Raw genomic sequence first — 144,179 nt, forward strand, 5'->3', positions numbered from 1 at the left:
CACAAAACCTGATGTGATAAGCTATTATTGCCCTGTTTTAGGGATGAGAAAAGTGGGTTAAAGAGAGGCTGGCTTGTCATGATCAATATCTAGTAATTGCACCCAGCTCTGTCTGACTCCAGGGCTTTTAACTTCTAGATCATATAAAGTAAGATTATTGGCATTTTGATTAAATTGTACACTTCATGGTTTCCATATTTTATCTGGAGGAAATGTTTGCTTGAATAGAGTTTGAGAGATGGAGACTAAGGTACTTCTTTCTGTTAAGTGGGAGCTGAGAGAGGGGAACATTTGAAGCTGCAGCCGAAATTCCAAACTTCTAACTGAAGCAAGTATCCCCATCAGGCATTCTGGACTCAGTAATGTCAGGTGTGAAGAAAGCCAACCTCCTCATATTCCCTTGAAGGGCCTTGATGTTTCAACATATCGCTTGTTTCAAATTGAGAGTCACATTCATTCTGACTGGTTCAGTTAGTGCCCTAACCCAGCTCTCCCATCACCAAGTCTCCCTTTCATGGATATCTACTAAATAGGTTCCAATATTGCATTCAGAAGAATCCTCCAAAGAAAGAAAACTTAAATGTGCACAGTGATCATTCGGCTGTAAAACATGTTGAAATATTGGAATGTGCAACTAAAAAGGCGAGTTGAATCTGGTGGGCCTAAGGAACAGAAGGATCTGAGAAGCTTGAGCTGGTCAAGGGGTGATTCTGCTAAGAGGCCAAGGAATGGACAAGCTTTCCTTATAAATTTCCTTCCAGCACATTTACTCAGACAAAGCTGGCTCAGAAGAGAGGCCTCAGAGGATTAGATTTCCTAGACTGGTAGCCCTAAAAGGAATTTGTGAATTCATCTAGCCCAAATGTGTCCTCTTAAAAATAAAGAGACGTGTGTATGGTATTCTTTTTAGTGCCATAATCTTTCTTTATGCCCCTGAGTCATATCTTTCGTCACTCAAGAGTGCCATCTACCAGCTGCTTCCAACTGCAGCCTCCTAAAATCCAGAACACATGGAGGAAGAAGCATATCCACTAGGTATGGCTCAGTGGAAAGATCTCTGGAGCAAAGGATGGGATACCTAGGTTGTACTTCTAGTTTTGTCTCTCTCTAGAAGTATGACCATGAGCAAGTCACTTGCTTGTGAGCAAATGGAGTTAATTATACTTGCATAGTGTACCTCAGAGCTGTAGCCTGAAACACACACACACACACACACACACACACACACACACACACACAGAGAGAGAGAGAAAAAAACAGAAAAAGAGAGAGAGAGTTATTAATATAAAGTTCTGTAGTCACTTACACAGGCCAAACCTTGACTATGCCTTGTAATATTGAAGAATGGAAAAGAAAAAAAATCCTGAGAAATTGAAAGTAACATTTTAACAAAATGACACTATCATTTTTAATTGGCATTTCACTTTGTTTTTCAATGGAGGAACTAGATTCCAGCTTTGTCCATACCGAGTACAAGTGGGCCCCCTTCTCTTCCTAAATTCTTTTTAAATAAAATACAGATGGGTCACACTATGTTGCCTAGGCTAGTCTTGAACTCCTGGGCTCAAGTGATCCTCCTGCCTTGACCTCCCTAAGTGCTGAGATTATAGGCATGAGCCACTGCGCCTGGCCTCTTTCTAAACCTTAAATATATATGTGAGTGGCTGCTGAGAGAATGTAATAATCAGAGGCAGTCACTAAAGGAGAATGTGACCAGCCAGGAAATTACCCTGAAAAGTAAAAATACAACTCTCTTTTCTGGCTATGGCTTAGCACGTAAATATGAAGAGGGAGTGAGAGAAGTGGGAGACAAAAACAGATGAAGTAACAGAAGGCAGGAGACAGAGCTGAGGCAAAGGGGAGGAATGCAGGGTGACGGACAGGGTTGAAGACATCCAGTTTTGAGTCTTGTGCTTTGACATATCCAGCAGGTGCTTGATCCTGGAGCAGACATGAAAGTGGTATATAGATTTTTAATTACCTTTGTGAAAGGGAGAAAATACGCATTTGGCTCACATGAAGATAGCTTGTGATTCTTTAGTCATCAATGCTTGCCTTGGTATGGACACCAAAGGGTGTTTTTCTGCTGTGAACTGGCTGTACTCCTACTCCAAGTCTTTCCCATTCCCTAAGCTTTGAGACTCTCAAAAACAAACAAACAAACAAAACAACAACAACAAAAACCAGACGTGAGTTGGATGAGAAAGGACTTCCTGGCCTCTACAATGGTTCACTGACTGGCCAATGATGCCAGCAGAACAGAACATAGTAGTTAAGAGCATGGGCACTGAACTTACCCAGACCTGGCCTTGCATCCTGATTCTGTCACTTACCAGATATGTGACCTTGAACTAGTTGCTTCCTATCTCCATGCCTCATTTTTCTCGCCCATAATGGAAATATAATAATAACCTCCGTTGATTAATGTCATTGTGAGGATTAAATGAGTTAGGGCAAATAAAAAGCCTGGCACAGGGCTCAACACACAGTAGTGGGCACCCAAAAAAATGCTTAACATTACTATAATAATTTGGTACAAGAAAGAGCTGCCCCCAAGACATATTTTGCAGAAATTCTCTGTTTCCTTCAGAGTAATTGCTGGAACCAGACTAGCCTGTACCCTCTACACTTTTTCAAATGCATTCTCCAAACACTGAAAAGACTTCCCTTTTATCAATCTCTCTCCCGCCTTAGCGCCCTCTCCAGCTCTCTCACACTCTCTCACGCTCTCTGTTTCTCGTCTCACATCTCTCCTCCCCCACCATCACCAAAGAAGCCCCCAATGTTCCAAACAGATAAAAAGATGTGGCGGGACGCAGGCCCCACTCCATTTGAATCTGGGTAGACTTGTCCGAAGGGGATGACAATATTACTTTTGTTTCTCAGATACTAGAATCTCCCACAAATCCTTAAGTGGACATTCCAGCGCCTCTTCAGCCCACTCTTAGCTATTTCAGCCCAGGCTCTCAGGAATCCAACAGTGCCACCTTTAAGGCCTCTCTCACAATTCTGACACCTGCATCCTGGCTCCTATAGAAACTCCTTCCCTCTTCTCAATGTATGTGATGTTGAGAAAACTGGAGGATGAATAGGGAAGGCATAATCATAATGTTAATGGGACTTTAGACATGCAAATGTGTGTCCTGAGCATGGATGAGCTGAACAAAGTCGATGTGAGCAACAGAAATGGACAAGTGCCATCAAAGCCCCAGATGTGTGACACTGGGAAGAGGGGACGTAGAAATGATGAAAGGAAACACAAGGGTTATTTAGAAAAATGGTACGTTTGAAGGACTTGGTGAGAGGTGTGTAAATGAACAGACAGCATGAGAAAGCAGGAGAAAGAAATCTAAGTGCCTGCTAGGAGCATAGATCACAGAATTCTTCAAAGCCAGAGGGTAGAAGAGGAGGAGGCTGGGTGGGAAACTGCCAGTGACTGGGGGCTTTGTGCTCAAAGAGCTTTAGAAGAGGAGACTATGGGAGCCTTGTTTGGTTGGGCTACCAGGTAGAATCAGAGCAGTTTCAATCTGGGACCAAAGGGCCCACCTCGCAATGAAGCTGAAAAGATCTCACCTCCCATTGATGAATTAGGCTACTCTGTGAACTTGGCCTTCTTCCATCTGCATAGCCATTGGACCTTGAATTTTTTTCCCACTGTAATAACACATTTCAAACAGCTAGTTCAAAATCCTGACAGGGAGGTCCAAAAGAGACTGAAAGGATACGGGAGGGACCTTTGTCTTGTGTCTAACCTACATTAGTGCCTATGCCCTAAGACATTGCTCTCCTCTTAACAATGTTTTTTAAACTCAGAAACTTCTGTGTTTTGTGAACTAAATAAGAGTATTCTGCCACTAAAAATGAAATGAAATGGAATGATGGTCTTTCACCAAGTTTTTCAAGGAAAAGCAGTAAGTTTGTAGTTAGAATGTGCTCCTGTAAATTTTGCTGAAACCCTTGGCCCCTGCTCCCGCGTGCCTATACTAGAATGAAAAAGTTAGCATCTGATTTAACATAGAATTATATTTGTAAACATTTTATGATTTAAATATGAATATTTTATAATTTTCCACGAAGAACTCTATGATTCTCAGTGCTGTGTTACTGGAACAAAGTGAGAAGCTCTAGAATTAAAGATTGGAATCATTACCTTTATTCTTCATGATTACTTTCTCGCTTTCATTTTTGCTCCCTTCCATCGCATTGTCCACACTGTAGCAAGAATGAACTTTCAAATATGTCAACCAGGTCATGTCATTTCCCAGATTTAGACTCATTAATGGCTCCCCATTGCCTTTAGACTGAAACCCAGACTCCTGTGCATGGCCCATAAGCTCTGCATGAGCTGACCCCTGCTCACCTCTCCAACCTCATTTTGTCCCACTGTCCTGCTTGCTCACAACATTCCAGCTACACTGACTTCTCATTTCCTCAAATATGCCAAGCTGGAGTCCATCGCAGTGCACTTGGTCATTATGCTGTTCCCTCTGCCTGCAGTATCCTTTTTATCTGTGGGAGGCAGAATTGTGGCCCCCATAACCTTCACTGCCTGATGTCAAACCTATTGTCATGTGCAGATGTAATTACGGTTACTAATAAACTGACTTCAAGATTGAAAGATTGTCTTGAATTAGCCAGGTAGGTCCAGTGTAATTACATGAGCCCTTAAAAAGCAGGAAAAAATGCAGCAGAAAAGGAAGTCAGAGATATTTGAAGCATGAGAAAGTCTCCAGACACCCTTGCTGGCTTGAAGATGGAAAGGGCCATGTGGAAAACACAAAAAGGAAATGAGCTTGGAAGTGGATTCTTCCCCAGAGACTCCAGCAAGAAATGCAGCTGGCTTACACCTTGATTTTGATCTTGGAGCTCTTAAGCAGGGAACCTACCTCAGCCATGCAGTGCCTGGACTGCTGCTCCATGGAAACTGTGAGATAATAGATCAGTATTGTTTTAATTCACTAAGCTTGTGGTGATTGGTTATGGCAGCAATAGAAAACTAATACACAATCCTTCCCTTTTCATAATTATCTCCTTTCAATCTTAGCTTAAATGTCACCATATGTCAGGGTCATACCTTGACCATCCTGCTCAAAATGATTCTCCTCTCTCCCATCCCCCTTATTCTCCTTCTTTGTGTCCATTCTTTGCTTCCTTCATGGTCTTTATCATAATTTTGGCTATTTTATGTATAGAATTTCTAACTATTTTTTGGAGGTCTCTCCCACCAAATTGCTATGAGACAAAGGGCCACATTTGTCTTGTTTTCCATCTTAGCCTCATTGTCAGCGCAGTAGATCACATATAATAGGTAATTAATAGAAATGTGCTGAAGGAATAAATGAGTGAGTAAACAGTGCTTGACAGAGTAATATTCACAGTATGAGCCACTGGAATGTAGACTCCACAAGAGCAGGAATCTTTGTTCACTGCTGTATCTATGGAACATAGAAAAATGAAAGGCATAGAGTGGGCAGTCAATAAATATTTGTTGAATGAATTAATATTTATTGAGCCTCTACTTTGTGCCAGGAACTATGTTCTGCACTTTACCTACCTTATTTAATTGGATCCTCACAATACCAACTCAAGTTGGGCACTATTACTTTCTCCATTTTATAAATTGCTTTCAGAATGGTTATGCATTTTGTTCAAGGCCACACAGCTAGTAAGTGGAAGAGCCAGAATTCAAAGCCAGGCCTTTCTACAAGCCTATGCTTTCCACTGTGTCATACTGCCTCCCGAGTATTAACACAACCCAGTACCCTCTGGCTTGATCAGAGCTTTACAATGTGTAAAAAGTGCACATCTGGACATTCACATGAAACTTGGCATACAGTGTTAGGGAATTCATAGAACCTGCTTATAAACCTCAGGTTAACTTAATGAATGCTAATAATGCATCAAATAATGCTCATGCTTTAATAGAGATTAACTGGATTGGACCAGATGAACTTCGTGTGTTTTTCTAGCTCTTAAATGGACATTCTTGAAGATAGAAAAATAAAATCTTCAAGACTCAGACATCCAGTACCAATAATAAGATGACAGGTGTTGGTTAGGCCAGCATTTCAGGGATGAGGCTCTGTCTAGTATTCCTGATGACTAAACACCATGTAAGTCTCCAGCCCTGGCTTCAGCAGTTCTTCTGGTGGTACCTAATCTCCCAAGAAATTGTGAAGTCATCAGAGAGTTGACAATAGCATGAAACCAAAAGCAAAAACTCCCCACAGAACTGTGTACTTTAAGGTAGGGCATGCTGCCTACCCTTTGACTAAAAGCCCCCACCCAGCCTTCACTCAGAGGAGCTTACCAATCCCTCTCTGAGCACTATTTCGTCAAAACCAAGTGTCGATGTTCTGTCTCAGCTTTGTGTAACACTTGGAATTCCTTCCAGATAAATGACAGGATTGTGGCCAAGAAGGAGCCAAGAAATAAGTTAGAGATAAGACCTAAAGGTTTGATTTATGAAGGCAAATTTCTGAAAATGCTCATATCCCTCAGTGGCTGGGCAGCAGTCCACTGGCTTCTTTCTTCAAGACTTCCTGCCACCACCCCAGGGATTGCGGGGACTCTTCTAGTGCCCACAGCCTGAGATTGCTACTCTTCCTTTCCCTTATCTCCAGTCGCCCTCCTCACAGTGAGTCATTATGACAGCCACAGACTCTCAGGACAGGCTCCCTGAGTGCAGCTGAAACTACCCTGGGACAGACAGCAAGGATAGCATGAGCACAACCAGTTCACATGCAAGACTGGCTTGTTCTCCACAGATATGGGCCACCCACCCCAAAGCTTATGTGCTTTAAAGCATCTGGACACTTTCCAGCTAAATCCTCTTCCCTTTTCTAAATAGGCTCCTTGCTCCCCAAGGCCTTGACTGGGGTTTCATCTTCTAATTTGCAAGGGGGCTAGCGTAATGGTTGAGTCCAGGCTCTGGAGCCACACTATCTAGATTTAGATCCCGCTCTACCATACTTGCTAGCTGAGTGTGTGACCCGTGGCCAGTTATCCAACCTCTCTGGATCTCTTTACTCATCTGTAGAATGGGAATAATGATGACAGCCCTGAACCCTTAGCGGTGTAACGATTCAACATGTTCATAAAAGTAAAGCACTTAGGCCGGGTGCGGTGGCTCACGCCTGTAATCCCAGCACTTTGGGAGGCCAAGACGGGCGGATCACGAGGTCAGGAGATCGAGACCATCCTGGCTAACACGGTGAAACCTCGTCTGAACTAAAAATACAAAAAATTAGCCGGACATGGTGGCGGGCGCCTGTAGTCCCAGCTACTCGGGAGGCTGAGGCGGGAGAATGGCGTGAACCCGGGAGGCGGAGTTTGCAGTGAGCCGAGATCCCGCCACCACACTCCAGCCTGGGCGATGGAGGGAGACTCCGTCTCAAAATAAATAAATAAATAAATAAAGCACTTAGAATATCACCCTGACTCATAATTAGGACTCAGAATGTTACCTATTATTCTTTATCTATTCTGGAAGGCAAGGTATCCTTTTGCATATTAAAAGGACAAAAGGCCTTGCCTGCTGCTTTTGATGTTATTACTACGTACTATACCACAGCAATGTGTGATGGCCCTAACTTGGGGCTATATAATGCCTTGCCGTGAAAATAAAAACAGATATGACTTATTGAGCACTGACTGTGTTTTAGGCACTCCCCTAAATGCTTTACATGAATTATTTTATTTAATCCTCACTAAAAATCTAGGAGGTGGGTGCTGTTATTTTCCTCATCAAAGCACAGAGAGATTAAATAACTATGTAATATAAAACTTAAATAAGCTTTGTGCAAGGGCTAATTATGAGTTGGGGGCAATAATGGAATGGCCCATGGAGGTTACAGAACTCTAATTTGATTTTGAAACATAGATTAGAAGTTGGGTAAGCAGAGAGGATGAGGAGGGGAGTCCAAGTAGAAGAAACCACAGAAACAGAAGGTGGAAATTAGCCTGGTGTGTGTGTGGAATAAAGAGAATAGACTAACTTGAATGCTCCAGAGGCTACAGAACGGAGAAAGGTAGGAAGTCGGGCTGATAGCATCATCCTTCCCACCTCACAGACTGAACAATTGAGCCTTGGTACTGGAGCAGCCCCATTCAGAGACTGAGACCCAGAAACAGCAATCTTTTGCCATCCCAGCCTACTCTGTCCACTTTAGATGATTATGTTTTTAAATCATACCTCAGGGCTCCCCACATGATAACTTCATGGTATACCATCAGTTTCCAAGGTCGTGATCTCCCCATCTCAACTTGGCTATCCCTTTGTGTCTCCCTTTGTGCACCCCACTGAGATGCAGTAAGATGTATAGGTTGGGTCAGGAGAGTGGGCCTTGTGAGGTCTAAGCTAAACTTGGTCCCTTTCCTGCCTTAGGACTCCAAAGCAAATTCGATCTACTCCAGAATCTTACCATAGCTCCATACCTGTCCTGATCTAGATCTCTTGCTTCACTACTGACTCTTGGGTTTTGTCCCAGATAAAAAAGAGTCCTTTAAGAATAATAACATTTAATTTTGCTATAAAAGCTTGTGAATCACTCAGCCATGTCAGACTGTTAGTGAAATCCTGTGGCATTATATGGAATCAGAAGAGAGAAGTAAGGCAAGTTGGGTTTCTTTTTCTTTTTTTTAATACTTAAAAGTTCTAGGGTACATGTGCACAATGTGCAGGTTTGTTACATATGTATACATGTGCCATGTTGCTGTGCTGCACCCATTAACTCGTCATTTACATTAGGTATTTCTCCTAATGCTATCCCTCCCCCCTCCCTCCACCCCACGACAGGCCCTGGTATGTGATGTTCCCCTTCCTGTGTCCAAGTGTTCTCATTGTTCAATTCCCACCTATGAGTGAGAACATGCGGTGTTTGGTTTTTTGTCCTTGCGATAGTTTGCTCAGAATCATGGTTTCCAGCTTCATCCATGTCCCTACAAAGGACATGAACTCATCCTTTTTATGGCTGCATAGTATTCCATGGTGTATATGTGCCACATTTTCTTAATCCAGTCTATCGTTGTTGGACATTTGGGTTGGTTCCAAGTTTTTGTTATTGTGAATAGTGCCAAAATAAACACACGTGTGCATGTGTCTTTATAGCAGTATGATTTATAATCCTTTGGGTATATACCCAGTAATGGGATGGCTGGGTCAAATGGTATTTCTAGTTCTAGATCCTTGAGGAATTGCCACACTGTCTTCCACAATGGTTGAACTAGTTTACAGTCCCACGAACAGTGTAAAAGTGTTCCTATTTCTCCACATCCTCTCCAGCACCTGTTGTTTCCTGACTTTTTAATGATTGCCATTCTAACTGGTGTGAGATGGTATCTCATTGTGGTTTTGATTTGCATTTCTCTGATGGCCAGTGATGATGAGCATTTTTTCATGTGTCTATTGGCTGCATAAAAGTCTTCTTTTGAGAAGTGTCTGTTCATATCCTTTGCCCACTTTTTGATGGGGTTGTTTGTTTTTTTCTTGTAAATTTGTTTGAGTTCTTTGTAGATTCTGGATATTAGTCCTTTGTCAGATGAGTAGATTGCAAAATTTTTCTCCCATTCTGTAGGTTGCCTGTTCACTCTGATGGTAGTTTCTTTTGCTGTGCAGGAGCCTAAGCCAAAAGAACAAAGCTGGAGGCATCACGCTACCTGACTTCAAACTACACTATAAGGCTACAGTAACCAAAACAGCATGGTACTGGTACCAAAACAGAGATATAGATCAATGGAACAGAACAGAGCCCTCAGACATAATACCACACATCTACAACCATCTGACCTTTGACCAGCTTGATAAAAACAAGCAATGGGGAAAGGATTCCCTATTTAATAAATGGTGCTGGGAACACTGGCTAGCCATATGTAGAAAGCTGAAACTGGATCTCTTCCTTACACCTTATACAAAAATTAATTCAAGATGGATTAAAGACTTAAATGTTAGACCTAAAACCATAAAAACCCTAGAAGAAAACCTAGGCAGTACCATTCAGGATATAGGCATGGGCAAGGACTTCATGTCTAAAACACCAAAAGCAATGGCAACAAAAGCCAAAATTGACAAATGGGATCTAATTAAACTAAAGGGCAAATTGGGTTTCAAAGGAAGGAGATATAGCTAGAACAATTTTTTTCCATGCCAGGAAAGGTTAATGGCAGCATAGTGTCTTATATTGCAAGCAAAATATCAATGAAAAGAAAAGCATCTCTCCTTCCTTCCTTCCTTCCCTCCCTCCCTTCCTTCCCTCTCTCCCTTCCTTCCCTCCCTCCCTTCCTTCCCTCCCTCCCTTCCTTCCTTCTTTCCTTCTTTCCTTCCCTCCACTTCAAAAATGACAACACTGCAAACAGGAAGAAGAGAGTGTCTACTTCCCCATCACCACTGTCCTCTCCCCAACTTGACAGTTGGAGGCCCATTCTCTTGGAGTGATGAATCATACCTTGACAGGAATGAGTGGCCAGGCAGGATATTAGTATTATATATTATCCCTCGAGCCTAAAATGCATGCCCAGATGTTGCCATGGTAACTCATTAGAACACGGCTCCAATCTACACAAGCTAGCACAGCTTTTCTAGTGACCACCTGGTTCCACATGCTTTTATGTTTTGTTTCACCTTTCCCAGACATCAATAACATGCTGCAGGCTAGTCTGGAAAATGAATATATCATCAGTAAACACAGAAAGAAGAGTAGTCTAAAACTGGCCTGTAAGGTGGAAGACTGGGTTTTATTTGGACCTCTGCACCAGTGGACTATGTGACATGGCAAGATGTTTCACCTCTCAAGACCTTGTATTCCTTTTCTAGTGTATGAGTGAGGTGGACTGGTTGATTTCCTCAAGCTTCTGTCTCCCCAAAATGATTCTGTGCATGTCTTTAACATGCACAGAAATGTCAGTGGTAACTATTTCTAGAGATAGAGTCCTGAGAATTTTTCAAAGTGGCTGTTTAATGAAAGGCCTGTGAAGGGAATAGAAGAAAGAAAATAAATGGGTTGGGGGTGGGTGGAAGACAAATGGTAATTTCATACATTCCAGTTTGGTGGTACCTGTATTCCATGAGAGCACATTCAGGGTCAAATGTAAGTGGGAATGCAGCCACCTTTCACTCTTCTGTCCCTTGCACCTTCAAGATAGCTGGTATCCTTCTGCCTACTTAGTCTCCCAAATTTTCAGATGACAGTAGTTCATTCTTACTTTATTGTCTTTTTATGGACAGCCTTCCCCATTTGAACTCCCTATCATGTCTACCAATAGCATCCTAAATATGTGTTATGTCTAACTCAAGTCCCATCAGCCCCATGAAGGCTGTCTGGATCTCTCTCAGGTTACAGGGACCCCTCAGACTTCTGTGGCTCTTGGGATATGCACCTCCTAATTCTTACCATAGACTGCTCTCTCATCATAGGTACTTTTTGTTTTTATTGTTTTAAATGCACTTCTAAAAAATTTTAATTACTTTCATATTGATATTAAATATGGAGAGCGATAAAAGAAAAACTTCAGCCGAATTAAATTTAAAGGAGTTTAATTGAGCAATGAACGATTTGCGAATGGGGCAGCCCCAAGAATCACAGCAGATTCAGAGACTCCAAGGGTGCCTCATGGTCAGAACAAATTTATAGACAAAAAAAGGTAAAGTGATGTACAGGAATTGGAAGTGAGATACAGAAACGGTGAGATTGGCTACAGCTCGGTGTTTGCCTTATTTGAATACAGTTCGAACATTCAGCAGTCTTTGAGTGGTTGAAGTATGGCCCCTGGGATTGGCCAACACTCAGCTATTGTTACAGGTGTATACTATTAAGTTAGTTTTTCAATTTTGTCTATTAAGCTAGGTTACAGTTCATCCACAAGGACTCAGAAAGTACGGAGTCCTTTTCAGGCCATAGTTTGCTTTAATAAGAGATACAAAGAAGAAAACAAAATGGGCCATAATCTTCATCCTTAAGACTCTGCTGAGTTTTTAAAATATATATCAAGGTAACACGTGGCAGGGCCTAGGGACTGGGGAGATGTTAATCAATGGATATAAACTTCAGTTAGACAGAAGGAATTAGTTCAAGATATCTATTGTATAAAATGATGACTATAGTTATCACAATGTATTTTATACTTGAAAATTTTTAGGAGAGTAGATTTAAGTGTTCTCACCATGAAAAAAAAAAATTATGTGAGGTAACACGTTAATTAGCTTGATGTAACCATTCCACAATATACATATATTTTGAAGCATCATGTTCTACACTGTAAATATAGATGCTTTTTTGCAATTTAAAATTTTAAAATAAGTAAATACATAATACGCATGTAAGGTCAGAAAATTCAAACTACAGAAAGGTACAAAATGAAAAGTAAAAGCCACTCCCCAAAATTCCTAGTTCCTTTCCCAGAGATCGCTATACAATATTTCATGCAGTATCATCCAGAAAAAATGAAAACAACATAAACTCACATACAGACATACACACACACACATACACACACACACACACACAGATGTATCTGTACTAGACATAATTCCTTATTCCAAACTCTTGAGGTCAGAAAAATGTTGGAATGCAACATTTTTAGGATTTTAACATGATGATATAGTGCCTATGACATTTAGTATGTCACCCCCTCAGCAGGGTTTGGGACAGCAAAGACATAAATTAGACATGTTTAATATTAATTGAACATAAAAAGTTATGGGACAAGGTGTTTGAATAATCACACTAGGTGGGATAAATGAAGACTACAAATAACCACATGTCAGTTCATATGAGGTTTCCCCCAAATGAGTTTGTGCCAGATTTTGAAGAAAAAAATTCCATGTTCAGATTTTTTAGAATTAAGGAACTGCAGATAAGGGATTGTCTTTATATTCATGTTCTCTCTGTCTCTGTTTATCGCTTTCTCAAATACACACATTCACACAGACGCACACGTGCAAAGAGGGCACTATACACACTGTTCTGCCCTTTTGGTGGACATGTTGGTAATTACCAGGCTTTTTTTTTGCCGGGGGGGATGGAGTCTCGCTCTGTCGCCCAGGCTGGAGTGCAGTGGCATGATCTCAGCTCACTGCAAGCTCTGCCTCCCAGGTTCACGCCATTCTCCTGCCTCAGCCTCCCGAGTAGCTGGGACTACAGGCACCCACCACCACGCCTGGCTAATTTTTTGTATTTTTAGTAGAGACTTTCACCGTGTTAGTCAGGATGGTCTCGATCTCCTGACCTCGCGATCCACCCGTCTCGGCCTTCCAAAGTGCCAGGCTTTTTTTATTTTTTGCTATTTTTGTTTCTTAGTTTTTGTTGTTGTTGTTGTTGTTATTGTTGTTGCAGTGAATATCCTTCTTCATATGTCTTAGTGAAATTGTGCAAGTATATGTATAATTGAAATTCCAGTAGAATTTGGTATTTGGGTCTTGTCTTTTTGGATAGGCTGCATGCTCCAAAGAACACAGTTTATACCTTTAAATTCTTTGTGTCCACGTCTGAGCTTTGACATATAGTGGGTGATGGTAAATGTTTACTAAATGAGTAAAAATAATGAAGATGCTGAAACAAAATAATGAAGACAAAAAATGAAGATCATTAAAACCTTCATGAAAACTCCCATACAGATCTTCAAAATCAGACAAAAATATTTAGCAACAGTTAAAAAATATTGTACCATTTAACCCTGTAGTTCCACTTCTAACTATATTTTTCCTAATGAAATCATTTAAAATAAAAGCACCACTTGGAACATTATTTATAATAGCAAACATTTCAAGCATGCTTAAATATTTAACACTGCTGGTGCTGAAGTGCAGAGTGGGAGAATGGGGGAATATATATGTATGCACACACACATAATTTGCAAAAAGCATGTTTGCAAAACAATTCCAATGATATGGAAAAATTTTAAGATCAAGTAAAAAGAGCAAGCTAAAAATCAAATACATAATTCTCAACCATGTGAAGGTATTTTAAAGGCACTGGAATAAAACTGGACCAGAATATGAACAGGAGCTTCATCTAGGTGAAAAAATAATTAGGGATGTTTTTAACTTGTTTTGTAACACTTTTCTATACTATCCATATTACACTTCTACAGTCAATGTGTGTTGTTTTGATCATCGGGACCAAATTTTTTTTTTTTTAAGTTAGGTAGAAAGAAAGGATCTCCGGCTGGGCACGGTGGCTCACACCTGTAATCCCAGCACTTTGAGAGGTGGAGGCAGGTGGATCACGAGGTCAGGAGATTGAGACCTTCCTGGCTAACACAGTGAAACCCCATCTCTACTAAAAATACAAAAAATTAGCTGGGCGTGGTGGCGGGTGCCTGTAGTCCCAGCTACTCGGGAGGCTGAGGCAGGAGAATGGGGTGAACCCAGGAGGCGGAACTTGCAGTGAGCTGAGATTGCACCACTGCACTCCAGCCTGGGCGACAGAGCGAGACTCCTTCTCAAAAAAAAAAAAAAAAAAAAAAAAAAAAGAATCTCCATTTCCATCTCACACAGAGATGAAGAGACATCTTTTGGTACCTGCTCATACCTTACCCAAACTGGTACCCTTATGGATTCTCTGACAAGGTCCCAGGATGTGTTGTTAGCCATAAGGTGAGTTCTGTCGTGTACCCATTTTACAAACTCTAGCCCAAGTCAAATAGTAACTTTCCAACCTTTCTCAGAAAGCCTCTTTCTCCCCTGCCACACACGCCCACCCTCCAGACTCATTTTAATTCTTATCAGTCAGGTTGACCTTGATCATTTTAACAGCTTTTTCATTATTGTTACTGTCCCCACAAGGATTGGCTAGTCTCTCTCTCAGGTGCTTGCCCACCCAAAGTCCCCTAAGACTTGGAGAATAGTCATGCTATTTATCAAAATGAGGAAACCTGAATAGGTTAACTAGAGGGGTTGCCTGATTTGGGTTGCTGTTTGGCACCAGCCTCCTTTTGCCTGATTGGTTTCAGATGGTTGTCTTTTTCTGGGTTCTTTATTCTTGCATTGCCGTTGGCGCTTCCATAGTGAGCGGAGGCTCTTTATAAAGCCAGGTCCCACACCTAGCCATTCAAAATGATATACTCAAGCCAGTCTTGCCTTCCTCATAGTAATAACCATATCTCCTCAGTTCTTATGCATGATCACATGTCCTAACTGGGGAAATGAGGCCTTTGGTTACCTAGGCTCGGGTCAGCAAACTATGGCCCATGGGGCCAAATATGTTCGGCAGCCTGTTTTTATGTGACCTATGAGCTAAGAATGTTTTTTACATTTTTAATGTTTAAAAAAATCAAAAGAAGAAAAATATCTGATGACATGAAAATTATATAAAATTCAAATTTTACAGTCTTTAAATAAAGTTATATTGGAACAAGCCATACCTATTGGATTACAACTTTGTCTATGGATGCTTTCACACTACAATGGTAGAGTTGAGAAGCTGTGACAAAACTGTATGGTCTGCAAAGCCTAAAATATTTATAATCTGTCCCTTTACAGAATAAGTTTGCCATCCTCTGCTCTAGTGCATGCCCATCTATTCATTGCTAGTATGCTGTGAAGTTCTGTACTTGGCAAATGCCAGGCTATTGACATCAGTGATTGACACAGCCTGGACATAAAGTGATACAGGAGGGTGCAGAAAATTAAAGAACACATGTGTATCTAAAGGTGGCAACAAGGATTTATAATCATTCACAGTGCAGGCCCAGCTTTGCCAAATCTAAATTTGTAAAAGAATACAGAAATCCAGATTGTTATGTGAATTCTCCTGATTTTTATATGTTGGCAAACACTGACAAGGTCAAATAAATCACATCTGCCAGCTACCAATTTACTACTGTTCTAGGGCTCTGAACACACAAGGAGCCAGTTCGGATTTTAAGTCAGGGCCATGCATTCTACCATCCTTGTGACCCAAGGGCAAGCAAAGAACAATTTGAGCTCATTAAAATAACTTGTTCCACTGCAGATGTCACAGTGCTTGGGGGTGAAGATCAGAAATGAAAATAAGGAGAAAACTCCAGCACTTGCCTCTGCTGCCTTATCTTATATGACTTATCTTGCGGCTTTTAACACTGATGACCAATCTCTTCTTGAACACACTCTGGGTTGTCCTATTAGCCTGTCTTACTATTTATTTCTTTGGCTCACCTTCTGTTCTCTTGTGTTTTCTCTCTTCCATTAAACTGAGGTTTCTTTTTCTCCTATTGCCAATTTCAGGTACTGGTGGATAAATGAGTCACAGAATTTGCTTTTGGCTTGGTTGTTCTTGCAGCTTCCTCCAAATTCTACCTACAGAGTGATAGGTTTTAGCAAGAGGTAGAAGCCCTACTTAACGCCTCTAACCTAAACACTGTACTCCAACTTTCCTAGAGAGCCACGCATTGAGTTTTCAGCCGCTTTTTTTTTCTTTTTATTTTCCTTTTCTTTTTTGTTTTTTTGTTGTTGTTGTTGTTTTTTATTTTGAAGCAAAGTCTCATTCTCTCATTCAGGCTGGAATGTAGTGGCACGACCTTGGCTCACTGCACCTCTGCCTCTCAGGTTCAAGTGATTCTCATGCCTCAGCCTCCCGAGTAGCTGGGATTACAGGCATGTGCCACCACACCCAGCTTTTTTTTTTTTTTTGTATTTTTAATAAGATGGGGTTTCACTATGTTGACCAGGCTGGTCTCAAACTCCTGGCCTCAAGTAATCTGCCTGCCACTGCCTCCCAAAGTGCTGGGATTACAGGCATTAGCCACCACTCCCAGAGTTTTCAGCTTTTCTATTAAAGTGATATTTTGTTCCCCCTTTGGCTACTGATCCTTGCAAATCTTTCCATACAGGATCTCATAAGGGGAAGGGCTGGTTGGCAAGGCAGGATTTTAGCAGTCTATATATTGCTATATATACTAGCAAAATTTTACCCCAATTCCTAACAGAAAGCTTCTCTCCTGGGTCTCTTTTTTATCTCAGGCTGTTCCATCCCAGGCTCCATTACTAACCTCTTTTTCTTTTGCTCGCTTCTTAAGTGCTGCTGTTCTTTCTTTGTCCTTTTTCTCTTTGCACTCTGTATACACTCTATGCAATTTCAACTGGGCCTGTGGCTTTAAATACAACATACAGATGGATGAATCAAAAATCTTTATCTCTAGTCTAGAGCTCCCTCCTGAGCTTCAGACCCATATATCCATCTACCTACATGGCATCTCAGCTTGAATGTGCCAAAGAGAGATCAAACGTAATGTTTCCCGCACAGATTATCTCTACTCCCCACTCTACCAGCCTTCTCCTCCTGTGTACTCGTAGTCCATTGTACCACTGACCCTACAAAGTGACTCAAGCCAGAAACACCGGGATTCATATTAGATTTCTCTCTCTACTTTCCCCCACTACAGTCAATCATTCACCATGTCCTGTGAATGCCACCTCCTAATTGTCTCTGAAATTCATTCCCATTGCTAATACTTGCCCTAGTTCAGGCACTCATTACTACTCATTGAAAGAGAGAGAGGGAGAGAGAGAGAAAAAAAAACTATTGTCAAAACTTGCTTTAAGTCTGACCCCTTTCAATCAATTCTCCAGGCTGCTGAGAGAATGATTTTCTAAAATGCAAAGCTGGCCATGTCCCTCTCCTGCTTAAAACCTTCTATAACTCTCCAGAGGGTCAAGTCCAAATCCCTGTGTGTGCAGGTGAGACTCCTTATGATGCGGTTTCTGCCTACCTGCCCTGCTTCAGCTTTAAACATTTTTCAAATACATTCTGTCCCAGTCATTCTGAGAATCTTGCAGTCCCAACTCCAAACATACCATGCTACTTCTGAATTTCATGCCTTTGCCTGGAATGCCCTTCGTCATAATCCCCCTCCCACACAAATCCTATACTACGTCTTCTCGGAGCTTTGCTAGGTGACAAGCTAGCCAACACCTGATAGACACTCATATTGAGATGTGTGATAATGGCTTCTTTTGGACATATGAAGGAATAATAATAGTAATAGCCAATATTTATATAGTGATTACCGTGTGGCAGGCATTCTTTATTTACTTTCTTATATTAATCCATTTAATCCTCATGACAGCTCTGTGAGATAGATACTGTTATCATCCTCATTTTCTCGATGAGGACACTGTATCATGGTCACACAGCTTGTAAGTGGTAGAGCAGGTACAATTCTAGGCATTCTGGCTCTGGAGTGTGCGTGTTTTTAATCACTGCCCTCTTGCCATCACATTGCCTTAATTGTGTCACTAGTTTCTGGAAGGCAATATGATATAGCAGTTGAGTGTGGGCTCTTCAGACAGAACTTGTTTCAAATCAAATCTTTGCCACTTACCAGCTGTGTGACCTTGAGCAACTGAATTAACCTCTCTGATTCTCAGCTTCCTCCTTCTAAAATGGGGATATTTGTTGTAAAAATTAAATGAGATAAGCAATATATTTAAGTGCTTAAAACAGTACCTGGCACATATTAAGTATTTCACAAATGCTACCATTGTTGGTTGTTACAGTGATTAAGAGCAATGATTCTCTAATGGTGGGGATTTCAGACATCAAGGAGAAGGGACTGTAGCAAAGCGATTAAGAACAGGATTTTGAATCTTAGCTCTGCCTCTTAATAAATGAGTTAATCTCTCTGCATCAAAATTTCTTCATCTGTAAAATGAGGAAAGCAGTATTTCTTTCTTAGCATTATTTTGAGGATGAAATGAGTTAATAGATGTAAGACACATAGAGCAAACCAGGTATTTAGTAAATACAGTAATCTCCCCTTATTAAGCACTTTTGTTTTCCGTGATTTCAGTTATCCATGGTCAACTGCTGCCCAAAAATATTGAATGGAAAATTCCAGAAATAAACAATTCACAAGTTTTAAATTGCCTGCCATTCTGAGTGGCATGATTAAATACCTCACCATCCTGCTTTATCCTGCCCAGGACATGAATCATCCCTTTGTCCATGTAGATGTCAGCCACCTGTTAATCATTTAGTGGCTGTCTCGGTGATCATATCAACTGCCATGGTATTGCAATGTTTAAGTCACCCTTGTTTTTCTTCATAATAATCCCAAACGGCAAGAGTGATGATGCTGGCATATCATTTTAATTGTTCTATGTTATTATTAGTTATTGTTGTTAATCTCTTACTTTGCCTAATTTATAACTTTACCATAGGGATGTATGTATGGGAAGAAAACATAGTATATGTAGGCTACAATACTATCTGTGGTTTCAGGCGTTCACTGGGGTCCTTGGAATGTGTCCCCCTCATATAAGGGGGGACTACTGTACTACATAACTGTTGGTTTATAATAACAAATAGATTTCTTTGAAGCCTTTGCCTCTTTTGCCCATATATGGTTCACCCTAAATGCAACTTTGTTTTGGTAACATCTGTGCCAGACTGCTGCTGCTGCTTTTTTTTTGTTTGTTTAATCATTAGCACCCTTAAAGGCAGAGACTTGACTTTCTCATTATAATCCCATAGCCAGCACAGTCTCTGGTACATGGTTTGATGAATGAATGAATGGGTCTGTATGGAAATATGAATACATAAACAAAAGAATGAAAAATTGGGCTGAAGTTCTGTGGCTGGTATAACATCTACGGATGGGACCAATTTTTTTAAAACAAACAGTAGAATGGAAAGCTCCCTTCTGCCCACTGTGGGGACTTATTAAATATTTAATAAATGTCCCTTAAATAGCAACATTCAGATGGCATATTCCATTTCATTTAACTCGAAATGCTACTTCGTTTTTCTTCATCTGAAAGCAAGCATGACAGATCATTTATTTTGCCTTACATATCAAGCATCTGCCTGAAACAGCTGCTTCTCTTCAAAACCTGGCAGCCTGAGGGTCTGAAACTGATCTAACTAAAGAAAGGTGATGTGGATTTTTGCACTACTCTGTCCACCTCTTCTTTATGGAGACTCTTGAAAACAGAGAAGGCTTTTCAATCCTGACTGTGTATCAGAGTAATGTGGGAAGTTTATTAAATATGCAGATACTCAGATCCCATGCCAGACCAACTTAATCATATCCTCTGGGAATGGAGGCCCAGGAATTTGTATTTTTAGATACTGCCCAAATGAATTTTAAGCAGTGCTTTAAAGAAAGTCAAGGTTGGCCAGCAGATGTCACTGAATCTTTCCTAGCCTATACCACCCACCTGTCCTGTTGTCCTAAACTTTACTCATTTACTTGAAAACGATGACTATAGAAAGTAGTTCTGACTGTATTCTTAGAGGCATCCGTAGCTCAGGTCACATGGACCATAAGAAAGAACAAGTGCTCTGTCATACATAGCATCTGGAAACTAAATGTTTTCCTAGGCAGGTTGGTGAAGCAAGGACAGCAGGCAGTTTTGCCTGTGCAGGAAGCAGCCCCCAAGCCTGTGGTTTTTCGTTCTGTCCCCATGCATTGACCTGTAAGGTGATGTAGTCTGAAGAAGCCCCTGTTCCTCTGCATCCCTGGAAATAAATCTGCTCAATGGAGCACAGAATCAAAAACAGCAATAGCAATAATTTACAAATAAAGAAAAGTATATTTTAATTTTTAAATTGACTTCAATTTCTATTTATACTTCCAGTTCTAGAGAAGCAGGGGGAGAAACGTACCAGAGGAAGGTGCAGAAATAATCCCATCTGCTACAGAAGGCCTCCACAGAACTTGACCACTAAAAAAAGAAACAGACTGTTCCTTGCTTCAGCGACTCAGCTTCTCATGGTTCAACCTAGCCAGCTTTACCACAGAAGGATTCGGCAATTTGCTCAGAAATATGGCTTTAGTTTAAAACACAAATGACCCCCTGCTAAAAAAACAGTTGTGGATTCCACCAGCCCAACACTGAATTTCATCTATCCTTGTCTGGGGATACAGGCGCCAATTGTTCACATACCACACACTACTCCTCCCTGTGTTTAGGGGCTGCAGATCAGGCTGGGGTTTCTGTTCCTCTTGATTTGTAGCCACTTCCTCCATGGCTCCTGTGTGCAAGTCTGCATGTACCTTAAGTGTGATGGGATGTTTCTTAGCTCAGGACTCCGTAACAAATACCATAGACCAGCATACTTGTATCGACTGGATGGCTTAAATAACAAAGATTTATTTTCTCACACTTCTGGAGGCTGGAAAGTCCAAGATCAAAGTCTGTCAGGCAAGGTCAGTCTTCTCACTGTGTCCTCACATGGTCTTTCCTCAGTGCATGCTCATGGGAGGAGAAAGAAACAGAAAAGCAGTGGGAAGAGAAAGAGATAGAGAGTGCTCTCTTCCTCTTCTTAAAAGGCTGCCAACCTTATTGGATTAGGGCCCTACCTTTATGACCTCACTTAACGTTATTACCTCTTAAAAGCCCTATCTACAAATGCAGTCACATTGGGAGTTAGGGCTTCAATATATGGATTTGGGTGGGAGTGGACACAATTCAGTTCATAGCAGGAAGTATCAAGTAGGTTCACTGTGTACCAGTTACCAACTTGTCTGAGTCTGCTGAAATAGAATACCCACACATGCAACGAGTTACATGAAGCAGATTTATTACTTACAGGTAGGCAGCAAGAGACAACAGATGCCTAGAATTCATTATGAACTGGTCCCCCAAGGCTCAGAAAGCTGCCTGGGGTGGATGGAGTCTTGACTGAGTATGCCCCCACTTTCACTGTAGATGAGAGACCCCAGAAAGCAACCCACCCTGGGTTTTACACCTAGAGTCACAGGACTCACTGGGCTAAAGCATCCCTGTTTTTTGGGGTAGGGAGGTGCTGAAACAGTCTGGGCTGCTTCAGCCAGCTCCCCACTTATCTCAGGATGTTGCATTCCCAGCACATTCTAGTCTTTCTGGAGAACTATGAGCAAGAAAAGGGGAAGAAATGATTAGATCTAAAACTATTCAGAAAATAGTCCTGCAGGAAGTCAGTGTAAAAACAATGAAAACGGACACTTAGGCCAGCCTGCAAGCAATTTCTGGAGAGGTCCAACCAAGAAAGAGAAGCACATATCAGACAAGGGAAAGAGTTACCAGCCAACACGCCAGTCAGTCTGCACTCTGCAACCCTCACCTCCCACTTCTACACTCAACCAGTTGCCATCCCCAGTGGATGGATGTGTACCTCTGCCAAGGGGTGTCGCTTTAGCCCACATTTCAACAGGTACCCCAGGAAGTAGATTGATGCTCTCTAGGGCTCAATTATCTTCCTTCCAAAAAGAAGGAGAAGGAGAAGTTGGATGATTTGGGTACCAATTATCAGCATGATAAGTAAGAAAAAATGAGTATTAGCTAGGTATCACAAGAGCAGATAAATGATCATAATTTCATTTGTAGAGTATGGTTTACTTTGACTAAGTATATTCTGGCACATTACATCACTTGGTCCTCAAAGTAAACCAGGAGTTATTATTCTCATTTATCAGATGAGGAAACAGATGCCAAGGAGCTATGACAGTGTCCAAAGTCACAAATCCTGTTACTGTTGAAGTCAATGCTGAAGTCTTAAAGAATGTCAGCAATCATCAACAAAGTAACAGGGCCACACTGGCCCCTTGAGCATCAGAAGTGCTGTATGTACACAGCACCACACAATTTAGCACTGGTTTCCTCCAATTACTTTGTTTGCATTTATTTGGTTTCTATGAACTGGAAGTTTCTCAAAATCAGGGGCCCAGGCTTATGTATTATCGTATTGCCCGTAAGGCTTACTATAGGACTGCACTAAGGTGATGAACTTTTGGCTGGGCACAGTGGCTCACGCCTGTAATCCCAGCACTTTGGGAGGCCGAAGCGGGCGGATCACGAGGTCAGGAGATCGAGACCATCCTGGCTAACACGGTGAAACCCCGTCTCTACTAAAAATACAAAATATTAGCTGGGTGTGGTGGCGGGCGCCTGTAGTCCCAGCTACTCGGGAGGCTGAGGCAGGAGAATGGCGTGAACCTGGAAGGCAGAGCTTGCAGTGAGCCGAGATCGTGCCACTGCACTCCAGCCTGGGCAACAGAGCGAGACTCCGTCTCAAAAAAAAAAAAAAAAAAAGATGATGAACTTTCTGAAAATACTTCTTTCTTTCTTTATTCCTTTTTAGAGACAGGGTCTGGCTATGTTGCCTAGGCTGATCTCGAACTCCCAGACTCAAGTGATCCTTCTGCCTTGGTATCTCAAAGTGTTGGGTTTACAGGGGTGAGCCACCATCGTTGGCCCAATACCTAATGTTGATAATAACACTCTACAATTTGCAAAGGGCCTTCACATATTCGATCTTTGTGGAAACGACAAGAATAGCATGTTTAAAAATGTCACTTCGTTTACCAATCCTCATGATGCTTATTTTAATCCTATTTTAGTGTAGTCATTTTATAAAACATTTACTGAGAACTTACCATTATTTTTATTATTAATAACTAACACTCATTGAGCACCTACTATGTAGCAGGCATTAAATCAGGCACTGTGACAAATGCTGAGGACACCTAAAGAAATCACGTGTACTTTTCTAAAGGAGTGTGACTAAATAAGTACTGCAGCATGATAAATGTCTGGTAAGTGATTATTTGGCCTCTGGACTGTACTTCTCTAATGATGAGGATCTAATCCTTCTCTAAACAGCTCATTCCATTTTTGGAGAGTTTAGATAGAAAGCTCTCACTGCAGAAATTTCACTCCCCTTTGGTTCTACCTGTTGCTCATAGGCCTAGCCTTGGGGCTATATAGTGTAAATCTTCCTTTTCACTTGACAGCCCTTCAAATATTTGAAGACGACTGTCATTATCAGCCACCCCCTCTTCAGCTTCTCTGTCTCTGCCTCTGTCTGCCTGGACTACCCCACAGCTGGACCTACTGATCTACCCCAAGGACTCTATCCCACCTCAGGAAGCACTCAAGCAGCCTGCCTCAGGTTCCTTCATACTAAATTCCAACTGCTGGGGCTTTGCACTGGGGCACTTTCCTTGTTCTGTTAATTTCTGAATTGCAGCTTCTTCCCCACCTGTGCCCTAGTTTGGAAAAGAAGGCTTCTCGCTGGATCCCTCATCTGAGTTTCTGGCCTGAGAAACATGGCTGTGAAGAGAAGGAGATGAGGCTGCAGCTTGAGCACCTTGATTAGATTGGGGGAGGACCCAGGGAGGAGGGAAGAGGTTGCAGACAAGGGAAACTGGGAGCTTGTGGGTGGATCAAGGTGCCTGAGGATGAGAAGGGGTGAGGTCCAGAGCGAAGATTGAGGTGTGAAAGTTAATCTTGGTCTGGAAGGATGCTTTATCCTCAGAGACCAGAGAAAAATGTGAGTTGAGTGAAGCTGTTGGTAAGTCTGCCATTGGAGAAGTCTGGACATTGAGGTTATTCCTGAGGCAGATTTTGAGCTGGTTAACACCATCACAGCAATAGTAGCTGTTGACAGCTGAACTGCTTTCCGATTGGCTCAACGACTGCGCTCTACCTATTGCTATATGTTTTTAATATGAACCTCGTGTTCCCAACTGCAGACTCTGCTTCCACATTGAAATGGGCATTGACTGCTATCTGTGAGTAAGGGAGGTGAATATTTGCAGGTTGTGTGAAAAGAATACTATGTGTGGAATACTTGCTTAGGGGAACAGGACCAAGGACAAGTACAGAAGGTCCCAGCTGAAATTGGAGCCTATGAATGTGTGATGGCACCAATCTGCACATCTTTCTCCAGCAACCACAATAGCTCAATACAGGAGGGGGGAATGCAGTTTGCTAGATTAATCATTCATTCATTCATTCATTCATTCATTTATTAAAAGTATTTACTGAGCACTTACTTTGCATCAGGCACTCTTCTGGGCTCTGGAGGTACAGTAATGAGCAGATATAGACAAGGTCATTTGCAATATCAAAATGGCTGTAGAAGTCAGCATATTCCCTTTCATTTCCTGGAAATCATGCAAGAGCAACAAGGGGAATGCAATAAAAAATCCCTACAAGCTCCACGCATCTACTAAGACAGATATGTACAGATTCAAAAATGTATGTAGTAGCTGCCAAAAGTAACAAAAATACGAGAAAAAAGGGAGAAACTGGAAGACAGGGAGGAAGGGATGGGAGGCAGTGAAGAGACGTGCTGAGAATATAGAAAGGACGGCGTAGATCTCAGAAAGCTTTAACAAAAATATACTTCCTGAAGATGAGGGATCCACCTGAGTTGTAAAAACTATACCCTAGTTTTCAACAAGTTCAGAAACCTTGGTTTCAACAAGTTCAGAAACCAAGCTTTAACAAAAGTATACTTCCTGAAGATGAGGGATCCATCTGAGTTGTAAAAACTATACCCTTGTTTTCAACAAGTTAGAGCAGGGGCAAATGCCCTCCCAGACGAAGTTTGGCTTAGAGTGGCTGAAGAGGTGGGACTAGACAAAGAACCACACAAAGGAGCCATATTTGCAGTAAGCAGTCTGTTTCTCTGCCTGTAGCGGAAGAGGTTTTTGACTGTGTTAAATAAAATTTATAGGAGGCTATTGATTTGGACTGAGCTCCTGCACTAGGCCCCAACAGACCAAACCAAAATGGAATCATCCATGCTAAAGATACACCAACAAGCTGAAACTAAGTTGTTTATCTGATCTTCCGAGAAATCAGGAGAGAAAGAAAGAAAATGGCCAAATCCCCAAATAGGCCAGTTTTAGTCAGCATGATAAGGAAGTCCCCTCTGCTTTAACCTTTACAAGGAAGGTACGTTGCAAATGACAGATCTGCTTTTTGTTTCTTGTTCCTGCTTTCTTCGGCCTTTTTCTGTCTATAAATACTCACTGCCCAAGTTGCAGACTGGAGTCCTCTGAACCTCTTTGGGTTCTGAGTACTGCTCGATTTATGAATCATACTTTGCTCAAATAAACACTATTAATTTTGTCTAAATTTTTTCTTTTTTTCAGATTGTGAAACATGGAGGACTACCTTGGTCCATTTTTCCATCAGTGGAGCCACCTGTAAGTAGCTGAGCTAGGATAATCCAAATCATGCAAAGGTGGATAATTAAAAACGGACTGGCACAATATTGATAAAACCACACTATTTTTTTAAAAGGTGGAAAAGTACAACAAAAACAAAACACCACAAAAATTTTGCTGATGAGTAGATTAAAACATTCCTCCATAAAATTTAAAAAATAATTAAGTAATTAACCATCTAAATGAAGAATAGAAAGCGGAGATTAATGAACTGTGGAAGAGATGGTGATACAACAGAAGAAAGTGAAACTTGAGCTGGCAGAACTCAGTGGAAGTGGTCAGATTCTGGGTAAATTGTGAAGGTAGAACTGATGAGATTTGCTGATGGATTGGATGTGTAGTATGAATTACATAGGACAATTTTAATATATATATACATATATACGCATGCATATATATGTATATATGATGTACAGATTCAAAAATATATGTAGTAGCTGCCAAAAGTAACAAAAATATGAGAAAAAAAGGGAGAAACCAGAGGAAAGGGAGGAAGGGATGGGAGGCAGTGAAGAGAAACACTGAGAATATAGAAAGGACGGCATAGATCTCAGAAAGCTTTAACAAAAATATACTTCCTGAAGATGAGGGATCCACCTGAGTTGTAAAAACTATACCCTAGTTTTCAACAAGTTCAGAAACCAGGATGAGTAGAGCAGGGGCAAATGCTCTACTTATGTACTTTGTACATAACCAAAGAAATTAACATATATATGTTATATTCCTGTGTGTGTGTATGCTATATTTCTTTGGTTATGTTTCTTTGTTATGTTTCTTTGAAGATTCTTGACTAATACAAGTATCATCTCTTTCTACTCTGATTTCCCTGTATTATACTTTCTCTCATGTTGGAGATCCCACAAAGGCAAAGTTGAGTTGGAAATACATTCAGTTTGTGTTTAGCGAGATACGTTTATATGGTTTTCAGTCAGTCCTGTGTGTAGACAAATCATTGCTTACTTATCCTGGTAAAGGAATGGCTTCCAGAAATACCCCTACAGTTTATTCTGCTAACTTATCCAGCATAGTAATTACAAAGGTGCAAAGCCAGAGGTCTTATCACTATACGAAAGTGTCTTATGGTACTTGGCACTGAAAGTGTGTGATATTGGAAGAGAAACAAGATTTGAAATGTATGGATTCAGATGCTAGTCCATGACTAATTCCTTCAATCACCTGATGTGCAAAATGGTATGCAGAATATTCAGATCTCATTAATGCCTAAACACAGAGGAAATTCTCTTCTGTTAGGAATATACTCAATAATACAATGTACACAACTATGAATTGTGCTTTTATTTAATCTGTGATGGGAATTGCATAAAGCATAATTTATCAGAATTATTATGTTCGTAGAGCACAAACATGAATTAGTTCTACAGCACTGAGAACATCTGTGTGTAAAGTTGTGTGCTTTAGCTTCCCAAATATCAGTAATAATAATAAATTTTTATCAACCATGCTAGTGGAAAGACTGAATTATCTCAATATTGCAAAACCATTACCATATAAAGAAGGAAACGAAGAATATGAAGCCAAACATGCAAGAAAAAAAGTACTATGGAGGTGTGTTTGCTGTTAATTAATTAAAAAATACTGTTCAGGGTTTTATATTGTGATGTTTGTGGTATTTCTCAGCTTTTAAAAATTTGTACTTAGCTGTGATTTCTAGTTTTACATAATTAGTATGTGGTTGTGTATTCATAATTTTTAAAATTCTTTTTCTTAAAGAGGACTTTCCAAATTGTGTAAGCTTCAGGACTCACAAAGTGTGGATCTGCTGTTGGGTGTGAGAGAAAGAAAAGAGTATTGAAAGATATGCACCACCCCAAACCCCACCCCAGCCTTTTTCTGTTAGATCTTACAACTTTGGCTGTTGCAAAGAATACCTAAGTTATGTATCTGTCACACAACTAGTTTTCAACACCTGGCAGTTCACAAAAAAGTAATTTTATTTTCCCCTTTTCCTATCCCTAGTTATTCCCATGGGTATTATGGTGGCTCAGCAACCGCCACACTTTTCTTGACCATCTACTGAGACATGACAAATGCCTTGAATATTTCCCTCTTACCCTCCCTTGTTTGTGCCACTTAGCCCTTACAAAACTGGATAAATGCAAATTACCACAGACTCATGGCTAAAAATATATACAAACTCTCCTGCCTTTCCTCTGTTTTGGTCTCCTCAGATTTTGGGGGCAAATTCATTCTTGTGGACCTGTCTTCTTTGGAAAACGATATACAAAGTAGGAGAATGGAGTAGGTATAGCCAAAATGGGAGACTAAATTATCAAATACAGATACAACTATTGAGGAAAAAAATTGAGGCTTCATGGGTAAATTTGCAGGCCTGTAGAATATTTTCAGTATATTCAGATTTAATTTTTTTTTATCTGTGCTGCATAGCCAATTTGGGATCCGTGTGAAAGAATTTATGACCTCAGAGGCAGTATTTAGTCTCATGGAATCACGGAATGTAAGAGCCAGATGGGACATTAGAGATCATAATCCAGTGACCTCATATTACAGAACGGTCATTGGAGGTAAATGAGCTGGCCAAGATTACAAATGTGGTTGTGGTTGCCTCAAGAACTATAAACCATGTAAACCAACAACAAAAGTAGCCAACAACATGACCTGTTTGATCAGAGCAGTAAATCCAACTACTTAGAGTCATATCTGGGGAGCTGAATAGGCAGCCATTTCACCATAGGTACTATGGGTGAATTAAGAAAATAAAGTGACTGTCCACTGAAGTACCAGGGTGTGTGATAGCTAATATCCACACCAGACTTGCCCATTTGACAACATGCAGTTGGGAGTCTGTTATGTAGCAAGGGGACTGAAGAGATGAAGAGAAGTATATAAATGCCAGGAAATCCTTGGCCAGTGCTTCTCAAAGTATGTGCTTTCAGAAGGAGCTACAAAGATCTAGCAATTCCGCTACTGGGTACATATCCAAAGGAAATGAAATCAGCATGCTGAAGAGATAGCAACATTCTCATGTTCACTGTAGCACTGTTCACAGTAGCAAAGATATGGAATCAATCTAAGTGTTCATCAATGGATGAATGGATAAAGAAAATGTGGGGTGTGTGTGTGTGTGTGTGTGTGTATATATATATATATATATATATATATATGCAGAATGGAATACTATTCAGCTGTAAAAAAGAAGGAAATTCTGTCATTTGCAGCAACATGGATGAGCCTTGAGGATGTCATATCAAAGTGAAACAAGCCAGGCACAGAAAGAGAAATACCGCATGATCTCGCGCATATGTGAAATCTAAAAAGTTGTCCTCATAGAAGTAGAGAATAGAATGGTGGTTACCAGAGGATGGGGAAGGTAAGAGGAAGGAGAGATATAAAGCTATATAGTTAAATAGAGGGAATAGGTTCTGGTGGTCTATTGCATAGTAGGATGACTAGAGTTAACAATATATTGTATATTTCAAAATAGCTAGGAAGAGAGGTTTCTGGATCTTCTCATTACAAGGAAATTATAAATCGTTAAGATGATGGATATGCTAATATTCCTGATTTGATTATTATACAATTTGTACATGCATTGAAATATCACACTGTACCCCATAAATATGTACAATTATTGTGTGTCTATCATAATTTTTTTTTAATCCCCTGGGAAGCTTGTTAAAATGCAAATTCCTTGGTCTTACTCTAGAAGTACAGGATAAGCGTCTCTGGGAGCAAGGCCAGGGAAAAGGTGATTTCAAGACAGATGGTTTGGAGCACACTTCAAAAATAGTTGCTCTAGGTTAATATCAGAGAAAATAATGATGTCATCTCAGTAGCATCCTTTGAGCATAAAGAAAAAAAGATATTCATTACATTTTGTGACAATGATTCTGATGGAATAATAGTTCAAGATATCTGCATCCTGGTTCCAAATTCACTAATTGTAAAACTTTGGGTTAGTTGTTTTACCTCTTGTGACACCATTTTACTCACACTACAATTGGAAGCTTTTGAAAGATTGTAAGCAGGGAAATGACATGATATTAATTATATTTGTTGCTGACTAGTGACTGGAATAAAAACAGTGGGACAAGATTGAGCATGGCAGGCTGGGCACAGTGGCTCACACCTGTAATCCCAACACTTCGGGAGGCTGAGGTGAGTGGATCACTTGAGGTCAGGAGTTCAAGACCAGCCTGGCCATCATAGCGAAACCCCCATCTCCACTAAAAACACAAAAATTAGCTGGGCGTGGTGGTGGGTGCCTGTAACCCGCTACTTGGGAGGCTGAGGCAGGAGAATCACTTGAACCGGGGAGGCCAAGGTTGCAGTGAGCCAAGGTTGCGCCATTGCACTCCAGCCTGGGCAACAAGAGTGAGACTCCGTCTCAAAAACAACAACAACAACAACAAAAGATTTGGCATGACATATCAGTGAATAGGCTACTAAAATAGTCTAGGTGAAGGATAATGGTGGCTTAGAATAGGCTGTTGGCAGTAGAGTTGGAATGAAGTGAATGAGTTTTGAGATTTATTTTGATAGGATCAGTAATAGATTGGATGTTAGCTATCAGAGAGAGAGAGGTATCAAGGATGACTCATGAGTTTCTGATTTTGTAATGAATGGTTGAGGTTCTTGGAGGGTATGAATTGATTGCAGGTTCAAGTGATTGAGTTTGAGGCCAAGAATAGATGGGTAAGAGCTAAAAGTTTGGGAGGAAATGGAGGCATTGAGGGATTTGAGGTCTCTTTGATGTGAAAAGGTAGATAGAGTCAGAGCAGGCAAACTGAGAGGGTGGGAGACTGTGGTCAGAGAGTGGGGTACTGGTGGACATGTCCACAGTGGAGCAGTGCTGATTGATGACCAGTTCTGGGTTGGCCATGGGCACAGTGAGCTGAGGTGGAATGGACGTGGAGGTCAGTGAAGGCAGAGAGGCCAAGGAGCTGATGGGCCAAGATGCTGTCTGGGTTGTTTGGGGTAGAGAGACAACTGTGACCAGGGCCCAAAACCATCAGTGCACTTGGGATAGTGACCAACTTAGTAAACGAGGGTAAACAAGGAAAAGCTGGATGACAGGGACATTAAGGGAGACAGAGCTTTTTATATGAGTGAAGGATAAATAATAAGTTGGAACCTACACTGGAGAGCCTTAAAAAAAAAAAAATCCTGCCCTTTGATATGTGGGTTGTGAGAGAAGGAACCCCTCTTATGTTTCAATTTAAAGCATGAGTTGTGGTATGAAACCAAGAAGCTTTGTAAGTGGCAAAGCACAAACATGCTGTCGTTTTGTTTGTTTGATGTGTTACATATTTTGGTTCCAGATATAACACTTGACTTTTTCATTATTAAAAATTTTATCATTATGCATATTGAAATATTTATGGATGAAATGCTATGATGTCTGGGATATGCTCCAAAATAATATAGGGTGGGTGGGGGTGATAAAGGAAGCACGATCAGCCATGTACTGATAATTGTTGAAGCCTAGAAATGGGTAAATGGAGGTGCCCTAGGTATTCAGTTTTTGCATATGCTTGAATTTTTCCTTAATAAAAAGTTAAAGAAACCATCTCATCTTTATAGATTCAGCCCTTTGCTTTGACTGGCATCTTTTTTGTTTTGTTTCGTTTTCGTTTTTGTTTTTGAGACGGGGTTTTCGCTCTTATTGCCCAGGCTGGAGTGCAATGGCGCGACCTTGGCTCACGGCAACCTCCGGCTCCCGGGTTCAGGTGATTCTTCTGCCTCAGCCTCCCAAGTAGCTGGGACTACAGGCATGCGCCACCACGCCCAGCTAATTTTGTGTTTTTAGTAGAGATGGGATTTCTCCATGTTGGTCAGGCTGGTCTCAAACTTCCTACCTCAGGTGATCTGCCCGCCTGGGCCTCCCAAAGTGCTGGGATTATAGGCATGAGCCACTGTGCCCAGCCTTGAGTGGCATTTTTATATTCTTACTTTGTTAGCCTCTCCTATCCCTTTCCACAAGGTTCACAGGGACAGGTATTTATCCCCATTTTACTGATAAACTTCTCTGATCCTGTTAAGGAACTTGCCCACAAGTAAGTATCTGTTTAGTGGCAGCTGTAGGACTGAAACTTTATGTTCTCTTGACTTCTAGACTAGTATATTCTACCACCTGACTGAGTGAGTTTGTGTTTCCATTTAGTAGGTTGTTAAAATTCAGAGCAGTTCTCTAGGGACTTTGATCTTGGAAACGGAGTCTTCATTTGATTGCGGGTCTGACAAAGTGAGATTGTCCTTGCACATGCTATGCCTTCTGCATGGAATGTTGATCCCCATCCTCTGGTTCACTTAGTTAACATCTACATATCCTTCAAAGCTCAGTTTAGTTCCTCTCCACTCCCCTCTCCCTATGCCATCCCAACAATCATTCCTTCCTTTGCATTAGTTCTGTATTCTTGTTCAAACCTTTGCTATTTCATATATCACAATGAATTATAAATGTGTGTGTCTGTGTGTGGTTTTCTGTAATAAACTAGAATCATGGACTATTTTTAAATTTTGTATTCTAGGGCCATCTACATAATGGCACCATCTAGTAAGTAGTTATTCAACAACTCACATGTGCCTGAATCCATTGGTAGAGGCTACTAGCAAATAAAAAAACACGGATACCAAAATACATACCATGGGCTTGGTTAGTTTGTGCATCTAAAGGGTGGGTATTTGTAATGTGTTATAAAATTTTGGTGCTGTGGGGAACATTTTTCTTCTTGAAAACTAAGTCTTGTAACACAGGGCTCTTCACTGAAATACAAGGGCAATTGCCAGTCAATGTAGAAAGTGATCTAAGACCAAACCATGTACATTTTTTTTCTCCAATAAAAACCTTACTGCAGAATAAGATGGAGGTGGGAAGCAGAACATTTTTTTTCTGCCACTGTGTAACTCATATAGGGTGTGCAGATCACTTATCTCAATAAGAAGTGCACACAGAAAGGGAGAGATGAAGTACCATGCAGATGCCAGATCAGTTATATAACTGGATAATAATATCTAGAAATGCTCCTACAATGCAATCTAACACTTTTTTTTTTGTTTGAGACGGAGTCTCACTCTGTCGTCCAGGCTGGAATGCGGTGGCAAGATCTTGGCCCACTGCAACCTCTGCCGTCTGGGTTCAAGTGATTCTCCTGCCTCAGACTCCCAAGTAGCTGGGATTACAGGCACCTGCTACCGCGCCTGGCTAATTTTTGTAGTTTAGTAGAGATGGGGTTTCACCATCTTGGCCAGGCTGGTCTTGAACTCCTGAACTCGTGATCCACCCTCCTCAGCCTCCCAAAGTGCTGGGATTACAGGCGTGAGCCACCATGCCCGGCCAATCTAACACATTTTTGAAGGAACATTTGCTTTTTCTTTCAACAAGTGACTGCTCCTTAAGAAATGGGCGCAATACATTTCTGAAAAGAATGCTTTGCAAAGCTTTGTAAGAAGGTCTGGTTAACTTAATACCTTATCTTCTTTGTCCTGAAAAAGAGGGAGGCCTTTCATCCATACGGTTTTCAAAGCACTTATCATAAATATGGAGGGAATCAAGTCCAACTTTAAGAAAAATCAAATTTACAGTTGAATGAATTCTAGACCCCTGCCCTATCCCTTTCGCAACACCCATCAAGTCTATTTCACTGTGAAAACGTGTCATTTCAAAGTCCTTGGGGATCCTTGCCTCACCAGTCAGGTTTGGAACTCATTGGTAAACAGGAGGCACAGAAAGGGCAGTGTAAAGGCAGCCTTAACATTTTCAGTGAAGAGCCAACTCGTTTGTGGTTTTGATTTGTTTTTAATAACAAGCTCCCTCAACCAAAACTGATGAATTGGCATCAGAACAAGGGTACAAAAGGAATATCAAGGGGCCTTCCAAAATGCTAACCAAAGGATAAATTCTCTGCTTTGGGTGGCCATCATTTTATCCCTAGAAACCAGAAGATAAAAAGATGCAAAGCTTTTAATATATGCTGCCTGAGTATATAAAGAGACCGATTAGAGCATGCGGCCTGTGGTGTTGTCTTAATACTTTATAATCTATAATCACATTCCATACTTCAAGCAAATGCAAATTCTGCTGCACGCTGCCCTTGAAAGGCAATTTCACTGCATACTGAATTGAAAGTAATCACTGATACAGCACAAATAAAGCCTCTGTCGGGTAAACACCAAAGCATTTTCCACACGGTACTGCATTTTAAAATAGCTAACTTTATTGTCAGTGAAAAGATAGGCACAAAGTGGATTTAAACCTGCTTAACTTTATTGGAACTAGCTCAGTTGATTACAGAATGGGGTCACAATCATTAGGGGACCACATACATTTTAAACCAAAGGCGATTCTTCTCTAGCCATCTGCCAACCCCAGCTATCCATTTTACAAACACATGCCATTAATCACAAGGGAGGCCAGAAGGAGGTTTCATGGCTCCATGTAACCCATCGTTGCTACTGGAAAAAAATAAACAAACTCCCGACACTTGTCCTACTGATGATGGATGGCACTTGGAAGACATATTTCCAAGAATCGTGGCAGGCTGAAATTGGTGGCAATTAGCCCACAGCTGATACCTTCCTTTGAAAACATTTTCAGTAAGAATGCACACGTTTTAAGTAACATATTCCATATGCACATAAGCAATTGAGATAATAGGAGACTGTGTAGCTAACAGATATGAGAATATAATTGATCAAAGTTAGTGCATATGTATACACTTTAAGCTGCCGCATTATGAGGGTTTAGGCTTGTCATAAAAAGTAGTTTGCACAATCAATCAGTTTGTTCATTTTCCAATTGTTATACCCACCCAACAGTGTAACAACAAAAAGAGAACATGATGGGTCTCTGGGTATCTTTCCTATGGCAGATGATGGCAGATATTTTAGGTTCCTGCTGTCCTATTACCTTGAAGCTCAAAAGCAGCATTAAAAGGAAATCCTTCATTAAATCAACAATCAAGATACATGATTTTAAAAGAAAGCTCAAGCTACTTTTTATTTCAAAAAAAGACTGTTAATAGGAGTTTCATATCAAGTAAAGTTTGTTCTAATGAAGTTTTTCTATACATGGAACACTGGGGTACAACTGAATTAGAAGGTCCTCAGAGATCACCAAGCAGTACAAGCTAAGACAACCTGGTCACCCTCCTTTCCTGAGGTGCCGGTAAAATGCACAGATAGGTAGGAGTCCAGAAAGATCCCCCAAATGTTATATCCACACAACTGTGAAAAGGTGGCTAATTGAGATTTCTCCCATAAACTTGAATTTTTGGAACAAAAACTAGTGGAGATCTTCTGAAAAGGCTGTATCTATCTTCTGCATAATATACTGACATACTCTTCTTCCCTCTCTTGGATGTACAATGTTATTTTAGCAAATTATCGGGGATTGGAAACTGAACAGAGAAGAACTGTCTCTGGTGTGAGAGGGTTCTGGAAAGTTCAAAATAGTACTCAGCCAAGAACTTCTTCCTTTCCCCAAAACACATGAGTCTAAAGAGATGGCTACCACACAATGTGGAATGTATGACATTTGTCACCTTGCAGAATGTGATTAAAATCATGGCTCCCAGAGCCAGCAAAAAGTCTGCCAATGTGTTATAACCATGAAAGGAGTAGGTGAAAAGTGTTTTTTAAATTATTTGGATAGAAAGTAGCTCTCCTGAAGTTTGCTACTTGCTGCTTCTACTATTTGAGTGTTTTTTTCTCCTTATGACTAAAGGGTAGTATGAAAGAGTCTTAACACAACTGCACTTTTAATTTCTATCTGAGATTCACTTTATAACTGAGGACTAATGTGTATGTAACATGATTACCTCATTATTGAAAATGTGAAAGGACTAGCTGAAAATCACATCACCCTCCTTTATGTCTCTACACACACACAGGCACACACACAAAATAATTCCTTTGGAAGATAATTAGGAAGGATACCATTCCTATACTCACAGAGGAACCCCAAAAGATTATCTAAGATACCCAATCTCCTAGAAAGAAGTGGGATTGGTTTCTCAGGGGGACATTTATGTGACTCTATGTTGAAATGCAGATCAGAAAAGGGAAAACCTTTTAAAAGGCACTGAAGGAGAGGCAAGACAGAAATTCAGTAGTTTGTCAAGACTGGACAAGCTACTCCAACCAGGTACATTTTACAAGATACATATTCCCTGGACCATGAAGATGCCTTTTCATAAAATGGAATTTAAAAAAGATAAAGAGTTTCCCAAAATAAGCATGGTGATTGGCATAATGGTTAGCTGTGTTGTATGACTTTCAAAAAGTCACTGAACCTCTCCAGTTCTCAGATTCCTCATCACTAAAATGAGGAGGTAGGGCTATATTGCTAAAGTTCTTTCCCACCACTATGGCTCATGATGTAATATATCAGGCCTACTCTTCTATTAATCTGGTTTCTAACTAAGACATCCCAAAACCTCTACCCCCAACCCTTACCTAACACCCCCCACTTCCCTCACCCTCCCTATACCCCTTAAAACTGATCTTAATGATGCTATCTGCAGATTTCTCACCTTAATGAAGGGCAGACAGGTGACACAGGGCAGGGACCTGTGGCAACTGGCATCCTTCTGTGTCCTTGGAGGCAGCCCTATGGCAAGGCTTGGAGCCATTGCCTCCTTTGATCTCTACCCACATGCACATTTCCTGCTGCTTCCCAAAGGTATTCCAAGATGGTGTCACTGACAGTGAGAAGAGGTAGTTGAGGATACTGCTGCAATCCACCTCTCCCCCGACTGCAGCATAGTACTTTGGGTTTCTCAAGCTATTCCCTTGGAGGTGATAGTCAAAAATGCCTTTTAAGACATATGCTTAGAATTTGACAAACAAAACAAGTTATTTCAAAGTAGTCACCAGAAATTCAAAGCATTCAACCTGTCAACAAAGATCCTTCCTCACTTTGCAAATGATTGGCAATTTGAGACTGGAGACCCAGCCAGTGAATCTGTGCTGTAGAAGAAATAAACACTAAGCTGATTGGTCTTACTAAATGCAAGCAAGCTGTGTTCATGGCTACACACAAACCATGGAAGTCTGCATATAGCACCCCATGCAACTCTCCATCAAGGCCTCTGATGGTCTAATTCCCTAAGAGAGAGGAAGTTGCGCATCACTCAGTTAATGTACTCTCCCAGCATCTGAAAGCAATATATTAATTATCCAAATGCATAAATTACTCCAGAGCATATATATGAATGTATGAACCTCCAGGAGGGAACCAAAAGAATCCATTTCCAAAGCACCACTGAAATGAAGACAAACACAATTCCCTGGGGCAGGGTAGCTGGGAAACTGGAAGAAAAAATTAGCTCCAGTACCCTTCTGCACCCCAAAACTCCCTACCTTTTTTCCAGCTTACATAGCTCCTGAAACTATTCCCTTTTGTAAGCCTGAGGTGAGTGCTTTCTCCAGCTGCTGCACAGGATAGTAACTATACAAAACAGCACACACTCAATTCTCTCTAGCTTCCCACTTCCAAACTACGTGTTATACACTGTCTTCCACACATACTGTGCTCTTCAATAAAAAATGATCTAGAATATGGAAAATTTAAACAAATTTAAGCACATTGAAAACGTCGATGTATAGCCACCTGTTAACAGTCCCAGTATTCGTATAAATTCAAACAATAAGCTTTAGAGCACATTCTGATTAATCTGTCTTTAGAGGTACTCCCTAAGCATACCAAAATAGACTGGTGTTCACATGGTATTACTCAAGTAGTACATTGTTCCAATAAAAAGTCCTGTTAAAAAACATCCCCTCCCCACAACCCTTGTCCTCACCCTCAAAACAAGAACCAATAAAAGGGGGAAAATGATTAAAAGCATTTTTGCTGATAATCTGCAGCTCTTGATTTGGCCGTTTAGATGAGATATTCCACCATCTCTGCATCAGGCTCTTGTCCCAGGATCTGAATGGGAGTTTTTCTTTCCAGAGTATTGGAGTGGAACACAGGCCCATCTAAATGGAAATAAGGGTTAGAAAACACTTAGGGATGAAGAAAAAACCCATATTTCTAGAACCAGACACCATCAGAGCCCTCATGAAGCCAATGGCAAAGTGAGACTTGCCTGCCACCTCCCTCATTTACTTCTGCTAAGATAATGGCCTCTACTCATGCCTGTTCCCATCTTGGTGGATGAGAAGTCATTTACAGACTCTCTTCTCTCTCCTTTAGAACGTGAAAAACTCAGTCCAAATGATAACTCTGCCCAGACATCAGACAACAAGAAATAAATCTGTATTTGAGAGCAGAACTAAACCAAAACCTACCTGCTAAAGGGAATAATTACCTGTTTTGTCTGGATTGCAGGTCAAACTTGGTATAGACAAACGATGTGGTCCAGGACCGGTAGCTGGACTTGCAGGAACCTCAGCCTGAGCCACAGCTGGAGTTGGAGTTGGAGCTGGAGTTGGAGCCACAGCCGGAGCTGAAGTTGGTGCCTGAGTCTGAGCAGGAGCAGAAGCCTGAGCCGCTGCTGGAGCTGGAACCGGAACCAGAGCCGGAGCTGGAACTGGAGCCGGAGCAGCTGGAGCAACCTGAACAGCAGCAGCAGCAGCAGCAGAAGGAGCAACGGCAGCAGCTGAGGCAACAGAGGCAGCAGCTGGAATCTGACCAGCAGCAGCTGGAGAAACAGCAGCAGCAGTAGCAGCGGCAGTGGCTGGAGACGGGGCAGCAGCAGCAGCTGGAGCAGCAGCAGCAGCAACAGCAACTGGAGCAGCAGCTACCATGGTGGTGGTGATGGTGGCAGCAGTGGCAGTGATGGCGGCAGCAGTGGCGGCAGCAGCAACTGGAGCAGGAACAGAGATGGGAGCAACAGCTGCAGTTTTGTTCGATTCCGTCCCACGTTCAGTTTGGGTACTGCAGTCTCGGCTGCCTGTCTTGGAGTGAGCCGAGAGCAGGGGAGTCGAGGGTGGCACAGGCGAGGGTGTGGAAGGGACATATTCAGCACGGTAGTCTCCACCCAGGAGAATGCCTACAAATGAAAGAGGAACAGATGTTAGAAAACAATAGGTGATTCAAATCCAGACATCTAATTACCTGTTCTCCCATTCAAATTTCAGAAGAAATTTATTTATTTTTAAATAAGTAAATATTATTTAAATATTTAAAATATTATTATTTTTAAATATTAAATAATTTAGAATAGTCTAAGTTATTTATTTTTGCCTCCAGGGAACCCAGAAATCAGTGTGTGAGGCTCCTCCAACCATGGCTAAAAGTTTCCTACAGACTTCGAGGATCCCTTCTGGTCCTCATCCATCACCTGGCACAACATATTAAGCCTGTAAGTGACCTGGGTATCTGTTTTGATTTATTTTTCCAATGGTGATTGGGTTCCACCAAGTTGTCAGAATGCTCCTACTCGGCTCCACTTATAAACCATTACCACACGTTACCAGGGAGCAAGAAAGGATCTGGGGAAGAAGTCTGTTGACACAGATTGAGTGTGGTAATAATTGTGTGATCTGAGGTTCTCACCATGACCATAGTCCCCAAAATGCTTATTCTAACCAAAAGATATTACAAGTATCAGAGGACCAAGAAAGGAATTAACAGCAACAAAAAGGGTTAAAATAAAAATATATATAAGCTTCCTTCCTCGGGCTCTAAAAATGTGCCTCGTGGTATCCACAATATGTCTGGGGTTTTGATTAGAGGGGAGGGAATGGACAGGAACGGAATGAAAAAGTACATTCTGTTCTCATCTCACAACACTGTGGGAACAAAACCTGCTACCCAAACGATTTAGTGTAACTAAAACTCTGGGTTCTCCTATTATAGAGGAGGAAGGAACACAGAAATGCCGGAATTTTGACATTTGGAACGACACAAAGGCCACATGGGCTTTGGAGAAAGATAAAGGTGCCACATGGCAAAGGCCAAATCTGAGAATAGTTTAGAGGAAATTAGAGTTATCTTCCTTGACACCCAAATGAAACTCAAGATTCTTGTCCTCTAAGCCTTGGCCTCAATCGGTATTCTCACCGGGAGACTTCAAAGTGTGGAGGAGCTCCAGAATGTGGAACTAGGGTCTCAGGAGGAAAAAAAAACTCCAAAACCCTGGTACACCTTCCTCTCTAGAACCTGGACCATCATCCCTTTTCCTTAAGCATGGGTGCTTATCTCAGGGCTCTCTTTGAACACGTGACTATAATCTTCCTTATTTACTGTCATTACCTAGGCTCCCCTTCCAGCTCTTGTCGTCTCGCTTTTCTTCCATGATGGGGGAGCCAGTCAGGGTGGATGAGTGGGAGAGCAAGCCTGATCCAGCATTGGAAATGGACATCAGAGACTTCGCTGGCCGCATGCACGACAGCTGCTCTGTCTTGCTCGGCTCCTTCCGGGAACGCTGCTGGAGTACTTTGATCATGGCATCCTTCTCAATAATCTGGGCATGGAGGGTCTTAATCCTAGGAGCCAAAGGCAAAGAACATATAAAGACCTTGTTGTGGGCTGGGCGCGGTGGCTTACGCCTGTAATCCCAGCATTTTGGGAGGCCGAGGTGGGCGGATTGCAAAGTCAGGAGTTCGAGACCAGCCTGGCCAACATGGTGAAACCCTGTCTCTACTAAAAACACAAAAATTAGCTGGGTGTGGTGGCAGGCGCCTATAGTCCCAGCTACTCGGGAGGCCGAGGCAGGAGAATCACTTTAACTTGGGAGGCGGAGGTTGCAGTGAGCCAAGATAGTGCCACTGCACTCCAGCCTGGGTGACAGAGCAAGACTGACTCCATCTCAAAAAAAAAAAAAAAAAAAAAAAAACCTTCTTGCTACCTCCACATTTTGGTCTAATTGACTACATGACTACGTGGAGCTCCCATTATCTTTTCGACTAAAGGCTGATCTAGTTAGTTCTGAGTTGGAAAACAAGGGATGGTGTGCTACAGTTTTTAAAACATGTTTTTTCTTTTTTCTGCACACCCAAATGGATACAGCAGAGCATCCAGGAGCTGTTGCTTAAATCTTAGTAAGTCACAATAAAGTACCAGTGAAAAAAAAGGCTGAATATGAGAGAATGAACTGATGTACTAGGTGCTGTAGTGAAGAATCTCAGTCAATGGAAACAATTTACTCAGTGAGAAGATGAGATCTATGAATGAGCGACAACCTGCAGGTAGTAAGTAAATGATCATGTGTTTATAAAAGGAATCAGGTATCCTACCTCCACTTTGAGTAGATGTTCTTTTTGTTGTTGTTGTTGAGACGGACTCTAGCTCTGTCGCTCAGGCTGGAGTGCAATGGCATGATCTTGACTCATTGCAACCTCTGCCTCCCAAGCTCAAGCAATTCTCCTGCCTCGGCCTCCTGAGTAGCTGGGACTACAGGTGCCCGCCACCACACCTGGCTAATTTTTGTATTTTTAGTAGAGACAGGGTTTCACCATATTGGCCAGGCTGGTCTTGAACTCCTGACCTCAGGTGATCCGCCCGCCTTGGCCTTCCAAAGTGCTGGGATTACAGGTGTGAGCCATTGTGCCCGGCCGAGCAGATGTTCTTTTACTCTTTTATTAAGCAATCTGCTGTATCACAGGGTTGTGGTGCAGTGCTAGAAAGAATACTCCAGAGTGCAAATGCCAACAATTCAGCTCAGGCAGAGGGAAGAGGAAAAGCAATTAGGAAGGCCAAAGGGACAGAAACCCTACCTGGAATTCCATGTTTAGTGGAGATTATCAAGGTAAAGGTCATTGCATCTCACACCTTTAAGTGACAGGCTGGCAGGGGTGATGGTGGAGCGGGGAGGCTGCATGATCAGATTTCCTAGCTGTGAATAAAGATCCTATGTGGTCTCTATATCAATGTCTCAGATTCCTCAGGGTCCAGAACAACATTTTACCTGCCCTCCATGTCAAGGCAACGCTTATTGGCCATCAAGATTTCTTCCTCCTCTTTCTGGATGCGAGCTTCTAGAGCTGTGTCATAGCTGGTGTTAGGAGAGTGACTGATGACTGTTGTGTCCCTGGGGAGGAAAATGGAAGTGATGAGATGGGAGCATAGCAAGATCAATGAATGTTATCTTTCTTCTAAGTCAAGGAAGGCTTTTCTGGAAAGTCCTAAGCTGAAATCAAGCACATTTGGAACAGATGGTTTCTGGGGAACTAACCCGTAAGAGCCTCCAAAATAGGACAGTTCAGCGTTCAGGGTAGAAGGCAACGTTATTAGTATAGAAGTGGCTGCAAAAGTCAGTGAGGGATGAGATATGCACAGACTTGCCTTCAGAACTGAACAGATATCATCCCAAAACCTTCTGGCAGATAGCCCCTTCAAGTTTTTAGATCATGGCCAAGCAACAGGAATATGTATATATTGGGCCAGGCATGGTGGCTCATGCCTGTAATCCTAACGCTTTGGAAGGCTGAGGCAGGTGGATCATCTGAGGTCAGGAGTTTGAGACCAGCCTGGCCAACATGGAGAAACCCTGTCTCTACTAAAAATACAAAAATTAGCCAGGCATGGTGGTGCACGCCTGTAATCCCCGCTATCTGGGAGGTTGAGGCAGGAGAATCACTTGAACCCGGGAGGTGAAGGTTGTTGTGAGGTGAGATCGAGCCACTACACTCCAGCCTAGGCAACAGAGGGAGACTCTGTCTCAAAAAAAAAAAAAAAAGGAATATGTATATATTTCCATTTTATTCTCCTAGAAGTCATAGAGGGGGAAAGGTCAGACTTTCAAGAAAGTCAGAGGGTATACTAAGTAACTTATGGCTACAGATGAACATTGGTAAATACACCTGAGTACTAGAAGCAAACAACAGACACATCAGCTAAGATTAGGTAGGGCATGTGAGCTAATAAATAGTGCCTTTGAGTCAGTCCCACTCGATTCCTATCTAATCTACATCTGAAACATTCTAGCACCAAATCAATGGGTCTACCCCAACAAAGTGACTGTTCTCTTGCCAGAGTTCTAACTGCATAAAGGACCATCATGTTCCATTTGAAAGTGTCTCAGGCCATTAACTCAAAGACCAATTAATAAGGAAAAACATGTGTGTGTGTGTGTGTGTGTGTGTGTGTGGTGGGCGGGTGAGGGAGGTTATTAGGATTAGGGAGAATACTGATGCAATTATATTGGTCTTCAAGGAAATCAGACAATAGACCGAGAAAACAATGAACTGGCACTGCTTCATTATACTTCCTAAGAGAATGGGGATCTGCAAGAGAACTCCAGGCATGTTTTCTGTTGGGAGCTAACTATGTTCTCTTAGCTTCAAGATTATGTCTAGTGCAGATGGGGATGAAGCGGCAAGAAAAAGAGGCAGAAAGTTGCTATTAAGATTGGGGATTTTGGTGAGCCTCTATAAAATTACTGTTCCCCAAAATATACGTGTACCTTATATGCAAGGTTGAAACCATTTATGGAATGATGAAATAATTGGAGAACAAGAAGGGGAAAGAATACAATGGCTTTCATCATTTGCCAAACTCAAAATATTTTACCATCTCAGCATTCTATACTTTCTCTAGTGCAATTCACTGGCTTGTAGTCCTACTGGGTACCCAAGAAGAAGCAGCATTTGCATAGTGCTTGAGAGCACAGGCTCTGAATACAGACAACTCAGCAGGTCCCAGCTTCTCCAAGTACACTCTGCCCCTAACAAGCTTTATGACCTCTGAAAGTCAAATTACCTGCTCTAAGCATGCCGCTTCATATGCCAAGTGGGAACAATATTTGTAACTTCATCTCATAGAGGATAAAATTATGCATGTAAAAACAGTGTCAGGCATGGTCAAAACACTCAACAAAGCTATTATTAAGAGAGAACCACATAACTCAGGAGGCTGAGGCAAAGGGATTGCTTAAGGCCAAGAGTTCAAGGCTGCAGTCAGTTACGACTGTGTCACTGCATTCCATCTTGGGTGACACAGCAAGACCCCTGTCTCTCAAAGAAAAAGAGAAGGAGGGAAAGAGAGAGGTGGAGGAGAGCGAGAGCGAGAGAGAATGAATCACATAGGTGGAAAGATGGAAGGAGACTAACATACAGAGATTACAAGAGATTCTGACTTGAAAGAATTCCAGCTCTTGGTAAAATCCTGGAAGCAATTCCTGTACTGCAGAATTCCAATGTGAAGGTTGGGGCCTTAGAGCCAGGACTGTTGAAAAGTGCATGGTGTCTACGGACACTGGGGAACTGAGCATACGGTTTGTCACTGGGGGAACTAGTGCTGGCCTGCTGCCACTTTCATTGCATAAAAGACCATTTTGGGGACTCAGAGCCCTGCCAGCTAATTGATATGGACACTGTTAACTCCTCAGGAATGGAGCCTGAAAATGTGGGGCACTTAGTGAATTCCGACAGGGCTGCCAGGGCAGCCCTCAGCATCAATCTTCCTTCTAGAAGACTAGGGCTACCAGGCCAATGGCTTAGGCAAAAGCAAGCAAGCACAGTATTTGAACGAGCAACTTGACCTGCTACCTTCCAATACTCCAAGACGTTCTTTAAGAACATCAGGAGAGAGAGATGCTGGGCTACGATCTGAAAATAAAACCTGCAAACCCCAAACTGCATATTCCTGATGTTGACAACCTCCATCTCAAATTCTTAAGTAAACAGTTTGTCATCTTCTTTCTCCTTCTTTTTTTTGACGAAGTTATCCCATCACATTGCTCAAACTGCTTTCTAGCATGTCACCAATAAACTCCTAAAACACCTAGTGGCCTTTCAAACTTCAAGCCTATCTTTTCCTATCAGCATCATCGTTTTGTTTATTTAATATGTGAACTCTACGTAAGTGGAGCACTGTGTTTGAAGTTCCTGGGAGGCTGGAGAGGGGAAAGGCATGGATAAGACTAGTCCTTAACTGTAGGAAACTTACAAGGGAAGAGAAAAAAGTCAATAATTAACTAGTACAGCAGTGAGTTTGGACTTTATTCCAATAGGCGCTGAAAATTATTAGAGCTTTCCAAGGGAATAAAATGATCTAAGCCATGCCTTAGGAAGACGGCCTTATCTCTCGTAGAAATGTGACAGAAAGATAAGAGAAGTGAAACACTGGAATCAGGCAGACCAGTCAGCAAGGTGATTGTAATAATCCCAGCAACAGATCATGAAACTATGCACCAGCGAAGTGGCAACGGAAATGGAAATAGGCTATAGGAAGTAGAACTGATAGAATTTGGAGACAATATCAATGTGGGAGTTAGGGAGATGGAAGAATGAATAACAACTTTGTTCTTTCGAACTCAAATGCCTAGGAAAGATGAAATACTGTTTGCTGTAAAAGGAAACTGAGGAAAGGCTCTTTTGGAAAGCACTGCAATGGGTTTTGATTTTAGGTACACTGGAGTGAAAGTGACTTAAGAATTGCCATATGCCAGTATCTAACAAGTTGTTCAAAGTTCTAACTTTAATTTTAGAGATATCAGAGTTACTATTACGGTTATTATCATTGCTATTATTACTGAGAAGCTAGAGCAGAGAACAATATAACTAAGACAGAAGGTAGGATGAGAAGAAAGCAGAGGAAGGAAATTGAGAAATGCCTACAAAGAGGGAATAGGTAGACATGCATTATGTGTGTGAACAGCTTCTACCTTCTGCTTCCCTTTTCTTTACTTCCTCCTTTCCAGAATTTACTTTTGCTCAAAATAAACATGAAACATTACACATTCTGAGAAAGGTAGCAACCTAATTCAGTAAATGCAAGCTGATAAAAATTACATAGTTGACTGGGTGGGTTATCTTGTCATCCTTTTGCTGCTCTTCAGAAATAAATTCATTGTTTATGAGCTGAAACTAAAAATCTGCATTGCCAAATTGGTTCTTCTGCGAATGAACAAGGAATCCTACTCAGTAGTAATTTCCCCTCATCTATATTAAGCATCTAGAGAGGACTCCCTAGGGACAAAATAATATGGAGCCTTAATTCAGGCCATATTATTGTGATTATTTATAATATTTCCAGGTAACTAAATAATTAGCCTCAATTAGTATCTTACTGAACAGCTAATAATTCCTATTTTACCATCTTTGAGCTACACCATTTCTAAGAAGCAGCAGAATTATAGCAGCTAAGGAGACAAAAATACAGATTTAAATCCTAGTTCTTCTGCCATTTAGTAGCTGTGTGTGATCTTGGGCAAATTATCTAAATAAAATGAAAGAAATAAATTTCCTGTTATCACTTTGAACAAAACAAATATTTTAAGTATCAAATACTCATTTTAGATATGCCAAAATATCTTCAATTTTCTCTCTCTTTCTCTTTATCTCTTGGCCCTCTTAACCTTTCATCAAGGAAAATTCACCTAAACATACAGCTGACCAATCTCACAGAGTTGCTGTATCTGATGTTTAAGATGCATCTCAGGATAAAGGGCAATGCCAGCACTTTCCATATGCATCAAAATGCCTCCTCCTGGACTCTTTAAGGCTAAAAACCTAGGTTTTCACGCTCTGATCTTGTCTGAAATCGTTAACATCAACAGCTTTCCCTTTGACAAGAGGTGTATCATAATATCAAAGTGTTGGAAGGGGTATAAATAGACCACCTAATACGACTTATCACCTGAGAAAAGACACTTGCCTGTTCTTATATTATAATCTATATTTTATTATTCACAATGGCCAAAAACTGGAAACGACCCCAATATGCATATATCCAAATATGCATACATAAACTGTGATACATCCACACCATGGAACACTACTCAGCATCAACTTGAATGGGTTTCAAAATCATTGTGTTGAGTGCAATATGTCAAACAAGAAGAGTAAATGCAATATGATTCCTTTTATATGACATTCTGGAAAAGAAAATTATAATTTTATGACAAAATAACAGATTAGTCATTGCCTGGGGTCAGGCATGGGAGGAAGCGATCAAATTCAAGGGCACAAGAACACTTTAGAACAGGTCCTCTGTGTTAATTGTGGTGGTGGTTACACTATTGTATACAATTACCAACATTCATCAAACCGTACGCTTACAACAGGTGATTTTTTAATATGTAACCAATATCATAATTGAAAAAAATTGTCTTACCCAACTACCATTGATACCATCCAAGCAAGATATCCTAATTGTGAAATCTGTCATTTACCAAATGAGCTATTAGGTTTGGAATATATTAAGTTTGAGATCCTGGTAGAATACACAGAAACCAAGCAGATCATTGAAATGTGGCACCAGATTTAGGGATATAATTTATACATTTAGAAATTGTTTCCTTCTTGCTTTCACATCTTCCTTTCTCCTTCCTTCCATTTTTCTTCTTTCTTTTCTACTTTCCTTCCTTCCTCAAATACACTTGAGCACTTTCCAATTGTAGCCAATATCCTAGACACTTGAAAATTATTTTGAGGGCGGGCGTGGTGGCTCACACCTGTAATCCCAGCATTTTGGGAGGCCGAGACAGGTGGATCACAAGGTCAGGAGATCAAGACCATCCTGGCTAACACAATGAAACCCTGTCTCTACTAAAAATACAAAAAATTAGCCAGGCGTGGTGGCACACGCCTATAGTCCCAGCTGCTTGGGAGGCTGAAGTAGGAGAATGGCATGAACCCGGGAGGCGGAGGCTGCAGTGAGCCGAGATAGCACCACTGCACTCCAGCCTGGGCAACAGAGCGAGACTCCTTCTCAAAAAAAAAAAAAAATTATTTTGAAAGAAAAGAAAATATAAAACTTTTACCATGGAAAGGGGCAAAGAGCAGAACCTTGGTCAATAGCTACATTTAAGATTGAGAGAAAGAAGAGGAAAACAAGTAGACAAAAGGAATAAAAAGAAATGTTGGAAAGAAAGGCAGAAGAGCCCACAGGTTTTAAAATAAAGTTTTCTAAATGTTACCTCTCAAATATAGAATCTCATTTGAAAGGAAAGAGGAAAAGAAAACCAACCTCCATGGTAGAACGTAAGAGGCACTATCACTGGAAAAGTAATATAATCCTAGAAATAGGAAGGTCTGAAGGAATCACCTAGTCCAATTCCCATATTTTACAGAAATTTCAATACAATCTCTCTGTCAGCATCTCCTGTGGATTGGATTAGTAGCATGCCAGAAAGACACACAGTCGTGATCTGGAATGTTCACCTGTGGAACTATTGGAAAGTGTTCTTTCTAGGTGGGAACCAGGCTGTGTTTTAGCCTGTTAAATGATAGGCATGCACATTTTGCCAAAAACAGTGATTAGATGAAAAGTTTCTACGTGATGATTAAAATGAATTCAATTTAAATTAAATCTACCTTGTGGGAGCCAACAGATTCTGAAAATCCATCTGAAAGGGGTTTCCCCGAATACACAAAGCTTTCAAAGGACGAAGGAAGGAGGGTAGTTTCTTTATACAAGGCCCCCAAGTGACAACCCCTGAAGCTCTCCTGCATTTTGACCTGGAGTCTATTCTGAAGTAGGCACCATGAACCGTAGCTTTCTAGTATTTTCTCACACTGCACACTCTCGTGACCTGTATGTTTCTAAGCTTCTGCCTAAACGTGACAAAATTACCCTGTATCTTTCCACCTGTCAATAATAACAATGTTTTTTCAGCATCAGGGTTTCTTATATAACCTCTGAACAAGTGCTGGACACAGGTGTTTCCTTGGGAGCTAGCAGGTAAAATTACATTTAATTCTGCTTCTAACCTGCCTACAACCTTCGAGACCATCTTCTGGCAGAGCTGGGGCTTCTGTGCACTCTATTGCCACACTGGCATGTATTGAGTATGCCTTGCTTAGGAAACAAGGCCAGGAAGCTTAAGTCCATGAGCTTAAGCTCAAAATCAAGCCACAGGCAGCTTCCATCCATTTGAGGCATAGATGATATCTAATGAAGACAAGCAGATGACATTAGAGAGACATGTCTTCCTAAAGAACCGAAGTGGGCTTATAAAGCACCGGTTCAGCTCTTAGCACTGAACCTCCCCACCTCTGATTTGGCATGGAAGGACTCAAAAATAAATGTATCCACTGCCCACTCCACATACATATCCCAACCCAAAGTCTGGCAAGCACTTCCAGACTCTGCTGGCTTACCACGTTTAGGAGAATGTTAAAAACAACACTGTGGTTTTTAATAACTTTCTGGGTAGAGACCTATCTGGGTGCAATATACTGTAGCCTGCCTTTCATACCCAATTCCAGACCAAGGCTCTGTTATCGCCACAACCCAAGTCATCACCTGACTTTAATTCAGTTTTTGTTGTTGTTTCTTTTTCTCTTTCTCTTTCTTCCTTTCTTTTTACCCCAACTGATGATTTTGAGCAGCAGCAAGGTAAGACACATGAGGTAAGAGCAACTATTTCCTCCAAAGGCCAATAATTGACTTTTATAATTTGAAAAGGGGAACAAATAAGGAGCAAAAAGTAAAAATCCTCCAGCCACTTTCTCTCCCTTACCAGATGAAATGTGACCGCTCACGCACGATGAGGTTATGCACATAGAGAATGTGGCCTTCAAATATTGACCTTCCCAAAGGGCAGGGATGGGTTCAAGTTCAGCACAGCCTTTGACATACCTTGGACAAGCCAGAGCTATCAAATGACAGCAGCAACTCCTCAGTGACATTTAGTTTCTGAGTGGTAGTTTCTCTGGAGGGGCTTTCACTCCGGTCCTGGGGCTAAACAACCTGCATATGTGGCTGAAAGAATCTGTGGCTCTGGGGAAGGAGGGGTGCAAATTTTCAGCTGATCCCATCTGCAATCATTCTGGCTTCTGGGGAAAGCTGAACTATGATTCTAAGAAGTTTATAAAACAACTTTGATGTTCAAATCCCTGACCCTCTGTCTCTACAGCCGTTCATTCCCTGCATAATCAGATGAAAGAAAACACACTTAGGCAGAAATTGGGGGGGAAACCCAGAATATTAAAGAAAATAAAACACTGGAAAAATCTATGAATCAGTGACCTTTCTGTTCTTCCCACTCATGCCCTACCAGCTACCTACTTACCTCTGAGCAGCCACAGTTGCAGCAGCATCCAGAGCAAAATGTCTCATCACATTCTCCTCCAAATATTTCTGCTCCCACTTTGTCATATCAGCTTCCAGAGCCAGAATCCTCTCCTCTTTCTCCCGAAGGAGCTCCATCAGTGCAGCAGCATTGTATTCTGAAACGTTGGTGGGCTGACAGTTGCCCTGACGCTGTTGGGGCAGATGCAGAGAACCCTCAAGTTAGTGAGAGAAGAACCATGGTGTCTGAGCCCCTATTCTTGGAGAGGATTACTGCCCAGCCTACTTCTGTTTCGACTCTGATTCAGAAAGAAGCAGGGGGAATTCAGATCTCCTCCCAGGGCCACAGGACTTCCTATCATGGGCTTGAATGTGAGGTTCCCTTGGCCAGGAAAGGGGCCTGTCATATCAAACTGTCATGCTACTCAGAAAGTGAATTAATGGCCTAAAAATTGCCATCCCTGCCTGCCAGCATAACACACAACAGAAATGGGAATTTAAAAATCTGGCCGGGCATGGTGGCTCACACCTGTAATCCCAGCACTTTGGGAGTCTGAGGCAGGTGGATCACCTGAGGTCAGGAGTTCAACACCAGCCTAGTCAACATGGTGAATCCCCATCTCTACTAAAAATACAAAAAAAAAAAAAATTAGCTGGGCGTGGTGGTGCACACCTGTAATCCCAACTACTCGGGAGGCTGACGCAGGAGAATTGCTTGAACATGGAAGGTGGAGGTTGCAGTGAGCTTGGATCACGCCACTGCACTCAGTCTCAAGAAAAAAAAAATCTAGGATTTAGATCCTATCTTGCCCATAACTTGTTGTAGTTATCATTAGTGACTCATGCCAACTTTTCCTAGTCTTGATTTTCATTCATCTAAAACTGAAAAGTGGTACAGCCAGATGATTTCTGAAGACCATTTCTAGTTCTACAATATCAAGATGTGTATTTGTGTAGCAGCGCTAATTCTTACAGCGTCTACTGTTCCTGGAGTTCATGTGAAAATAAAAGGTGCAAGATAAAAGGCTTAAAGGATATTTCTGGGATAGGAAGCTAAGGAAACAGACTTTGTATTCACAATTGGGAGGCACTCTGGAGTAAGATTAGGTGGGAGAAAAATGTAAAAATGAGCAAGTGTGTGCTTTCAGTGTTCATGTCAAATGCTAACTGAAAAATAAGCAACCAGGAATAATGTCATTTTCTTACTTTTTTTTCCCTTTCTTCCTTTAAGTTCTCCATACCTGCTGGATTCTCAGGGATTCCAGTTCCCTCTCCAGTCGTGTCCGGAGACGGTGCTCTAGCTGCTCACGTTTTTCACATGCTGCCTGGAGCTGTACAAGGGCCTGCTGCATCTTCTCCACCTTGTCAACGTACACTTGCTTCTTTTTCAGCTGGAAATCCATGTTGGGTAATTTGCAAGGTGAAAGGAAAAACAGCAAGCAACAGGGTCAATTATGTATCCCCTAAATCCAGCCTTGTGTTTAGATCTCTTCTTGTTTTAGAGTCCAGCTGCAAAAAGGAATGGATGGCGAGAAGGTCCTTCACAATGAGTAGCAGGCTGCCTTGTATTGCTCATAAAGAGAATGTGAAGGAATCGAGAATACCTTTTAAACCTCTTCCTTCTTCCCTATCTCTATACCTTCCCAAAGTCTACTCTTATCAGTACCATCTATGTTAGATGGCCAAGTTTTTCAGATTCCCAATTATGCACATCCTTATCTCTGGCCTTTTTCATTCTCATATGGATTATTCTTGGGAAGGCATATCTTATTTTGGTTATTGCATTAGGCAAATGCTTTAAAAGGGTGGATCTCCAGGAAGAAAGGTTTGCTTTGGTATGGAAAGAAAGCCCACCCCTTTTATGTAGCTGTCTCTTCTCCAAGTGGGAGAAAAAGGGTGATCAACTGCTGAAGGTACAAGAAAGTCAGAATTGTCTTTTTGAAGTCTTTGGTCCTGGTAATCACCCCATATAATCCATCACTGCTCTCCTGGAAAGTTTCTGCTTCTCAAAAGTAAAGGCGTCACGTGATGGGTCAAAAGCCTTTAGTCTCCACATCGCCTAGCACTGCCTTGCTAGTTCTTTAGGTTATTTGTGATTGCTACTTCATGAGCCTGAATTGGAGACCCTGGGCTATAGTCTCTCAACTTTTATTCTGGAACCATAAAAGATCCCGAAAGCCTCAAATTAATGACTCAAAAGTGAAACTAAATGAGTCAAACATTATTATTCCTCTTTGCAAGCCTATAAGCCATATCCAAAAGCAAATGTAGAAGCAAGTAGGGAATAAGAGTGTGAGTTCTTTGCAACCTTGTAGCTTATAAGCAAAAGCTTGACTATGCAGATAAAATAATGAGAAAGATCTCAGAGCTCTTTAAAGAAGATATATATCTTCTTCTTTAAAGAAGATATATATCTTCTTCTTTAAAGAAGATATGGGGAAACTGCAGGCTTCCCAACTTGTTAATAAATAAGCAGATTATGCTTCTCGTAATACTTGTGGGGCCTCCTCAATGCTAATAAATCAACTCATAGCTGTTTCCAAAGCAGAAATTCTTCCAAGTGGGTCACATCTGTCATTATTCTTCTGATGGAAGTTGATGTTAGGGATCAACATCAACTTGATGTTAGAGACACCTTCACTCTTCAGATTAAAATATGAAAATATTCTTGATAATCTAGTCAAAAAGAAATTCAGGCATCCGATTCTGACTTTTCAACAAATTCCCAAGCTCTTGAGTTACCTAGGTAGATAACTGCAACATAAGAAGTTACCCACCCTACCAGCATTGCCTAACAGCCACTTAGCTGGGGCCCAGCTGGCAGAACCAACCTGACTCCCTCATTGCAGAAACCTTCATGGTAATGAGTCCAAATCACTACTTGGTAGAATTTCCAGTCAGACAGCACTAGCATGTAGTGATAGAAAAACCCTCTTTGTCTTATAATGGCCCCCTCCTCAAATTAGAATTGCTGAACTTTCTCTAAGTCGAAGGAACCCTATCTTGTATTTTCCTACCAGACCTGTAGTATGCCTTGCCTAGGTAACTGGCAAACAAAACCTTTTTCGACTTTTGTTGTACTTCTTTGACATTTCCTTTCATTCCAAGTCTAGTTCAATCTAGCCTTGAAAACCAGTTGAGGTGAGTTCGAAGCCTATATGTTTTTATCCATTAGAACTTTTCCTAGGAAATAAAACAAACAAAACACCATCAAACTCTTTACCTCAGTAAGTTTAAACCTTTCTTCCCCGGGATTTGTGGCTGTTTATAACAACACTGACTAGGGCAACCAAAACTTTTGCCTCTGCCTTCCTATTTGCTAAGCTTTGAATAATTGGAGAGAAGGAAACAACCTCTATCCTTCACCTTTTGGGTCTTATAATCCTTATGAGCAATTTAAAGCTGAATGCATTTATTTGTGAATCGCTCTGAAAGTCCTAAGGGAGCAAGGCAATGTTAACGCAGAGAATGTGAACTATAATTACTAAGGCTTGCAGCAGTTATACTTAAAGGCAATTAAACTTAGATAGCATGCAGTTCTTGCCTTGGTGGTAAACTACTGCAATGCAAGCTCACAAAACTGAAAAATAAGCAATCCAGGGCCACGTGGATTTCTTCAGAAAGGAAACCTAAATATCCTAGCAAAAGCATCCCGCAATAGAAGTCACTGAGCCAACTCTCTGGAAGGGAAATGCAATAAAGGCCTGGGGAGTTCTCCGAGTTGGCTAAAGATAGGCATGCAGGTCAGATAAATTCCACAAAGCAAGCCAAAAAATATCTCATTTTGATTTGCCACTGGGATGATTTTCCACAAGGTAGCAAGACCACTGTGGCTGGCATAGTTTTCCCACCTCATTTAAAAGGAGAAAAAGTGCAACTCACCCATAAACATCATAATCACCTAGTAAATGCCTACTCTCTAGATAGGGTAGAAAAAGACAACTCTTGCATGTGACCAGTCCAAGATCCTAGAGATGCAATCAACAAAGCCAACCATCTTCTAAGTTACACTCTCTACATTTTCTAGATCTTATCTACGTGTAAAAAGGAACAAAGACCTATACGCTTTATTAACTCCACTACTATCTTGAACATTATGTGCTTCACTTTTACCTTAGTCATGACAAATCATGATGTATCTTTATATGGATCAAATGAGATGATGCATTAAGTGCTTAGTAGAGTGTATAGTACAGAAAGTACTCCAGGTGGTTTGTTCTTTTTTAGAGAAAAATTAATACCAAGCCATACACATTCCAGTCCTCTCAACTTTGAACACTCACTCCAGATATCCTTGACATGGCTATCATTCTCTCAGTAACTCTAATGATCACATCATTGTCTAATTAGACAATGCAAATATAGCCATTTTCCCACAGGAGGACATATAACATTAGGCCTCAAACACTTTATGCTGTAGATATCTTTGGATAGCAAGTTGTTCATTGGAAATACAGTTAGAAGCAACCACTGAGTAGCTGCAAGGATACTGCATTTCTTTCCAAATGACATGATTTGCAAGGTACCTCTGCTTTAGGAGAAAGAAATATTTTACCTAATATAAAAAGTACTATTTAACTAAAGACCCCTAGGCAAAACAAATTCTCTTTCTCTCTCTTTCATTCTCTCTCTCTTCCCTCTTTCTCTGTCTCTCTCTCTGTGTGTGTGTGTGTGTGTGTGTGTGTATGTGTATGTCACATACACACAGATATACATATCAGAAATTTCTATCTGACAGCACAATGAAAGGTAAAGGAACAAGGTGACAATTAGGAGACTTGGGTTCTAGTCCTAGCTCTGCTATTAATAGCAACTTGCTTCTCTATTCTCAGCTACAGAGACCTCATTTGTTTAAAAAAATGAGGGGGGTTTCAGGAGTCAGCAAACCAAAATGGTCAGCAGCAGCCCAAATCCAGCCATGTCCATTGATTTTGTCTATAGCTGCCTTACAGCTACAATGGCAGAGTCGAACAGCTGAAGTTGCAACTGAAACTGCATGGCCCACAAACTCCAAAATATTTACAATATGGTCCTTTAGAGAAAAGTTGGCAAACCCCTGGAGAGGTCTTCAAATGGTGATGCAGAGTCCCAGTGTTTGGTGGAGGTGCTTGAGGGGCCACTATGGTGGGTGGGTTGTATCAGATGGCTCCTCTTTTATGTGTTTTACGTATTAGGGTTCTATTTAAAATTTCACCTGAAAAAACAATTGCCAGAGCTTTGTGTGTGTTGTATTCATGTTCATTTTTGTTGTCTGTTACCTGTCTTCCCTAGAGAATGGGCCTCCCACCTTATTTTGTTCCATCATCTTTTCATACTTGATGCTTCAGTATGGTTACATAGCTTAAGGTTCCTGAATAGCCCATAATATTTCACCCCTCACTGCCTTTGCACATGATCTTCTCTCTCTTAGGAATGCCCTGCCCCACCAGGATTTCAGAAGTTTAAAAAAAAAAAAAACAGGGCTAGATACATGATCTCAGAAGATCTCTAAGAGTCTTTAACTCCCAAATTGGTTGTGAATCAGAATCCCCTTTTCACCTTCAACACTGACCAATATCCAAGAGGGCTCAGCCAAACGGGGTCCTAAGATTCTGTACTGTCACATTCTTAGGCGTAAAAACAAAAGTTTTGCTTTAGTTTGTGTGTATGTACATGCAAGAGACATACTATATAATGTGTGTTCTTGTCATAAGACCCTAGATGATTTATTTTTCTGTTTTCAGTGTTCAAAGAACTGAAGGTTCACTTAAAGAATTTCCAAAGCCAAGATAGTGGTTCGAGTGTTTGTGCATAAAATGAGTTGTGAGGACCACAGATTAGTCACTCTAGTTTCTAATCTAGAGACCAGTACCCATGAGCCCTCAAGATTCCAAGTAAATCTATCATTTAAGCCAAATCCCTCTTGAACATTCAGTGAATGGAGTAAATCCTTCATCTATTAAAGTTTTCTTACCAAATGCCAACTTTCAAGAAGTTGTCAAATCCTTTCCTTGCTTTCTCCAATTCTGTGTTTTCTTAATGTAGATCCCTAAACTGCTTTTACTCCCTGGCTTGATCTTTAGATCCACTTTCTCCCTAACCCTACCCTGACTCCCGCCTCCTACAGTACTCCAAGGTCCAATCTATGGTAGTTTCCTTTTTTGCCTTTATATCAATGGTTCTCAACTGGGGGCAATCCCCCCACCCCCTACCATGCCCAACTATCCAGGGGACATTTTAGCAATGTGTGGAGACATCTTTGGTTGTCACAACTGGAGGTGGGGTGCTACTGGCATTTGGTGACTAAAAGCCAGGGGTGCTGCTAAATAGCCCACAATACACAGGACAGCATCCTACCACCGCCACTAAAGAGTTATCCAGCTCCAAATGTCAGGAACGCTGAGGTTCAGAAACTTTGCTCAACATTGCAGCACTACTGGAGATCTCCTTTGTGCCACACTAATATTTTAATGTTATCATGTTATCCTCAGTCACAGACCTCTAGGTGACTATAAGATTTCTCACTCTGAAACTTAGCATGCCCCAGATGGCTTTCATCTTTCCTCAAAATGTCATCCTTTTGATAGTTCAGTCATCATCATCATCACTTACCTAATTTTTCCAGTCTCAGAATCTTGGAATTATCATTCTTCCCTCTTTCCTTTGTCTATCATATCCAATCTACTACTATGTCTTAATTCTAACATCTCTCATATTCTTTCATTTCTTTGTATGTTCATAGCCAACACAGTTTAAGCTATAATAACACCTAACAGATCTTACTTTCAGTTGCTCTCCCGATCTATACACACATGCATGCACATACACACACAGACACACAGACACACACACACCCACCCATGAGTCCATCCTATAGACAGCTGCTATAACAGACTTCCTGAAATAGTCATTTAAGAAAAAAAGCAACTGGCTGGATGTAGTGGCTCACACCTGTAATCCCAGCACTTTGGGAGGCTGAGGCGGGTGGATTACTTGAGGTCAGGCATTCGGGACCAGCCTGCCCAACATGGTGAAACGCCGTCTCTACTAAAAATACAAAAATTAGCTGGGTGTGGTGGTGCACGCCTATAATCCCAGCTACCTGGGTGGCGGAGGCAGGAGAATCACTTGAACCCAGGAGGCGGAGGTTAAAGTGAGCCGCGATCGCGCCACTGCACTCCAGCCTGGGCGACAGAGAGAGACTCTGTCAAAAAAAGAAAGGAAGATAAGAAAGAAAGACAAGAAAGAGAGAGGAAGAAGAAGGAGAAGGAGAAGAGGAAGAAGAGAAAAAAAGAAAAGAAATAGAAAGAAAGAGAGAGAGAGAAAGAGAGAAAGAAAGAAAGAAAGAAAGAAAAAGCAAACTCTTAAACTACTGCTAGCACACCCATTCAATTAGTGTTTATTAGGTACCTATTATATCCAAGGCACTTTTAAACCTACCTCCTCTCTTCTTTAGACCAGAGCTGCTCTCTTTCATCCATACCTCAAACTACTTGATGCTTTTACGTTCACCAGTCTACTGTCATTCTCCCCTGTTCAGCCTAGATATGGCTCTTAAAAATGCCTTATCAATCTAGGCTCCAACTGTCTTAAAATTCTTCCAGGTCTACTATGCAAATACTCAAACTTCATATTGGTCTGATCATTTCTTATCCCTCCTTACTAAATCACTAAACTCTCCAAGAGTTCTTCCTTGAATAATCTTATCTGATCCTGATTGCTGCTTTTCTTTATAGCTTCTCATCATGTGTACTCTATTAAGCAGTCATTTTTTAAAGATTTTATTCATGTGTGGATTCACTCATTCATTCAACAGATATTTACTGAATGCTTATTATGCATCAGGCCCTATTCTACAAATGAGAGCAGGAGGGATGTAGCGGGAAACAAGACAAAGTTTCTGCCTCAATTGGAAGGCAATATCCATAGGCCACTTAAGGGTAGAGCCCTTCTATTTTCCTTGGTGTCTCTCTTAAGTTCTAGTTCTAGTTTACTGGTCACTATATTCTTGGTGAACAGTTAATATTAAATAACGATTACATTCAAGAACAAAAATGAGCATAGTATAGCTTATCTACAACACTGCAAATATACAAACAACAAACACACACCTCATAAATGTATTCACTTTGGCCCAGTCAAGATAAGAATTTCATATCATTCCTATTCAGAGATAAGTTTTTAAAGGAAAATCATAAAATTGAGAGGAAGAACAGTGGGAAGGCAATCTATTGAAGCATAAGGCAAATACTCTTGAGCTCAATCAATCATATGATTTTCCATTACACTTCTGTAATATTTTGAACCAGTTCCCAAGTATTTGGCAGATCTCTTAACCCCCTTCTGACTCAGGAAAATCTGATCCCTGCAAATGAATACCACGTGATGGCATCTCTTCCCTCCTTCCAACAACTGTGGGTGTCTTTCAAACTTATTTTTTAAAGGATGGCTATATACAAAATTACTTCTAGAGCCCCATTTGTCTTAGCCATTTGCAAGGAAGCGACTTAATCATTTAGCTTCCCATTTATTCACTAGTGGACAAAGAACAGGGTTAAAATGTTTTAGATTTAAGAGATCTGGGTTTTCTCCTAAATTTATCACTGACTGTATCACCTAATCTGTCTGTACTTTAATTTCTTAATCTGTCAAATGAGGATAACACTTGCAAGGTTCTTTGGGGATATACTAATATATCTGTAAATATTTTTAATGTTTAAAAAATACAAACAAGAAAATACAGATCAGTAGGCAGAAAGGACAGACTATTAATACCAGCTGGATGACCACCAACATATACAAACACTCCATTGGCTAAAGGACATTAAGGTTAAAAATATAAAACTAAGTCCAGTGCCTTCATTGTCTAATTTTCCTCTTCCCCTGTATTGTCCACAACTCCAAACACTCTTATACAAATGTCACAACTGAAGTGTATTTTTATTGTTATTCTCCTTCATACCACTGGTTATATGTTGCTCCAAGAGCCTGATTTTAGTTTGATCTGATTTAGTCTTACCCAGGAGCCACTGGATCCAAGTAAGGGTTCATGCTGAAGCAATTTGGTAACACTACCCTGGTATTAGCAAGCTGCCTCTGTCCATTGCCAGTAGGCTGTGGTCCACTGGTAGATATTAAAAGAATTGAAGAGTAAAAAAAACCACCTCTAAAAACTTGCTACCTCAGGAATAGGGCTCATGTTGTAAAGGCGACTAAAGAGAAACCCACAAGGTTTCCAATTTAGGAATTCCAAAAGCCAAAATCATAGGAAAGACTGAAAGAATTGAGCTCAGAGAGATCACTCCATCTCTATTTGGGGGTAGACATAATTTCTTTCTTGTAACACATTGGGTGGAAAAACACCTACCTAAAAGTAAATACGGCCAGGCACGGTGGCTCACTCCTGTAATCCCAGCACTTTGGGAGGCCGAGGCGGGTGGATCACTTGAAGTCAGGAGTTCGAGAACAGCCTGGCCAACATGGTGAAACTCCGTCTTACTAAATACAAAAAATTAGCTGGACGTGGTGGCACATGCCTGTAGTCCCAGCTACTTGGGAGGCTGAGGCAGGAGAATAGCTTGAACCCGGGAGGCAGAGGTTGCAGTGAGCCAAGATCAGGCCACTGCTGTCCAGCCTGGGTGACAAAGCGAGACTGCATCTCAATGAATAAATAAATAAATAAATAAAAAATAAAAAGAGAACAAAAGAAAGAAAGAAAAGAAAAGAAAGAAAGAGATAAAATAGACTGAGATAAATATGGAGAATGTCATCCTTAGATGAAATGCCCTTCAAATAAATCAATAATGCACCAGCAGAACACTTTGGAAGATTCCTGGGTGGATATGTATTTTATCTGTATCCTATCAATACTCTAAATGCACACATAATTCACATCCTTGGATCTTCCATCCAAATCTATAATCCATCAAAACACTGGGTAAGATTTACCTTCACCAATGAAATCCTATTGCTGTTTGAAAATTATTTTGGAGTATTAGACATATAAATATCTATGCCTATGACATCTTCCTCTAATATCAGGGAAGCAGGAAATTGGTTATGATGCTTTGTGGATAGGTGTCATAGCAGAAAATTATGTATCTTTAAAACCAAAAAGACAAATCAAATTAGTAAGAGATCCAGAAAGAAGGGAAAATATTAGCCCTTAAGAACAATGGTGGAAATGGAGTAAAACGGTATGAATTTAGCCTTAGAGAATTGAGTAGAATTGCAATGGGACTCCAGAAAATGCACTGGCTACTCCAATACGAGCTATCAATGTGACATCTACATCATCACTAGCCACTGCAGTTCAGAAAAGGTTAACATTTGGGCCCCTTCTTGTTGAATCTCCATGGCTTTCATTCTAGCCTAAAGCCAAAGAACAAGGCTCACTGGCTCTCTCTGCCAGCCCTCTCACATTCCACACTCTCCCTTCCTGTGCACTCAGTTCAGTAAGCAGCCCACCCGCAGCATCTTCCCTCTTTGATCTTGCCAAGGCCTTTTTCCCACCATCCCTGAAACAATTACCCAAGCCGCTTCCACTCCGGATCATCATAAGACAGCAGCCAGCCAGAAGCCTGGGCTGCCCTGAGCCTTGTGAGAGGATATGCCAGACATCCATCGAAAATCTCCAGCGAGGTCAAATTGGTAGGGGGTGGGGAGGCTGTCTTTGAATGGGAGAATACCGTGGTTGCTGTAGGACACAGAGCTCTTTTGACTTGGAGTTTAATGAGCCTCCACTTCAATAGGACCTACGTGTCCCGAAAGAAAGATAAGGGCAAGGACGGAAAGGCACCATTTACCTCGTTCGGCTGCTACTGCAATAGGGGCACAGGGTACACGCTGGTTCAAGGCCTGGATCAGAGTGACTCACCAAGAAAACAGGTCTGATTTATAATTACAGTGCTATCCCCTCCCCAGCAAGATACCTCCTTCCTGGATGTCAGCAGAGCCAGGTCCATGAAAGAATGCATTGAACTTGGGAGCAAATGGAAGCTGTGATTGCAGGAGAAAGTTCTTTGTAAGCCTGAGGCAACATTTCTATGTAGAGTTTAGAGCACAGTGATTGTAGAGAACCTCAGGCAAGAGAGTTAATGAGATTAGCAAGAAGGAATGAATTTCAGGAAAAGCATCTAAATGAGGTCTTTGTAAAGAGAAAGACATAAATAAATGCAAGGGTCCTCTGACCATTAAAGTAGTCATAACCTTTCCCTGACCACCTTAATGCAATGAGAAGTAGTTACCTAAGTGACCTTGTAGTTAGAAGGCTGAGAAAAATAGTCTCCTGACAAAAGGTCTAATTTGAGAAAGTTTCCCTAATTTTGATTTGCTAAGTAGGCTAGAAAGGTTTTCCTTGGAAGAACTTCTAAGGTTCGAGAAAAGAGGAAAGTTCATGATGCCATTTGTAAGCCATCACTAAATTATCTGTTTATATGGGACACAGGCAGGTTATCTAACATATCCATGTGCCTTCAAAAACAGCCTTACTTGAGCCATTTCCAACAGACAGAAGGATAACTCTTCTATTCATGAATACCTTTCTCGGTTTAGCAATGTTCAATGATTTTGTGAAGCAATCACAATGAAGGTTCCTTCCTAGATCTGTTCCAGAACTACCTGTTTACCTCAAATACCTCCCTGATGATGTTCCAAACTTTGAAATTTCAGCCCTGAAAGAGCAAAGCCTAATGAAGACTGAGTCACAGCAGCAAAGCAAAACTTTAATTAGCAATTTCCTATATCTGAGGATAAGCAAAAGGGATGTTTTCCTTTGAACAATATAGAGGAGACACGACAAACAGCGCCCAGGAGCAAATCCAGCTCTGAGAGACTGCTAAAACAAAAAGGGAAATAAGAACCAGTTGATTTTCTCTGAGATGTGGTCTTCCAAGCGTTTATATGTGCTAGAAGTGAGCGGGCTTGAAAGTCTGGAAGACATCACATGGCCTCTGAGATTCCGCTGGGTAGAGGGTGGTAAGCCTGCTCTCCCAGTCAAAGGTTTCACCTCCTTTAGCAAGAGCAACTCAGAATTTCCTAACAATTAGACTCCATGTGAAAGCACAAATTGGATGAGGACTAAGAACTTAACAATAATTGATGACCTCATTTGAAATAAATGCCATCATTCAATCCCAGCTCAATACTTAGAACTTCTTTATATTGTAAAGCTACATACATATTTTGGGGAGGGCCCCTGGAAAACTACTAAAAATCTCCAGGACTAATGCCCAGAAAAGCCTCAGAAGTCTGAAGCCAGAAATATATTTCAGGCAACCTTTTCAGCGAGGGCTGCCCAGTGGGAACTAGAAATGAACATTTTCTCCCAACACATATATTATTTTCAATATTTTCAAACAACCAGTTACCACTGTGCCCTCGGATGTTGCAAAGAAAAATGGTTGCAGACAGTCTGTCCCCATTTATCTCCAACTGGCTGAGCACCCTTCCTGGAGGGGCAGCAGGACTCTCTGTACACCCCAATCTCAAAGCAGTCTGGACAAGTTTCTCATAGTCTTTTGAAAAGAAAGGCCCGACGAGTGAAGAAATTTTTAAAAAACTTAAAAGATGCAGAGGTTACTAAATCTGAACAAGCACCCACATTTTCTTTTTGGGAGGTGAACCAAAGGATGATTCAGACAGGGAGAAAGGCAGCAGGGTTTAGGGAATGAAGAGTCATGAGATACCAGTTTTATTTCTGGCTCTACCCAAGACTGGCCATGTGACCACCAGCAAGCTACTTCTTCGCAGCAGGTCTCTTAGCTTGTCCTTCTCTAAAAGAATTCAGTCTTACCCCATCCTGTAATTTTCTCTGGAATGTCCTCACAAAAATGTGAGGGAAGGGAATATATGGGGTGTAGCAAAAGGATGCAATAAGCTCCTTAAACCTAGACATCAGGTAAGTACAAGTCTTCCTCATTTTCTGTTGAGCAACTTAGCATAGTTCTAATATAGACAACTGATGAAGCTAGATATTAACCTGATTTTATACTACCTGGAGTTGATATTCTAGCAAGTCAGGCTAAGGGATATCATGAATTAGATGGCACTACCCACTGGTAAAGTGTGAATTTACAGCCCAACTCCAACAAGCATTTTAATATCCAAAAAAGAAAGCAGAGGAAATTGATAAGTTGGGAAATCTCCAGGAACTAGACCTATTCTTATTGAGGGAAAGGAAGCAAGCAATGAATGAAGGCAGTAAAGATACCTCATATACAATAGCCAGAATGCTTTTTAAATGCTAATAAATTTCTTTTGTTTCAAATCTACAAATTTCTCAACTTTTTATGATGAAGGCTATTTTTCCCCTTAAAACAATTCAAATTTCAGAGCAGAAGTCTGTGAGATATGAAATTTTCTTTACCAAGATACACTCTAGCATCAATTTTTGCTGGAACACACCCATCCCCTGAAGGGCAAAACATCTAAGAGTTAGTAGTCCAGTGCAATAACAACTGACATCCAAGATAAATTAATGACAAGCCAGCAGCAAATTTCCCTCTATTTCACATGAGTACAGTTTAGTGTTGCAATCAAATAGCATCTATGTCAAGCCTAATCAGATACATATTAATCATATGCTTAATAGTTTGGGGGCCCTTGCATTTGTCAAGGGAAGGCTTCATCTCTGCACACACATAAATGACAAGTCCATTCCTCCACGTAACTATTTTCTAGAAGTAGCCACTGAGAACCACAGCACAGCTTTTGGCCAGAGCATTTTTTCTGAAATAAGCTGTAAACTGTCCCTGGGTCCCATCCTGTCTCAGACCTCCCAAGATTGCTTCTATTCAAAAACCAATCTGCCAAGTAAGTCCAACAGTAAAAGATATGGCCAGCAAGAATCATTTCTGACCTGAGAGGGGACTGACTTCCCACTAAGCCTGGGTAGACAAGGGCTGTTCAGATTTCAAAATCCTTAGAGTACTTTAAGCTACCTAGAAGTATTTTCTAGTTTTATAAAGTTTTAAAATACCTGTAAGGGCAGAAATTAAAATATACATCTATACATATACATATCTATACATCTATGTCCATATATATATTTATATATCTGTCATAGGCTTATGGTACGGCTAGGTATATAGTAAGAGCTTGGAATATGGGGGCAGTGAGCTTATTATATGAATGAACAAATGGAAACTGTTTCTTGACCCTGGTGATTTCCTATTTTGGAGCAAAAGAAAAGAATTTACCAAGAAGAGAAAAGAAAGCAAAGTCCACTCACATCAGCACAGTGGAAACTAGGAGCAGCAGATGGCACCTCCCTTCTGGGGATTATGCAGCTGCCAATTCACCACAATGTGGAGCCCAGTGTCCCCGATTTCCCAGCCCTCCCACCCCCAGGCTCATATGCTACCTGAGGAAACCATACCTCTTCTTCCAGCTTTACCACCTTGGCCTGGGCATTACTCAGGGCCTGATCTCGGATTTCGATGTGTCGTCTTTGGTCCTCATTGGTAGAACGGGCAGTGGCCAGCTCCGCTTCCAGCTTCTCCTTCTCACGCTGGCTTTCTTTATCTGTCAGGACATTAAACATCAACACTGCCAGCCTGGAGCTAGCTCAAAGCCTTACCTGAGCAAAATTGACACATCATACCCTTTACTAGATAGCCTACTGCTCTAGTGCACAGCTGAAGAACCAGTATACCCAAGATCTGGACTCTATCACTGGCTCTCTCACTAACTTGTTGTAGAAATTCAGAAAAGTCACTTAACAACTTAATGGTTGTTGAGCAGAAGCAATGAGAAAATAGTTGTAACGTGTTCCAAAAATTATTAGGCATTATACAAAGAATACACACACACACACACACACACACACACACACACACACACACACACAGAGCCCTCAGAAGAAAAGGTAGGCTCATCTCCTCAATTTTATTTCTTCCAAATTGTCTTACATTGGCAAAAAGCAATTGAGCTCAAAACATTTTTCCAATTGTTTCCTCATGACAGTACATTAAATAGTGCTAAAAATGACATTTCATAAACTGGATAAAAGCTCATGCCCACCCTTCACACACTAACATCACTTTGTAACTGAGATCAAGTCTACTCGACAACATGTCCTCTCCACGGAAAACCTAACCCAACACCACCCCCTAACCCAACCCACTTTATCTCAGCATCTGCTTCTCTTGGGAATCCAATGTCTTTTAAAAGATAATACACTAAAACTGGAAGCCATGTTATGCTTTTATCCTACTCCTTCTCCAGTAGGATAGGCTAGGCGTGGAGGGAACACTGTAAAGAACAGGGCAAAGTTAGATGGAAAACATCAGGATCAGAGGAAGAAAGGCAGCCATTTCACCTGAAGAAAACATCCTCTATTTGTGAATCTCCTTTTCTCCCTTTAAGCCTATTAGAGTTTGAAAGTTCAGTTTTTTTTAAATAAAGTAATCCAATATGGCTGGGCACGGTGGCTCATGCCTGTAATCCCAGTACTTTGGGAGGCTGCGGTGGGCGGATCACGAGGTCAAGAGATAGAGACCATCCTGGCCAACATGGTGAAACGCTGTCTCTACTAAAAACACAAAAATTAGCTGGGCGTGGTGGCACACGACTGTAATCCCAGCTATTCGGGAGACTGAGGCAGGAGGCTGAGGCTGAACCCGGGAGGCAGAGGTTGCAGTAAGCCGAGATAGCACCACTGCACTCCAGCCTGGTGACAGAGCAAGACTCCATCTCAAAAAAATTAAAATTAAAAAAAAGTAATCCAATATGCTTGTGTGCTTACACACACACGTTTTATACATATGTATATATACATATGTATAAAACGTGTGTGTATATATATATATATATACTTGCATATATACAAAAACGTATGTGTGTATATAAATACTTGCATGTGTGTGCATATGTGTATACAAATATACTCTATGACCTTAGAATGGAAGAGCTTAGTGGGCAGATAATGGTCTTTCTGGCTTGGGTTTTAAAGAGAGCTCAGTTTAGCAGCACCTATATAATGAGCGTTTAATAAACATCTGTGGATGGATATAAGAAAAATAGAGGAAGAAAGCACCAGTATGAGACAGTAGCCAAAACTATAATTTTTAGGAGAATGAAGGAACATGATCACAAGCTAGCATTTGCATAAGTTAATACAGATTTATAAGTAATCCCTAAACAGATTTTACACTTTGGTCCATACACTATTCTTATCTCAATCTGCCCTCTTCTAGTGGCTGGCTGTACCTTGTTCCAGTACCCACAGCTAATGAGAATATCAGAATATTACACCTGAAGTGATATCACTGAATTCCAACGAAGTAATTCTCACTCTTCCCAAATAATCACTTAAAGATTTCATTGCTTGGTCCTAGTTGTAGATGTCTATTTGTGAAATGGACCCCTTGTGACTCCAGCAGGGAGAGGGAAAAAGGAACCATTATGAAATATGCCAGAGCATTCTGTTCTTAACAAGGCCTGCCCTCAAGAGAAACTATTTAACCAGAACCTAATCTATGAGTTTTTGGGATTTTGTTTGCTTGCTTGTTTGTTTCCAGAGCCTAACCGACCCACGGGAAAGGAAACATCCAACTCCAGTCTGCTCTGGCCTTCCACACGAGAGAAGGAAATAACCAGCTGAAGCCCTTTCTAGTGATCCTGCACCACCTAAAGGGGTGAAAAAAAACTGAGATGCACTTGTGAAGTTCAGTCCAGAGGCACAGGCTCACTAAAAGACTGAGACCTAATCATAGGTCTAGAGCACTTCCCTTTCCCCCAGATTTTACTATCACATCCTGAAAGGCCTATTTACCACAGTTGCCTTTTACCCCATACATCAGGTCTGCCATTTCACACACACACACGAAAAAACCTACAAGTCACACTAAAAGGTAAAATATACAGTTTGAAAAGACAGGGCAAGAATCAGAACCAGACCCCGAGATAAGGCAGGGATGCTGGAATTAACAGACTGGGAATTTAAAACAAATATGATTCATATGCTAACGGCTCTAATAAAAAAAGTAGACAGCATGCAAGATCAGATCAATAATATAAGCAGAAAGAAAGACATGTTAAGAAAGAATCAACAATGCTAGATGGTAAAACAGAGGTAACAATACCATCTTATTTAACCTCACAATATTTGTAAGGATCAAATGAGATAGAAGATTTATTTAAGTGAAAGAAATGTTAGAAAGCATAACCAAACACCAAAGGAACTTACTACATAAAGCAGATGATGATCATCATCACCACGATTAGTAATGAGAATCTGTAGCTTCAAAACCTTTCATTGTGATACAACAGATTCTGTACACTAATTTTTAGTATGAGAAAGTTGAGAGTCACCTGACCTATAAAATCAGCAATTCCATGTTTCTGAATCAAATCATTATAACTACAGGGGACCATGACACATGTAGTTATGTCCCTTGTCTTTCCTCTCCTCTTAACTAAGACAGACCTCACACCAGAAACTCAAACAAGTAGTTTCGATTTTTTGGAGGTTAAGTGCTCTTCATCTGGAGACTTAAACCTTAAGTTATAGGAGAAACTTCAATAGGGCAGTCTCACCTTCTTTCCCACTCTGACTTTGCATTTGGAAAGAAAGGAACATTCGTTGAATACGTATTGCATACCAGGTATTGTACTAGCTTAATCCTCAGAACAACCATACAAGGAAGGTACTATTCTCCTCTCCAATTTGCATATGAGAAAACAGAGACCCAGACAGCTTGACTAACTTGTACAAGGTCCCACAGTTGGTAAATAAGTAGTGGAGCCCTTATTTACACCCAGATTGGTTCTACTATACCGGGCTGCCTTCTTCTAGGGTTGAGTTGGTTTGGTTTCTCTAGGATTCCTGCAGTACATTCCCCAGAGACGCTTTTTGAGAGGGCTTTCCTTTCTCCTGCCACAGTTCCAACCATACAGGACCCTGTCAGTGTCCCAAGACGAAAGAAATTAGGAGGGACAAGAGTCATGCCCTCTTCCCTGGCTAGTTGATGAACTTCACTTTTCCTTCCTAGAGCCATTTGACAGTCTTTTGCCCTGCCGGTAATACCGTCTGATTTACTAAGTTACCACATTTTATAAACCTGTAAAGAGCTCCTAGGACACCTGAAATACCATCTCCACACAGAAAGGAGTATGATCTAGCTGATCCAGAACAAAGAATCTATACATTTTGTTTTGTTTTGATCTGAGAGTCTGCCACCCTCTTTCTGCCAGTGAACTAGCTCTGAGAGCAACTGTGATACCACAAAAGCAATTTCACAAAAATTTATACTAGGCACTGATGACACCAGAAAAACTACATTCCTTACTCTAAGATATGCTGACAAAGGAACAGGAGGTACAGGGAAAAGAAAAAGAAAAAACCTGTTCTGAAACCAGAGCACAACAGAACAACCCAGGAAGGGAGGGCAGTATTGTAAGTGAAGATCAAACGAACTTGTAAAAGCTGGCTAGAAGCTGCATGGAATGAGCTGAAAGGGTCATTTGGAGACCTAGCAAAGATGGAAGAGAATGGCAAATCCCTACTGAGCACAACTACAGCCAGAGCTACACTGAGGGAGACTGGGGGTAGAGGAAACTAGCTACCGGCATCTGCAGAAATGAGAGCAGTTCATGTTTCCCCCCGACTAATTCTCCCTGTGGACTCAATCCACTATGAAGTTTTTATTGCTGGTTTTATTAAGGCAATTGGAAATAATTAGACATTGTCTAGCTGGGTGGGGTCCATTAGACACTGATAAAGAAAAGGATTAATTCATTGTCATGGTCCTAGGAGTATTTCCAGACAAAGGAAACACTATTATGAGGAAGACACAGCTCTGCCCTCCCCCACATCCTCCAACTCTGCAGCCAGAGTCACTAGTTCAGGCCATAGGATTAGCTCCCCTTGCAATCTGCTGCTGTGTAACAATAAATACTAGGGAGCCCCAGGTACAGGTGAAGTATTCCAAACACTATCATCGATCCTGCATATTAATCCCATCTCTACCAGAGCCAACACACAGTTTCTTCTAAGAAAATCCCTTCAACATGAAGGGACCTCATGTTCAGTAAGCCTCTTTATTTAGATAGCAATGACACTAGCAGGGATTTCAAGGGGCTTCTCTAGTTTAATGCTGAAGGACCAATGTGATGTGACGAGATGTTGTGGCAAGCAGCCTTCTTGGCTTAGGAGGAAAAGAACAGAATCTTCCAACTTCATGCCTGAATAGGAAAAACAATCCTTAGGTGATATTGACTCTGCCCTGGCTGTTCTAAAAGGCTAAAGAGAACAGTGTAATCTTTTCACGCACCTTGCTCCCATCCACACGTTAATACCTGTTTCTGCAGCTTGCAGACTTACTTTTTGCAAAGAGCTGCGAGATGGTTTTTCTGGTGTCCTCTGACCCCTCATATTCCTTCTCTGCAAGCTGCTTGTTGGCAGTCTCTAGACGCTCTGTGAAATTTGGAGACAATCAACAGGGTCTCAAATGTAAACTTTCATGCACATACTATTGGCCCTCTAAATACTGACCTTTGGTAAAACAAGCCTGTTTCTTCTTGTTAAACAGGAATGGGTGACTAACATGAGTTTGCAAATGTGAATCCCAAAATAATACTAGACCATGGCCGGGGAGGAGGAGGTAAGTATTTAATGCTTTCACTCCTCACTGCCAAAACCTAAGTTAAGTGCAGAATTCTAAATTTCAATGAAATTATCCATCCCCAAATATATAAAGATATCTTTCATTAACCAGAAAAAAAAGAGTATCACAGTTATTATAAAGTATTTAAACTCATGTAATGTCAAAGTTGAAAGGGACAACTAGCAGCATGTATTTGGGCCCCCTGACTTTAAAGATAAAATAACCAAAATTCAAAGATAGTAACATCCCTGGCCGGGCACAGTGACTCATGCCTGTAATCCCAGCACTTTGGGAGGCCACGGTGGGTGGATCACCTGAGGTCAGGAGTTTAAGACCAGCATGGCCAACGTGGCAAAACCCCATCTCTACAAATACAAAAATTAGCCAGGCATGGTGGCGCACGCTGGTAATCCCAGCCAGCTACTCAGGAGGCTGAGGCAGGAGAATCACTTGAACCTGGGAGGTGGAGGTTGCAGTGAGCCGAGATTATGCCAGTGCTCTCCAGCCTGGGCGACAGTGCAAGACTCCAACTCAAAGAAAAAAAAAAGAAAAGAAAAAGGAAAAAAAAAAGAAAGTACCATCCCCAAGGTTAGCAGTTTTGAAGGTGCTGAAGGCACTTTAAAGTAGAAATATTTCCCAAAGTCTTCAATATTATCAGGTGAAAGTCAAAAATAAAAGGAGTCAGTCAGTCCTGGAAATAAGAGAGGACATTATACTTCAAGCTTGCAGTCAAAGGGCACGCCTCTGTAAAACCTGTTAAAAAGAAGAGGCAGCACCTATTGTGGGGGTGGGCCAGGTGGGTCCAGGAGTCCCAGCAGGGATCCTGCCTGATTAACACATCAGCTCATTGCTCAGAAGACCAGTGAGGTACATCCACACTTTGATCAATCAAGCTTGGGACTGAGGACTATTGCAGTCACAAAAAATTAGCCTGGCACATGCCCAGCCATTTACTGCCCATACCGGTGGGTTGGACAACCCCAAAGAGCCTAGTTGGATCCTGCTCAGCCCTTCCCTTCACCACCCTGCAGCTGCTTCAGAAGTACAAAGACAAGTCTGTTGGTTCCCTCACCTCTCAGATCCCTGTTGAAATCATGCATCCTCCGAATCTCGCCCTCTAGCTTGTTTCTCATGGCTTTCTCTAGGGCCTCTCTTTTGGAGGATGACTTCACGAGGTTCTCATATGCCTCCGAGACGCGCTGGATTTCTGTCTCCACCTTAACAACAAAAAAAGACAATGGTGGTGATGGTAGGAGGGTGATGGGGAAAATGGTCTGAAAACAAACAGGCAAATCCTCGCTGACAGCTTCTCCCAGGGCTCACAGATGGCCAGGAGGCAAGCATAACACAGTCAGATGACACAAGTTTCAAGAAAGGATCTCCACCTTCAACCATAAGCTTAGTAATTAACTCATGGTGTCATGGTCTTTCCTCGGGTTAAAAAAATAGACAATTTCTGCCTTCAGAGGAGATGGTAAGATAGAATAAATTTTATAAATAGTTATAAAGGATTTTAATTTCTGAAGAAAACTCTTAATTTTGAAAATATTAGTAATAATATATATAGTATGTAGATATTCCAAAGCATTCAAAGGGCTTTCACATGTTGGTTCCAGTCTGCACTGATTATCTGCCTAGACAGGATACCTCTTCTCATTTTAGTAGAGAGAAAAGTCAAATTGCCTCTGAAGATCAACTGTCAGCAGCAGAGACCAACCCTAAAAACCCCAAGCTTCATGAAGTAGTTCAGTTCAATTTAACAAACATTTACCAAGGGCCAAATATTTACACGAACTCTTTAAAGTACTATTGGGGGTGTGTAAATATGAATGAGAACATTCTCACTGCCCTCAGGGAGGTTTCAATCCAATCGAATGAAAGACTATAGGGCAAGATACATCTTTAAGAAAAGTAGAAGTAGTGCCATAAAGTACAGACAAGGAAGAAGTTATTCCTGGTTGGGGAAGTGGGGAGGAGAACAATTTCTGAGAAGAGGTGGCATTTACAGTCAGATCCTGAAAGCTGGGTCAGATTTCAATGAGCAGAGGTGAGGGGAAGGGTATTCTATTCTGAGTAAGCAAATGCATTCCCAGAATGACCAGTCGTTTAATTTGGCTGGACACTGTGGGGTACGCAGAGGGAACCTGGCGAGATATGGCTGCTAAGATAGATTGGAGTCAGATCATAAAATGCTTTTAATGCCAGGCATTTGGACTTTATCCCATAGTCAATGGGAAACCAGTATAGGTTTTTGAACACAAAATCATAATCAGAGTTGTGTTTTATGACACCCCTGCAAATCTCATAAAATGGGGAAAATAAACTCAGAGAGAAAGGGTCTTCCCCTGAATCAGCCACAATCAGGCCGAAAATGAGAAATTAGACTCCAGAGTTTTTCTGTAACTAGTATAGCTCCATTGCACATATAATAGCCACACAGATATTTGCATATAATTTGTATAAGACAAATAAACCCACGGTCTATTAAGCAATTTTCAGATTAAATTGGACTCTGCAACCATTCTGCATTGCTTCTGTGTTTTCCACTATCCTGTTTAACAAAGCTCAGGGTACTTTCAGGGAAGAAATATCAGGCCCCTAATGGGACACTAGGGGAAAGGTAAGGTTGCCAAACCAGTCAGATTCAACCCGCCTCCATCTCCAAAATTCTGCCAGAGACAGGACTGCCTGCAAACAAATAAGGCTTATGCCACAGAAAAGAGCAGACTCAAAAGTGTTTTTCTCTTCACAGATGGCACCAAGATAGCAGCACAGAAGGTGAAAACTGGTGAATGGCATTTAGAGACAAGATCTGCAAGGCCTGCGCCTGATGAAGCTTTTGCATGAAACTCAAGCGCTGGGGAGAGAAAATAAACATTTCCATCTGAAAGAGCAGGCTTGGTGTTGGTCTGCTCTGGGCAGCATTTATAGTTCAAGGCTGTCCGGTTGTGCACAGAATGCAACACCTAGAAGGTAGTCCCTTTCCTCAAGGTGTGCAGACTGCTATTTCAAGATCTTGTACTAATCCTTCCCCTACCCCCTGTGTAGATACTCCATCCTTCAAAAGGGCAAGTCCCACAGCTCTCAATAGGGCCTTCCAGGAAAAGCCATCACAGAAGGATATATCCACTGGTTTGGGCTGGGTGATGGTGGGGGCAGAGAGGAGGGTGGCAGTGGGTTTTCCAGACTTACTCTGTCTACTTATTCCCCTCATGAGCCTCAGGCCTTTTCATTTCCTCCAGCACTACCTGGGATCTACCTTAATTTTCCCCACTTTCCTTTTCCTCTCCTGGTCCACCTTCCCCTCTACTCTACCTCGACACTGGGTCAGCCTCTACTTTCCCAACATTCAAGCTGTTCCAGTTACACTTATTTGAGGCATCTTTTCCCATCTTGGGGAACAAACAACAGCAATCCTATTCTCTGTCCCTCTTCCCTGTCACTGGCTGAACCCACTCCCACACACACAAAAAATCACCATGGATCCTCTGGCAAAAAGGGCCCGTATTAGAGCTGGGTTCATCCTTCAGTGATTGTATCAAAGATGGGCTGGGATCACCATGAAGAGAGAGTTTGGAGAGGGGGTGTCAACTGTTAGCCTAATCAGCCAGACTGGGTTTCTAGTGTATGGATATAATTAATTTATTTCACCAAAGCGATGGGGATAGGGATATAGTTAAAATTTGCGGGTGAAAATACAAAATCAGGGAAAAGCCGGGAAGAAACAATTCTCAGAGCACTCCAACAACCCTCATCCAGATTTAGGAAAACTAAGGGACAGGGAAGCCATTTTCCTATATAAAAATCCTCTGTTTGCCAGGCGCAGTGGCTCACGCCTATAATCCCAGCACTTTGGGAGACCAAGGCGGGCGGATCACCTGAGGTCGGGAGTTCGAGACCAGCCTGGCCAACATGGAGAAACCCCGTCTCTACTAAAAATACAAAATTAGCCAGGCGTGGTGACACATGCCTGTAATCCCAGCTACTCAGGAGGCTGAGGCAGGAGAACTGCTTGAACCCAGGAGGCGGAAGTTGCAGTGAGTGGAGATCGTGCCATTGCACTGCAGGCTAGGTAACAAGAGCGAGACTCCGTCTCAAAAAAAAAAAAAAAGAAAGAAAGAAAAAAAATCATCTGCTGATAATAAGCCCCTGTCTCCTTGAGGCCCCCAGATTTGGTGTCTGTTTACAAATACTCAGCTTCATTCAGGCCTCTGAAATTTTCACTCCTGGTGTTTCCTAAGGACAGAGTTGCTGGACAATACAAGGCATCCTCCTGTCCCTCCCCCACCTTCACCCTCACCTCTCTGAACAGTTCACATTGTAGGGAGACCAAACCACAATAGCTCCACAATGACAAAAGCTGCAAAGAAGCGGCCAAAGGCATAACCCTATTCACCAGCAGCCCCTGGAAGCCAAGAGCTAAGGTTCCTCGCTTGGGGTACTCCAGAGGTAAAGTCCCAATGGGGGTGGGCAGAGAAGAATGTGAACTGGAGATACACTCCTTTTTCTATTTCCTCAGCCTAGGGCTGTCACCTGTCACCCAGCTGTGGTGTTAAGCCCCTCCTGCCCCCCACATACAACAGAGAAAGAGAGCAGATGTTGAATTTGAGCTGCAGGGAGGGACCAAATCAAAGGGTGGGGTGGAGGGATTGTTGAAAGAGAGTTACTATGAGAACTCCCACTAGGAAAAAGTATTCTGAGCCTTTTCCAGAACAAGGCAGGACTGCTCAAACTTTAGCTGGTGAGATTTTTCTAGGAACTACATTTATTTTTATATTTAAGATTCAAATTCATATTTGGGAAAATGTGACCAAGACAATGAGCCTTAAGGTGCCGTCAGATCCTTTACCTATAAAGGCATCACCAGTATTCTTATCAAGAAGTATCACTGCCTTTTGGAATTCTAAAAGAATTAATCACGTTTTCTTTAGGGCTATAGCGTCTGGAAAAACTGCATAAATTTTTTTCTCCTTGTGTAAATGTAAGACGTTACTTCTCCTAGGTAGACAGGTAGAAGGCTTTTTCCAAAGTTTGACTCATATCTAACCTTCAGATATAAAAATCCTGAAGACCTGCCACAAGTAATGCTGGGATTCACAACTGGAGACTTTAATGTGGATATTAAACAAGTCTCACAAATAAAGACTTAGAGACCCTAATATCCCAAAACGGAAGCCTCACCTTCTGCAGTCTTGCCACCTTCTCATAGCATCCTTCCAACTCTTGCCTCAAGTTCCGGTTCTCGTCTGAGAGGATCTCAACCATCTGCTGGGCTCTGGAAACAATGGCAAAAGGGTCTGCTGGCACTGGCTGATAAGAAGCAGAGGATGGCTGAGCCCGAGGCATAGCTGAATAGGCTTCTCCTGGCTGCTGCTGTGGCTGCTGCTGCTGCTGTTGTTGGTGGTGATGGTGATGATGGTGCTGCTGCTGCTGTTGCTGCTGCTGCTGACTCAGGCCAGGTTGGGAGAGACGGTAATGATCCCCCTGGTGAGCCTGATTAGGAAGGAAATGCTGCTGCGGCCTAGGCAGGTGAGCTGAATGGTCTCCCTGGTTTGGGACCAAGGGGTGTCGGGCAGGAGACAATCTAGTGGATGGTGGAGATTGTAGCAAGGGCAAGGACCCCCCAGAGGTCAGAGAAGAAGTAGGGCTGTGAGGCTGCGAGTTCCTGGCTGACAATGGCAATGAGATGTCCTGCGCTGGCCTGTAAAACATGAAGGGCAGGTGCGGGTTAATTTCTCTCCTAAGGCACTGGGGGAGAAGGGCACACAAAAGTGAGATGAGGAGGCTTCTGATGCCCCCAGGACACCTGCAAAATGAAGAGCAGGCAGGGTCTGACTATGGGGAAGTCTAACCCTGCCTGCTCTATCTCTGCAAAGACCACAGCCCTTTTCCAGCCTGACCTTCTGTGCCTCTGCCTGACAAACAGAGGTGTGATCCCATGAGGGTCAGAACCAGACAACTTCCATGGTCACTTTGTGAAAATCGTAGTGATACACACCTGTACACCCGTTTGCTCAAGTCTAAACATTTCAAACGATTCTTCTACAAGGTAATTTTCATCTCATTATTTTAAATTAAACCTTTTCTGACATTATACACGTGGTCCAGCACACATAAAGATCCTAGTTTAGAAACTATGTTCCATTTGCCAGGATGGAAACAACAAACAGCCATAAAAACCACCCCCATCTTGCTATCTGCAACTCCCTTTAGTAATTCATACATTCACAAAAAAAAAGAAAAAAAACTATTCAAGGATTGGTAGATACTTATATTAGAGACACTAAATGATTATTGTTGCTTCCAGTTGTTAACGATTTAATGATTCCCATTAGCAGTAACCATAAAAAGACTTGAAGAGGGTTACAAGCAATGCTAACATACTATTTTTGATGTAATGAATCGCAAAATGTAAGAACTGGAAAGGCCTTAAAAGAAAATTATTTAGTTCAACTCTATCACTGGACAGATGGGGAATGAGGTCCAGAAAGGGGAAGTCATCTGCCAAATATTAGAGTGGTGGTGCCAAGATAGAATCCTTCTTTCCCAATTCCCATTTTCTGGCTTTTTCTACTGCCATAATGCATTGATTTCTGTGCACTGATACTTAGATTTCCAACCTATTGCTCATAGAAAGTTCCAGAAAGAGACCTTTGGTACATTGTTTAATGTGGCTCTCCCATTTTTGTACCTAATTACCAGGTACAAAATGCTAACACCTAAGTATAAATAATTCATACCTAATGACTATTAGCCATTAAGGGAAACAATTAGTATGTGGATGGATCACTTCCACCATCACCACTACCAGGAATAGTATCTGTCAGTGTGCACTGAAGACAAAAAGCTTGTTCATGCCCTAGCTCATGCCCAATTAACCTCATATGCTCCCATGTCCTGTGGACACTTGTTCTACAGTTGATATTTCTCAATCCAGGGAAGACAGATGGCTAAGTGCATGGGATCTGGATCCCAACAGAGGGAGTCTGGAGACCTCTTCTACTGCTCACGAGCTGTGTAACTTGGTGCAAGTTACTTAATCTGCATGAGCCCATTTTATTCTTGAGGTCACAAATAAATTGCAAAAATACTGGGGTCTTCTCATTTTTGGCGGAATAGGAATTACAGTCACTTCTCTACCTCCCAGTGAGATAAGCTGACCTTGTTAGCTTGTTACTTAAAGGATATCCATTTAATCTTTGCAATAAATTGCATAAAATTCATGGTGGAACTGGGACAAATCACCAGGAGCAATTAACTTTTAACTGGCATTCCAGATGCTAAAGCACATTCCTCAGACACACACTCCAGTTACCATTACTGTTCATGTATCCATCTTTACAAGAGATCTTAACTATAAGGGCTTTTTACAGCTACAAAATCATTCCAAACACTTTCTCATGGATACCCAATAACCTACATCTTCCCCAAGAGTCCTCAAACCTGTACAAACCCTGGATTCTGTCGCTCAGGCCCATCTATGCCTCTGGTGTACCCACATTCTTCCAATCACATACATCTGTCATTATAAATAATTGCTGAATATTGAAGAGGGCATGCGAACTATTTGGGCAAAGAAGAATTGACATGGTACTCATAAGTACAACTGGAAAGTTGCTGCCATACATAATATTTTTCCCCAGAGCTCAAAGCACTCATTCAATCAAAAGCCTGGGAGTTATTTATACATTTATTTGGTGAAGAGCTCCTATTTTCCATTCTATGGATCTTCAGTTTCCTCACAGGTAAAAGACTAAGTGCTCTTTTTTCTCTTTGAATGAGAGCTATTACAATTTCTACATGCCTACAGAGTTAAAATATAATGTCCTGAGATTTGTTGGGGCTTGTGTGTCTCTTTTCTGCTTTGTGGGCAGAAAAGAGGGGCTTAAGTTTCATGTTCTCCAATGCAGCTCTCAAATTTTAAGGGAAAAAAATCACTATATTAACCTTCATTTTTGTTCCCAGGATTTGCAGTCCAAGGCCTGGGAGGTATTCTCTTTTAAAGACTGAACGCCCAGTTCTGAAATGGGCTTTCTCTCCACAGCTCCCCTGGGCCTCATCAAGCAACCCAGGCCTCTCTCTCAAACAAACTCAGCCACTGGCCTCCCTCCTGCCTGGAGACTGAAAGGCCCCTGCATTCCCTGGACAACAGCACATGGCCTTCCAGGGACCTTGGGAAGGAGGAGACCATGAGGTCTCCAGAAGGAGGTCTCTGGGGTCAGATAAGCTGAGGATGAAGATAAGCAGAGACAAGGCAGCTGCCCCTCAATTCCCCAGGCTGGAAAAGGAAGCAGATCTCAGTGCACCGTGATGTTGGGAAAACCAAGGCAGCCCGTCACTGGCTGGTTTGCAAACCAGCAATGGCTTGGGCAGTCACAAAGGGAGAGAAAGCCCTTCAGTGAAGAACTCAATCTGGGCTCCAGCATCCACCCACCAGGGGAAAGCAGGACGGAATGAACACTGGGGTGAAGCTCCCCGTGAGAAAAAGAGATTAAGGAATGACGGGGTAAGGGAGAGTTGGAGGGGGCGGATGTCAGAGGAAGCCAAAATACACCCCAAGTTAAATAATAACAGTAAAAGTAATGACAGTAATAATAAAGGTGGCAGCCATGTGAGCAGCACACTCTCCAGGTCCTTCCAGCACACAGCAGCCTGAATCGCTCCCCACTGACACGTTAACCAGGAACAACAAGCCGCCTGCAGACAACAGAATCACATGATTCCATGCAAGCCCTGACCTGCCTCCTGCCACTTCCGTCCCCTCATCCTGCTCCTTCCTAAGGCTACCTGGGCCACTGGGGCTCTGCAGAAAAGGGGACATAGCATACATGCAGGACAAAGGCCAGTGACTAAAATCAGGATCCTCCCCAAAGCTGGGAAGTGGGGTAGGGTGGGGGGTACACTCCTCCCAGAGACAGTAGTAAGGACTCAAAGGGAAAGTAAAAGCCACTCTACCCAGCTGACACAGCACCTTCCACCCTGCCACCTCGATGACTGGGAGCCCTCACCCTCCCCAGCCACACACACATGCACACATGTGCATGCACACACACACTCCACACTCCTGGCACACACATGTGCAATCCTGCACACACACTCTCACCAGAGCAGGTGCCACCCAATAGCCTGGAACTTGATTGATCCTCACCACAGAAACTGCCTTTCCCAGGCTCTGCAATGGTGAATCGGTGAATCTGTGAATCCTGGAGCAGGCTGCAAATTCCTGATGGTTTCTCTTGCACAACCAGCTCTGCTCTGAACTACAGAGTTAGGTCACCCTTAGATTCCACTAAACAAGGATTTCAAGAAACCTCAGATCTGGGCATGATTTCAACAATTGAAAGGAGGTGGCTGCTTTATAAACAGAAATGATTTAATTTTTAAAAGCAGTTGATAAATGTATAAACCCAGGATGCAGAAAAGGTTCAGCACTTAGAAAGACAAAGATTCTGAAATTTTAAAATTATTCAGATAGCCTTTGCCTTGTTTCTCATCTGGGGTTCTGGGCATTCAAGGTATTTATTTTTTAAGGGGAGGAGGGCATAAGAAAGATGAAGTAATAAAAGGATTGTTTATAATTTTGTTCATTTTAACAGCAAATCTCCAGCAGTTCACTGCACCTCGAAAAGCAAGCAAATGTTTTCTTAACAGCAATTTGTTCAAAGAGTTTGCTTTGCATCCTGACTTGTAATTTGTGGATTAAGGGCTCAGAATGTAGTCTTCTAATTGGTTGCTGCTAGCAGCAGTTACTTGGAAAGGTACTCACAAACTGTATAGCTAGTTGGTTAAAGGAAATAAAGGAGGGAAAATGTGTCACCACCTTAAAGCAGTACACTTCTGGAAAGCAGTTCAACTACCTCCTTTTGCCAGTAATTTGTCAATAGGTGCCACTCCCTCATGTAGGGCCCTGCAACAATTTTACGGCCAGTATTTGCCTGATGCAGACCCAAATTTCATATGGAGCATCCTCCCACTAGGGCCATTTTAGGTTTGCTTATTCATCAAGCATTATCAAGCACTCTGCTCCTTTCCCATAGAGAAAAACCTGTTACAGCAAAACTGTGTATTAAAATGCTGCTCAACAAGGGTAGATCATCATGGGCTCTGTTGCTTTTGAGGACAGAAAGAAAGAGAAATCCACAGATAACTTAGGTGGGAGGATAAAAAATATGTATCTTCCTGTAAAATACATGCAGCTAAATTTCTCCGGTGGTTTAATCAGGATGGGAAGAAAAGGAAAAAAAAAGAAAACCTCTTTGGGCTCCTCATTATTTATTTAGGCAGATCAAAGGGCAGATAATTTTCCATCTAGCTTCAAACACTGTGGGAGTCATTTCAGATCACAAACAATACTGGTGAATGAGTTCTGAAAATAGCTTTCCTGGGAAGGCGGGCTGTGTGCTGAGTGGGGCTGTGGCTTCTGCTCCACACCCCAGCCAACACACTCCCCTCCCACAAGGCAACAGACATCAGCCCATCAACAGACTCTTCCATACTGATGGGAAAAGCAAAATAAAAACCCCCAGCTTCATTGATATTTTGCTGGCTTGAATGGGTTTCCACTAAGTGAGGCAGTCTTGAACAGACCAACCCCTCCCTGGGTCTTCTGTTTCATTGGTCAGATGGGAATCTGGTTCTTGATCTCTTTTAAACCTGAGTAGCCTTGTTGGTTACCCCATTTCCTGTTCCAAGACACTGATCAGAACATAGGCTCCTGCCCTTTGAAAGCTGCACAGAGGAGGTTGAAAAGGGTTAGGAAATCAACCTGGGTTAAGAGGGAAAAAAAAAAAAAAATCCTAAACTGGCAAAGTTAGAGGTGGAGTCCAAAGTGAATTGCCTCTGGCTACAAAAACAGGACCTGCAGGGGAAAAAAAAGAAATACCAGGAAATGCTAGGTGCCTTCTCTCACTTTCACCCTACTCCACCCCATGACTGCCTTCTCTCCTGAGTCACTCAATGAACTTCAAGCCAGAAGGTTTTTTCCAAAATGAGCAAGTAGGGTACAGGAGACAAAGAGGTAGACATCAAAGGACATCACAGACCTAGTCTGTGAGCCGCATATAAATGAAGGCCAGCCTAGGACCAAGCACTTCAAACCTGATGGTCACCCATCATTACTCATGGCCATGAGGCAGGATACCACACTTAAATGCCACCATCGGTCCCCATGGTTTAAACCTTTTCTCCTGCCCTATATGTGGAAATACTACTGATCAGAGACATGGCCCAAATACTAACAACAGGAACAATGAACAGAATCATAGAATCATAAGGTCTAGTGAATATAGCAGTGGGACAATGGACCTCTGAATAATTAAGAAGTATATATAGGAACAACTAAATATATAAGACAGAAATGGTAATATTTTTCCTTCTGTATTTTAGCATCTGACCAAAATTTCTATATGATGTGATGGGAATTTAACTCAGAGGTTTAAAAATGTGACAGGCAACTAATAAATTCTCTACAAAAAAAAGATACAACAGTCCAGATTTCATAAACTGCAAGCATAAGGCAAGTAACATTCTGAACCTACATACATACATAGCTCCCCCACCATAACATCTGGGTGTTTGTTTAGTCCAAAAGAATAATGGTAATTCTATGGAAAAATGGTAACTGACAAGAAATACACAGATTTGTTTGCAAAAATAAATGATGAAAGCTTCATGGAGGGGAATATGTGCAAGTGATAGGATGTTCCAGACTAATTAAAGTGCAAGGTAATTTGCTTCTACCTCTCAAGGAGGGCTTATGAGAAACACAGACCCCTTCAACATCCTAGGAGAGAGGACAGCAAATAGCTGCTGAAAACAAGACTTTTGCTCCTGTTCGTCCACTAGGCAGTTGAGGCCATGCTCAACCTACAAAGCTAAGGGATTGTTAATACAGTGCTAATTATGGCTAAAGAGGATACAAATTCGGGTTGGCAGGCAATTCACGAAGCCAGAGGCCTGTCATGCATTGCAGAGTTTGTTATATCAAACACCTGCCCGTTCCTTCCCTAAGATTCCCAACACACAGCAGAAGCTGGTTGGGGATGAGGTCAGGAAATGACAGAAACAGAACTCTCTTACCTGGCTGCTCCATACTCAGGGGGATGCTGATACCTCATCAGTTGCCCCTCTGTTCTCCCTGGCTGGTTCAGGCGATGCTCACTATAGAAGTGCCCTGGCTCTTGGGGCTTGCACACTACAGATTGGGGTGGCATGCCCTTGAAGGGATATTCTGGTGGGGGGCCTCGGTGTTCCATGCCCTTCAGGCTATGCTGGTTAGGAAGTGGCCCTTGGGCCTTGTAGAATTCACTGGAACTTGTGGGATTCTTGTAGAGGTCATTGGGTTGTGGTGGGGAGAGGGGAGCACTGGTAACAGGTGGATGGGCCTTAACTCCACTGGTGGCCAGTGACATCTGCATTAGTCGTTCACTCAAGGAACGGACATGCCCTTGCTTAAGGTCTCTGAGTCCCTCATCTTGGTGCATCTTTCCAGGATTGAGCCGCTGAACTGATGGGCGTCCCTCAGTCCTCATCTTCTGGTTGGTGACTCCAGTGACATAGAAGGCAGCTCCAACACTGGCATGCTGTTGGCCCCGAAAGTACTGGGACTGGACCTTGGCTTCTTCATAGGTCGGGAGTTCTTCATTATTTTGCATTCGAGGAGACAGCTGCTTCTCCATGATGAGGTTTTCTGACTGGATTTCCTGCCCCTGGGGTTCTTGTCGAGCAGCATGAGCCACAAGCTGTTGGTGGTGGTCTTGGGGACTCAACACATCACTCTGAGGGCCCGGGTTCCCACTGCCACTGGGGAAAGGAGGGCCATTCCCTGTGGCTTGCTGGTGTATGGCAAGCAGGCTGCGATTCTCACTAGGATTGCCATAGCGAAGCTGCTCTTGTAGCAAACGCTGCAATACCGTGGTCCCTCCACTTGGCTGTTCTTCAGAATTTCTCATCTCTATTGCTGGTGGTGCCTTGTGAAGAGAGAGAGAAATTGGGCACCTGGGCTGCCCTTGACCTGGGAAGGGGAAACAGGAAGCTTAACACCCAGTTGATGGATAAATCAGTCCTCTAAAGGGAAAGAAAATGGATATTGGAGGGTGAGGATTCGATTGCAGAAACAAAGTAGAGAATTGACTCTAAAATTAATAGATTGTTGGGGATTCCAGGCCCTAGCACTGATATGATGAAGAACATGGAGGCATAAGAGCTCTAGGTTTTCTCTTTCACTTTTAGCATGAGTTAAATATTCAATCTGGACTTAACTCCTAAGAATGCTTGAGAAACCTGGAACAGTCAACTAGGGTAATCAAAGGGGGTAACTTTTCAAGGTCCATATTCACAGGCTTCATCTCTCTGTATTCTATTTAAAGCAAAAACCCAAATCTTATGGCTGTGGAGGTGGGGGCAGGACAGTGGGGAAAGTTACCCCATAACAGGATTTGTAAAGCAGCTCAGCATATGAAGGCAGCTACAAAATGCAAAATAAAGACTCAAATAAATAAAAGGTGAAGAGAGCTTGGCTTGCACCAGACAGTAATGATCCCTGCCTCGATGCAAATCTTTTTCTCTGATCTCATAAGGCTCTGAAACATCTTTTTAAAAAATCATTTTCATAGTCTCCATTTTGGATGCTCCTTGGCTTAATAAGAGAAGGACTTGGAATACTTATTACTGACAAAGTTGCCTTTCAGCTCTCCAGAAACAGTCATTTAGATTTGCTGTTATTGTTATTGGGTAGAAGCTTAAAGGGGAAGCCTCTTTTATTTGAAGTGTGCCTCTGACAAAATTTAGAAATTGAAAAATATAAAGATCATCCTTCTGGAAAGGGTATACGATTAGCATATCCCCTCCCTCACCATCAATTCTTCTGAACAGGTACTATGGGTTGACTGAAACTGATTTTAGTAACACAATTTAATATTCAAATTCTAATCATACTATTGGTTTACAGGGTATACAACTGATTCCTCTTTTCTTGATGTCTATTTTCTCAACAAAAAATGGCTGGTAGGTGATTTCTCTCTCTCAGCACTGTATAGTACACACTAATTCATTAGAGATTCAAAAATTCTTTGGGCAGAATCTGTCAATGTTAAGTATTGGAATTAAGTAATAATGTTCAATAATGAAACTTTCACTCTAAGGATCTTCAGTAATTGGTGGAGAATGAACATAATGTCACACGAAAAGTCACAATAAAGGTCAGTTTAACCAGCATCAGGTTTCTAGATGGCAACTCTGGATCCCTGGCTCCCAGGCTCTTATTTCTATGATATTAAGTGGCCTGCAATCTCTCTGGAAACACGAACCCCTTTCTTTTGGTCATGCAGAGAGAGAGTGACCCAGAATGTACATATAGTATATGAAGAAAGTTCATCTTCTCTCTTTCTTCACGTCTTGTTGGTTACTGCTACCTGGCTTCCAACTGTTGCGCTGGGCAGTCTGACAACACGAAGGGACCCTCCAAAGTCCCTCTCATCATATTCTCTTGGGAAGTGCACACCAGTGGGTTAAGCAACCCAGTCCCTTTTCCATTCCTCCCAATGTGCCTCCAGGACTCCTGTACTTGAACTGTCAAATTGGGATATTCTGATAGGCTGACAAGCATAATATATAAATCCTTTTTGGTGCCCAAAACTAGAGAGATGACTACCAAATTACTTTTCCCTGCTCACAAACTGGAAACAGGAACAAGTATGGTGTTAAAGCAAAAGTGATTTACAAACCCTCCCTGTAAGGCAGGGAAATGCAGACACTGAGCTGCCCTGGACCCTGAAAAGTATACCACCCCCTCCCACGTCACACCCACCCCACCCAGCATGCACACAGGCACACATGCATACACACATGCACGAGCGTGTGCACACACACACACACACACACAGAAATATTCCATACCTATTTCTGCTTTCTTTTAGGCTTAAAGCCTTGATCAGGATAGGGAATTCTTGCTTATGAGCAGCTCCAGAAACCGCAACGGCAGATTCCCTCTCCCCTAACACTCAGGTTCAGGGTAAGCGCCGCCAAGAGTCCAACCACTGGTCACTCTGAAATGTTCAGGAGAGGGAGGGAGGGAGAAATAAAAACGTCGTTTCTATTTTGCCACCAATGGCCAGCAGTTAATCAAACCAGTTCTTCCAAGAGAATGACTTGTCCTCCTATGGTGCTTGGCTTTTAAATGAGTAGCAGAGTCCATCTCCACTAGGGCAGAAAAGAAACCTCAGTGTCCAGTAGCTGTGTCCGGAAGGCCAGGCCAGTCTCCAGTGATGGAAATGTTCAGGTCTGAGACTTGCTCTGTTCTGACCTCACAGCCCTAGAAAGCTACCACTTCCATTCCAAGTTGGAATGGTGGATGATGACAAAAGCCAAAACCACTGTCACCTTTAGGGTGCAAACTTTAAACTGCTATTAGTAGCAGGGGAGGTTAGTGAGGCTCACTGTCCCACATCCCAGAAGGGAGGGCAGTCATCATAAGGTAGGTTTTTGGTCAAAAAAAGAACACTCAGTGAGGCTCCCAATTTGAGTGCCTCAAGCTCAGATAGGTGGAGGGGAGGGGAAGAACCTTCTTTTCAACCAAGTCATTAAGTATTTATTGTGTATCAACTATTCCACACATTTGTCAGCCTCATACTAGACACAATAAGGGCTACAAAGACACATAAAATATAATTCCTGCCCTCATGGAGCTTACACTCTGATCATCTGATCAATGGTCCATCCATTCTTGGAGTAGGAAAGTAGACTGCCCTTCCCAACACAGAGCGCAACCCTTCTCCAAGCAGAAGATGCCTCCACTTGCTTTCTTGGCACTTCCACTGCCCCAGTGTCTCAGTAAAAAAAACTCATAGACTTACATTATATAGACTGGATGCAAATGAATAATAGACCTGGATTTGAGATAGTCCTTATGTCTAATTTCTGCCTGGACTCTCTGCAAAGCCTTGTCAGCCTAATCAAAATGATTCTAAGACTCAGGAGTTTAAGTGACATGCACATGAACCACATTCCTATCTTCTATCCTGGCCTATGTATGATTCATTCATATCACTTAAAGGAAAGGCTTAATCCACACCAGTGACTCCATGAGAGGAGGAAAGCAATGCAAAAGAAGTACACAAACATCTCTGTATTTTGAGAGCATGTTCAAAACATTCAAGTTTTTAAAAACTCCACAAAACCACAAAGTGATTAATTTAACATTATTTCCTTGCAATGTTGCCAAAAATAAAGTGAACAGATATAGAGTGAACAAACACGGAAATGTGTCTTTCCATCTTGTTTTGGCACAACATATAATCATGATCAAAAGCAAAATCATCTCAAATCTGCAAGGTAATTATTTTAGGGTATCTCCCCTAATTTTGAAGCAGAGGAACAACTTCTAATTGGAATCAAAGCTGGACTGTTAACAGAGCTATGGTACATAACCACCGTGCTTCTATTGTCCAATTCTGAACAAAACACTCATCCTTTTTTTTCCAACTGAAACACCAGAAAACAGCCCAAGGCTTTTAAACGCGAGTCCCTGGAGAGAAACTACCATATGATTTTTTTCCAGTACTACTTAGATTCTTCATGCTGATATTACTGACTTTCTCCTGATACTCAGCTCTTCATTGAGAAAACTTTTCTCGTGCAAGGTCTTACTCTCTTCTCTCAATTCTGTCCTCTGTATCCTTTTCTTATTTATTTATCTATTTTTGAGATGGAGTCTTGCTCTGTCACCCAGGCTGGAGTGCAGTGGTGGGATCTCGGCTCACTGCAACCTCTGCCTCCCAGGTTCAAGTGATTCTCCTGCCTCAGCCTCCCATGTAGCCAGGATTACAGGCACGTGTCACCATGCCTGGCTGATTTTCATATTTTTAGTAGAGACAGGGTTTTGCCATGTTGGCCAGGCTGGTCTTGAACTCCTGACCTCAGGGATCTGCCTGCCTCGGTCTCCCAAGGTGTTGGGATTACAGGCGTGAGCCACCACGCTAGGCCCCTCCATATCCTTTTCAAAACCCAAATCACTTTATGTTAACTGGACACAGATCGTTCCCCTACCCTCTCACCCTCCTCCTGCCATCTTTGTCTCTTGTTTAAAAAAGAAATCAGCCTAAGAAAAAAGCTTTGCAGAGTCCTCTCCAGTTTACTATTTTTTTCTTAAAGAACTTATGTTCATCTACATGTCAAGAGTCACATAATGAGGAAAACACTACTCCATTTATTTGAGAAAGGAAAGGAAAAGACTCCTTGTTTCATGCACAAGAACTAAAACAGTATGAACACTATAACCTTTAATCTCCCTGTAGCTTTAATCATGCCACTGCCAGGGGTCTGACATCATCTTCAATCAATAAAATAACCTTGTTTGTCCTGGGCACACAGACTGTCTCTGAGAATATTTGATAGGAAAAAAAGAATAATTGCGGTTCTGTCTTTAAAAATGCAATTTGAATCTATATAATCAACTCTTCTGTAACAACAACAGGGAAGCAAGGCCAAGCTAAATTCTTACTCCATTTGCAGTCATTGGCCTCTCCCAATACACCTGTGAGGTTGAGCCAAAACACATTAATGTTTCCCAAGACAAGTCCCAGAAAATCAACATTACAAGGTGGTCAGGACAGACCAAACTCCCACCCTTCAAATAAATTTTGCAATATGCCTATAAGATCTTCTTTCTATCCCCTCTTCTAAACCCTCCCACATTCTGCCCCTACCTCTCATTCTACCAACCAGGATAAAGAATCTAAGTCTAAGAAAGCTGTTTCTCTGCTAAATCTTGGTCAACTTGTTTCATCCAATTTGACTCCCAGATAAATGGAAGGGGGCCAGTTCAAAGTTTTCCCTGTACCTATGTGTATGTATTTGTGCAAACACACACACACACATAACCTCTCACAAAAAGTGAGGCCCCAGTAAATTCTTATGTTCTCTCAGGTTGGTCCATATTGTAGCCAAAGTACCCTAGAGAATAACTTTCCCAACAGTCTTGCAACCCAAGATACCAATTCACTTCATTTAGGATGTGAAAAACAATGGTCCTTTTGCAGGTTATCTCAATGGATAGGCATCATAAACACCGTGGCACAGAGTCTGGGCCTAGAGTCACACTGCCCAAGTTTAAATCCTGGATGTATGGCTTACTAACAGACCTTGTACATGTCTCTTGATCTCCCAAGTCTCAATTTCATCATCTGCAAAATAGGGATAATGGTGTTCATACTAGATAGGGTTGTTATAAAGATTAAGGGAATTAATCCATGTAAAGTGCTAAGCATGGAGCCTGGCACATAGTAAGGCCTCAATAAAAGTAAGCTATTACTATAATTGTTATTTCAAAGTAGCCTTTTTTTTTTTTAGAAGTGTACAGCAATTTTATGAAGAAAGGTTGTTTTTTTGAAAAACAAAAACAAAAAAACTTTATTTGCAACTCAGTCTACTACACAGGGGTCCTTAGATCATTGAAAGCCAGAACTGGAAAGGGAGACCACCTAGTGGTCCCACCCTCTTCTTGTATAGATGAAGATGCCAGGGCCTCAAAGGGTAAGAGAGAGCCAGGACCAAAATGAAAGTTTTTATAACGCCTAGGGCAAGAGCCCTTCCACTACAACATATTATCTAGCATTATTTGCTTGTACAAAGGAGATGCTTAATAACTATTTATTACATAGAATTGACCCTGATTTTAAAAGACTATAAACCTGCTTTAACGCTACCACTGATTTTCCAGTTCCATTGGAAGTAAAATGTTAATGGAAGGAAGGAAAATTCAAGGCAGTAAGGGGGAAGTGTTTAGCTAGAAGTACTACTATAGAAAGGCTTTGCAAATTCGCTTTTTAGGCTAAGATGTGAGGTGGATTGAACAGCAACATGAACCTCCACAGATGGATGTTTCCAGGCCCCCTGTTCCAGGTCTGTTCAATATCATACCAGCTTGGCATTTGCTCTTACCTAACTCTAGCACTAGTTCAAGAAAAGGCTTAAGAGAAGAGTCAGCCCCAACTCTTCTTTGTTCCTATCTCTACCTCTATGATATAGTTTGGATGTGTGTCCCTGCCCAAATCTCATGTTGAATTGTGAGGTTTGGTGGGAGGTGATTGGATCATGGGGGCAGATCTTCTTGGTGCTGTTCTGATAGTGAGTTCTCATGAGATCTGGTTGTTTAAAAATGTGTGGCATCTTCCCCCGTTGTCTCTTGCTCTCGCTTTTGCCATGTGATGTGCCTGCTCCCCCATCGCCTTCTGCCATGATTGCAAGCTTCCTGAGGCCCCCGCCCCAAAGCCAAGTAGATGTTCGCACCATGCTTCCCATAAAGCCTGCAGAACTGTGAGCCCATTAAAACTCTTTTCTTTATAAATTACCCTGTCTCCGGTACTTCTTTATAGCAATGCAAGGACAGCTTAATACACTCTATTGCAAACATCACAATTATTTTTGAACACCCTATTAGATTAGGTTGAAAAATTATTTTAAGAACCACAGCAAGGCCTTGGCATTTCCAAATCTTACTGAGGATCAGTGTGAGAGATCCGTTTCTGGGATGGTAACTCAAGGTCTTGGTCGTTTTTGGTCCCAGTTTGACTTTGCTTTGCTCTGAAGCAATTACCTTAAACATGTTTATAGGCAACAAAGGTGATCAACCCTGAAGTGGATGTGAGCAGTGACATACTGGGTAGCAAGGAGAATCCTGTTGCCACCTCCCTCTATCTCCCAGCACACACATCCATTCCAAAAGAGGAGTAGACCACACCATCACATCCCCTTCTTTATTATCTCGAGAAAAGTATAAAGAGTCCCTGTAATTAGATGGAGCCTAAAATGAGAAAAGTTTAAGAATATACCTAGAAGCTGCCTGCTTGACCAATCTTTAACCGCCAATGCCAGACCACCCATTTTCATATCTACTTATATTTTATTTTACAAGTAATATAAGCACAGCATGCATTTATTTTTAATAAAGAAAAAAATCACTTATAATCCAAGCACCTCAACTTAAGCACTGTTAACATTATATTTCCTTTAGTTTTCCTATGTGTATTTGGGTTTTTACAAGCAATGAATTATTAATAAGATGTAATTTTGGATCCTGCATTTCACCTCACCATAAATACTTTTTCCATGTTGTGGCATAACTTCATAACATCGTAATGGCTGCATAATAGTGCATTAAACAAGTGTATCAGCATTCACTTACCCATTCTTCAATTATTAAGACATGTAAATTGCTTCCAATTTTATGCTAATCTAAATAATGTTACAAAAACATCTTTGTGATTTAACCTTTTTCAATATTGTAGATTGTTTCTTCATGATAGAATCCCAGAAGTGAAACTGATGGGTCAAGAAGCATAAATGTTTTTAGACAACCCACTAAAAAATAAAATTAGCAAAACACCAGAGTCCCATGAAATCCCTCCCTCATTTAATGAAAAATTCTCCCGCTCTCATTTTTCCACCAGGGCAGAGCAGGGCTCCTGGGAGGGAAAGAAGCCAAGAGAAGCAGTGTAGTATCCCAGTGGCTTGCGAAATGGCAGAGTGGAATGCGGGCTCCCCTGTGAATCCAGCTTGCATGCACTTGCCCCAAATTGCCACCCAGCCAAGAAGCTAATTAGTAAAAGCATCAGGTGGGTGAAAACAGGTTCATGGCCTGTAATAGCTTATATCATCTTTCATTTTTGCCCTTGGAAAGATCTGACAGTCAGCTTGAAGACATTCAGTTCTTGTGACCCAACCTGCTTACATTCTGAGAATTGAATTTGTCAGTTTTTAGATCCCAATCTTCAATATATCTTAAGGGACATTTTGCTGTATAGAACTAAGCAGGCATGATCAATGAGCCTGTGTGTGTAGCTCTATTTTCAGCCTCAGTTAAGGTGGCACATTTAAGGTCAGCCCTGTTTAATACTAGATGACTAAGTGACACCTGTCTTAAATGGTCAATGTATTATAGACAGAGGTTGATTTGCAGACCTGACCATAAAAATCATCCGGTCCTAAAGCAGGGGAGGCAATAGGTCAGAGATGCCCCTGGTTTAACAACAGTGGACACAACAGGCATTCCTTCCGTGACTTCTTAGCCAGAACTCTCAAAATAAGGCAGTTCTGCTGTCCATCTTCTCTTTGAAGATTTTTCCCTAATCCCTCTCCATCTATTCCTGACCTCAACTCTGCTCAACATGGAAAATGAATTCTCTATGATGACACTTATCACAGCAAATTTTCCATAAACTTTTACTGAGCACTTACTGTAGCCAGACATTGTGCTAGGTAAGGCCTAGGGTGGCAATAAATAAATAAATAAATAAATAAATAAATAAATAAATAAATAAAAAGAGAGCCCAGTACTTGAGGAGCTCCCAGTCAGGCAGAGGAGGCCCAATTCAACGGGAAAACAGAGGTATGAGCTAATAGCTCCGGCAACACATAGGGCTCTGCAAAAAACCCTGGGCTACCTGAAAAAGCTCCCAAGAGGAGGAAAATATCAAAAACCTATAAGCTGAGTAGAAGACATGGAGTGTGATGACCAATTTGACATCAAAGATAGGTTGAGATATATCTTTGGGAGTCATTAGCATATGGATGACAGCTAAGGTCATAAGAGAGGGCTGGACCATATTGACTAGGAACAGAACAGAACCCAGGATGAAACTAAACATGGACTTCTGGGGAAAAAAAAAAAAAGATCATTCAAGGGTTAGGTACTTTGCAAATGTGGGAGGGAAAGAAATTCCTTTATTTATCCCGATGGCCTTTCCTCCCATATATCTCCAAGCTAGACCTTGCAATACACAGCTCCAGGGACAGAAATCCCCAGCTGTAGTGTGGAGAGAAAAAAAGAAGTTAACTCTCACCTTTTAAGCTTCTGAGTGCCCTGGTAGCAATCACTATTACGGGTTGAGCCAGAAATGGAAAGGGAAGTTGCTAGACTGTAAGATCTTAGAGGGCATGGGCGGGGTGCGTGATTTTTCATTGTATGCATCCCAATACCTAAAACATTAACTGGTACATAAAATGTGCTTAATAGTTGCATACTGAGTGAATGATAACTTCCCCAAAACTTTGCTAGAGGCCACAGCAGGAGAAGAAAACAAAGAAAGACATGGAATAACAATAATAATAATGTTATTATTACCTTTAGTTTCTCAGCCTTCCTTCTAAGGAGACAAAAGCTCTTTCACTCTGCTATCTTATTTGTCCTTCTTAGCAGCTCTGTGGGGAAATAAAGGCAGATGTGATTAATTCCATTTTAGAACTGGAGAGGGAAGCTCAAGTCCAGAACAGATAGCTAATCATAACTAATTGGACCAGAATTTCACTGTTGCCCATTGGTAGGGCCAGCATTGGAACCCAGGTCTTGCGACTTCCTGCCCTGTGCTTGGTTCTAAGACATAACCCTCCACAGAATTGCCCCTCCAGTTTTTAAGAGGACAGTTCACAAGAGAAATTCATTAGGAAAGCAAACTCCTGAAACACTCTAACAGTATCTTGAGCAAGTGAGTGAGCTGCATCTAAAAGAAAGTAATCTGTTTCCCCACGCCAACACTGGGATGACTAAACCCAGTTCCCAGTGGGGCTCTACTAACATAATTGAGAGCTCCCTGTTTCGCTGTGCCCCTTTTCAAGGGAGCCCCATCTGCCTTCAGTCTGGTTTTTGTGTCTGAGTGGGGCTCAGGTGCTGACTGCAGGTGTGGCATCCAGCAGGTGTATGGACAGGAGCCAGCATTTCATATCTTCATACCAAAGGGCCTGAGTCACTCTCTGAAGGCAGAAGGCAGCCCCTCCTCCTCCTGCTGTTGCCTTGCAAGCACAGGGAACCTGCCTTGCCTGAGGTGCCACTGCAGAACTGAATCTAAACCCTGCCTTCCCAAGAAGGACTAAGGTGAGATTAAACCACAAATCATATAACCCAGCTAACTTTCTTATTTGCACAAACTACTGCAGGCATACACCTACACCGTGGGCACAGCATATGGGAACCTAGGTACAGAATGACCGTCACCTAAAGTGATGCGGGGAAAGGAGGGCCACAACTGGCCCATATTTTACATTTGGCTATAAAGCATTGACTCTACTGCAAATGGCCCTAAAATCTCAGAAGCAAGTACTCACCCCCCTAAAAAAAGGTGGAGTACAGTAAAAAGAACCTGCTAGAAATCTTGCACTCCTGTTCTCACCATAACCTCTTTCCTTCAGGCTTCCAAGGGAGAACCACTTAGCCTGGTCACAGAAAGCACCAGGTCAGAAAATTCATCATGTTCCCCTAACCAAAGCCCAACTGGTCCCAGCCTGAGGCAGACAGAATGTTCCTGGGAGTAAAGGGGGGGGGGGGGTCATCAAAATTTTCTTAGCTTCAAAAACTGTTTGCTTTTTAAAAAAACAATCTGCCTCCCCTACTCTCTCTCTCAGGCACACACACATAGACCAAAGAGAAACTAATTGTAGAAGAAAAAAATGAAATCTTACCTTAATAAAATGGTTTGTTGTCATTTGTTCTATTTCCCTAATTCATACGGGAAATTCAAATAAGCTTTGGTTTATAGCCCATGATCCAGAAAGCAAAACTGGCTACCACACTAAAATGTGATCATTGTATATAAACATAGTAAAACAAAACTCTGAACTGAAAATCTAAATGTAATAAAGAGGAATTAGGTTTCTTCAAAACAGGCAATCTAAATAATTTTCCCCATCTGTGATTTTTATCTTAGTTTGCTATCACATGGAACAAATGTCACTAATTCAATGCAAATACATGCCCCTTGAAAACAACCAAAATGAGTAAGGGATGTACTAATTAGCTTCCTAATGGGGAAGGTTTTAATTGAGCTATTCTTTAACAATCTTCATCAAAGTTTCCAGGGCAACTTCATAAAAGGATGTCAAACCTGGCCCATATTTTTATTCCCTTAAAAATAATTTTCAATACACAGAAACACAGAAAGCTGATTTCTCTTCAATGCTGTTAACACTCAGGCCACTACATTTTCTGATGTCAGCAATCCCCTTCCCACAAATATTCCAAGTATGCACCACCGTCATTCTCCTTTCAATTATGTGGTTTCTCTGCTCCTTTACTGATTGAGTCCAGGCCTCTCGGATAATGAGAAGCATGTGCAGGGAAAATATGCTCTTAAAAAACACATACATCAGTTTTATCTGCATTATAAAGAGGAGAGCAGATCGTTTGTCCATATCAAAAAGATTGAAATGTGAAGTTTGCTATGGGGTATATATAAGGGGAAAAAAAGATCAGTATCAATGCCTAAGGTTGATAGGGGGGCGGCACAGTTATTGTGATCTGATGTGACACCAATAAGAAGAAGGGAGACTCTCCACCAAATCCACCCTTTCTAGCTTGGCCACATTTATATTTCATGTTATCTTAATGTTTCTTTTGGGGGTATTTAAGTTCTGACATACACATGGAAATGAGCCACGAATTGTACAGCAAGCATAAATATTCCATCATTAATAAAATCCAGCTGTGTATAAAACACTACAATGGCTGGGTTTCAGTTACTGGCTATCATCAGTATGTGTCACAAGCAAATATTACTGAAAACTTTCTCCCTTAAAACGTGCATGCGCACACACACAGAAGTTTGCTTTATTCTTTTTCATCTTTTGGAGGAGCTTTGAATAACTCACTGATCTCTATAGCCCTTTTCAACTAACGTTTCTTTTTGAAGCTATTTTTCACCACCCTGTAAGATGCTAGAGTCCTCTTATTTGTACCTCAACTTACCACACAGTACAAAACTGTTTAATTTTTTTTCCAAAAAGCCGAGAGGGCCAATAATACAAATGTTGGGTTAATGGTAATTACAGTCAGTAAGGCAATGGGGCACCAAAGGGCACTGTATGTTATAAGAGAGCAAAGCTCATTAAAAAGGAACACCTGCTCAAGACCCTATAATAAGCCTGCTCTGCCATCATGCAAACACCTTTCATCCAATGACCTCAAAGCATGTGCCCAATATGAAGCATGCCGAAACACCTCTGTGATTATTAATATCCTTGCTTCCCAGAAGGGTAACTGAAGCTTAGAGCAGCTAATTCATTTACCCTTGGTCACATGGTAAGACAGAGAGGGGCTGGGCAGAGAAAACCAGATCCTGGCTTCAAGTCACACAGGCTAATGATATTTCATGGAGTTAGGGCAAGAGTGAAAGTGCCTTTACAAATGTCAAGGCAAGCCCACAGACTTAAAAGAGTAGATTTTCAAGAATTGCCTTAGGAAACATTGGCAAATACACCCATTTGCATTTTCTCCAGGATCATATATTACAAAAAAAAAAAAGTTCCTGTTCCTCATTTGCTACTTTCTAAATACTAAAAACCCATACCACACTTTCTATTCCAGTTAGAGAAATTTAATCTAATTTATGATGAGCCACTGGTTTCCAGGAATGAATCCATCAAATCTTTTTTTTTTTTTTTTGAGACGGAGTTTTGCTCTTGTTGCCCAGGCTGGAGTGCAATGGCGTGATCTTGGCTTACTGCAACCTCCGCCTCCCAGGTTCAAGCAATTTATTCCTCAGTTTCCTGAGTAGCTGGGATTACAGGCATGCGCCACCATACCCAGGTAATTCTGTATTTTTAGTAGAGACAGGGGTTTCACCATGTTGGTCAGGCTGGTCTTGAACTCCTGACCTTAGGTGATCCGCCCGCCTCTGCCTCCCAAATCGCTGGGATTACAGGTGTGAGCTACCATGCCTGGCTAATCCATCAAATCTTAGAGATCACATGTATACCACACCTTTGTTATCAAAGGAAAATTAAAGAACTATGAAATTTGACTACATGGTGAAGACCTCAGATGAAGAACCCATTATGTGTGGGCCATTCTGCTGCTGCACTTCTTGTCTTTTATTTAACTGTCTAAAATCCTTAGTTTCTTTGCTATCTTTTAGTCTAATTTAAACATATTATTTTCCATGCTACAAAACAAGTATATTTGTGCTTTCCTGCTTCTCCTTTCTCATTCTGGAGATTTCATATTCCACTCAAATTTATACTCACTTGATGGGATTTCACCATACAGTGACTTAAAAATCATTGCCAATGATTTACACAAAGTAAACAGTGGACCCTAGTTTTGTTGTTGTTGTTGTTAACAAGAATGGGGGAGGGATAACAGGAGGTCAAAGGAATTAAATTAACAGCCTTGCTAGATACATGAACAACTCCTGAATCACAGAGAGTGTTTAGGGATTACTTATTATATCCATTAGCCTCTCCTGGCATTTGAGAAACAAAATATATGGGAGTCTTCATGTGTCCTCGGTCAGATTCTGACTTAGTTCCTCCACATGGGTTCACAAAGTTAAGTCTTGGGTGGGCTCTTATTGAAAAGCAACATTGTATATATCTGTGGCTCCAATTATCTAAAACTCATGTTAGTACAGGAACCAGGACTTGAAAGGAACTAGAAAAAATGAAAGCAGGTGATCTCTTAGGATGATGGAATTCTTGAAGTTTTGGACAGAGTCTTAGCTTCTTAATTTTGGGTTGTTAAAATGTAAAACATAATGCATCTATATTCATATATCCTTACAGGATCTTTTTTTCTTTAACATGATGACTAGATGATTGAATTTCTAACAACTGTTGCACTTCATTCTAGTAGCAATCATTCACATTCATACTAGATATTGAGGCCTAGAAAGAAAACCATAAACGTATAAGAACTGGCTCTCAAAATTACCCTGTCCAAACCCATAATTTACAGTGGAAAAAAAAAAACTTAACAGAGGTAGTAAACCGAGTTACAGTTGGGCCTAGAGCCCAGGTCCTTCTCACCAATAGGCTCACTAGGAAATCTTATTGCAGATTCTTAGGTTAAAGTGGCATCAGTCGCCATTATTTACTAGAAATAACTTTCTGGATCCCTGGGTTAGTCAAATACAGTAGCTGGAAATAAAACATTTTACCTATATGGGGTGGATAGTCTCATCCTTAGAATTGTTCAAAATCTATAAAGTCTGATTTATTTTCAAAAAGTAATACTAGCTTTCTTCTGCAAGCAGTTGTAGGCCAGAGCTAACGTGGCCAGCATTATTACAAGCCAGAATGATTTAGACAATTAACTAACTCCATTCCATATAACAAAAAGATTTCAAAGGCCAAATAATGGCCTCACTTAATTTAAGCGATAATCATTACAAATTCTTATGTATTCCTTTATGCAATAAATATGCTTCCGAGAAGGCCCAGTTAGAGTGAATTTTTATATATCAAGTCATAGTTTAAAGGCACTAACTAGGAAAGCTAGTACTTACAAAGAAAACCTGTTGTGGATTCTTTTATAAAGCAAATGACCTCCTATTTTCTTTCTTTCTTTTTCTTTTTCTTTTTTTTTGTTCAGATTGTGTGTGTTGTGTGTGGAAGGGGCGACTTCCCTCCTTTCTCTGGGTTAAAAGGGGTCAGAAGCCCACCATGGAGGAGAGTAATGCAGTATGGCCAGCCTGTTTAATACCCCCTTAGTTCCTGGGACAAAATTCTAACCTTTGACTTGGGGGTGGAACCCTAGAATTTGGACCAAAGTCCACAAAAGGCAGCAAGGAGGGAAAAGTAAGTAAGACTAAAGACAACACATCATAGTAAAACACCAACAAAAATTCCTGGGGACAGGAAATCAATGGATCACAATTCTAAACAAATTGGTTTAGTCCCCAGCTAATTAACTTGTCAAGCAGATCACTAAACCTACTGAATCCATGGGAGAAAGAGATGATGTAATAGGAGATTTGGAAACATTTACCCATTTACCATCCTAAAAGGCTCCAGTACGACCACACACACCTCTCCCCACCCCTTTCAGTGTTTAAGCTGGGCTTAATGGGTGCAAAGGACAATTTCTACCAGACAGTCCCCAAGAATAGACTGTTCTCATGCATTCCAAATGCTCAGTCTCCATGGAGGAGGCTACCTGGTCACAAGCATTTCCCAAGAGGGAATATATCCTCTATTCCTCCTCATTGGTAACAACTCCCCCACTCCACCCCCACGCCCCAAACAAAACAAAACAACTTCTAACCATCCTGAGAACTTCAGGGGACTTTTCTGGGGTAAAGGAAAAGAAGCGTTAAGAGGGGAACAGGAAAGTGTGAGAAACCCCTCTTGTCTCCAAATGGAAAAAAAGGCCTTAAAAAGCTGGATCAAAGGAAGAAAGGGGGATGGGGAAGAAGGGCCGCTTAATTACAAAGACACCCTTTTAAAGAAGGCGCAGGCCCTGGGAGAGGGCTCTTGGGAGAGGCACAGAAGCAGATGTACCCACTTAGAATTCTGGCACTCAATGGGACCTCAAGGTCATAGTATCCATCCCCCTGCCTTCTGATTAGGCTATTCTTAAAGCATTCTAGAGTCTGATGCAGTCTTTACAAAACCTCAGAAAGAAAAAGCAACTCTACAAATGTCCTTGTTGGGAATTAGTCTAATAAATCAAACTTCATAAACCAGAAATGAAATTTTAATTTCCAAATCCAAAACTGCATTGACTATGAATTATTAAAATTCCCTTTCTAAAATCTTTTAAATAGGTAAACAGATCCACAAATTTCATGTAAAAGTGACTCCACATACAATTGTGGTCAGAGGTTTACTTCACATCTAGACTGTGAAGGTAGAAAAAGCACTTACAATTTTACAAAGCCACGAACTTTTCCAAGGAAAGAAGTAATTTAAAATGAAGTATGATGTAGTGCCAGAAAGTGTCTGTCAATGACGCCGGATAAACCCATACAGAATAGTTGGAACCTTAGTTATCATCTGTAAATAGAGGCAACTACTCTACAACCACCTGGCTGTTAAAATGTCCCAGGCCAGTTATAAAATGTAGTTTGGTCAGGCCAGCTTTTCCCTCCCAGCTGATCTGAAACAGGATAGCCTTTAAAATTGTCGCCCTTCTCTACCTTCCTACTTTCCTTTCACTCATTAAAATCAACCAAAGTTATTTTAAAATGTATGTTAATAATGTGTTCCCAAATAAGCAATGGGTTAAGGACATCTCAGTAATAAGTCTTTGAACACCATCACTTACAGGCTTGACGCACTTGTCCAATTGAAGATAGGTGGGAGATGGATGAAAATGTATACCACATCCAAAATGGCATTTCAAACTATTCTTAGCTACTAAATGAGGGTGCTGAAAGGTCTAACTGAGAAGGCTTCACAAAGGCTGGCCTGAGAAAGAACTTTTCACAAAGCCTAGCTCAAGGAGACTTAAATATCCTTAGCCCTTCATCATTGAAGATTATGGTGACTAATTATCTTCTTCTCTGAATGGGAGAAGAGGGTTATATTCATAAAAGTTTTAAACTGCCTCCCAACGTCCACTCTTCATGGCGGGGAGGGAGGAGAACTTCATGCACTAAACATCCCAGGTTGTTGAAAAGTTCGTTCTAAAACATACACTAGAGATTGAAAATGCTGTTTCTCACCAACTTTCTCTTTCCTTGCTCATTTAATTCTACTTAGTCCCTTTATGCAAATTATTATATTATTATTAGTGGCAATCTACCAGGAACTGCTCACAGTCTATTAAAGACTGTTATTTTCCCTCCCCCTTTTCTTTCTCTTCATTTTCACAAACCCATGAAGCCCATCTTACTGTTGAAGCACCAATGTGCAGTGGCCCAGGCTTGGACCCTCAAGACACCCTCAAGATCCCCCAAAACTATTTACTAACATCTTTGGATCTTCTAAAGCAGATAGGGGCAACTCCCTCCTCACCACCACTATCACTACCACCACAAGCACTACCACCACCACCACACATCTCAAAGAGTAGCCTTGTTTTAGATTACACAGACTTTAAAACTTCAAGAATTCACGGTCCTACCCCTCCTGCTCCCGCCTCAGGGAGTGTGAGTCCCCACCCCAAGCCTAAGCACTTAGCAGAAACCTATCTAGTTATCTGAGATAAGCACTGACATGCATGCTGGGCTAAATGTAGATTTCAGCTTCCCTCGGGTCTTTAGCTCCTCAATGTGATTAATTACCTAGAGACCCACAAGAACCCCAGGAGGTAAAGAAGTAAAAGTACCATCTAGTAGTGGTACCCACTAGCATCTCCTCACCGAAGTAGGACGGGAAAGCAGCGCACACTCTAACCGATTTAACTTGCTGCACATCCAAAAAAACTCATGGCGAGCTGCAAAGAAAGTAGAACACACGGGCATTCCCACACGCGCCTAGATCGATTCACTCACGCCGAGGGCACGACCAAGTTCATGCCACCATGGATTCCTGCCCCAGTTCCCCGCGAAAAGTAACCACGCGTCTCCTACCCCTGAAGGCAAAGAAGACAAGGTGACGACTCTCTGCTCGCTCAAGTGGCTTCGGTCCCGGGCCAGCGGCCAGGGATGGGCAGGGGGGAAGCCCCAACTCCCGGCTGCTCCCCTCCTCGCTGCTCCGTCCGGGCTCTCCTTGGTGGCAGCGGACAGGCAGGATACCGGGCCAGAGGGTGGAGCAGCGGATAGCCGGAGGCGAGACTGACTGGAGGTGGTGGTAGTTGAGGGGGAGGCGGAGAGAACTAAGAGAAGAGGAGGCGAAAGAGAGCGGAGATGGAGGAGTAATTCAGGGGGTCTACCAGTTTAGGCAGCCAGAAAGCTCCTCGGAAGGAAGGGGCGTGACTGCCAAGGCAGCTCCTGGGCAAAGGATGGGAGGTAGGGGAGGGGGACGAACGGGTGGCTTTTCTTCTTGCGGTGAGCGGCTAGGACCGCCCCGGAGCAGGGCGGCGGGAGGGGTGGACGAGGGAGGAAGGCGGAGTAGAGGGCGGGGAAAGAAGGGCGGGAGCCTGCCTGGACCCTGGAAGTGAGGAGTGAGGGGAGCGCGGAAGAGAGGCGGGGCCGGGGGGCGTGGAAGTTTCAAACAATTGAACCGCGGGGTCCGGGAGCTCGGGCGAAAGCAAGGGACCCTCGCTCTCGCCTTCCCACTAGAGGGGCACGACTCGGTTGCCGTAGCCGTGAGAGTCTGCGCGGGGACTGGCTGGGAAGAAGGAAAGGGTTTTGCAAAAGACTACAATAATAATCTGCGGCAACAGCGCGGCATAGACGCGTGGGAGAGCCAGTGCAGCTCCCCGCCCCACTGCGGGAGGAAGAAAAACAAATAATAGAAATGCTGAAAAGCAGCTTCCACCAAAGCCTGCTTAAAATAATGCAGGAAGGAGAAGCGCTCCTTCGTTTTCCTTCCCCTCTTGCTTCCTATTACCAGCAGGCCCCCACCCAGGTCACAGCTCTGCGAGACACCCTCCTTTCTTCCTCCGCTCCCCCGCCCCGGGCGCTTGCCCCCCTCCCGTTGGCGGGCCGCAGAAGCTGAGGGGCGAGGGAGGAGGGGTCGCGGGCGGCGCTCCGCGGAGGCTCCGCCCCTGGGCGGGCTGGGAGCGCCGGCCTGGGCGGAGCGCGTCCCTGAAGCGTAAGTCCCGCCCACCATTCTTTTGCAGCTACCGGTTGGCCCAGCCTGGCCTAGTATACGCTTGCGATTGGGCCCTGGAGTCGCCAGTCTGATCCCTTTGTCCCACCCGCCCTCAAAATTAATAAAACTAAACAAGAGGCTATTGTGTAGTTCTATGTTCTACCCCAGCTACTGCTGGCAAGAGAAAGATGAGACGCTTTATTTCTCAGTCTCATAAAAGAGTGCAACAGTGTGTCGGCCGACTCTGGTACGCCTTTATGTTTATGGCACTGTCCAGCTTTCTGCGAATAGGTAACTTTTCTTCCCCCTTAGTTTATTAAATCAGGAGGGGGGAAAGTACATGAAGTGTCATTGTGGTGTTCTGCTGACTGTGAAAAAAGCTGACATTGGTTAAAAACGAGAGGGTTGAGAACAGCATCCTGGGACACGGAAAATCTACCATTTTACATCTAGAAAAACGAAGGCACAAAGAAACAGTGTCAGGGTAGCAAAATAACATGGAATTTGGAACCAAAGGAAGAATTCATTTGGGGCCCTGGCACTTACTAGCTAATTGTATGACTTCTGTTAAGTGGCTTAACTTCTCAGCCTTAATTTTTCTACCTGTAAGTAAATGCTGTAAGACATGCCCTATTAACTTAAAGGCACTGGTATGAAAATAAAATGTGTGTGAAAACTATAAAGCACTCCACACATGTATGTGTTCCTACTTGTGTGTGAAACATAATGGAGAGTCTTAGATGTGTTAGAGGATCAATATTTTGCTCATCTGTTTTAAGCATTTACATCCAAGGTCGTGTAGGTTTTGTGGCTTTATTTTAAAAAGTCAACTCTTTTCCTACAATTTTGGGGGTGGATATGAAGTTGACTCCCTGCAGTTAGAATAATAAATTACCCCTTTTCTAAGCAGGGTGGGTGAGATTTCTTTTTTAAAGTTCTACAATTTCATGACAACTTAAAGCTATTGTGGTTCTGGTACTGAAAGAGGAAATCATGCTGTGTATCTCCGAAGTGAACTTAAGAAAACAAATATGAAGGAACATTTACCATGGAAACCACCATTCTCTACAGATCCATATTTCCTAGAAAACATTTCAAGTAGGAAGCAAGCCTAAATGTAAACGCCTTGACAGCGCAAGGCCATTATAATGGCTCATGCCAATGAAAGAGTGACATCCAATTCAAGCCTGCCTAATGGGAGCCATCTGGGGGGCCATGGATCAAGGCATGCAAGAGGAAGTGTGCTTAAAGGAAACACTATCACACAGTAAACAGGGGCTCAGAATCCAACTCTGCAGGAAAAGTAGTGGACTATTGCATGTCATGGAGTGTGCAGCATGCTCTGCTAGGAGCTGTGGAAAGATTCAGAAGCAGGAGTGTGCACAAAATGATTCTCGTTATGATTCTGTTTATGTATGAAGTGAGGTTATTTGGGTGATTTTTCATGGAGAAAGTGAGTTTTTGAATGTTCAAAATATGGAGACACCTGGTTTGTGAAGCAAGGAAAGGTTATTTCAGCCTTGTTATTTGGAGTGGACAGGAGAGCTAGATGTGGGGGGGCGGGTATATGCTGCAGGACTACTACCAATCACAGAGGCAAAAGGATATTTGTTAAAATCAATGCTGTCCAAGTGAAAAAAGTTAAACATGCACATGGAAGAATTCAGATAAAACGGTACTGGGCTGGGCACGGTGGCTCACACCTGTAATCCCAGCACTTTGGGAGGCTGAGGCGGGTGGATCACTTGAGATCAGGTGTTCAAGACCAGCCTGATCAATATGGTGAAACCCCTTCTCTACTAAAAATACAAAAATTAGCTGCACGTGGTGGCATGCGCCTGTAGTAGCAGGTACTCGGGAGGCTGAGACAGGATAATTACTTGAACCTGGGAGGCGGAGGTTGCAGTGAGCTGAGATCAGCCACTGAGCTCCAGCTACTCGGGAGGCTGAGACAGGATAATTACTTGAACCTGGGAGGCGGAGGTTGCAGTGAGCTGAGATCGGCCACTGCGCTCCAGCCTGGGTGACAGAGCGAGACTCCGTCAAAAAAAAACCAAAAAACACCAAACAAAAAGGTACTGAAAGACTACAGTGAAAAGTTCTTCTCCACCACTCTGCTCCCATAGTCCCATTCTCTTTATGACTGTATGTCATCTTCCAAATAGATTATTTGCATATTCAAGCATGAGTGCATATTCCCTTTTTGTTCCTTACAAGTGGGATCATTAATCAAGGCACACCTTGCATTTGTTTACTCAACAATGTATTTGAAATATTCTTCCATCTCAGGATAACTATGTTTACCTTATTTATTTTATTATAACTCAATATTCTATTGCATAGCTGTGCCAAAATTCCTTTACTCATCCCCTTATTAAATGGGGATTTGGGAGACAGACACGGTGGTGGCACACGCCTATAGTTCCAACTACTAGGGAGGTTGAGGGAGGAGAATCCCTTGAGGCCAGGAGTTCAAGGTCAGCCTGGTCAACATAGCAAGACTCTATCTCTAAAAAAAATGGAAGCAAATTTGGGCTATTTCCCATCTTTTGCTACTACGGAAGATGCTATTTAAAAAAATCCTGGTAACAAAGGCCTGGTGGCTCATTTGTAGTATGCCTGCCCCTAGCCTTGAAGTTGCCTTCAAAACACTTTTCTAACATGCTTTCCTTTCCCCACAGCGACTTATACTGTGGAGCAATGGAATTGGAGCAATGGAAACCTCTAAAACACTTAATTCGTTTAACATCCGCTCCTCAAACCCTGCTTGGGCATTACTCTTCTCCAAATTTTGATGGAGTAGAGTTAGCAGAACTCTGAACTTAATGGTGAGTCAGGCTGTGTGTGAGTCATTTCTTAACCTGTGGCAAACAGCTTTTTGGTACTTCTGTTTAACCCAGGTCTTCCAAGCCTTCTATCCTGCCATGCAAGACTTCTTTGTTTTCACCCTGAAAACCTTTCAGTTTGTTTAAACCGAGTTTGGATTTAAAGCTGTGCATTGCCTGCACTACTTAAAAGAGAGGGGGAGGGGGAGGCCAACATCAACAAACATCGATTGAGCCGCTATTATAGACAAGACTGAAAAAACAAAGAGGCATGAGACTTAGCTCCTGCCTTCAAGGATATAAACATAAAAAGACAACTAACAAGCATGTGCTAAGTGCCAAATGAATGGTATTGACAGTAAAAGCTGTGGAAGTTAAGAGCAGAGAGTGAAAACTAGTTCCAGAGAGTTAGTTTATACAGCACACTGTGCCACACACATTTAACTAATCCCCACAGCATCCCTGTGTCTTCATATCCTGACTATAAAGTATAGAAAGCCCTCTGGGGGAGACCAGGAGAATTAACCACTAGCTGTAAAACACCTGTGTAAAGACACTGGGTTGCCTAGATACTACACATTAAAAACCTCCATATAACGATATGGAAAAAAGGAGGATCATTTTAAGCTCAGAAGTCAAGATTCCACATCCCAAACTACCTGTCCTATTTGGCCTTTATTTTTTTTTCTTAAAATACACCTTTATTGCACAATAAAAATCAATATCTGTGCTGTACAAAATAAAATCCATTAAAAAAATCAAATGTCTACCTTGAAAACATTACACAAAATGAAATAAGCCAGATACAAAAGGACAAATATTGTATGATTCCACTTACATGAGGGATCTAGAATGGATAAATTCATAGAGATAGAAAGTAGAGTAGTGGTGATCAGGGGCTGGAGGAAGAGGGAGTGGGAAGTTAGTGTTTAATAGTACAATTTCTGTTTGGGATGATGAAAAGGTTTGGAACTAGATAATGGTGATAGTTGTATAATATTTTGAATGTACTTAAAGCCACTGAATTGTACACTTAAAAATTGTTAAAATGGTAAATTTTGTTACGTATCTCTTACCACACACACACACACACACACAAACACACATGCACACACACAAAAGCTAATAACCCTTAGGCTTAGTGTCAGGAGACAATGCCAGTGATAGGGGTTGCAAGAAGGCAGAACCCATGTGAAAGGGGCAGCCTGATCACCACTACAGGGAAATGCAGGCCAATGTGACCACAGCTTCTGATTTTTCAAGAGAAACCAGAAGTCAAATGTTTTTAATATAAAATCTCCAGTGTTTCATGTTGCCAACTAATAAATGTCTTAATTAAAAAATCTTCCCTTTGTGTGCAATATTTTTGTCCAACGTACAGGAAAAGTAGGAAGGAGTGTATAGCTTATGGTCTATTCCCAATCCCTGGCCAGATTCTTCTTGAAGGAAAGATGATAAAACCATAGTGCTTTGCATTGAATGGCATTCTCCCCCACTTACCAAGTGAACCAGGAATATGGAATGTGCACATCTTCCTCTAGTTGCCTAGTGAACAACTAAATGATTTAAATGCATTTATGAACAAAAGCAGAGGCAAGCACGTATACGAGAAAAAATAAATCTTAAAGATTTATGTCTCTATACATAACTGTCCCCCTTAATTCCTCCAAAGACAAACGTTGAGAAACAGCCTTCTCCAGGACACCTCCAAAAGTCAGCCTCCTATTTATTCATAAGGACACACTAGCCCTGTACATGCAGAAGCCAGCTGATCAGAAAATAGCAGGTTTATCTGAACAGGAAAGGAACAAAGGGACACATATGCAATACACGACTTCAGTTAAATGCTCTTCCTTCTGGATTCCCTCCCTCCCCCCTTCCACCCTTCCCAACCACACACACACACACACACACAGCATGCACACACAGTCCAGACACAGGAAGTTTGAAGCCCGATCCATGTGTGGAAAACAGCAATGTGGGAATTCAGGAAACAACACCAGAACTGTGCTCCAAGGCCAAGACCTGCTCCAGCATTTGGGAGCCAAGTTGCTCCTGGGGTATTTGTGGGCCCCAGCATTTTGGAAGTAAATCGGCTGTAGAAAAATAAAGCTGCCTACAAGTCTATTCCCCAAACACCTCCTAAGGTCTTGTTTGAGTAACCTGGGCTCGCCTCTTTATGATTTATGCAGGGCTTCACTTCAGCTTAACTAAATACCATATCTCCTTCAGCAGCTTGAGTTTCTGGAAAGGCCCAGACTGTCCATACTTCTCAGTAGGGTTTATTTGCAAATTCCTAGGTTAGCCGGAGCAAGAGGGAAGCAGGGAGGCTGAGGAACGTACATCAGTCTGTACCCTGAAAGGTGGTGGGCTGAGAGGGAAAATATAATTTAGTCAATGGTAAAAAACAAACCTCTGAAAGCAAGTCAGAGGAAAATCAAATTCCTGAGCCAGTAAACACGTTAAATGTACAGAGTTAGCAGGATTTAGAGGAAGTTCATCCTCTGACATTACCCTTTGCAAATAAACTCTTGATTGATTCAGAGCTCTCTCTGTTTCTGTAGTTGCCAGAGTGTCTGAGAGTTGTTATCCCAGTTGGAGGAGAAGAAGGCTGTGACTGCAGTAGAGATTTATCTTCTCTGGCTCGCTGCCCCACTTTAGGAACTCCAGGGAGAAGGTAGGTCAATGCCATTCCAGTGTGATTTAAGGCAGGCCCACCTTGCAGGCCCAAATCAGCCTTCTCTTCAGGTCTGCCACTGTCCTGTGAAATTCACACAGGAAAGACCCTTGTTAAAGTGCAAATATTAACCTGGGAAGGGTTAAATAGTAAGCCATCCTTGGTGTGCTCTGTGGAAGGGGTATAGACTTTTGGAGTCACCCAAGCCTAGATTCAAGTCACAGCTCCACTACTTACCAATGAGGCAGATTCCTTAACCAGCCTGAACTGCCATTCCCTCATCTGTAAAATAGGGATAATAATTTTTCCACCATAAGGGTTTCTTTGATAATTAAATGAAATAACACATTTAGAGGTCCTATCATGATGTCTGGCATATAGTAGTCCCTTAACACAGTTTATTTCTTCATGCCCCTCCATTCATTCTTCTTAGGGCATTCAAGGGTGTAGGACAGTGGGTTTGCTTGGTGGCTTATAGAGCTTAAAAGCACCTAGCTGTAAGGCCCTCGCAATCACTCTTCTCTACTAAATCTGCTCCACAGGGCAGTGCGAGGCTAAGCTATGGGCTTCCGCACCAAAAGGACTTAGTTTCATAGTCTTCATTCTATTGCTCACTAGCTATGTGACTTCAGGCAAATTTTGAGTATCAGTTTCCTCATTTGTAAAATGACAGCATCTATGTCAGAGGATGGTTGTAAAGGTAAAATGACAGTTGTATACAAATATTAGCTGATATTATTACTTGTAATATTTTGTACAATGGACTGACCAAAGTTTACTTTTTTCTACCAGCAGTTTCTGATTTAAACCAGGGAATGGTTTTTTTTTTTTTTTGGACAGAGTTTCACTCTTGTTGCCCAAACTGGAGTGCAATAATGCAATCTCGGCTCACTGCAACCTCCACTTCCCAGGTTCAAGCAATTCTCCTGCCTTAGCCTCCCGAGTACCTGGGATTACAGGTGTGTGCCACCAAGCCTGGCTAATTTTTTGTATTTTTAGTAGAAACGGGGTTTCACTATGTTAGCCAGGCTGGTCTCGAACTCCTGACCTCAGGTGATCTGCCCGCCTCGGCCTCCCAGAATGCTGGGATTACAGGCGTGAGCCACCGCGCCAGGCCAGTGAATGGTTTTAGTAAGAGTGTTGAACACCCTTAAGCAAACAACAGTTATATGTCCCTGGCTTCCTGATCTTGGCTAGGGAATTTGGGGTGGTATGGGGCAGTCGTAGGCATCTCAGTTCTAGGTGTTGGACCTCCTGCCTCCAAGATTCTCACAGGGGTTTGGCAGGATGTAAGTGGAAAGACAGACTCCTGGGAGGTGCTGCTGCAGGAGATTGCGAGATAATAGAACATGTGCGCTGTGAGCATGGGCCTGGGAGACTCAGGCCTACCGCTCTTTTAATTCCACACTTTTCCCCTGCCTTAGAACCCTTGTGCACGCCACTCCTTCTGCATACCCCATCTTCGGCCCCACTCTCTTCCCACTCTTCGCCTCATGAATTCAATTCATTTCTCAGGCTTCAACTTAAATATCATCTTTTCAGGGAAGTATTCCCTGAGTGATAACTTACACTCCCTTCTCTTGTTTATCTTTAAACATTTATGTGAATTGTGCATTCTACATGATAAACTATATTGGAAGTGGTTTTAATATAAAATAATATTGAAAATATTTAATATGTAAATTATTTAACTTTGTTTCCCAGTCTAGAAAATTTCAGGTCCAGGAAGAAGCTTCATGCGTACCCTGCAGCTCTGTACACCCCCCGGCACCCCTTTCCTACCCCCTAAGGAATTCATAGTTTTTAGAATTATTCCTACACTAGGTGAGGGCATTGAACTAGATGATCTTCAGGGTTCCTTGCAACTGTTAACTGCTAACAGTTGTCAGAATGCTGACAAGTTTTCTGAATGCTGGAGTGGGAAGCTGTAGCTGCAGTGGCATCCTCCTGCCCCCCAGTTATTTGATCTTGGTGTAAAATGGGGAGTTTTGAAATATATCTAGGAAATGTGGGTGTGAATGCTTTAAGCAAAAGGTGGAGTGTTTATGTGGTACTAGCAAATGAGAAAGACAGTGCAGGCATGAGTGCTAGGGAGTAAAGTGTGACTGGCTGGCTCAATGCCTGTGATGGCAAACAGACAGTTCCAGATGACTTAACAGATGTTGTCACTTCCTGTTCTCCCATCAGAACTGTGAAGTAGGACTAGATTTACCAAAAGTGAGCCAAGTATAGTGGAAGAAACAAAGATTTTAAATCAAATAGAACTGGACTAAATTCCCCACATACAGCTGGTTGTGTGACCCTGTGTAAATCACTTAACTTCTCAAGTCTCAATTTTCTAATTGATTGGTCGAACAAATGTGTATTGTGCATCCACTATGTGTTAAACACTTTCTAAGCACTTGGGCACACATTGGTGAATAAAATAGGCAAAATTCCTGCCCTTATGGGACTTATGCTTTGGAGGGATATGGGAATAGTGGGTAGATATTTAAGATCTGTGATGATTCATGATATCCTTACAGTCCTGGAATTGGATAGGTACTCGATAAATACTGGCTGTTACTATTATTATATTTTAATAAAGCAATTACCGTCTGTTAAAACTCAGGTGAAACTGGGTAATTTCTGTGCAAGGGACAGTAAGTGGCTTGAAAAAAGTACTTGAGATTCTTGCAATATAGTAATAGCAGGTGGCTTGCACGGGTTTTTCCATTCTAAGTACCAGTACTTTTTTCTACTATAGTTTCCTTAGTAGCAATCCCTCCTGAGGTAAAATGTAGCCCAGGATGGCTCTGAACAGTAGGCTTAGTGTTTATTTGGATAAACTTTCCTGCTTCATTATCTCCAGGAGATCAAAGAGTATGCATCTGGATTAATGACATTCCCCTACAACCACTCCCACCATACTCTTACCTGGATGACATTAACCAATTGAACTTTTAACATAAATTCTATGTCCCACTCCTCTAGTTCCATAGCCCCCTTTCTAGAAGCATAGTGTGTCAGAATGGGGGAAGGAGAAGATGCTGCTCATATTTTTTTATGGTTCGTAGTATCTAGTTTGATTTTTTTCAGTTGCAGTTTTTACCTTATTGCAGAACAACAGAACTGTGACTATGTTTCACACTTTATGTGGTTAAATTTCACCAAGTGCCATGTTTCATATACTATCACATTTCCAGCATTTTAATTACTGTTTCCCGTCTACCCCAGGGTTGGAGCAGGCATTAGCTCAAGGTGTTCAAGGAGAGATAGTGTTCCTTGGGCTAGCTGCACATGTCCCCCTAGCTTCCTTTCTCTAGATTTCAGTTCTCATTCTAGTTCCTATCTCTATCAGATTACTTATCACATTGTTTTGTAACAATTTATTCTCTGTATTGCCAACTAAGCCGTAGGTGCCTCCTATATCATAGACAGTGTCTCAATTCACTGCTGTATCCCCCACACCTAGCACAAACTGTATCTGGCATGTAGTGGGTACCCCGTAGTTGTTTGTTGGATGAAGGAAACATGTATTTTATGATGCAGGCTTTTGTGTAAATGAATTCTTTATCATCCTTTTAGATACCCCATCCTACTTTGTGTTTAAGTCCAAAATCAAAGCTATTTTTTTGTATATATATATTTTTTCATAGAGATGGGGTTTCACCATGTTGGTCAGGCTGGTCTCGAACTCCTGACTTCATGATCCGCCTGCCTCGGCCTCCCAAAGTGCTGGGATTGCAGGCATGAGCCACCGCGCCCGGCCAAAGCTATTTTTTTCTAACATCTGTAGTCAAGTCATCAGGCAAAGTCATTGCTCTTCTAGAGTATTCCTCTGCCTTAGATGAAAACCCCTACAAGCCATCCTAACTGTATCTCAGTAGCTTTCCCAGGTAGCCCTCAAATTTTTTTTAATTTTAATTTTTTTTTTTTTGTAAACTCAACTCTCTGTTTCCTTGGAACACAGACTCTGGAATCAGAACTGTTTTAATTTAAAAGCCTTTTAAACTTCCAGGCCTCTGAAAGCCTTGTTTTTCCTGACTCCACCGTCCTTATCTTTCCATTATTCATCTGCATTCCACTCACTCTTAACTCCCAAGAGGGTCACCTATCCTAAAAATGTTGTTATTTGCCAATCATTTCCCACCTTGGTGTAAAAGTAGCATTGGATTTGGAGGATACTTGACTGTAGTGTTGCAATCTACAAGCTGTGCACACTTGGGCAAGCATCTTAACCCTTCTGAGTCTCAATTTCCTTGTCTGTTAAAAATGAGAGAATAACTGCTGTCATGTCTTGGTACCTCACTGGCTTGCAAGCTTTAGATCAAACAATGGTTGTGAAAACAACTTAGAAACTGAAATAGATGGTTATTTTCAGGACACCTGTGGTTAGCATGGTTACCACCCACACTAACGCTTCCTCCCCCCATTAGGCACCAAGCATTGATTCCTTCTTAAACACTCTAGCCCTGGGCTATCGGTGGGTGGGGAAAGCATTGTTCTTCCTATCTTCTTGACATGTTGATCTTGGCTTAAGACTTGTTGCCCTTAGGTCTTTTCAATCAGTATCTAGGGGGAGCCACTCCCTTGGCTTCTCAAAAGCTTCTTGTCAGGTGCTCTTTAGATACTATGTAGCTTCTACCTTCAGGCCAGCTTTGTCCTGTCTAGTGAAAAGTGGTTATTGTGGGGGAAGGGGAAAAGGGAACATTTCCAACCTCTTCCTCCCTTGCACCAGAACTCCCAGGGTCCCCAGACTCCAATTTTTCAGGCATAGTTTCTTTACATCCATCAGAGTCTACCCTATAAGATATTTTAGACTGATCCCAGGCAGGTAAGTTACATTTTGCAGAGATTTCACTTATTCCCAAAGTGGTGTCAGCTGGTTGGTAATTACAAAACCCAGGACTTCCCCCGCCTTTGTGGTCAAAAAACACTCTCAGCGTTTGCCTCTCTCCTTGACCCCAGCTTCCAGACTGCTTTCGAGTCTGCACTGAAATCTCCTGAGGGAGTTCCCCAGCTTTAATTTGGCCAGATGCTCAGTGTCCTGCTCAAATTGCACTCAGCATTTTTTTTTTTCACTTTGAATAGCTTTTGCACAGACTGTTAGATTCACTCAAACCTGCCCCCGTCTTGAGCTAGTTCTTCCTGCTGGAAGTAGTTGTCTTATTGCAGGCTGAGGAACCCTGATTAGTTTATTGCCAGGTTTAGTCTTTTCCTCATTCAGAATCCTCTTTATATTTATCATAGAGGGCTTCCACCACTGGCTTTGCATAGTTGATCTTTTTGCAGTAGGTGCTCGGTAAGTATTCCTCAAGTTGAAATGGAATTGGAATTTAACACAAAAAATCACCATCTTCTGGAGCAAGACTGGGGAAATTACTGTCCACCAGTGGCTGGTTTTTGCGAAACCTCAGCTCTCCCTCTCTATATGTGTGTGTGTGTGTGTGTGTGTGTGTGTGTGTGTATACACATTTTTAAAGGGTTGTTAAAAGAAACAAAGATTATACAACAGAGACTAGATATGTAGCTCACAGTGCCTAAAATATTTACTGTTTGGTTCATTACAGAAAAAGTGTGTTGACTTCTAGAGTTTTCCTTAGTATCCAAAAACAGAGTTTGAAGCAGTTTTAACCCTATCACCTTCTCTTCCAAGGTTACAGGAAACTTCTGACTTTTATCGCCCCATTTTACCATCTCTATCTATCCCTTGCATTCAGTTTCCAGTCTAGCCATGGAGAGTTTAAAAGGTTTCTGTTCTACCTCCTGAACTCACATTTCATTTCTTTCCCAGCAAGTAACTTCCTTCGGTAAAACCAGCTCCCTGCTCCCTCCCCTCCTGCCTCTAATTAATATCCTTTTGGCTTTTGTGGACACTTCGGAAAGTGAGAGCTCCTTGCTCATTTTCACAGTCTCAGAAAAATGCTCAGGGTAATTTGAAGACAGAGCAGATGTTAAATATGGGGAGATTTTTGTGGACGACTAAACCATGGAGACACTTAAAATCCCCCTGCAAATGGAGACTAACTCTGTTTCACCCACAAGGTGATTTATTTCCATAGCTCTTTGGAAGAAGGCAGGATCAGTTTACTAGGGCTCAGCTTACTCAGCAGAAGGGCTAATCTCCTCTGTTAAAATGTATTTTCTGCTGAATTTAATCTTACTCTCATTGGTTTTCCTTGTGCACTACCTTCCTAGTTACCAGGGTAGGCCACACCTAAAGAATGTTGCCAGACTCAAACAAAGAACATTAGCTATTAGTCCAAACACAGATACTTACTGAATAACTGTTAAATACCTAGCATGTGATTGGTGCCATGTAGGGTACAAAGAAGTCTAAAATTGGACTCCAAACCTCCAAAAATTCCAGTATAGCTGGAGAGACAAAATGTTTAAATAACTATGCAAGGGGTTCTATAATACAATCCTGATGAGTGAATGGCTTTAATTTAATATTTATTATTAATTAAATATTAATTTATATTTAATTAATATTAAATATTTATGTATATTAAAAAATATAAAACTGTTACTTTATTCTGAATAAATGGTCACTGCAACCATGCCTTTTGTAATAGAGAAGAGAGAGATCATTATGAGCTTTGAGTATCAAAGAAGGTACATAGTAGGTGTTCAATGCAGATTCTTTGAATGACTTTATGAAGAGAGGTTGGGAAAAGCTTTCCAACCTCATAGAATAATAGCATTACCAAAGGCTTATAATCAGAAAAAGTTTGGTTTGTTTGCAATACAAGTGAGCAGCCCGGCCTGGTTGGAGCAGATAATTTGTTAGAGGTTAGGAAAAGTTAAATTCAGCTCTGTAAGTTAGGACCAAATTTTTGAGGAACTTGAATGCCAACTAGAGCAATTGGAACTTGTTCTTTCAGAGGTTTTGGAGACTGATGGGAGTGGTATTTTACAGAGCACCCTGGTGGTGGTTCAGAATGGTTTAGAGGGTGTATAAACAAGAGGCTGGGAAGACTTTATAGACCATTAAGAACCAAGAAGACTAACGCCAGGAGTATACAATATCTTATTTATTCTGTTCGTTCTCCTTGGTGCATACATGCTATTGTGTCCGGAACTGGTGGGTTCTTGGTCTCACTGACTTCAAGAATGAAGCCGTGGACCCTCGCAGTGAGTGTTAACAGTTCTTAAAGGCGGCGTGTCTGGAGTTTGTTCCTTCTGATGTTGAGATGCGTTTGGAGTTTCTTCCTTCTGGTGGGTTCGTGGTCTTGCTGGCTCAGAAGTGAAGCTACAGACCTTCGCAGTGAGTGTTACAGCTCATAAAGGCAGTGTGGACCCAAAGAGTGAGCAGTAGCAAGATTTATTGCAAAGAGCAAAAGAATAAAACTTCCACAGTGTGGAAGGGGACCCGAGTGGGTTGCCTCTGCTGAATCCGGCAGCCTGCATTTATTCTCTTATCTGGCCCCACCCACATCCTGCTGATTGGTAGAGCCGAGTGGTCCGTTTTGACAGGGCGCTGATTGGTGTGTTTACAATCCCTGAGCTAGACACAAAGGTTCTCCACGTCCCCACCAGATTAGCTAGATGAAGAGTGTAGACACAAAGGTTCTCCAAGGCCCCACCAGAATAGCTAGATACAGAGTGTCAATTGGTGCATTCACAAACCCTGAGCTAGACACAGGGTGCTGATTGGTGTGTTTACAAACTTTGAGCTAGATACAGAGTGCCGATTGGTGTATTTACAATCCCTGAGCTAGACATAAAGGTTCTCCACCTCCCCACTAGACTCAGGAGCCCAGCTGGCTTCACTCAGTGGATCCCGCACAGGGGCTGCAGGTGGAGCTGCCTGCCAGTCCCGCACCTCCACCGGCACTCCTCAGCCCTTGGGTGGTCCATGGGACTGGGCGCCATGGAGCAGGGGTCGGCGCTCATCGGGGAGGCTCCTGCCGCACAGGAGCCCACGGAGCGGGTGGGAGGCTCAGGCATGGCGGGCTGCAGGTCCCGAGCCCTGCCCCGCGGCAAGGCAGCTAAGGCCCGGCAAGAAATTGAGCACAGCAGCTGCTGGCCCAGGTGCTAAGCCCCTCACTGCCCGGGGCGGTGGGGCCGGCCGGCTAGTCCCAGCGTGGGGTCCTCCGAGCCCACGCCTACCCGGAACTCATGCTGGCCGGCAAGCACCACACGCAGCCCCGCTTCCCGCCCATGCCTGTCCCTCCACACCTCCCCTCAAGCTGAGGGAGCCGGCTCCGGCCTTGGCCAGCCCAGAAAGGGGCTCCCACAGTGCAGCGGCGGGCTGAAGGGCTCCTCAAGTGCTGCCGAAGTGGGAGCCCAGGCAGAGGAAGTGCTGAGATCGAGCAAGGGCTGTGAGGACTGCCAGCATGCTGTCACCTCTCACTATTTAACTAGCGAGAAAGACTGACAAATACAAAGTTTGACTTCCTTGAGTCTTTTACCATCCTCTGAAAAATACCTTAACTGCTGTATATGTCAGATTTTGCAGCCAAATCGACACACCCATGCTGGGTTAAGAGCAGCTAGACTGTGCTGGTAGTGCATATTCAGCAGGTGGCAGGACCATGAAAGTGTTTTAAAGATACCTGGAAGTTTCTCTCCCTTAAAAATGCCTCTGGTAGCTGCTCTTGAAGATTCAGAAGCCAAAGATGTCTTATGGCCTCAAAGAATGACAAGTGAACATGGTGGCTAATAATTCCAAAATCAATACCACCTGCTAGATCTCTTACAAGATCCATGTATCAAGCTGCCTACTGGAACCCTCTGAATGTTTGATAGGCACCTCAAATTAGAATGTATAAAACCAGACAGGTGCTAGTTTCAACATTTCAACATTTCTGAACATCTGAAGTCCCAGCTACTTAGGAGGCTGAGGTGGGAGTATTGCTTGAGTCCAGGAGTTCGGGGCCATAGTATGCGATGCTGATTGGGTGTCCACACTAAGTTTGGCATCAATATGGTGACTTCCCAGGAGTTGGGGACTACCAGGTGGCCTAAGGAGGGGTGAATCAGCCCAGGTCGGAAATGAAGCAGACCAAAAACTACTGTGCTGGTCACTAGTGGGATCACGCCTGTAAGTAGTGGGCAATATAGAGACCTGGGCAACATAGAGAGACCCTGTATGAAAAAAAAAAAAGAATATATAAAAACCAAACATATAATCTGCCTCCATCGCTACCCATTAATCTGTTATGCCTCTGTCTGTATGCCTCATCTCCATGAATGGTACCACTAATTGCCTAGTTACCCAGAGAGGTCACAAAACACAGATTTACAAAAATCTTTCCCTCCTCCTCACCATGCACAATCAATCATTAAAATACCTCAGAGCTTTGAGATATTTTACAGATTTGAGATATTTTACTGATTGATTAAATATGGGTGGTAAGGAAGAGATATTGATTGAATATTTTAGTGATTGATTAAATCTTGCCACTCCTCCATGTACAGGGCTTAAGTAGTGCCCCATATTCCTCTCGAGGTAAAACCCAGACTCCTTAGTTTGGTTCACAAGCCTTCTAGCATATCTCACTTTTCTTTCCAACTCATGCCTTGTGTTCCATTCACACAGAACAGCTACTCCTTCCTTAAGTGCCTGCTCATGCCCCAGTGCCTTAGCACATATTGTGTGCACACTCTCTCTCTGGAAATTCTTACCTCTTCTTTGCTTCTTTATTTACTACTTGTCATTCAAGATAGCTTAACCATAACCTGTTTGAGAAACCCTTCCTGAACCCTCCTAGTGTGGGTCAGATGTTCCTCTGTGGTCCCTGTGGTACTCTAGTCATACTTTGAATAGAAAAGGAATCACATTCCATTATATTGTAATGGTCTGTTTGTCTCTTCCAAAGGAAAATGAGTTATTTGAAGGAAAGGGCCCGTGTCTTTTTTTTCTGTTAACAATATCTACATCCTTTAAAGTATTTGTAATTGGAATAGATCGGTGAATGAATTTAAACATATTCAAAGTGACATATAAAGGGATGATACCTGACCCCTTATGGAGTCAGGTACCTGACTGAGGGGAGAAGGTAGAGCATGATAGAAAATGGGTTCTCTAATCATGAATATGGGAATCAAATCAAGGTAAATACAGCCTATTTCATCAATTTGCCAAACAGCAGGTTTGGTAGGTACAGAGCAAAGAAAGCATGAAGGTGGCAGTGGACTTAAAATATGGGGAAGATGTTATTATGTGGAACATTAGGGGATGCCATGAACAGAGAAAAAGTCACACTGAAGGTCCCACAGAAACTGCCCATCATTGGAGAGGGCAAGCCCTGGCAAGATAGGAATCTCTGTTCCAAAAGAGAAACAGTCCAGCCTAACCAGGAGAAATAGCTGACTTCCTGGGAGGGTAGAGCACAACAGGATGCTGGAAGTTAACAGAAGGCTACTGCTCACCCAGGGGAAAATAGACATTGCGTATAGAAGGAAAAAGATTTTCAGACTTTCGGTCACAAGAAAGCATCTGAGTGAAAGCATCGTTAACCACCTCCCCCTTTCCCCCAACCTGAGTGACTCAGAATGAGAGTTCTTTAGACTTGGGCAAGATAAGGTATGAGATAGTCTGGTCTTGAGGCACTGCCTGCATGATATGATTTGATGGAAAATAGGTTCTAAGTTGCTAGAGGGCATGGACATACTGTACCCTTTTCGGCATCATCCCATAAGGCTCAAGGCAGAATCCTGCACATAGAAGGCATTCCTTCCATCTGTAACATGTCAAATGAGGCAGTGTGGTATAGAAGAAAGAGTACTGACTGGAAATCAGAGAGGCATGAAGAGCTTGTTCTACCTTTGACGCATTCCTGCTTTCTGCCCGTGGGCAAGTCACTTCAGTTCTCTGGCCCTCAGTTTCCTGCTCTTTAAAATGAACATGTGGGCCAGGCGCGGTGGCTCACGCCTGTAATCCCAGCACTTTGGGAGGCCGAGGCGGGTGGATCATGAGGTCAGGAGATCGAGACCATCCTGGCTATCACGGTGAATCCCCGCAGAGGAACATCTGGTCTCTACTAAAAATACAAAAAATTAGCCGGGCGTGGTGGCGGGAGCCTGTAGTCCCAGCTACTCGGGAGGCTGAGGCAGGAGAGTGGCGTGAACCCGGGAGGCAGAGCTTGCAGTGAGCCGAGATTGTGCCACTGCACTCTAGCCTGGGCGACAGAGCGAGACTCCATGTCAAAAAAAAAAAAAAAATGAACATGTGAATATCCACTTCACAAGGTCCTTGTAAAGAATACAGTAAGCTAGATTCGAGGGTTTTTTTCACCTCTAAGATATCCCACTTTAAAAATAAATGATTCTTCTGAGGGATCATATCTCAAGACATCACCGTGTTATAAGTTACCACAGCCAGCCAAAGGAAGACTATGACAAAGACCCAAGGTAAGAAGCACCTTACTAGGGTAAACAGAGGGGAGAAGGTAGAGCATGATAGAAAATGGGATCTCTAATCATGAATATGGGAATCAAATCAAGGTAAATACAGCCTATTTCATCAATTTGCCAAGGACTTCACATAATAGCAGCACAATATCGCCAAGTGATGAGGCCTAGGCTCTGTTACTGAGGTAGACTTTTAATTGGTCTTAAATATGTACACTACAGACACTCACACCATAAACCATGAGGTGAAGGCCTCATATTGTGATATAAAATGAACTGTGTATTTTATTAAATTTTGGGAATGAAACAGTGCCACAGTGTGGTCCATGTACAGAGTTTGATAAAGTGTGTGAGGAGCTACTCATTTTATAGCAGGGGAGATGTCATTGGTAATATGGCTTTACCAGGAAATATATGGGCAGGAAATAAAATGAAAGCTATCCTGGAACCTTCTCCCTTTCCCCTTCCCCATTCCCCTTCCCTTGGAACCTTAAAAAGAAGAAGGAGCTGTCTGAATGACTGTGTTCTTGGATAAATATTATGTAGAGTAGTCAGAAATGCCAGGAGACATCTTGTCTTTAAAGCACTTACATACTCTGCATACATGAGCAAATAAGACAAAAACTAGATATGGTTGCAGGTCACAGGACAGAGAAAGGCATCTGTGGGGCCCTAGAAATTACCTACTCCATCACAGAAAACTGAAGTCAGCTTTAAAGCAAGAAAATGGCCTGTCTTATCTTTGTATTTTCCCAGGGCTTAGCATAGTGCCTGGCACATGTTAGTTATTCGGTAAATGTCTTTTGGATTCCCAAGTAAGGGCTGGTATTAGTTTTCTAGCGCTGCCATAACTAAGTGAGACAAACTGGGTGGTTTAAAGCAACAGAAATTATTTTGTCACAGTTCTAGAGGCCCGAAGCCCCAAATCAAGGTGCTGGCAGGGCCAGGTTCTCTCTGAAGCTCCTAGGGGAGGATTCTTCCTTGGTTCTTCTAGCTACAAGTAACCCCAGATATTCCTTGGCTTGTGGCAGGATCACTCCAATGTCTGCCTCCATCTTTACATGGCTGTCTTCCTTCTGTGTGTCTCTGTGTCTCTGCATGGGATTCTCCTCTCTGTGTCTCTCTCTGTTTCTTCTCCTCTTCTTAAAAGGACATTAGTCATATTTGGATTAGGGCTTACCCCAGTGACCTCATCTTAACTTGATTACATCTGCAAAGACCCTATTTTCAAAATAGGTCATGTTCACAGGTACTGGGATTAGGATTTCAACACATCTTTTTAGTGACACAATTTAACCCACAGGGTCCAAATGAACCCAGGCTCCTAACAGCATTTTTTGGTTATTAAGTTTAGGGAACAATCTTTTTCCAGACCTAGCTTTGGGCTTGATCTCTATTATAGTCAAGCTCTCACTTTTTCTGTCTAACTTTCTTTGTACAATCTTTGTTTGAATGGTCATGTTTTCAATATCTTAATTTACTTGGACAAATGGCATACCCTCCCCATTGTTTAAGGTTTGTTTACTTTCTTTGTGCAAGTGTTCTTTGTTCAAATTCTTTCGGTGTAACTATGTTTATTTTCTCTAGTTTGCAAATATTGATGGTGGTGGAAAAGATGGCTCTTGAGGAAGCAAGAAGGACTGAGATGCTGATGAAGTGCAGGGAAAACGTTCCAGCCCTGTCCCTTGATTTGCTAGGCCTGGCTAGTTAGGTTGTGTTTCCTGAGATCAGCCATATCTCATCCCATATCAGGGCCTTGGGGTTGCCACCATCAGCCCTCCCTCCCTCTAGTTCAATACTTAGCTATGGGTCTATCTGAATCTGGTTCCTGATTGGTAAATTATAAAGTAGGATGAAAGTAGGGTTTCTCAACCCGGGATCCACAGACTAGCTGAAGTCTACCAAATTGTGAGTGAATATGTGTATTTGTATTAATTTACTGAGGCTGCTATAACAAATTAGCACAGAAATTTATTTTCTCACCGTTCTGGATACCAGAAGTCAGAAATCAAAGGGTCAGGAGGGTCAAGCTTCCTCCAGAGGCTCTAGGAGAGAGTCTGTTTTTTGCCTCTTCCAGCTTCTGGTAACTGCCAGAATGTCTTGACTTGTGGCTATATCACTCCAGTCTCTACCTCTATTTTCACATTGCTTCCTTCTCTTCTATCTTGCCTGTGTGTTTCTTAGAAGGACACTTGCCACCTGATTGAGGGCCCGACTGAATAATCCAAGATGATTGCCTCATCTCAAGATCCTTAATTTAATTACATCTGCAAAGTCTCTTTTTCTAAATAAGGTCACATTCACATGTTCTGGAGATTAGGATGTGAACATATCTTTCTGGGAACAACCATTCAAACCACTACCGTGTGTGTGTGTGTGTGTGTGTGTGTGTGTGTGTGTGTGTGTTTGCGGGGGGAGGGGGGGCACAGGCAGGGAAGTCTGTTTATAGATTTTTACCAGATTCTCTGGGGGCTGTGATAAAAATAAAAATTAAGAACCCATAATCGTTAAGCTCTTTTTAAGTCCAACATTCTATGACTTTGTAATTGGTGTGGTACATATGACTTGGTCTTAGTAAAATACCTTGCATGTAAGAGGTACTCAGTAAATTTGGGTAGGTTTGATTTGGCATTGGAATTATAATAATATTAATATGTAACATTATTGAGCACTTACCATGTGGTAAGCACTTTCCAAATGTCTTATGTGTGCTAATTTATTTGATCTTCACAACAACCCCATGAAGTAGCATTATCAGCCCCATTTTTTATGAAAAAGCTGAGGCACAGAGACATTAAGTAACTTGCTTAAGGTTACACAGATAATTGGTGGCAGGGGTAGGATTCTAATTCAGCCAGTCTGGCCTCAGAGTCTATGCCCTTAACTGCTATACTTTGTGAAAGTACTCAGTTTCAATTTTAAAATTTATGGAACATCCATTGTCATAAAAGACAAAGGACTGCTGTGGAAATGTTCCAGATAAAATGGGGCTAAAGAGACATGACAATTAAATGAAATACCTTATCCTAGCCTGAATCTCATATGGGAGGGGAGCAACATCCTATAGAGGGCATTATTGGGCCAATTGACAAAACTGGAAAAGAGTTAGTAGACTAGATAAAATATTGGACTGATGTTGATATTGCTGAAATTATTAACCGCACTGTGGTATGTAAGACAATATGCTCATAGCTAGGAAATATACATCAAAGCAGTTAGAGGCAACAGGCCGTGATGTATGCGATTTACTCCCAAATGATTTGGAAATTTAGATAGACAGATAAAAATGATAAAGCAAATGGGGTAAAATGTTTATAATAGGGTTATTATCATGGGTAAAGTATAGGTGAGTATTCTTTGTGCCGTTTTATTCTTGTAATTTTTCTAAGTTTGAAATTATTTCCAAACAAGACGCTCATTTTTAAAAATGTATGGATCTTTCTTGGGGAGCTGGATGGCTCCCTTTTGTTAAAATATTTACATTTGATGCTAAATGTGCAAATAACATATTTTAGCCTTCTTTTTTTTTTTTTTTTTGAAACAGAGTCTCACTCTGTCACCCAGGCTGGAGTGCAGTGACGTGATCTTGACTCAGTGCAACCTCTGCCTCCAGGGACCAAGGGATTCTCTTGCCTCAGCCTCCCAAGTAGCTAGGATTACAGGCACCCGCCACCATGCCCAGCTAATTTTTTTTTTTTTTAGTAGAGATGGCGTTTCACCATGTTGGCCAGGCTGGTTTTGAACTTCTGACCTCAAGTGATCCGCCCGCCTTGGCCTCCCAAGGTCCTGGGATTACAGGCGTAAGCCACTGTGCCCAGCCTGATTATTTTAACCTTCTTATTCAAATCTGCTAATGTTTACTGAGTACCTACTATGTGCTAGGGACAGTCACATATAATGTATTATTTAATAATCTCCCAAATACTATGCTATTTATTACCCATCCCATTTTTCTGATGAAGAAACTGAGTTTCAGAGAGGCTTGGTGACTTGCTTAAAGTCACAGGACTATTTAGTGACAGAGCTGGGATTTGAACCCAGCTCCTCTGACTCCAGGCCTCCTGCTTTTTACGTGACCCATAGCTACCTCCAGTTACAAATAGCCCATTTAAACATTTCTGAACATAAAAATCTTTATTGTTAGCCTAACTTTCTGACCCAGTGGTCTGAAGGTCAGTGGGAGGGTTTTCTCTCTTTTCTTGGCTCCACTAGTGATGATAGTCTCGGGCCGTGAGGAGCCGAAAAGGGAGGATCAGACTAAAAGAATAATGTTTCTATCTTTGATAAATGGAATTGGCATTCCCACGTGAACAGGAAATGTTGACTTGTTAATATCCTCCTTTGGGTTTATTACATGCAGTCTATTTACATCCTTTGAATATACTCAGTCAGGAGGTATTCAAGACAAGCAGCCCCATCTCAGAGAGATATCCTCTTTTCTGTTCGTCTGTCTACTGACAAAAAGTAGAGAATATTGGCCCACCGTGGTGGCTGACGCCTGTAATCCCAGCACTTTGGGAGGCTGAGGCAGGCGGATCACGAGGTCATGAGATCGAGACCATCCTGGCGAGCACTGTGAAACCCTGTCTCTACTAAAAATACAAAAAAATTAGCCGGGCATGGTGGCGGGCGCCTGTAGTCCCAGCTACTCGGGAGGCTGAGGCAGGAGAATGGCATGAATCTGGGGGTGCAGACAGAGCCTGCAGTGAGTCAAGATCGCGCCACTGCACTGCAGCCTAGGCGACAGAGCGAGACTGTGTCTCAAAAAAAAAAAAAAGTCGAGAATATTAAGCATACTGCCTAATTTTATTATATTACAACATGGCACAAACATTTAAGATTAGTTACATGTGGATTGAAATATTCTTTATGATTGGATGGACATAAACCATTGTATATATTTATTGAATGTCTATAATTTTCATAGCGCTGCAGCACTGTACAGTAGGTACAGTAGGGGTCATATGGTAGATATAGACTATGTCCTCAAAACCATACAAACTAGTTTGAAAATGAGACATAAGAGCAGAAAATATTACTGCAAGGTGATAGTTAGGAAAGGACTATATAGGCAAAAAGTGCTTCAGTGTCCAGAGGGGAGATAATCATTGTGGTCTAGATTCCTCAGGGACTGCTTTTTTTGTTTGTTAGTTTGTTTGTTTGTTTTTGTTTTGAGACGGAGTCTTCCTCTGTCGTCCAGGCTGGAGTGCAGTGGCGCGATCTCAGCTCACGGCAACCTCCACCTCCCGGGTTCAAGCAATTCTCCTGCCTCAGCCTCCTGAGTAGCTGGGATTACAGGCGTGTGCCACAATGCCCGGCTAATTTTTTTTGTATTTTTAGTAGAGACGGGGTTTCAACATATTGGCCAGGCTGGTCTTGAACTCCTGACCTTGTGATCCGCCCGCCTCGGACTCCCAAAGTGGGGAACGCTTTTTTTTTTTTTTAAATAAACTGGACCTTAAAGGGCAAATAAGATTTGGATAAGCAGAGGAAAGGCATTCCAGTGGATGGTCATTGAGGTGGGAAGGCATAGGTTTCATGAGCTAGTATTGAATCAGAATGTAAAGAGCCTTGAAATTGGTCAATGGGGGGTTATTAAAGGTTTCTGAACCAGTAAGTTGCGTAATGAAGCAGTGTTTGTAAATGTCCTGGCAACAGTGAGTAGAGAGGAATAATCATGGGTTCTCAAACCTGACTGCACATTAAAATCAACTGGGGAGATTTACAAAATATTGATGTCTGGCTCCTAACCTCAGAGATTCTGACTTAATAGTATGGGATATAGCCTTGGCCTTAAGATTTTAAGAAGATCCCCAGATATTCCTAATATTCAGCAAAGTTTGAGAACCACTGCAATCGAGAAAAGAGAGATACTGGCATGGAAACTAGCCAAAAGGCTGTAATAACACAGGGATAGTAAGAACATGAGTCCTGGGACTGCTGAGGTGGGGGACAAGGGGAATAGAGAGGAAGATTTGGATACAGGTGACATTTCAAAGGAAGAACATACTAAGCTTCAGGTTAGACTGAACACAAAATGAGAGGAAAGATTTAAATATGCTAGCAAGATTTCTGAGCTCAATGTCTTGTTCATGGGAAGCACCCAGTTAATATTTGCTGAAATAAACTGAACTTAATATGATAATATGGAGACTCATGCTCCATTAGTAGAAATCTGAATGTCAGGGGAGAAAAACCAGTTTGGATGTTGGAGGGGGATTTTATTCCTAGGCCAAGTATGAGATGACAGAAAATTATGCAAGTCATAGGGCAGTTTTGCGAGGTAGTACTGGAATTCTAAGACAAAATCAGGGCTGGAGATTGCCACTTACAAACCATCTTCATAGTTGATGGTTGAAATCCTGAGAGTGGATGATCTCATCTAGGGAAAGGAATACAGTAAGAAAAGAAGAAGATTGATGATAAAACATTAGGGAAGGCAGAGTCATGTTTTTGTTGTTGTTGTCTTTTTAATCAGTGAGAAGGTCCTGTGCATGTTAGTAAGCAAAGAGAGAGTCAAAACATCCAACAGGAGCAGGAAGAGAAGAGTTACCCAGCACTGCACAGTTATCCTGAGAAATAGAGGACAATGCCCCTCTCTTCAGGTAGGTTATGATCCAGCTGTGTAGACAAGCCATGGTACTAGCTATATTAGTCAGTAGAGTTGTCCATGCTGAATGTGACAATACGTGTTATAAATGTTCATAGGAAAGTCAGGAAGGTTGAACTTGGAGAATGGCTAGGTGTACATCATGTTTTGGGATTGGAGAGAAAGATGCTTTCATGAATTCAGAGGTAGAGAGAAGCAGAGTTTGAGAGGACAAGTGTCATCTGTTTTAAAAAGCAGGCCCCAAGGCCCATGTTTTCTTTGTTACCTTCCCTGAACACTTCAGGCCATTTCCCACTCCTGCTCTCACCAGGACCCAAACTTAATATATCGTTTTCTTTTAATCCAGCCGTGCCCTGAGTCACCAGACAGACAGAGCAATTCTCTTAATTTGCCATAGCCTAAGATTTCCCTGGGGGAACATGTAAGAAAATATTGCTGCTGTTTGAGTAGTTCATTCCTTGGAATGTGTGTGAATCGGTTGGTTAAAATAAGAAAAAAACTAGGTGAGTTTAGTCCATCTCAGAAAGATCTAAAAGTCTTTCCTCAGGGTTCATTCAAGTATTTAGTGAATGAATGTGTTTACCATGTTCAGTACTGTGTACCCAGACAAGATGTGGGACAATGGCCCAGACAATCGCTCGATATCACAGTATTACCATGGGGCAGGCCTCACTGTGCCTCTCAGAATAATCTCAAGTTGCCAACCTACTGTGCAGCATAACCTGAGACACTCCACAGGTTACTAAATCAGCTCATTATTTGTTTAGTGCCCTGCCATTTGTTTGACATTATGTAGACACAAGGCTCTATTGAATAAGGAGAGTGTATTAGCTGATAGGTCATAACTGGGACCTTGGAATTACAATCCAAACAACCTGTCACACATTTCAGTCACACGTAGCAGCAATATAATTCTGTTGCTTTGGAAAAAGTTAAAAGCTAGTTTTACAATAAGAAGACAAGCTCTTGAAAACAGGGAGGGGTGGGGTTGGGTGTGATTGACAGACTGTCATTAGTATTTGACAGATATCTATGATTGTTTTTTGTAACAGGAAAATTGGTGATTCTTAAAAGCAGTTTTAGATTCTTCTATTTTTTTTTTTAAAGAAAGCCTCTTTCTTCAACTTTTCTGTGTAGTGTCAGTAAATGAACTGTTTCCTCTCAAATCATGCATATTGCCTTGCAGCCTTCAACTGCATAGTAATATATCACAAACATTTGGATGTGGGAAGGGGAATGGCCAGAAATAACCATATAGGTCATATGGGTTTCAGATGCATCTGTTTACATACAGAGGGTTCCTACAGAAGACTGTTTCATTTCAGGGAATATTTTACCCTGATGACAAACTGTAAGTTAGTGAGTCATTTTCATGGCCTGACATTTTGCTGTTAAAGTGCTTGAGAGAGGGTGTATCGCTTTTACAGGCTGCTTGTGTCCTAAAGCAAGTTGCAGGCATCATGTATGACACAACACAGGCTGTATTGGATGCTGGACCTTTATGAGACTGGGTTTAAAATGGGAACTTGCATTTTAAAACTTTATTTAAATTACCTTGTTATAGAGTTTAAGACTAGTTGTAATAATGGGTAATTTGAGAACCACAGAATAGGATTGGTATAAATTAGTCATAATGCCTACAGTGTTACAGCTAAATATTGCCGTGATCACTTTTCCGCTAATTAAAACTCTTCATTTTCATAAATCTCTGGATTCCTATTGACACACTTATTGTATTTTCAAAAAGAATTCAGGAAGTCCTCATGTCGAGTTCCAAAAGTTTGTTTTTTTTTGAACTCAGAAACAAATTTCCTATATAAACAATGTTATAAATTATGGTGATATTCCCAAACCAGTCCACCTAAGGCTACTTAACCTATAATGTGCTTGAAGTAAAGCTTTAAGTACATCATATATAATAACATTTCTATGAAAAACAGTTCTGCAATGAGGACACATGGACATAGGGAGGGGAACATCACACCACAGGGCCTGTGAGGGTGGGGTGGGGGTCTAGGGGAGGGAGAGCATTAGGACAAATACCTAATGCGTACGGGGCTTAAAACCTAGATGATGGGTTGACAGGTGCAGCAAACCACCGTGGCACATGTATACCTATGTAACAAACCTGCACATTCTGCACATGTAACCAGAAAAAGTAAAATAAAAAAAAAAAAGAAAAGAAAAACAGTTCTGATCCAACATAGGAAGACCAGAATAAATTCCCCTTTCCTGGGGTGGCTCCCCTCCAGCACTGTTCCCTACCCTTACTCAATCCTTTATCAGGCAGGCAGTGTGAAAGAGAACAAACCCTGACTCCAAGATAGTGGTGATCTCTTCAGGAACAGGAAAAGAGAAGGAAGGCAGACACTTTTAGGCATTTGAGGCTGCTCCCACCCTTTTTCTTTTCTATCACCAGGTATTGGTCTGCCTGCTACCCTGAGAACACACAGTTTCTTTAAGGATTTTTGTGGGTTTTTATTGATAGTAGTAGTGAAAATAGGGATAAAAATTCTCAGATCTGTGCTTCCACTTCTATACATTCATTTACTTACTCAACAACCATGTATTAATCAATTCCTATGTAGCAGGCACCATGCTTTAAACCCTGGGGATATAAACATGAATGAGCCCTTGAGGTCCTCTCAGTCTACTGAGGGATGCAGACATAAACAAACCATTGCAATACCGCATGCTACCTGCAGTGATAGAGTGCTCTACCAGGTAGAGCGGTGATACAAAAGAGGCAGTGTTCTGCTTGGTCAAAGAAAGCTCCACAGAGCAGACACTAAGCCTAGTCTTGAAAGATGAGGTGTTCAGCAGGCATACAAAGGATTCTGAGAAGTCATTTTAGGCAGAGACAAGAAGTCATGAAATACCACATTTTGAAAAGAGCAATGTGGTGTGGCTTGATCAGAGGTACAAAATGGGGCAGTGTTAAGAGATGGAGCTAGGTAGGGGCTTTAGTTAAAGAGCCTTGCATGTCAGGCTGAAAACTTGGCATTTTATCCTATAGTGATTAATGGGGAGTACTGTGGTCAGATTTACCACTGCAGTGGCAATATGGAAAATAGGTTAAGTGGGGGACAAAGGGTAAGCAGACTTTTAAGCAGGACAAGAGGAAGGGAGAGACATGTTTTCATTTATTTATTTTAATTTTAATTTTTAAAATTGCTAATTGGGGTAAAATACATATAATGCAAAATTCACCATCTCAACCATTTTTAAATGTATAGCTTAGAGGTGTTAAGTACATTCACATTTTTGTGCAACTGATCTCCAGAACTCTTTTCGTCTTGCAAGCCTAGATAGAAGTCTATACCCATTAAACACTAACTCAATGCTTCCTCCTCCCCATGTCCCCTGGTAACCACCATTGTATGTTCTGCCTCTGTGAATGCTCCAGGTATGTCACATAAGTGGAATCACACAGTGCTTTTTTTCTTTGTGATTGGCTTATTTAGTTATTATAATTTTTAAAATGAGGGTAATTTAAGTTTGCGGCTTTAAAAATTCCAAATAACACCAAAGTGTATAAAATGAAAAGAAAAAGTCTGGGATGGATGTCGGCTTTGCTAAAGAAATCTTTGACATCTATTTAGAAACTAACATTTACTGAGTATATGCCAAATGACAGTGCGTTGAGTGTTTTACATGTGTAATTTACCTCTTAAAACATAGGCCATGTCATTTACTCATCATACTTTATCACTTAATCATCGACAGTCCCCAAGGAGAGGAATCTGACAAGAATTAAGCAAGAGGTCAGGGTTAATGCCATAAAGACTGGAATGGAGAAAAGAGTTTCTGTGCCAGTGAGAGAACAGGAGTGTGCTCTGGAAACAGGAAGCCCAGCCTCTATCAGTGAACTCAGCACAGCAAGGCCTGGGGAGGGTGTGTAACCTATCCTCTAAACTGTATTTCATGGAAACATACTGGTTTTCTGTAGTATGTTAGCACATAGTCATCAAAAACAAGCAAGCAAAAAAATTCCTGGTCAAATGGATTTGAAAACAGTTCATAGTAGATGCTTCTCCTAAAGATTTATAGCACATAAGCTTGTTAAAATCTCTGAGAATTTAATAAGTAATAAACCTGTTGAACACTTATTATTTATTTATTTATTTTTATTTTTGAGATGGGCCCTTGCTTTGTTGCCCAGGCTGGAGTGCAGTGGCACAATATTGGCTCACTGCAGCCTTGACCTCCTGGGCTCAAGCTATCGCCCACTTCAGCCTCTTTAGTAGTTGAGACTATAGGCATGCATCACCATGCCCAGCTAAGTCTCATATTTTTTTGCAGAAATGGGGTCTCACTATATTGCCTAAGCTGGTCTTGACAATAGACCTGGGTTCAAGCAATCCTCCTGCCTTGGCCTCCCAAAGGGTAGGGATTACAGGCATGAGCCACCGCACCTGGCCCTATTGAACATTTAAACCACTATTTCCCAGATATTTTGACCACCATATATATTTTCTTTTCTCCCTAGCAATATCTATCTATCTATCTATCTATCTATCTATCTATCTATCTATCTATCTATCAATGTGTGGTGGGACTCTAGTGTTCTATAAAACACAGAAGCACAGTGTGTAGGTAGCGTCTTGGCTTGGTTATAGCAACCACATGCCACGGGCCTCCCATGCAATGTTGGTAACATCCCATGAAACCTAGAAAGACTAGGTATTACATGGTATATTTTTGGTGCTTAGAGTATGGTATGGTATTTTGGAGTTGACATCTGAATTCCTTACAAGGTAAGAAACCTGACATTAGAAGGTTAAATTGACATTTCTGGAGTTCTTTATAGAATTGATGCTCCCACTAGATCTGTCCAGAATGTGATGTTCTATTCACTCAAGCAATAACATTGGAGTACATCCCATTATTGCTAAAGTAGACTGATAACCACACACTCTTCTAGTACATAATGAAATACAACTTTCATGAATTTCTGAAAGACTTCAAGGCTGTTATGGATAGTACAGTGTCTGAACTGGTGCACATTGTATTCAGTCTGGAAGGTAGTTTTCTTCTAATCTTCCTTTCATGTTTATATCAATTTGAATGTCTTTCAGAGACCTAGGTGAGAGGAAATGTAGTCTAAGAAGTCATGGATAAGAAATATCAGTTATCTATCCTGGAGAGTGATGACATTAAAGTCTCAATAATACTTATGAAACTGCAGTGGGAAGTAGGAAGTGGTAGACAGTTGTACCTAGTCTTTCTAGGTTTCATAGGATGTTACCAGCATTTCATGGGAGCCCTGTGGCGTAATGGTAAGAACACAAGCTTTGGAGTCAGATAGACCTAGGCTAAATTCCAACTCTGCAAATAAAAATTTATGTTATCTTAGCAAATTATTTAAAATATTGTAACAATATTGATCTAAATAGGATTATTGTCACATAATGTATCTAAAATACCTGGCATGATGCCATGCACACAATAATAATAATGAGAGAACCATTGGCTCTCATTATTATGAGAACATTTAATATGTGCTGATTGTGTGGCCGGATGCTGTGGCTCACGCCGGTAATCCCAGCACTTTGGGAGGCTGAGGTGGGCAGATCACAAGGTCAGGAGATCGAGACCACCCTGGCTAACACAGTGAAACCCCGTCTCTACTAAAAATACAAAAAATTAGCCAGGCGTGGTGGTGGGCACCTGTAGTCCCAGCTACTTGGGAGGCTGAGGCAGGAGAATGGCATGAACCCGGGAGGTGGAGCTTGCAGTGAGCCGAGATCAGGCCATTGCACTCCAGCCTGGGCAACAGAGCGAGACTCCATCTCAAAAAAAAAAAAAATGTGCTGATTGTGTTAAGCACTTAATATCTATTATATAATTTAATATATCCAAAACTATTTTGAACATGGGCCTTCATAATTCTGGATTTGATCATGGATATGGATGACTCATGACTTTGGGGCTATGATGCCATCCATTACGTTGAAACTAGATTCTCTTAAAAATAGGTTGCACAAATATGCATCCTTAGGTAAATGTTCTGCTTTCTATCTAAATTCAGCTCTTGGATCTAGAAAGTCTCTCTTTGACATCTTACTGATTACAAACTTATCTTCGTACATCAGTCCCAGATTTTTGAGCAATGACTCAATTTCTATACCTGCTATAGCAAAATATGCAGGTAGCCTTACTACCCTCACTGGATGTCTCTTACACTGACCACATTACATATCTATCAAGAATACTTCACTCTACACCAAATGTGGTTTTCATCTTTGTATCTTCCAATTCCAACTGTTTCCAATGCTGTTTTCATCATAGATGACCACCTGACAAATATTCTAACAGCAGAAATATCCTTCAGCAAGCAATACCTTAGAATAAGCTTAGTTCCAATCCATGACAAACCCCCAGAGGACATCTCAGTAGAGGTCTGGACCTGTCTGCTCAAAAACCTTTGATTACAAGCGCTTGGATGCTGTAGTGGATATACCTGGTTTTTCTGTCCAGCACCCTTACCTCATTTGGTGGAACTGCTCCTTGTGCTGTACAATCATGTGATTTTGTTGAGGCAGCTGCTAATCATAGTGCTCTATCTCATTGGTCACAGGGCTTGGGTGCTGACCCAAGCCCATTCAAACATAAAACTCCATTTCTGTAACTACACTAATTACTCTGGGTTGAGTATGTGACCAAGCTTAGCCCATCAGATTCCTTCCTTGAAATTTTCAATTTTGATCTAGAGAAAATTGGCCTTACTTTTGAGGTCATAAATCTAGAATAAGAAAGGGAGCCACAAACAGGCATCATTCCTGCCATATGGAAAAATCTATCTTAGGAGAAGAGAATGGGGCCAACAAATAAAGGAAAGCAAAAGATGGACAGAAATATTCTTGATGGTATCATTTCAGCATCTGGCTCAAATATGCCATATCTACCTTAGACTTCCCAGTTAGATAACCCAATCATTTTGGTTTTTTTCCCAAGTGACTTTAATTTGGGTTGCTGTCATTTGAAAATGTACTTTCCTATAATGGCCATGTTCAAACTGGTCGTCTGGCTCCCTCCGTATCCCAGATATAGTCTGTGCTCCAGCAACCCCTCCTCCTTTTGTGTAAACAGGGCAACACTTCATACCTGGCTCTCTGTGGCCCACCACTGAGCACCAATCTAGCAGTATTATACTCCAACTAGTAATGGAGCAGATGTTTTGGACGTAGCCATCCAGTGAAGGAATTGGTCTTCAACATCAGTAGAAGCAGATAGGATTTACAATGAAACAATGGGGTATCCTAATAGGGGACACATTACAACAACGAGGAAATAGAGAGGTGGACAATGCTCAGAAAGTGGGAGTAATAAATTAAATTGGCGAGAAATGTGTTTTTCAGTTTTTTTTTTTTTTTTCAGTTTTTTGGGGCTGCCTCTAGTTATTCTTGTTATCTCTAGTTAACTATTTACCTATTTACCACTACTAATATCTAGTTACTCTCAGTTATTTAAATAAGAAATAGGATGTTATAATTGATTGGAATGTGTGTTTCTGATCTTCTAAGCTTCAGTTATTCTTGTTGTCTATAATATTTAGCTATTAGTTTGCTTGTTACTAGTTAACTAATCGTGTCATTTCTCTGTTTTTTGTTTTCTATACTTCTCGCTCGCTCTTCTAATAAGAAATGAAAAGTTAGATTTAAGAGGAATACTTTTTAGCTTCTTGGTTTACTCTAGTTATCTCTAATTCATTATTTATCTAATCAACGTTAGTTACATCTAGTTATCCCTAGTTATTCAAGCAAGAGATGAGAAATTAGAGTTGAGATGAAAATATCATCGTGAGTTTCTTGGCTTATTCCAGTTATTCTAATTATCTAGTTAGCTAGTTACTAGTTAAGATGATCCTCTATTTTTTCTAGTTTTCTGTAGTTGTCACTATGATTTTAACATGAAATAAGTTAGATTCGAGAGGATTTTGGTTTTGTTTGTTTTTTGCATCTTGGCTTCTTCTAGTTATCTTTAGTTACCTTTAGTTAACAAGTTAGTTACTACCAGTTACATCTAGTTATCAATAGTTGTCCACCAAGATTCTTTTCTTTTCTTAGGAACAGAGCTGAAATATCTTTCCCAGTCTCCCTTTGTCTAAATGGGGCACTGTGACTGGTTCTCCCCTATAGAATGTGAACAGAAGTGATGTGTCTCTTCTGGGTTGAAGCAGGTAGGAGTGGATATGTTTTCTTTACACTCTCTCTTTCCTCTTCACAATGAACTTGGAGACCATGCATTGAAGATGGTAGCATTATAAGACTGAAGGAGTCTCAGTCTTTAAATGACTAGCTGGATTAGATGCTCCTCTGCTCCTACTGACCACATTGGGCTTTGACTCAAATGAGCAAAAAAATCTTTACTGACTTACGCCACTGAAATTTTGAGATTTGTTGTAGCATTTAGCCTATCCTGACAAAAACACTCTATCTGTCATAGTACTTATCATCCTCTCTTGTATTTTATATGTTTTTGTACTTTGTCTCCTCCATTAGATTGGGACTTCCTTGGGGGACAGGACCAGTATATCTTTAGTCATTGTACCCCTAGTTGTTAGCTCAGTGTTCAGTATACAGTAATTACAATAATAAATCTTATTGAATTAATACTATAAATGGATACAAGTGCACTGACAGGATCCCCCTTACTGTCTCATCAATAAGGACCACTCTTTTATTTAAGATGTCTGAATTCTTTTTCTTTTTTTTTTTTTTTTTTTTTTGAGACGGAGTCTTGCTCTGTCGCCCAGGCTGGAGTCCAGTGGTGCGATCTCGGCTCACTGCAAGCTCCACCTCCCGGGTTCATGCCATTCTCCTGCCTCGGCCTCCCAAGTAGCTGGGACTACGGGCGCCCACCACCATGCCCGGCTAATTTTTTTTTTTGTATTTTTAGTAGAGACGGGGTTTCACCGTGTTAGCCAGGATGGTCTCGATCTCCTGACCTCGTGATCTGCCTTCCTCAGCCTCCCAAAGTGCTGGGATTATAGGCATGAGCCACCGCGCCCGGCCAAGATGCCCTAATTCTTTACTAAGGTGATTCACTCATTCCCTCTCCCTTAAGTTTTGATTGTAGGTAGAGAGAAGAACTCCATAATGATTTTGAAAAAAGTGATAAGGTTCAAAGATCAACTAGTTGCCCACACACAATAGATTAGGACCATTAGTCTACCAGGTTGAGCCACATTTTAAGTTGCTTATAAGCAGCTAACAGAATTTTTCTAAAAAGCTGAATTTCTCTTATGGGGTCCATAGATGTCAGTATAACATAGAACAAATATATTAAAAATGGTTGCATGGGATATCAAGTATGCATAGCAAGGATATTTTGAAATTCATATACATGTGGTCTATGAAATGGCGGTTTGATTAGTCATTCAGGATTAAAATCCATCCAAACAAACACAATTAGCCAAACTAGTATTTGTCAATACACAGCCCAAAGGAAATCTGTTTTTTTCAAGAGAGTTTTTCACTTTAACAGCTTGAGCAATCATATATAAATGAGCCCAGTGTTTTTAAAATGAGTGTTTATCATCCTTAAGCAAATTTAACTAAAATCTCATTGGTCTCTAGCACATGTTTTGAAATGTGACAGGCACTTTCTGAGCTGGTAGAAAGAAGAAACTTGCAGTGTTGGGTGGAAGCATTTTTTTGTCAAGTCTTAGGAAAGGTCACTGAAGAAATCTCTGAGAAACTTCTAGAACATTTTTAGGCTATTTCACTTCCTGAATGGGTTCGTCCAGTTCAAAAGGAAACTGAATTTAAAAGAAAAACCTGGGGGCTATCTCAGGGTCTACTTGATGCTAAGTAACCATTTTGTTTTTGTTTTCATTTTTCAACTATCCTTGTGGCTTTGTTTGATGCAATTTGAGTATGTGCAGTATTACACAGTGCTACAAGGCACTGATCAACTCTGCTATAATTTAATGTACTGGTTTTACTACTCTACACATACTCCTATAAACATCTTCTAAGGAAAGTGCAGAGTGACAGGCAGCACACAAGACATTGCTACTAAAAGACAATGAGATAAGGTTGCAATTTTCCAAATGAAAGTTTTTAGTCATAATTGCATATGTGGCACACTTCTTAACCCGCTTATATAGACTATATTCCAAATTACCTCTTAGAGTTAAAAAGGGACAATTAGGTCCATATTCATACGCTAATAAGCATTGCATTATTTAAATCTGCTTTTCTTTTTAAACTATGAAAATGAGAATTGAGCAGTGGCAGTGGAAACATATAAAGTGGTAATTACCATCTTCAAAGTGCAGCTTTTTCACATAAACACATTTCACCTAGCAGGTTTAGTAGCTATTTTTCAACAATAAAATTTGGTGAGTAAACCTTATTTTTCCCTATAGAAGTAGCCTTTAAAACACAGCATATCAAATTACCTTAAAAATATCTCCAAGGAAAGCAAAGTTTTGCTATAAATGCTGCAAAACTCCCACTTTTTTATGTTTGAAAGACTGCCTTCATGGAATATGATATAACTTCCATTTCATTTTTTTTTCCTTTAAAAAAATTAGTAGGAAGGGGATTAGGAAGTATCCCGGTGTTCTCGCTAATTGGTATTTGTTGCTACACTCCAGAGACATTGGGGAACATGACCATTTTAGATCTTGAAAATTAATCCTAATAGATATCAGAATATCTCAGCTTTGAGACGTGTCTCTCACAGTCTGGGAGACACATCAACAACAGGTTATTGTTCAACATTTGTTAAGTGGGTTGGCTGATGGTTAGTAAAAATCAAGCGATGAGAATAATTACTCCATGACTTGCTTGAGGGGCAGATGTTAATTTACCAAATTTATCAGGAAATAAGCAATCATAAAATCCATGAGAATTAATGCTGTAAATCTGGATGTTTTGTGGTGCCTAGGCCACACTGCACATTGATTAAGTGGCAGATAATGTTGAGCATTAGTTCCTTATTGAACATTACCCATCACATTTGCATCATGCCAGTTTCACTGAGCAACCTGCAAGTGTGCTGCTTCTGCACGTTTTACATACTGAAAACATTAGTTGAAATAAAGATGAGCATGCAACGCACTGCTGTGGGATTTTCTTCTCAATCGGGACTCATAAAAAACAGAATTGAGAGTTCTTCAGATGCCTCCATTCCTTATCTATCTAGCACAAAAGGCAACATATGTATACCAACTTACAGTACAACCTTAGGTAAGTCACTTAACCTTTTTGTGCCCGAATTTCTTCGTCTGTCAAGTGCCTATATTAATGCACATCTGTTCCACAGGGTGGGTGTATCAAATGAGATAACGGCTGTAAAAGGTCATTGTAAACTGTAAAGTGTGATACTAGTGCAATGCGTTAATAACAATAGTGCTCAGTTAAAATGTGTGTGGCTTTTGTTTTTGCTGCTACCTTTTTGCCTTAGAAACTAGACATTTGCTCTCTTGCCCTTTAAAAAAATCAGAAATTCTGAATCAATCTATCTGCCTATTCCATGTTTATGAGCTTGTTCCAAGGCGAATTGCTGTCTACCAAATTGCACAAGCTGCGACCTCCAGCTCAAACCAGAAATAAGCTGGAAGATATGCTCTGCTCTTTGGCATTTGAAGTCTGACAAAAGTTATCTCTATATATATGCAAGACAGGATAACATGGTCAGAGGAGAACTACATGTGCAGATTCTGCTTATTAGTGCCATACAAGCAGTAAAAGCAAACAAAGAAACAATCACATTTTGAACCTAGCAAGTAGTGCATGTGAATGAAAAAGGGCTACTTTTCATCTGTGCTTTTCTCCATGAAATAATTTTAGATATTTATGAATTCTGTAGTGAAACCCAGAGGTAGCATGGAAATTGTTTTAATTAACAGGAGAGTGAACAACAAGCATATAAGGCTTTGTAAGCTGTGAAATCTCAATGAGAAATACATTGTTAGGTCTGCTTGAAAATATTGCTTTGGAAAACCAAGCTCATGGCTATCTAAACTCTGTGATTTCACAAGTACCAGGTGAACCGACTAGTAGTCCTCAGGAATGTGTCTCTCAGTTGACTGCAATCTGGATGTTCACTTTTTGTTGGAGCTTCTTTCCAGGAGCTTAGGAATTTTACACTTCTCATTATTTTTCCTATTAATATATTGCAAGTACCTAGGTGTTATTTAAAATTATAGCAAAACAGACCTCTTGTCATTTACAAGTGAAAGTTAAAAACATTGAGATGATTTCTTGACAGACCAAGAGAAGTGATTCTCTAGGATGTTAAGGGGTTCAAATTCTTTTGTGAGAGGAGGATTTGAAAATGAAAAAGCATATGGGGAAAGAGAGCTTGAGGTTAGTAAGTGCCCCATGTAAGGGGTAAAAGTTGGAACCCAGAGAGGCCTCACCTGCTTCAGCATTTTCCCCTTATAGATACATTCAGGAGACGTTTTATGACTGCAGTGACCTTGGAAAGACAGGATTGCACCATAGACACACACCTGTTACAGGGGCAGCCTTTAGAAGTTTGCTTCTATCAAGCATCTGGCCAGCTTAAAAGAATTTTAATCAGGAAGAGGTTTATGAGGTAACATTGCTTGGACACTCTCCTCTCTGAAGCCCTTTTGATACCAAGCAAAAGGTTGTTCAGTCAATCAGTTGCTTATCAGGCCTATCTTAATTATACCTTGGAAATCAGTATGCAAGTTAAATTGTCGTTAGGCTGTTACTATACTGTTTTAGAAAGTGTGCACTCTGTCTGTTCATTTCTGAAAGATTTTCTTCGTCCTGAGAGTCACAGCTGGAGTAGAACTAAAACCTAACACCGGCAAGGAAACCTCCTGCTGGGTGCAGTTTCCTAGCTTTCAGCATAATTATGCAAATCCATCTTTGACATTAGAGAAAGGCCAGTGACAATGTCAAGCAAATGTTATCCAATTTTCACTTAGCCCCATTTTAGGTATTCACAGAGCTGATGTTCAAGCACTAAAATATGTGAGTCATTTAAATGTCTAAGGGAGTTTCAGTTTGGTTCCTGCTACTGGAGTGGTTCAATTAAAAGGAGAAAATCATCTGCACAAAATCCTCTCCACTTCTGTCTCCTCAACCAGTAATGGGGCTTTCAGTTTACGTGCAAGTCTTGTAACATTCATAGGCAGTTTCCATGACACTCACCACTGTGAACTCTGCTTTTCTGGAATTAGGCTGTGTCTAAGTGTAACACAGACGCACCTGCAGCCAACCTTTTATTCTGATTGTTTTGTTTTGCTTATTTGTTTGTTTTCATATCGCTCTATCCAGCACAGCCACAAAGTTCCAGGAAACCATAACATCATGGGGCTTTTCAAATAGAATAAAAAGGGTACGGAAATCTGTCTTATTGGTTATAGAGGCACAGAAATAGAGTCATGAACATTATAATCTGGAAACAACCATGTTTTCAGCTAGACTGGCCTCCACATTATGCATATGAGTTACCTGAATCCTGTTGCAAATGACTCAAAGTCTCTAAATAAATCAGGACATGGCAAGAAGAAGGATCCAGATTTTCTGACATCCAATCCAGTGTTTGTTCTACTACATTACATTTTCTAGAAGATGTTTCATGACTGGGTGGCAGCCTTCCACAAAGGCAATATGGACATCTTTTTATGCCATGAAATTAGGGGGATTTTCAAAACCTCTTGGTGAGGATCAGAAACCAAAGACTTACCCTTACCAAAGCAAGAATCTTGGATGTTTGCCTAACAACAGTGACCATGAGGAACAAATGACTCAGATGATGATATTTTTTAGAAGACTGACTATTGAAGAAGATTCCCACATTCTGGAGAAGATCAGTTAGCTTTGAGAGACTCTGATGGCTTCACTGATATAGGTTTCTCTGGTTGGTCAGGCTGGACTCCATGAAAGCTGTGGCAGCCCTGGGATCCAGGAAGTCTGGAAAATATGCATAAGAAATGTATTGTGGGTTTTTTGGTCTTATCATAGAGTGACTTGGGATATTACCAGGGTTGATCACTGGGCTTTAAAAGGGTGCTGGCTAGAGGACAAAGAGAGTAAACCAAGAGGAATGGAAGGGGAGAATTAGATCAATATGGAATAGAGGATAATAGGACAAATGAGAGATGTAAGGGCAGGAATTCAAATAAAAGAGGCAGGGATCCTATCATAGTTTTCATAATGGGGCTACAGACAGTTGAGCTCTTATTGCTGAGGTAGAAATAGCAAAGCCAAATGGGCAGACTCTGTGACTATTATAGACAGGATACAGGATACCAGAGACTAGATGTAGTGTAAAAGTAGAATTGCTGAGGAACCAAGCTCTGATAACCAATTCAAGAAAATGTATCTCCAAGTCTGAGCAAGAGCAAACAAAACGAGAGTTGGAAGGACAAGTCCAATGTAAGAACCAATAAAGCAGAGCCAAGACAATTATCTCCTGACCAATTTGTAGTGCTCTGTGTTGGTGGCTGTTATGGACTGAATGTGTCTCCCTAAAAGTCACATGTTGGAATCCTAATCCTCATTGTGATGTATTAGGAGGTGAGGGTCATGAGGGTGAAGCCCTCCTGATGGGATTAGTGCCCTTATAATATGCTTGCTTGCTCTCTCTCTCTCTCTTCACCTTGTGAGAATACAGCAAAAAGATGGCCAGGAAGAGAGCTTTCACTAGAACCCTAGCATGCTGGCACCCCAATCTTGGACTTCCAACCTCTAGAACTGAGAACTAAATGTTCGTTATTGAGGCTACCCAGTGTATGATATTTCGTTATAGCAGCCCAAGCTGACTAAGATAGAGGTGGAGTAGGCCCCAATTAAAGACTGCACTATGTGTTTTTGCAAACATTTGTATTTCTAGCACCAAGCACAGTGCCTGGCATGTAGTGGTTACTTGATAAATGTTTGTTCAGTGAATGAATGATTGAAGCATGTTTTCTCTTAAAGACCTATTCTTTTGTGTTGGATAATTGGCCTGAGGGACAGAAAAAGCAAATCCGGAGGATGTGTAGAATGAGAAGAAAATGGCAGAAGGATGTGGGGGTGATGTCTGAGGGTGCAACTTAAGGGACCTGGATGGATGGATGCCTAAATGATAGACTTAGTGTAGTTTATTATTTTGCTGAAGACAAGCTTCGTGCTGCATTTTCTGTAAAATGAGATGATGTCTCTTTGTGAGCATCCTTTGAAGTTTGGAGTGTCAATGTAAATATGAATTATCGTCATTGTGCACCTTAATTGAGTCAAGATATGTTTGTTCTTCCTTATCCGTTCCCTTGGGGATTTTGTGGGTACATAATGTGTGTGGGATATACACAGATTGTATAAATATGAATGTATTTCTTCTCTTTCCCCATTTGAAAAGGGCTAATGTCTTCACATTTCTTGTTAGGCTCATATGTCACTACTTGTATTCACATAAAAAGGGAGGCTTTAATGCCCTTAAGATCAAAGAGTACAAGTAGAGTCACCGAATTATCATGCCACAGTATTTATTGGCCATGAAAATTCAAAAGCACCCACGGAGTGTTCATAAAAGAGTCCCTCACCCCCTCAATTGTTAGTTTCTCTGTGTTTTCATGGCAAATTGCAGATTGACCTCAAATTTAGGCTCATAGGAGCTACTTAAACGAATGAATGGATGAACTCAGAGGTAATTATCTTGTATAGTAAAGGAGATGATTAGATTTCTCACTGGTACCCATTAAAGAAAGAAAATGAGTATCATAACTTTCTTCCAGTCAACTTCTTATAACCCTAGCTGTTGGGTTATATATATATATATAATGTCCTTGACATTTGACAGAATAGACGGTTTGAAAATGAATCATTACAAAGCATTAATATTTGAAAAATCCAAATTTCTGCTGCTTGGATTACTGGTCCTTAGTTTAACCTGCTGTGTCTGGGTTTGAAGCTTGCCTTCCTCACTTATTTGCTGTTAACTTTGTGGAAGTTAATTAGTTTTTAAGGTCTCAGTTTCCTGCTCTGTAAAATTATGATAATAATAGTGTCTATTCTGTACAGTTATTTATTATGAGGTACATATGTTATTAAATGTACATTTTTTTTTCTGACATGGAGTCTTGCTCTGTCCCCCAGGCTGGAGTTCATTGGGATGATCTTGGCCCAGTGCAACCTCCACCTCCTGGGTTCAAGTGATTCTCCCGCCTCAGCCTCCTGGGTAGCTGGGACTACAGGTGCACACCACCACGCCCGGCTAATTTTTGTATTTTTAGGAGAGACGGGGTTTCGCCATGTTGGCCAGGCTGGTCTCAAACTCCCGACCTCAGGTGATCCGCCCGCCTCGGCCTCCCAAAGTGCTGGGATTACAGGCATGAGCCATCGTGCCTGGCCTAAATGTAAATCATTTTATCATAGTGCTTGGCACATAAAAAATGCCCAATAAGTGTTTTTCATTATTATTATTTAAATTTTTTTTTTATCAGCAGATAGATGGAAGTCTGGAAAAAGAGCTGCTGATTTTCTAAGAAAGATGATGAGTGTGTTTTTGGCAGATTGAGTTTAATGTGCAGATATAACATTCTGTGTTGCTCTTCAGCAATTTGTTTTAAATGTACAATGGTTTCCTTTCCTTCCTTTCCTTCCCTTCCTTCCTTTCCTTCCCTTCCTTCCTTTCCTTCCCTTCCTTCCCTTCCTTTCTCTTTCTTTCTCCTTCCTTCCTTCCTTCCTTTCTTCCTTCCTTTTTCTTTCTTCCTTTCTTTCTTTTTCTTTCTTGAGTTTTGCTCTTGTTGCCCAGGCTGGAGTGCAATGGCGTGATCTCCACTCACTGCAACCTCTGCCTCCCAGGTTTAAGCGATTCTCCTGCCTCAGGCTCCTGAGTAGCTGGGATTGCAGGCGTGCACCACCACGCCTGGCTAATTTTGTATTTTTAGTAGAGACGGGGTTTCACCATGTTGGCCAGGCTGGTCTCGAACTCCTGACTTCAGGTGATCCACCTGCCTCGGCCTCCCAAAGTGCTGGGATTATAGGTGAGCCACCGCGCCCGGCCTAGAGTGATTTCTTAAGATAGTAATTGAGTTGTAGAGAAAGAGATTGAGGAGAAAACTGTACAGAGGTGAAAGCTGAAGCTAAAAGATAAATGAGGGCACCTTGGGAGAGACTATAGAAAGAGAAAAGGACAGCAGGCCTGAACCTTAGAGACAATCCACATTTATAGAGTCAAAGGAGAAGCTAGCAAAGCCAGTAGAGGAGAGTTCAGAAAAATAGAACTAGAATACATCCACAAATGATAGGGAGAAGATGGCACTTTTTAATTTAATTTAAATTTTTTTGAGACAGAGTCTTGGTCTGTTCCCCGGGCTGGAATGCAGTGGTGCAATCTTGGCTCACTGCAGCCTCAACCTCCTGGACTCAAGCAATCCTCCCACCTTGGCCTACAGAGTACCTGGGACTACAGGTATGCACCGCCAAGCCTGTCTAATGTAATTTTTTTTTTTTTTTGGTAGAGATGAGATATGGTAAGTGGGAGCTAAATAATGAGAATACATGGACACATAGAGGGGAACAACACACACTGGGGCCTACCAGAGGGTGGACAGTGGGAGGAGGGAGAGGATCAGGAAAAATAACTAATGGGTACTAGGCTTAATACCTGGGAGATGAAATAATCTGTACAACAAACCCCCATGACACAAGTTTACCAATGTAACAAACCTGCACTTGTATTCCTGAACTTAAAAGTTACAAAAAAAAAAAAAACCTAAAAAAAAAATTCTGATTTAGGATAGGAGGGTGTGGTTAAGGTGATGTTTGGAGATAGAAAGGAGAGGACATGGGACAGCACACTTCAGGTGGTCCAAGTCTCTTCTGTGTCTGGAGAGGATGAGAGTGTTGCTGTGGGTGGGGCTGGGGAATTGAACAGGAACGACTGGGAACAACGCTGCAGAATGTTCTTTCTTTGATCTGTGGGGAGGAGGTGTTGGCCAATTGAAGCTACTTGCATTCTGAAGTTATTTCTTAAGAATATTTTGTTTCCTTTCCTTTTTTTTCTCTTTCTTTCCCTTCCTTCCTTCCTTTCTTTTCATTTTTTTTTTTTTGAGACAGGGTCTCATTCTGTTACCCAGGCTGGTGTGCAGTGGCACGATCTCAGCTCACTGCAACCTCCGCCTCCTGGGTTCAAGTGATTCTTGTGTTTTAGCCTCTGGAGTAGCTGGGATTATAGGCATGCACCACCACACCCGGCTAATGTTTGTATTTTTAGTAGAGAGTGGGTTTCACCATGTTGGCCAGGCTTGTCTCAAACTCCTGGCCTCAAGTGACCCACAGCCTCTGCCTCCCAAAGAGCTGGGATTACAGGTGTGAGCCACTGCACCTGGCCTATTTTGTAAACTTTTAATAAGTTTAAGTCATTAATACTTAAAGCTGGAGGAAGTGTAGATAAGTCTTTTAAGAACCAAGCAGCACTTTTTTAAAAAAAAAGTAGTGTAAAAAGTTGAGTTCTAAGAATATTCCTTATCAGTAGTCATTTTGGAAGAGCGTAGTTAATTTTATTTCATTATACTTTCTCAACTCTAAGACAATAGAATTTGAAACCTAGGAAAAGAGATGAATTAGTGTTTTCATGACTATAATTCAAATGCCTAAATTACTGTTTTATAGACACACACCTTGCAAATGTCAGTATCACATTTGTAGCCCTGCGGATTCCAGGTTTTGAATTTAATCAGACTTTGTTAAACAGTTAACGTTTGTTAGCTTTTTCGTCTTTGGTGGGGTTTTTTTTTTCTCATTATTTTTTTCGTTGGAAGAGAAGAACTCATTATGTATCTACATGAGAATAACTGGACTGAATCTGAGCCAAAAGCTTCAGCTTGATTTGGCCAAGTTTCCTTAGAGTTTTGAGATTCTTCTAAGAAGAAGCTAAGCTGATTTCAGCAATAGAACACTACTATAGCTAAGAACTGCACAACCATGAATCTCCATTTTTTTCTAGCATACAAATAAATGGCTCCTAAAAACATATATACTCATCCCACCCGACTAATATAATCTTGTAACCAGGAAGGGTGTATTTGTCAGGGGCCAGGTTCATGGGGAGGTGGGGTGGTGCATCGTTGGAGGAGTATCCTAAGTACTCTAGCATGAGGATGTTTCTGCTAGAAGAGGTTGCTTAGAATTTCCCTGTTATCCTACTTCAGCAGTTGTAGTAGTCACCTAAGAAATATTACTTTTTTTTTTCTTTGTGGCATTGAAGTTTCCTCAGGAAGTATAATAGGAAGTTAAATGGCTTTAACACCTAGATTTCATCCACAGGATCCCTTTCCGTTGCTTCAGTGGAGCAATTATTGTGAGTCCTGCCATTTTAGGTCTGAATCAAAATTAATATTTGGTGCTTTCTTCAGTTCTGGGATAGCTTGTAGCTTTTGTCTTGGCCAATTTATAGAAAAGCTGATTTTTTCCTGCAGTTTCTTGTGACTTTTCTCCTTGCATTCTGCTCTTGGGCAATAAAAATATTCTTTAAGAACTTCAATATGTGATCTAAAATCTGAATTTCAATTGCTGAGAGTTTCAGGGTTTTTGCTTCTTGTTTTTGTGAGGCAGATATTTTGATTTTTTTCTCTCTCTTTTTTGAGACAGAGTCTTGCTCTGTTGCCCAGGCTGGAGTGCAGTGGCATGATCTCTGCTCACCGCAACCTCTGCCTCCTAGGTTCAAGTGATTCTCCTGCCTCAGCCTCCCAAGTAGCTGGGAATACAGGTGCATGCCACTACGCCCGGCTAATTTTTGTATTTTTTTTTTTTTTGAGATGGAGTCTCCCTCTGTCACCCAGGCTGGAGTGCAGTGGTGTGATCTCGGCTCACTGCAAGCTCTGCCTCCCAGGTTCACGCCATTCTCCTGCCTCAGCCTCCCGAGTAGCTGGGACTACAGGAGCCCACTACCACCCCCAGCTTTTTTTTTTTTTTAATTTTTAGTAGAGATGGGGTTTCACTGTGTTAGCCAGGATGGT

At 41.6% G+C, this 144,179-nt stretch overlaps 1 protein-coding gene, 1 long non-coding RNA gene, 1 other non-coding gene and 1 pseudogene across 9 annotated transcripts, besides 4 other annotated features; 2 read left to right on the plus strand and 2 right to left on the minus strand.

Moving 5' to 3' along the window:
* On the minus strand, nucleotides 34,088–100,042 carry AMOT (angiomotin). Of its 7 annotated transcripts, none has more exons than NM_001386998.1 (15): nucleotides 99,663–100,042; nucleotides 99,453–99,526; nucleotides 91,505–91,581; nucleotides 84,283–84,431; nucleotides 81,466–82,399; nucleotides 74,569–75,088; nucleotides 70,460–70,604; nucleotides 69,105–69,197; nucleotides 64,158–64,303; nucleotides 51,043–51,192; nucleotides 49,803–49,993; nucleotides 41,751–41,873; nucleotides 40,097–40,329; nucleotides 38,208–38,891; nucleotides 34,088–37,875 (listed from the first exon to the last, which is right to left on the minus strand). In NM_001386998.1, the coding sequence occupies exons 5-15, from the start codon at nucleotides 82,335–82,337 to the stop codon at nucleotides 37,778–37,780; spliced, it is 3,255 nt and encodes a 1,084-aa protein (NP_001373927.1). In that variant the 5' UTR covers nucleotides 82,338–82,399; nucleotides 84,283–84,431; nucleotides 91,505–91,581; nucleotides 99,453–99,526; nucleotides 99,663–100,042; the 3' UTR covers nucleotides 34,088–37,777. The 7 variants fall into 7 exon arrangements, with proteins under 7 accessions (NP_001373927.1, XP_047297812.1, NP_001106962.1 ...); XM_047441856.1 differs by having other exon boundaries at nucleotides 99,419–99,526; NM_001113490.2 differs by lacking the exon at nucleotides 99,453–99,526.
* Nucleotides 38,604–39,104: an enhancer, noted in NCBI's record as "H3K4me1 hESC enhancer chrX:112022621-112023121 (GRCh37/hg19 assembly coordinates)". NCBI's record gives its function as "activates a minimal SCP1, AML or CMV promoter by ChIP-STARR-seq in primed H9 embryonic stem cells {active_cell/tissue: H9 hESC(primed)}" and the evidence as "EXISTENCE:reporter gene assay evidence [ECO:0000049][PMID:30033119]".
* MIR4329 (microRNA 4329) lies at nucleotides 39,929–39,999 on the minus strand. Its single transcript, NR_036255.1, has one exon. It is a non-coding gene; the product is annotated as a microRNA 4329 (primary transcript).
* Nucleotides 100,548–100,887: a silencer, noted in NCBI's record as "silent region_20945". NCBI's record gives its function as "represses an Ori minimal core promoter by ATAC-STARR-seq in GM12878 lymphoblastoid cells {active_cell/tissue: GM12878}" and the evidence as "EXISTENCE:reporter gene assay evidence [ECO:0000049][PMID:35858748]".
* LOC107985651 (uncharacterized) lies at nucleotides 100,937–106,290 on the plus strand. The gene is made up of 3 exons (XR_001755993.2): nucleotides 100,937–101,079; nucleotides 103,470–103,616; nucleotides 106,178–106,290. It is a non-coding gene; the product is annotated as an uncharacterized LOC107985651 (long non-coding RNA).
* Nucleotides 110,267–111,049: an enhancer, noted in NCBI's record as "NANOG hESC enhancer chrX:112094284-112095066 (GRCh37/hg19 assembly coordinates)". NCBI's record gives its function as "activates a minimal SCP1, AML or CMV promoter by ChIP-STARR-seq in naive H9 embryonic stem cells {active_cell/tissue: H9 hESC(naive)}" and the evidence as "EXISTENCE:reporter gene assay evidence [ECO:0000049][PMID:30033119]".
* Nucleotides 110,883–110,992: an enhancer, noted in NCBI's record as "active region_29864". NCBI's record gives its function as "activates an Ori minimal core promoter by ATAC-STARR-seq in GM12878 lymphoblastoid cells {active_cell/tissue: GM12878}" and the evidence as "EXISTENCE:reporter gene assay evidence [ECO:0000049][PMID:35858748]".
* On the plus strand, nucleotides 115,085–115,373 carry RN7SL266P (RNA, 7SL, cytoplasmic 266, pseudogene; annotated as a pseudogene).

The sequence above is a fragment of the Homo sapiens genome, chromosome X, assembly GCF_000001405.40.
Source record: "Homo sapiens chromosome X, GRCh38.p14 Primary Assembly".
NCBI classification, from domain to species: Eukaryota; Metazoa; Chordata; class Mammalia; order Primates; family Hominidae; genus Homo; species Homo sapiens.

Coding starts and splice junctions, on each gene's coding strand:
- AMOT (NM_001113490.2), bottom strand. CDS start 82,337: ATGAGAAATTCTGAAGAACAGCCAAGTGGAGGGACCACGGTATTGCAG. Junction 64,304..69,104: donor CTCGCAGCTCTTTGCAAAAA/GTAAGTCTGCAA, acceptor ATGTCCTGACAG/ATAAAGAAAGCCAGCGTGAG. Junction 40,330..41,750: donor TGCCTTGACATGGAGGGCAG/GTAAAATGTTGT, acceptor TTTGGCTCCTAG/GATTAAGACCCTCCATGCCC.